This window comes from Salminus brasiliensis, chromosome 4, assembly GCF_030463535.1.
Source record: "Salminus brasiliensis chromosome 4, fSalBra1.hap2, whole genome shotgun sequence".
NCBI classification, from domain to species: Eukaryota; Metazoa; Chordata; class Actinopteri; order Characiformes; family Bryconidae; genus Salminus; species Salminus brasiliensis.
In genome coordinates, this window is record NC_132881.1 from 21,044,875 (window position 1) to 21,165,052 (window position 120,178).

The 120,178-nt window shown below is 39.6% G+C and overlaps 3 protein-coding genes across 4 annotated transcripts; 1 reads left to right on the top strand and 2 right to left on the bottom strand.

The window, feature by feature from the left end:
- Window positions 1-7,422: 7,422 nt before the first annotated feature.
- On the bottom strand, window positions 7,423-22,852 carry prokr1b (prokineticin receptor 1b). Its single transcript, XM_072676831.1, has 3 exons — window positions 22,685-22,852; window positions 10,236-10,886; window positions 7,423-8,373 (listed from the first exon to the last, which is right to left on the bottom strand). Exons 2-3 carry the CDS (start codon window positions 10,694-10,696, stop codon window positions 7,677-7,679), a joined length of 1,158 nt encoding a protein of 385 aa, XP_072532932.1. The 5' UTR covers window positions 10,697-10,886; window positions 22,685-22,852; the 3' UTR covers window positions 7,423-7,676.
- A 19,321-nt stretch (window positions 22,853-42,173) lies between these two features.
- Window positions 42,174-53,897, top strand: LOC140554025 (filensin). Of its 2 annotated transcripts, none has more exons than XM_072676832.1 (8): window positions 42,174-42,571; window positions 43,917-43,977; window positions 44,391-44,486; window positions 46,507-46,599; window positions 48,273-48,386; window positions 48,858-49,078; window positions 49,655-49,746; window positions 52,605-53,897. In XM_072676832.1, exons 1-8 carry the CDS (start codon window positions 42,174-42,176, stop codon window positions 53,498-53,500), a joined length of 1,971 nt encoding a protein of 656 aa, XP_072532933.1. In that variant the 3' UTR covers window positions 53,501-53,897. The 2 variants fall into 2 exon arrangements, with proteins under 2 accessions (XP_072532933.1, XP_072532935.1); XM_072676834.1 differs by having other exon boundaries at window positions 48,279-48,386.
- A 1,051-nt stretch (window positions 53,898-54,948) lies between these two features.
- On the bottom strand, window positions 54,949-113,110 carry pcsk2 (proprotein convertase subtilisin/kexin type 2). Its single transcript, XM_072677600.1, has 12 exons — window positions 112,696-113,110; window positions 106,602-106,706; window positions 96,535-96,648; window positions 96,032-96,140; window positions 95,800-95,837; window positions 84,027-84,103; window positions 74,620-74,708; window positions 74,083-74,258; window positions 69,419-69,634; window positions 68,012-68,112; window positions 65,950-66,177; window positions 54,949-56,102 (listed from the first exon to the last, which is right to left on the bottom strand). The coding sequence occupies exons 1-12, from the start codon at window positions 112,876-112,878 to the stop codon at window positions 55,613-55,615; spliced, it is 1,926 nt and encodes a 641-aa protein (XP_072533701.1). The 5' UTR covers window positions 112,879-113,110; the 3' UTR covers window positions 54,949-55,612.
- Between the last annotated feature and the right edge of the window lie 7,068 nt (window positions 113,111-120,178).

The following is a 120,178-nucleotide window of genomic DNA, read 5'->3' on the forward strand; positions in this document are numbered from 1 at the left end:
GTTTTCTGTTAGCTTGGTTTGTGTTATCCTGTTTGTTTGTTTCTGCTTTAGTTTGGTTCTGTGGTTATGGCTGTTTTTGTTTACAGTTTTTGTTTATTTTGTATCCTGTTTTGCTCTGTTTTGTTATTCATATTAAATATTTTACTTACTTGCATTTACGTTGACCTCCGCCTCTCAGCTCCACAACCGTGACAGAAGACCAGACTTTTAATATGGAGGTAGTTGGTAATCCTTGGGCCAGGTGTGCTATCAGACAGATTCCCGTTCTTGGCCTGCCTGTCAGCTATGTATGGGAGACCTCAGTTACCCTCAGCCAGAACAGTCAGCGTAGGCTACATGCTCAAATTTTTCTCTCACTGGAGGATTTCTCCTCCTGGAACAAGGAGTATTTTTTGGGGGGAGGGTTGATGCTGTTAGCCTTGAGCTTTATGGCAGGAGAGGCGAGGCTAACAGGGGCACATGTGATGAGGATTCTCGTTTATGGAACATTATAGACTTCCTTATGCATGTGCTTATCAAACCTAAAGAGTCTTTCCCAGCTCCAGTACTGGCTTCCAGGTTGCCAGGTGTCTCCAAGCTCAACACAACCATGAAAGCGTAAGTGTAATTCAGAGCCAGACATGATGACACAGTGACTCGCAGCTTTTTTCAGACTTAATTCAAAACAAAACACAATTATAATTTGAGATTATTCTTGTTTACTTGTTCACCTTCACTGTTCTTTCTCACACAATGACTCTCCATTCAAGTTTTCTCCCCTTTCTCCCGCTGATTATTTTATTGATGACTGAACAATGGACTATGTGGGGCATCTCTTTAAGTAGGAAGTAAAGACTTTTTAAAAAGGAAAATTGAAAGAGAATGGTAGTACAAAAAAACCCCCACAACAACAAGGATTTCAATCAACACCCAGACGCCTATGTTATTAAATGTGACTAAAGTAGTGCAAAACCCACAGTGGTAAACACAGTGTAGAGGTCTAGCCCTCATGTGTAGCAGCTCTAAGGTCAAGAGGCTTTGCTTTCAGCCTCTCAGGATTAATAGTGTGAAATAGGGAAGCAGCTGACACCTCTTTATAGGTTTAGAGTGTGGATTAAAAACATCACCTGTCACAGACACTCAGTTTAACCGGACTATGGACCTGCAGATGCCACTTTTGTGATAGACATGAGTCTGATTTCTGATAATACAAATCCAAAAGACAGGCAACTTCCATACTGCATGTTATCAGTTGATTTCAGTTGATTGCATCTTTCAGTTGATTTGCTCTACACTGAGGAAAAGATTACTACACCTTCTATCATGAGAAAGCAGAGTGAATGTTTCTAAAAATAAGCAAAATATCTGGGGGAAAATTGGCAAGGTTACTTTTAGGCTACACTCTTTAAAACTACTACCATGACTTCAAAGCCACTGTTTACAATTTAGTAAAGAGTAAGCAGACTACCTTGTGCTAAGGTGCTAAATTTGGGAAAAGTAAGACACAAACTCACTATCAATAAAACATTAATTGAATTGTAAATACATTAAGCTGAAAACATGAATTAAACTAACTCTTTATTTATTTACATTATAAACCTAAGCTGAATGATGGTGGCAAAACTGACTGGTTAATTTATTTTAGTGGGGCAACCAATTGGCATGTCTCACTAAATAAACTGAATTAACCTGAGCAACAACCAGAATAAGTGATATCAATTGTTTGATATTTGATTGAAAATGTAATGAGAGAACTATGACAATGTGTCAATGTTTAGGAATTGTTTTCTGTACTGACCAAGCAGATAAATATGAGCGCTGGACTTCAGAAGGCTATGAGTTGTTGCTCCTAAAGTCTTTGATTTTACAGATCCATTAATCACAATGTAATTGGCTAGCAGTCCAAAACAACAATGAGCAATAGCTTTGTAACCCCTGTTGCTTCTGTATTGCAGTACACTTTTGTTTCTGTTTTTATTCGTAACTCAACAAAGGTCACCCAAGAAGATGAATGAGAGCAATAAGAACTGTCCCTGATAATGGTAAATTATGAGCTCAGAGAGTCACACAGTTGCCTCAAGTAAGCCCAGTATAACGAGCTACAAATTCAATTAGCCCACAAACACTAAATGAGCATCTCTAAATGAATGGAGAACATTAACTAACCTGCCTGAGACACTGTGTTTAAGGGGAGGAAATGCCAGAGTTTGTTAGAATTAAGCTGCTAATAGAAGATAAATTCATGTAATTATGTACCAACATATATTTAACATAATTTGTAATTAACATATAATGTATTATTAATATTATATATATAATCTTTTCAAGACAAATACCACATATAGAACACCTAGACTCACTATTCATTCTGTGTTTAATAAGTGGCATATTGTTCATCTGTTTTCATTCATTAATGGACTGTCACAGCAAAATAGTTCATGAATGATCATTTGAAACACTTGACTTGAAGATGTCGAAGGAAAATATATTTTTAAAACCTAATCCCAACCTTCATCCTGGCCCTAATTCTAACCTTAACCTGTATATATCTGTATATATACTTCTATAATTACCAGTATCCCATAATATGTCTGGATGGGAAGTGAATAAAACGTGTTTGGTCCAAATTGATTGTACAGACTAATTGGTTTGGTCTATAGAAAAAGCTCAGGACTAATTTACGCACTGCCAGTTGCTTAAAAAGTTTTTATTAAAGTGCCCTGCATGAAGGATTGTGGGTCACTCAAAGTCTCAAAGAATACACCAACAATTTCTCAGAATCAAAGAAAGCATTTTTGGATTCTACAAACTAAACAGCTGCAACATAGACTTTGGCATGTAGGTAGTGAATAGAAGAACTAATTGATAATGTTTTGTAGTTTGTTCAGATGTTAAAAGGGTGCTCAAGTGATTGCAGAATGAGTGGGTCCACATGGAGCTTTTGTGCAAAATCTTTGCTTGTAAACAATTATTTGTCATGGGGCGTAACAGCCAGTGAACTAATCAGCTAACCAGCCAGAGTCAGTAAAAAACCAGAGTCGCTGATGGTATCATGCAATTATATATGCCACTAGGAAAGACGATTAGAATGGAACTAAATCATGACATTTCTGGCAACTTAGTTTAAATATAAAGTGTGGATTACTAAACATGTGTTCAAAACCACACACTACCATGCTAGAAGTAGTACACCACTTTTGATACCCATTTATTATAGTACACTTAGCATAGTAGTGTGTGGTTTTGGAAGCAGCGTATGGTTCCCTTCATTGTGAAAGCACATTACAAATTTACACATTTAGTGCAGAAATAATGCACTGATTGGACTGGCAAATTTTGCATAGACAGAATTTGTTTTATTTTTTGTTACTACGACATCTCAAATTCCTGGGGCAACAGCTGAAATTATACTAATAGTAATAATAATAAATTATGTTGTAAAAGCAGTACAGGTGCAGTTTATCAATACTTTTATCTAGCTTATATTGAGAACCCTTTTTTTCACTCAGTAGAACCTTATCTTTAAGTCAGTGTGAGTCAGGAATCATGATGCATGATACTGGGGATGGTATTTTTATACAGTATTTTGGAGGGAGTAGGAAAACCCTACCATTTGCAGAGTATGGGTAATGAACGACCACTGTTTTAATGATCTCATAAAGATACCATATGCTATGTGGCAAAAATACATCTGCATGTGGACATCGGCACATCACCTCCATTTGTTCAGGCAGAGCATCTCAATGCAAAACCATGAATATTATTATGGAGTTGCCCCCCCTTTGCTGCAGTCCCAGCCTCCACACTCAATGAAAAGCTTTCTCCAAGATTTTGCATGGTGTATTAACTTCTATTCAGTCAAAACAGCCTTAGTGAGTTCAGGCACTGCCTTTGGGCAATTTGGTGTAGCTTGTAATCAGCATTTCACTTCATCCCAAAGGTGTTTGATGGGATTGAGGTCACCAAGTGGGAATATGTGGCTGAAATAGCAGAGCCCATGAAATAAAAGTGTCCACATATTTTTGGTAATCTAGTACATGATGAGTCCAGCATAATATGACATGAGGTTTTACATTTTTATGTTGTACAGCAGGCCACAGTGCTGGACTGGAATATTGGAGTCATGAGAATGTTTTGCATCAGTAAGATCTTGGGTCAGTTACCATGAGCTTAAAGCAGCATTATGAGACAATTTTTTTTTTGCTCCTGGGCTCCCCCTACAGTTGTATGGAATTCATGTTTTGAGTGATGCCTCAACAAGGACTCACTTAATTTAAACCATGTGCCACTTTTTTTTAGAGCATAAAAAGTTCTTACATTAATCAGATAATCATAGATGTACGTTGTATAGATTGGTGACATCCAATAAGTACTCTTTTTCTTTTAGTGTACAACATACACTGTATGGACAAAAACATTAAGGGCACTTGCTCATTCATTCTTATTTCCAAAATCAAGAGTATTAAAAAGAATGTGTCCTGCTTTTGTTGGAGTAACTGTCTCTACTGTCCAGTAGAGACAGTAGCATTGCTGTAAGGATCTTATTTTGGAACATTGCTGTAAGGATTTGATGGTCAGGATGTTGGATGGTCACAACCCAACCTCATGCTCAACTATCCAACTCATCCCAAAGGTTTTGATGGAGCAAACTCATTCCAGAGAGCCCAGTTCCACTGCTCCACAGCTAAATGCTGGGGGACTTTATATCCCTATAGCCTACGCCTGGCATGTCCATTTGCACTTCCAGGTCAGCAATGGATGCAACTTAAAGCAGCTGAACACATTCATTAGAAGTTGTGTCCACAAACATTTGGGCATATAGTGTAGATCTTTAGTAAAGAACAGACAAGAATGTGGTGCCCAAGATTGAATTTGTTGGGGTCTCTGCTAAGTTTTCTTTAAATATCCCTTAGTCGCACCTTCAATTTCATTTGCAAGTTCAATTAAATTTGTTGGTTTCCGCCATGGTCCTGGCTTTTATGCACAGTCCACATATTGCCAGTAGGGTTCAGGTCAGAACTTTGGGAAAGCCTATTAGACATGTTAGTCTTTCTTATCCATCCCAGAACCACACTGTGTGGAGGATTGGGGATATTGTCCAGTTAATACACCCAATTGTGTCCACGTTTCAACAGCCTAACTGATTGTTTGAGGTTACGGTGAATAATTTTTAGGTAATTCTCCTTCTCAATTCCATCCACTTTGTGCAGTGTACCAGTTCCACAGCTGGTAGTGTTTCTTACGGTTCCATACATATCTCTCATCATACCATCTGACCATAAAACGTTCCTTCAGAAGGCTTTTCCTTGTCTGTGTGGTCAGCTGCAAACTTTAGTTGATCTTGAAGGTGTTGATTTAGTAGCATGGCACTCCTTTTTCTTTGTCAGCCTCTGATGTAAAACTCACCTGACTGTCAACAGTGACACTAGAGTTCCAGCAGCTTCCAGCTCATGAAAGGTTCTGTGCTGGTGGTTCTTGGGTAATTCTCACCATCCAAACCAATCTCCTCTTAGCTGAACATGATACTTTGGGTCTTCTTCCGTGGCATCATCTCCCTGAACTGATGATCTTGGAATCTGTCATCAAATTATTATTGTTGTTATTATTTATTCTGTTCAAGATGGATACACGGTTAGAGGAAATGAATAAAAGCCCAATATTGCTATGACATTCATGTCCATGATGAGTGTATGTAAATTTCTGACCAGAACTGTAGCTGTTTATTTGTTTCTTTTGCCATTTTACTCCTGGGAAACTGAAGTCCTCTTATAGTAGAAATCTGTCAATGTACTGTCAGGGATGGAAATGTAGTGAAGCTTGAAATTTCAGAACAATCATCTTGTTGCGTTTGGGGTGGGAAACTGTTTTACTGTTACATAAAAGATAATTGTATATATTTATATAATATGTATATATTATTCATTTAATTTATTTATATTAAAAATATCATTATAAACATGTAAATCCCATAACCTAAGAAGTACAGCAACAGAAATCATTCATCAATGAATGTGTCATGGCGTGTACGGCCAGACCTGAAGGGATAAACACTCGCAGAGATGGAAATCAAAGCAAGATACTTTATTAACCAAATATAAAACAAAGGTATATGAAAAGCAAAGTGCAGTAATGTGGGCAAAACCATGAACAGAACCAAAACGTGACAAATCAGAAAGCGAACAAAACAAACCTGGGACTGGGAGGAGCAGGGAGCTGAGCAAGAGAATAACAAGGGGAGATACAAAACTGAGCATAGCTCTGTGTACATACGAAGGTAGCTGGGGAGCCAGCTGCTAGACCATGGCCACCTAACCTGAACATGCAGAATACTGCCTAGAACGTGAGTCGCCTTGGAACCTGAGCAGGAAGCGAACATAACATGCTAGCCTCTCAACACAGACTATGATATTGTAAACACACAGGGTCAGCTGGAGAGCCAGCTGCCAGACTAGAAAGGAAGGCTGACCTTACCTGAACATGCAGAGTACTGCCTAGAACGTAGGTCACCTTGGAACCTGAGCAGGAAGCGAACGTACCTCGCTTGCCCCTCGAGTCGGATGGAGAATCTCTCCTAAACATGGACCGCAAAACTAGAGAAGACCTGAACACGCCGATAACGCGTGAGGAATCCCTGAGCATCACAGAGATTCCAGTAGAGTCAATTCACGACAGTGAACAAAGGGAACAATGCTCCTTAAGTGCTCCCAGTCCCAGGTGAAACACATGAACAATAAATGAGCAATGAATCAACATGAATGAACATGAATCAACTCAATTGAACAGAAACGAACAGAAAGTCCTTATATGGGCCTGTGGGCGGCGGCTATAGTGCGCAATGATGAGGGCCTGACAGAATGCCCTAAAATATGTAACATGAATATTTTCATATGAATGCATTGACAAAGAAAAGCCTAGGAATTACTTTGCTTTATACCACAAAATATCTTAGTTACTGGTAAGAAAAAGTACATTAATATTAATGTACCTCAAAGTACAATTTATTTGGCTAATTTCCATGCACAAATAACAATATAAAATGACAATAAAATTCTCCATATAATAAGAAAAAGGCCTGATTTACTAATGATAACCACTTCTTCTACTGCTCATGTCCTTTGAGGAAATATAGGTTCCTGATTAATGCCTTCACTGTATGTATAATAACAATGGCATAAACATTTGTTTCTACACACATGCATGTTAGGCAGCAGCATCCAAAAAAACTTGTAGAGAAACAACCACATACATAAAAATACTGTGAACATGAATACTGCACAAAATTGAACTGCTGAACAATATACACAACATTACCAGAAAGAATGATTCTATCTTATGTCTGAAGAGTTTGATCTTCTGTCTGAAGTTCAATCTTCGGCTCTAATGATGAAACTGAACCAGTTGAATGTATGTATACAGAATGCTGTATTTTTACATTCAGTGGGAACTCAAAAAAGATAGTTCTGAATCACAGTCAATAAGAGCTAGTTTCAAACAACCAGTCAAACAACAAACCTTCTGTAGAGCCTTTCCAGCAAAGCAAAGTTAGTTTGGCTTATTCTTTTTCATAGACAGCATCCTTGGTATCCAAAACACTGTCAATACCTGTTTCATGCAAGTCCTGTTCTATACCAGGACTCCTTTCCTTCACCTTGATAAAGAGTGGTATAAAAACCACTGTGAACCTTCATGGTGTTCCTTCACCTTAGTCGTATACAGTCAATCTCCTCTGTCACAGGCATGGACAGCGTCCTCACCTCTGTCTCGTCCACAGTTTTCCTGGAGGTGTAGGTGGACTTCCAGCGGAGCAGCACAATCCGTTTAAAGTACTTAACAGTATTGTTCTTCACACTGACAAAACAGAAAGTGTTGATCATACTGTTGCTCATGGCTATGCACTCAATGATGTAAAAGGCCACCAGAGAGTTCTTCTCCCTGGAGATGAGGGTTGGGTGGAAGTCTCGTAGGATGGTGTAGCCGTAATATGGGGCCCAGCACAGGATGTATGCCGTAAGGATTCCAATGAGCACCATGACCGTCTTCCTTCGACAGCGCAGTCGCTTACGGATCTGCTCTGTCTGGAAGCCAGGCACGTTCTTGAACCACAGCTCCTTTGAGATGCGGATGTAGCACAGGGCCATGGTGAAGACAGGGCCCAGGAACTCCACGGCGAAGATAAAGAGGAAGTAGGATCGGTAGTAGAGCTGCTGGTCCACCGTCCAGATCTGAGCACAGAAAGTCTTGCTACGGTTGGCACTGTGGGGCACCTTAGTCGCAGAAGTGAAGTAGGCAGATGGTATGGATATTAGGACGGGAACAATCCACACTCCAGTGATCAGACAGTAGGCAGTCTGGTGTTTCATCCTGGGCCTTAAGGGGTGAACGATTGCCATGTATCTACAAACAAAAGAAAATTACAAGCTTCACAGCAAACTTCTGAAGACATCTGCCTGCAGATAGTTCTACTTAAAGACTCCTGTGAATTTCAGCCTGGACATGCACTGCACTGAGCTTGAGTCCACTATTTTAATTTGACCAAACATTCACTTGCTATCTCACTGTTATACTACTACTCTGATTGCAGCCGTGGTTGACTATGTGTGCTCTATGACTTTCATCAAAGTTAAACGGTCTGCTAGAAAGTTCAAACAAATTGTCTTGTCACAGTGATATGGTACCCATACTGTAATCAGATTAAGAGGCACAGGAAAACCTCAGAGAATGTTTTGATTAAAGAGACAGCACTGGGGTCTCTATGCTGAGCTTTTCCAGTGCAATGAGGCCCAGAACTACCAGACATTCTGTTACTAAACAGCTGACCCGGAAACCAGCATCTACTCACCTAGAGGACTCCACCACTCGGTTGGTGGTGGCAAAGCATCAGGGCTCAGGATTTTAACTTGCAACCCTGGGGCCATAGTGGTAGGTCATTAGACCGCTGAATCACTCAGAGCCCCACCAGCTATTTTTTTTGTATGAACCGATATTTTAAGTTCTCACGTTGTGGATTTCTTGGGCAGCTTTACGCTTTTGGTGTGAATAGCTACTTGCTGCTCTGACAAACATTCCCTATTTTAACAATAAGTGTTTACATTTAAACATTAATGTCTAATTTGTCTGCTTCAATTTCAACATATTTAAAGTGCAAAAGCATTGTTTGTGCTATTATGTTAACAATCTAAGATCTAATATGTAAGTACAATCTACAGACCTTTGTACCACAACTTCATTTTGAACTATTCATAAATGTTAGATCTTCACCAAATGCTCTTGTGCCTGTTGTTTTAAATCATATAGTGGCTGACATTCAATCTGAGACAGAGAGAAGCAATTCAATATTGTTCTAAAAAGCAATTCTAAGCACCATGTCCTCTCACTAAATTGGGTTTTCAGTCACCTCAAAGACAGTGCAGCACAGGGCTGACCCAAGCCTTTTTGGGGCCCTAAGAAGATTTGTTTTATTTGGGAGAGGGAGAGAGATATTGTGCAATACGCTTATCTGCATTTGCCCAACAGTGGCAGCAGTCAACAGCAGAAATTGATTGCCCTAGTATTGGTGTGCCAACTTAAAAATAAATTAATATGAACATCGCTTTTACCTGTGTAATACCATTTAGTATTATTTTTTTAATGTTATTTTATAAATACAGAATTTTTTATAATGATATCTTGGTGCTCCTGGGGGCCCCCTGGTCGAGGCCCTTAACGGCCACGTAATTCAAATATGCCTTGGATCAGCTCTGGTGCAGCAAAAATGCAGAAACTCTGCATCCTGCCCTTTTGCTCTGTCTAACCTCTTGAGTCGAAGTTAGAGAGAAGATTTCAGGGGGTTAGGACGCGTGGGGAAGACCCCAGACCTTTTATAACTCTTTATAGAGTCAGATCAATAATTCTATTCTTGCATTTAACCTTCATTGGTCCCGGAAACTAGAAAGAGTGGGGAATATAGGAATGAAAAACCCTACAACAGAAATAAGTTAACTTCCTGAGTTTTCTCAATAAACGATTGAGTAAACTGAGCAAAGCACTAAATATCTCAGTTTAGTTTGTATATTGAGCACTTCAGGATTCAAAGTCAAGTGTCTTTTGGAGGACAGCAAGCTGCAGACACTGGGTACATGTCCAGGGGAAATGTCACCCATGGTTAGGTAGCAGTTGTTTTTCATTCTAAGTACATTATAGTGAGTCAAGCCTCAGGGCTCTCTGCCCCAACACAATCATCCTTGACCAGCTAGATGCTGACATTTGATTTCACCTACCTGTCCACAGCGATGGCCAATAAGGCATTGGTGGACACGTACAACGACACCGTTCGTAGGTAGTTCACGCATGCGCACAGCACTTTCCCATGGTCCCAAGAAAGCTGTTTCACCACATAGTAATCCACCAGGAAAGGGCAGCACACCACAGCCACAATGAAGTCTGAGATGGCCAAGTTTGAGATCAGGAGGTTGGTGAGATTTCGCAGCTTCTTGTACCGGGCCAAAGTGGCTATGAACAGAAAGTTGCCGATGCCACACACCAGCATGATGCAGACCAGAACCACTCCGATAACAATGGTGGCCACAAAATATGCCAGTCCCTGTGTGGTGTCTGGCATCTCCTCTGCTGGGACCCCATAGTCCATATCATAGAGGTCTAGGAATGGGTCGTGCTCCTCTGTGGGCACTTGGTTGTTAGGGTCCACAAACACTGCAGCCAGTTGTGAGATGTTTGCCATCACAATGACAACTGCGACTACGCAAAGTTTCTGGGTGCTTTTCTTCTTGTGATGTTCTTTAACTTCTGTCTTAAATCTTCTTTGTCTGGTCAGTCAGTTTTTAGTTAGTGGTCACAACACAGACCAGCAGATGTAATGATTTCATGGCAGAGTCTTTCTCCTTCCAGACCTGTCAGCAGATATGTCACACCTGTGATAGTAAATGCACAAGTAAATATAACAGGCAGTTTAGAAAGAAAAGGATCCATACTGACTAAGGGTGTTGTGCTTTAAGTGCTTATTGAAAATTGTGGTTGGGGAGGAGGCCAGGTCACTTATGCTCAAAATACTTTTTTTGAGTCACTATTCCTTCTTGTAATTTTGGGGGTTTGTTTTAGAGTGTACCACACTACCATAATAACATGGAACATTGTTCCTGCACATTGCAATACCAAAAACTGTCTCCCACTATATACATTAATTCAAATTTTGTATATCGGTATTGTTACACACCTAATACGGATGTTTAAGTGATCTAATATAGTGATGAAAAAAAAACTGATTGTCAGAACAGAGCCTTGTATCTCTAAAATGGAAACTTTACAGGCGATGTTTAATAAATGTTAATGTAAATGTGATAATGTAACAAGCTTATACTTTAAGTTGCATTGTTCAATTCATCATGTCCCCTTATTTAAAAGGCAGCTGGTATAATTTAAATCATGCAAGAAAAAAATATTTTGTTCTGTCAGTGATCATATATAACTTGCAGGAACTTTATAAGCATATGTCTGCTTTATGGTCTGTGGCGTTTTCACTGATAGATGAATCTGTCCTTTTACTGCTGAACATAGCGTATGTTGTAAAGTGAAATCTCAAGACTCCTGATAAGATTTATGACAAAGCAATGTATAAGGATTGAGTGAAATAGCCATGACTAAGATAAAAAACAATCTTTTAATTTAAGACAACAACAACAGGGAGACCGGCAGTTCAATAAACTGCCTAAGGGCATAATCACCATACGGTTCAGGATGCTTTCTACCAAAGCAGTGAGGAAACAAGACAAGAATTTACCAACTGTTGAAAATAATAACATTGCACCAAAAACTGGGGGCAAATATCAATGTACTGTGTCATGGCTATGACTGTGTCATGACATTTGTTCATTAATACTAATACACCTGAGGCATGATCTCAGTATTTACAGCCTGATTCTCTCTCTTGCTCTCTCGCTTCCCTCTTCTTCATCTCTTGAGAATATTAGAAAGCCAACTCACAAACACATTTTAAAGATGCAGAATGGAGCAGACATTGTATACTGTCTCTAATGTTTTTTCAATATATGTAGCTGACATATGTAATTTAACATAATCAGGATTAAAAAGATTATGACATCAGTGCGACAAATTAACTGTTTATCTGATCATCATTCTGAATCCACCACTCTCCTTTTCTTGGTCTTGAGGGCTGAGGCTGGATTTATTCAGGAGTAGGCAGGTCATTGACTGCAAAGTTTATTGCCTGTGTGTCTGCATTTAAAACTTTGTCTTGACTTTGATATTACAAAAGACTTAAGAAAACCTTTTTAAACCTTGTTATTTTTTTCACTGGTTTAACCCTTTTGCAAGAATAATCCCAACTGTGAGATTCAAAAATTCAGCTTTACTCAACAATTCCCTTTAAATCACCTGCTTGATGCAACAATTACCTCTAAATCTACTGCTTCAAACACTGTGTTATGCATTTGTGCTAAAAAGTTTGCCTTTTGTCACACCCACAGAAAATGTTCCAGACTGTCAAACATCCAGGTGGTCTGGGGCTAACTAGAGCAAAGCAGCTTCCTTTCTTTTTTCCTTCCATTGTTGTTGCTCTGTGTTTTTCTACTAATGGGTTTTTGCAGTTTGTCCTCTGTAGGTCTTTTGCTGTTACCTTTTGGTTCTTTCTCCGAAAAAACTGTTGAGCTCTTGGAATGATCCCAACAGGATGCCCACTCATAAGAAGAGTAGCAACAGTCCTAAATTTTCTCTATTTGTAGGCATTTTGTCTAAGCATGGACTGAGTACACCAAGGTTTTTAGCAATGCCTTTGTAGCTTTTTCCATCTTGGTGTTTGCCTATAACACATCTTCTAAGGACTTCTGTCTAAAAGATTGTGTCAAGGCATGGTTCACACAAACCATCTTTCTTGAGAATTGGGATATCCTTTATTAAAATCTGCGCACTACACTTAAACACACATGAATTGTTTATAAACAACTTTGTGGTAAAAACACAACTTTGTGGCAAAGCTGTGAAGTACAGGCAAATGTAAAAGTACATTCAAGCTGTTTTGATTACATTGCATATGACTTTAATAAGAACTCCAAAAACGTACTCCAAAAGTATCTGAAAGTAACTGAGCATATCATTCTGAAGGAATACGGTTACGGATTAAATCAGTAATGTGTACCAGATTACATTTTTAAAATAATTCTCTCAGACCTGTGATTATGTAGTAGAACACATGGTTGAATTATCCTCTTCTGGTTGCTTTTCATCAGTACTAGGAAAGCCTACTGAACCTATCCATTAGTCACTGTATTTGGTCTATTCCAAAAGAACACTGTGGCCTGATACCTTTTTGTGCTAAATCTTTACACATGGCCTCATTCAACTCAGAATGACCTTTTTAAAATGGGTCTTTAAAAACAGATTCCAGTAAAACAATCACAAATCTAAGGCAAGCAATGCTACATTTTAGTGCATGCCAAAGGTTTTGCATGCTCATTATTATTTTGGCCCTAAAACTGTAACAAATGAGAGAAAGATGGATATATACACATAGTCCAATAATTTATGGCAACCCTGTAAAAAGACTTCTGAAGTTGCGCTGTCGTATCTAGGACCAAGACGTTGGGTTTAGTCCTGTAAGTAATGAGCGGGCTTCCATGGATCTGACTTGTTTGTCCAGCACATCCCAAACCATGTTCTGATGCTTACATGGTCATTCTATTAAAGGCAAATGCACTCCCACATGCAGCATACTGAGCTACACTTTTTGATCATAGCCAGCATCAACATGTTCAACAGTTTGTGTGTGTGTGGGGGGGGGTGTTGATCCTAATCAACAAATCTTTTAATTGTTCATTCGAGTTATGTGTTCCATTGAACAAATGGCTTTACTGAAGAAGCCTTAAAGACCCCCTTTATTTAAGAGGACACTTGAACTTTTTTATTATTAAATGTGAATATTGGTACTTTGCATCCACATATATGTAGACGGTTCAAATTGTATGTTTCAAATTGCATGGCTTTTAGTAATGAGACTCAACACTTCTTTCTGTGTTTTTGCCCCATGTATATAACTAATCAAAACATGTTTTTAGTGGATCCAGTTTATGGATTGTGGTTAGGCCAGCTGTGCTACATTTTAGCGCATGCCAAAGGGGTTGCACGTTTCTTATTACTTTAGCCCTAGAACTGTAACAATTCAGAGAAAGATAGATATACTACACATGTAGTCAGTTGATTTATGGCATTCCTCTAGAAATCAAAGTCATTCTATAATTATATAGTGGCAATACAAGGGAACAAGCTGAGCAGATAGCAGGGTAGATCAAACACAACGGAAAGAAAAAAATCTATAACAGGTACTCATTAGGGAGAAAAAACTCAGAGAACTACAGTCCACAGCAAAGCAAGGGACTTGGATGCTGGCTTGTATAGAAACTTGGAGGATAGTTTAGTTAGGAACATGGATAGGGGCTTGGTTAGGGATTTAAAGGCCACCATGGGCTCTTTGTTTAAGAAAAGACACACTATAAATGCCACAGTAACCTTATCAGGAGTGTGCTTTATCCAGATTCTGGAAAGAGAGGGCGAATTGCCATATGAACTCCTGACATATACAGTGGGGCAAAAAAAGTATTTAGTCAGCCACTGATTGTTCTCCAACTTAGAAAGATGAGAGAGGTCTGTAATTTTATCATAGGTACACTTCAACTATGAGAGACAAAATAAGAAAAAGAAATCCAGGAAATCACATTGTAGGATTCTTAAAGAATTTATTTGCAAATAATGGTGGAAAATAAGTATTTGCTCACTCCCAAACAAGCAAGATTTCTGGCACTCACAGACCTGTAACTTCTTCTTTAAGAAGCTTCTTTGTCCTCCACTCATTACCTGTATTAATAGCACCTGTTTGACCTCGTTATCTGTATAAAAGACACCTGTCCACAGCCTCAAACAGTCAGACTCCAAATGTAACCATGGCCAAGACCAAAGAGCTGTCGAAGGACAATAGGAAGAAAATTGTAGACCTGCACCAGGCTGGGAAGAGTGAATCTGCAATAGGCAAGCAGGTTGGTGTGAATAAATCAACTGTGGGAGCAATTGCAAGAAAATGGAAGACGTACACGACCATTGATAATCTCCCTCGATCTGGGGCCCCACGCAAGATCTCATCCCATGGGGTCAAAATGATCATAAGAACGATGTACAAAAATCCCAGAACTACACGGAGGGACCTGATGAATGACCTGCAGAGAGCTGGGACCAAAGTAACAAAGACTACCATCAGTAACACACTACGCCAAGATGGACTCAAATCCTGCAGTGCCAGGTGTGTCCCCCTGCTTAAGCCAGTACATGTCCAGGCCCGTCTGAAGTTTGCCAGAGAGCATATGGGTGATCCAGAAGAGGATTGGGAGAATATCATGTGGTGAGATGAAACCAAAATAGAACTTTTTGGTAAAAACTCAACTAGTCGTGTTTGGAGGAAGAAGAATGCTGAGTTGCATCCCAAGAACACCATACCTACTGTGAAGCATGGGGGTGGAACACATCATGCTTTGGGGTTGTTTTTCTGCAAAGGGGACAGGACGACTGATCCATGTTAAGTATCGTGAGATTTTAAGCCAAAACCTCCTTCCATCAGTGAGAGCATTGAAGATGGAACGTGGCTGGGTCTTCCAGCATGACAATGATCCAAAACACATCGCTCGGGCAACGAAGGAGTGGCTCTGTAAAAAGCATTTCAAGGTCCTGGATGGGCCTGTCTTCAGACCTCAACCCCACAGGAAATTTGTGGAGGGAGTTGAAAGTCTGTCTTGCCCAGCGACAGCCCCAAAACATCAGTGCTCTAGAGGAGACCTGCATGGAGGAATGGGCCAAAATACCGGCTAAAGTGTGTGCAAACCTGGTAAAGACTTACAGGAAACGTTTGACCTCTGTCATTGCCAACAAGGTTATGTTAGTAAAGTATTGAGTTGAACTTTTGTTGCTGACCAAATACTTATTTTCCACCATAATTTACAAATAAATTCTTTGCAAATCCTACTTATCATGATGGCAGGCGCAAGACATCTCACAATTTGGTTTTGATTCAGGGGGCCAACATTAGGTTTTATTAAATTGGGCTGTGTTTGTTTCACCAATAGGTTTAAACTGTATATGTACATGTAAACATAAACCTTATTTTTACATATTGTTTATATTACAAAGCCATTAGTGGTTATTTTTCTTTAAATGTGCTATATTTTTTGGAAGAGAAAGATCATTCTGAAGCTGTGAAACAGAAACAGGCATTCCATGACAAACATACTCCATCCCCATATAACAAAGTGGCTAAACTAATTGGCCATAACTGTCCATTTTATCACCTCCACTCACCATATAGGAGCACTTTGTAGCTCTATTACAGATTGTAGTCCATCTCGTTATATGCATACTTTTTCAATGTTCTTTAACTTATTCTTCAATAATCAGGACCCCATAGGACCACCACATAGCAAGTAAAACAGGTGTTAATGCTATGGCTGATCAGTGTAAATCTACAGCGGATTATTGTTAAAGTTTGAGGACTAGCTTTTTCATTTGAACTTTCATACAGTTAATTTGGAGATGACACAACTAGTATTCAGTCCAAAGGTCTCTAGAGGAGGGCTGTCCTCACACATTGTAAAATTTTCATAGCTTGCTATCACTACTGATTTTGATCTTTTGTTCAAAGCAAACTCGGCATAGGGTTTTTCCACCAACAAAAATTGCTTTGCCAAGAAAGGCACTCCCATATTGTGGAGAAGTCATAACATACCTTTATCACCTCCAGTTTGGCTTTAGATCTTTAAAATTTAGCAGCTGAAGACTCTTCATCAGGACTTTAAAGAGTAAAAATTTCAGCTGTAGACATAATATCTCAATGCTGTGGAATAACCATTCACTGTTTTCAATTAAATCTCAATTTTGAATTTCTGATTAATCTGGCTTCTGGTCAAACTGATTTCAGATAAAATTGAATTAAAGCAATTGTTTTAAATAATGATTTAGATTTAGTTTTTTTTTTTTAGATTTAGATTACTTGTTAATACTTATGGCCCCTAAACAACCTAAGATTACATCTTTTAAACCTGCCTTGTTCTGTGTCTGCCATTCATTAAGGGAATAAAGCCCTCAACACTGGGCTGTGGAACAGTGGAACTGCATTCTCTAGAGTGATGGAGCTCCATCCAATACTTTTGGGATGTGCTGGAGTGACGTTTGTGATCCAGAACAAATCATCCAACATCACTACCCACTAACTCACTAATGCTCTCATGGATGAAATCCCCACAGTAATGTTTCAGCATCTATTGGATAACCAGAAGTGCAAAGGCTGTTACAGCAGCAAAAGTAGACAAACTCTGTTATCCTTGATATCAGAAAAAAAACCTGCATTACATATCTAGTAAAACAAATTTGCTGTTTGTTGGTAAAGTTATATGTTGGTTATAATACCTATAACAGGTTTTGTATATTAACAGTAAACTCTGGGCTTTCTCAAGGATAAGTTTGAAAATGGTTAAACTAAAAAAACTCAACAAATTACAATGCACTGTTGTTAAACTGTATGTATTCTAATGTATGTATCTATGTATGTATTCAGTACTTTGCACAGTACTGTGTGTGACATGTAAAATGCTGTGAACAGTTAAGTACGTACAAGATGAACTGATCTCCCCAAAGCATAAGAAATAAAGCTCTTTGATAACATTTTACCAAGGTTTCAGATCTTAATTAGCTTGTTAGGGCTATGGCATATTTATAATCATAGTTAGGGAGTGATTACATTAAAACAGATCTGCAAAAAAAAGGATGCAGAATAAAAAAAAAAACACTTCTTCACTTGTAAGGCACAGGGGTGGATCGATCAGGCTTTGGGCTCGTATTGCCAGGGGCACATGAAACAACGAACTCAATTAAATACTAGCCATTTCTGGAAGCAAACCTCACACTGTCTGTAAAAAACCTGAAGATGAAGAGAGGATGGCTGCTACAGAAGATTAATGATTCTGAACACATCTAAAATCCACAATATACAACCGAAGTAGACACAAGGTTTTACTCTGGCCCTCACACTCCCCCAACCATCAGAAATAAAAGAGCAGTGCGTGCAAGATGGTCCAAATATCTCACAAAACAAAGAGCATTTTACAAGAAACAATGGGCAAAAATCCTTCAAATAAGATCTGAACAACTTTTACCTGCCTGCAAAACATGTTTACAAGCTGTTATACTTGCCAACAGCAGTGTTACTCATGTACTGATCATGCAATGTGCCCAAAAGTTTGGGCCCTTTTCTATTTAGTTTGAAACTATAAATAGATAAAAAGGTAATGATCATTAACATGCCGTTTGGAAACCAAGCCATGTTTTTCTCACTTAGCCATTTACAGTAGCATATTTTGACTATAGGGCTGCCTAAACATGTCAATGTAGTGTAATGTAAATTGCAGTTGGCATAATAAGGACAGAGCAAATGAAAAAAATAATAATTCAAACAGAAATGGTTTTGATATAATAACAATGGTAAACTCTCTCTCCGTTTTTGTCTGTTTTTAGTTTTCTTCATCATATGAACCCTGTATCTTATCTGTACACTGTGTAAATAATTCTAGATGACCATTAGAAATGGTATAAATATAAAAATAATAAATAAATATAAATATAAAACCACTTTTTTGGAGACACTTGTTTTTCATTGGACAGTGATGATATGCACATTTTAGCCTTAAGGCATCTAGTAGCTGTTTATTGTATTATTGTATATTTATGGATGGATATTTTATTGTATATTTATGGATGTTGTTGCAAAATAAAAGTAAATATCAAAATATGAACTGTGATGACTCTTTAACTGGCCTGACTAGTCATTAAAAAAACTATTTAAAGTTTTTATGAGACAGAAATAACTGACAAACTGACATGGGCTGTAAGTTGTGCAAGTAGTGCAAATGGTTTTACATTAATGTGGCTTCTGTACCACCTCAATCTGCCTTTTTTTGAAACTGAAAAAAATATCAAATATAAATTATCAAGTTCAGTTTGCTAAGTAAATAAGCTCAATTTTAGATTTGTCAATCAATGTTAAAGTGTTAAATCATCAGTCTGACAACATCTGCAAATGCTAAACTTCTCTGAATCAGGAGAGAGAAGCTGGTTAGCATTAGCTTTGTTAGCAGGATAACAGTCTGCCCACTACAGACATTCTGCTGAGCTACTGACACAAGTGTTGAGAATAATAAAAAAAAAAGTTATGTCTAAGAGTGAAGTAGAGCGACTGGTGTTGGGAGTAAAAGAAAAGTAAATTGACATTGAGGTTCTGCCGTGTCTGGATTTGTAGTCAGCTCACACTATCTAGCTAACTATATTTACTCAACGCCTTATTAAATCACAGCTACGGTGGGTTTGTTTTTTCATTGAGCTCCCACAGTGGCCCCACCCTGTAGCTTTTTAAATGCATATGGGGGAATAAGCTGATTTGGCCGTGAACTAGATAGACACCTTGTTTTGAGATACCATACGTTTTTATTTACTGCAGTATACTCTATTACTGTTATACCACCCAACCCTATGGCATATTATTTTTTACATACTATTTAGAGTAGTAGTGTGTGGACACAGCAGGCGAGGCCTGGCATCAAGGAGTGGGGCATGGGTGTGCTTAGTCCTGGGAAGACCACAAGCACCCCCTACAAACACTCAAGTATGTTAAAACTTTTGTTTTTTAATTTGAATGTTCCCAAGCCCCATATTATTTATTTTGTCCTCCAATCACTGATTAGCAAATGCTGTTATGTTTCCGTATCAATCTTTTAACTTTGCGGTACCTGGGGACATATATGGGGACATATATATGTAAATGCTGCATTGGCTGCTAAATAGTGCAATAACATCGCCATCATATTGGTACAGGCAACTTCTCATGTTGCTCATAAGATCATAAGAAAAAAGGATATATATCTTGTGTAGCTTGGGGCTGTACAAAACATCATACAGTCCAAACCAGAACTCAGGGAATAACCTTTAACAAGTAAGACCAAATAAGAACAATTGTTTTTGTTTGTATTTGGCCATTATAACATTCCATTGAGAGCTACATACCATTATATTATTATTATTATTATTATTATTATTATTAATATGATACTACTATTATATTACTATTCTTATTGTATACTACTATTTATACTGTGCATACTTATTACTATTGTTAATGTATTATTTTATTATGCTATTTAATAGACTACATCTGTTTGTATTTATAGGCCAATAATGATGTTTTAATAATGCTCTATACCATATCTCATTTTACACAATATTATACATACATTTCATACTATTTAAACAATATTTTTACTATATTATATACTAATATATATACTGTGTTATGTAAATATATTATACTCCTGTTACACCTGAATTTCCCTTCTAGTGATCAGTAAAGGTGTATCTCATTTTATCTTATAATTGTCTGTAATTGTGTACCTGTATCCTTTACTTCTATAAAACATTGAAAGCAGACTGACTGCCAGTGTCTCACTATTTCATTTGTATTTGCTGATTTTGTTACATTTTTCTTATTGATGGTAATTATTAGAGCATAAAGATGCACTGATACTTCTCCAATATTTCAAAGTGAATGGGCTGTGTTCTGACCTGGAGCACAGGACAAGCTAAATGATGGGGACATAGACAGAAAAGGTCATCCACATTTTCCACAATATTAAAAAGCCTTCTTCACATTTCATGTATGTTAAATTGTAAAGGGACATTTCCACTGGTATTAACCAAGGGAAATAAACAAAATCCATGCTTGACAAATATGTATTTTACAATTCCTTACAACAATTAATTATTTGCCAAATGTTAGCTTAGATTCTAGTAGTAAGTAGTAAAGTAGACAGTAAAGTAGTAAATGGAGTCAACGCGATTTTCGACTCCATGTATATTAAAAATCTGTGAATGTAAAAGGGACTAATTAAAATCAGTTGAGAAATGTAAATGATATTACATTTTAATCAGTAAAAATGCAGCTTTCCTGTTGACTTGTATTTGTCTAAAGGCCAACAGGCCGATGTGAAGTCTAGATATATATGTCTATGCCTGGGAAGGTGTTGAATTTGAATCTATAAATGATAAACCTGAAGAGAGTTAAGCTAAAAACGGTAAACATATGTCTGATGCCGCAATAATGCCTGACTACTAATGTTTTTACATGTAGCCAGAGTCTGTTTAGACGAGTAGTTAGTTAGCTTGTATGCCCTCATTCTAACAGTTCAAGGCAGTCTTCAAATGTTGACTAATTAATTTTTTTTTTTTTTGAGGGCAGCGCAGGTATAGGTGGTAAGCTCTTAAACAAAGTAAACACTCTCTCTACTAGTTACCGATCTGCCAGTCCTGATTGTCATTTACATTGTGAGAAAGCTGAGATATAATATCTGTGCAAGACTTTTAGGGATATAAACAAAATGGATATAATTCAAGTCCCCCTTTCATTCAGTCCCTTTGCCACAGATGTATAAAATATTAAGCATCTAGCCATGCAGTCTGCCTTTACAAAAAGTGAAAGATTGCGCTCATTGAATTCCAGCATGGTGCTGTAATAGGATGCTACCACCGTCAGTTAGTTAAATATCTTCCAACCTTGATATTGAACCATCAGCTGTGAGTGGTATTATTGAAAATGGAAGCATTTAGGAACCACAGCAACTCAAAGTCTCAGACCATGTAAATAGATTTAATAACGGCAGAGTTCCAAAGATCCTTTGGCATTAACACCAACACAAAAACTGTGACAGGATCTTCATGGAATGCAAGCCTTACATCACCAAGCACAATGCCAAGCGTCGGTTGGAGTGGTGTAAAGCACACTGCCACTGGACTCTGGGGTAATGAAAATGTGTGAGTGACGAGACCAGGTTTGGTGAACGCCAGGAGAATGTTACCAACCTGAGTGCAGTGTGCCAGCTGTAAAGTTTGGTGGAGGAGGGCTAATGCTAAATGGTTGTTTTTCATATATGTACACTATATATACAAACACCCAGAGTCTCCTTTTAATGAGTGAGTTCAGCTACTTTACAGTGTATCTGGAGCAGCCATGCATGAGTCTAAGTGCCATCCGATAGATAGAGGGGTATAAATCCCTGGAACACTAAGCTGTGAAGCAGTGGAACTGGCTTCTCCAGAGTGCTGGAGCTCCAGCCAATACCTTTGTGATACGTTTAACTGGCATTCTGGATGTATAACCTACCAACGATTATCGGGGTACCTGATCTCCCTTATACTCTAATAGTCGAAGGCCAGCAAATCCTCACAGCAATGTTCTGTGTAAGGCTTATATGATATCCCTGTTAACTGTTTGCAAACCACACCCATTAGTCATATTCCTTAACAGCACACTTAAGTGGACATAAGTACATAAGGACGAAACTCTATCATTACTCAAAATATATAGTATCAAAGCATTTTAGCCTCCCGAGCGCTTTACACCAAGCTTTACTGTAAAGTGTAAAGTGTAAACCAAACGCTGCGGTGAATTATTTCAGAGGCGAGAACAAACAATGTCCAAAGTTTACTAAATATTGTTAGTATTTACCACAGCTGGCAAAAATAACCATCATGTACCCCCTTAACACAGCTGTTTTAGGTCGACGAGATATTCTTCAGCACACAAATGATAAGTTTTGAGGCGCTGAGCTTAAAAACTCACCGTGCAGGAGGATTTCCAGATCGTTCCGCATCGCGCCTTCGCTGAAGAGCGTCTCTTCTTAAATCTCCGTAGTTCTTTGCGTAAACATCGGCGAAGGGCGTTTGCGAAAAATGTGATGTCTGCGCGACTGTCTCTATCTCTTTCTCCTCTCTCTCTCTCTCTCTCTCTCTCTCTCTCTCTAACACACACACCGTTTCCCTCCCACTTCTGCTGCTTAACTAACATGGAGTTCCATCTGTTGATGAACTGAGCCTTGAAGCTCCAGCACCACCTACGTTTCCCCTCTTCTGCTCACTCTTTATTCAAGTGGACGACGATGGCGAGGTATGCTTAAGTGCTTAAAGGAGCTTGAAGGAGAATTCCACCCATATTTCTAAACTTCAGTTCATTCATTCAATAAGATTTAAGCAAAGTTATTAAAATTTCCATTTGCTCGCCTGTAATCTTACAGTATTTTAATCCAAACCATATTATTTGATCTTCACAGCGCTTAATAAATACATTTATAAGCTTAGCTTTCATACATTGAAATGCAGATCACAGATCTTGAAGTGAATTTTATTATAACTGGGCAAATAAATCCAAAGCTGAAATATTTAAGCACAGTAACAGAGGACATGTTTGGAGTAAGCCAGGCACATCATTTCCGCACATAACCCTTATCAACTGTAAAGCATGGAGGTGAAAATCTCATTTACTGCTTGCCTGCAGGAGGGTCTGGAGAGCTCTTCAACATAGAACCCACTAGAAATTCTTTATTTTATCAGAGGGCACTTGAAAATGAGACATTTGTATAAAAACTGAAGCTGAAACGTCACACAGCTGAAAGAATCCTGTATGGAGGAGTGGGAAAAACATTCTCCTAGATGATGCCAGAGGCTAGTAGAAAATTATAGGAAACTATACTAACTAACTAAAGTTATTTCAGCCAAGAGTGAAAGGTTTCTTCAGTTTTATTGGTTATATATATTACATCCATCTCTTAATGTTGTTTAAATAAAGATTTTAAATATATTTACATATATTAAAAAAGGTTTTCATGGGTTTTTCATATGACTGTACATATCTATATATTTGTATGTCTGTTTAAAAAAGAAGGCTAAATTATACTGACTATGATTTTGTTTTATAAAAGCAATAAAAGCAGAAAACATCCAGTGGGGGTGAATACTTTTTTTATAGGCACTGTACAGTGCAAAAGCAATTGCACACTAGTGTTTTTTTTTACATTTTCAGATTTATTTCTATATTATATATATAAGTTGTTTTTCTGTATTTATTCACTTATGTTCATTTAGAAAATCAACAAAATGTGCAATTTGACCAAAATGGTGTGTGTCTCACATTAAGAAGCTTAGCTCTAAAGTAGTCTTTTGCAGATCACTGAAAGAGTATGCATGATTGTAATAAAGCAAGTCGTTTTTTTGCCAACTTTGTTAAACCTAAAAGGAATTTGTGTTGGTGAGTGCAAAGATGGATGTAATGGACATGTAATGTAATAAACAGATTAGACAAATATAGGAACTGTATGCAGAACATCTGTAGAGTTTACAAAGTTCTATTTAAAGTCTGAGGTGTCCACTGTGGTTAATAAGGGCCACAGCTTTGGGGGGAAATCATGTCTAGTTGTGTTGGCTTTGATAGTCCTGAGTGTTCACCCTGAGGGAATTGACTGGAAGAGATGATTCCTGGGTGTGAGGGGTTAGCTACAATCTTTCCAGCACGCTTCATGACCCTGCTGTGATATATGTCCTGAAGCACTGGCAGAGTTCACATGATTATTTGTTTGCCTCATTCTTCTGAGATGGACGATTCAAACCAGATGGTTATGGGTGATTTGTAGATGAACCTGATGATTGCTGTGTAGAACTGGATCTTCAGGGCCTGTGGCAGGTTACATTTTAGCTGCCCCATGATGAACATTCTTTGCTATTCTGTCTTGGCTACAGACATCCCATACTGCAAAAAATAATTTCTGGGAGGTATCAGTTTCCCAGGCACTCATCATCTGGCAAATGTTTGTAGTATGGCATCAAGTGGAGCTGTTTTCTAGCATCTGCCTTGATCACATCACATCTGCTCTGGATTCACATGATCATGTCTCTCTGTATTGACCACTAAATATTTTTTAGATTCGGTCTCTCATTGGGAACGTCTTTCATTTGGAACTTGGGAAGAAGTGTGTTCTGAAAAATGTTTACATTTTTTTGAAAACAATTTGTTAAAAACGTTATAGGGGAAACATGAAGCTTTTATTTGGATGTATTTTGGCCAGTCCAGACAGTTTGTAGGACAATGTTTTTGTCCTCTGCTGATTTTCTCATTTCAGAACTTTCAGAACCTTTCAGAAGATCCTTAAGATCATTTGGTCTTCTCATATTCTTGTATTTTCTTCTTTTTCCTTTCTCATAGTATCAAATGTCAATCAACAATTTTTCAAATACGAAGCTTCATAGCAGCAGTTTGTTGGTCCCATGCCTAATGGAATGATACTTTTCCATACAATTTTTGGCATGAGTTTGGGAAGTTGGGGATAAGGTGGGGTGGTGGTCATCCAACATCCTGACCTCACTAATGCACTTGTAGCTGAATGCAATCAAGGCTTCACAGCAAATCTAGTGTAAAGCCTTTTCTGGAAACTAGAACCAGTTACTCCAACAAAAACAGGGTAAACCATTTTTTTAATACCCTTGACTCCAGAATAAACATTGAATGAACATGTGTTTCTATACGTATGTCCACATTAGACACCTTTTCACAATTAGATAATTCAAGGACTTTGTCATGCATGGATGATGCAGTGCATTTGACAGTGTTTCCAACTTTGGCATCACTGTACAGTGGTATGTTTACAAATCCACCTTCTTTCAACTCTGCTGCCAAAAGCGTCAAAAACGTTTTAATGAAAACTTAAGTGTGATCATCATACTGTGAAGAGATTAATATCTGATTCAGAGCACAGACAGGTTTGTGCAGATAATGACGCATAATGAGAAGGGTTTCTGCCAGACAAATTCATTGGATTAAGAGAGCAGCTGCTAAAATGCCATTAGAAAGCAGCAGGTATTTGAAGCTGCTGGTTCCTCTGGAGTCCCACAAACCTCAAGGTGTAGGATCCTCCAGAGGCTTGCAGATGTGCATAAACCTACCATTTGGCCACCCCTAACCAGTGCTTACAAGCAGAAGCGGTTAAAGTGGGCCCAGACATACATGAAGACTAATTTGTAAACAGTCTTGTTTACTGATAAGTGTCAGACAACCCTGGATGGTCCAGATGGATGGAGTAGTGGATGGTTGGTGGATGGACACAATGTCCCATCAAGGCTTTGAAGTCTGCAAGGAGGTGGCAGAGTCAGTGGTGGCTCAGCGGTTAGAGCTCCGGGCTGTCGATAACAGGGTTGTGGGTTCGATTCCCGGGCTCGGCAAGCTGCCACTGTTGGGCCCTTGAGCAAGGCCCTTTACCCTCTCTGCTCCCCGGGCGCTGGAGTTGTCTGCCCACCGCTCTGGGTGTGTGTGTGTACTCACTGCCCCTAACACATGTGTGTGTGTGAGTGTGTGTTCACTACCAGATGGGTTAAATGCGGAGGACACATTTCGCTGTACACTGTACAGTGACAAATACGTGCACCTTATGTTTTGGGCTGGAATCATTGGGAGAAAGCTGGTAGGGTTTTTAACTAGCTGAATTTGTCTGTGTTTGTAGTTTTTTGTTTTTAAATTATGTCTGATATTGTAAAAAAATGTAGTGTATATACATTGGCTCTGCGGGTATTTATAGATCTAAAGGAATGGTATGGAGTCGAGAGACAATATGGTGAGGCCCATGGGTTAGCCTTAAATGGGAGAGCATGAACCATTCCCAGGCCTAATTTGGTAAAGCCATACATGAACTGAACAAACATAGTATGTGACAATTGATTTGCACCCCTCATGGAGCTAAACAGTGACATCCTATATATGGAAATAGTGCAACAATACATGACCTGTAGAAGGGTATAAAATGTGAGATGCTCCTCTGTCTAGAGAGAGAGAGCACAGGGGCACTGAGAATTGGCAGGCTCTCTCCACACTGTACTTTTGAATAAAATGTTTCATCATTGCAATTGAAAGACAGTGGTGACGAGTCTCCTTTCAAGAAGAAGTCCTTCCGAGAACACCACGACAAAAATGATATAAATAAGCATGAGAAATTGACAGAAATGACTAGTACTTATATTGAAGTCTTTTAAAAGTACAATACAATTAAAATTTAATTTAACAACCATGTCTTTTCACATGGCTTTTATTTTATGACAATGATACAATTTATGTAATAACAATGTGTCCCATATGTTTATACACATATACATACACAGTGGTAAAGCAGCCTGAGTTCTTGCCAGAGTCATGTTATTTTTAGTAAACATAACCAAATTATAGTTTCACTTTTAACTTTTACCCCCTTAACATACAAACTTTGAATCCTGCACACCACTGCACACCAGTGCACATCTATAAGCTCCAATTTGCACTACTCTTTATATTTGCACTGACGATACCCAGAATTTTATTTATACAAACAATTAATTAAAACTTGAAAATTATACTGTCATTTGCTTCAACCATTTAGCAAATAAGAGAAAAAAATAATATTAATATTCATATTGTTAAAATTGCATAATAATTTGGAATGTTGTGAATTATCTTATACATGTCAACCAAGTTCAGTATATGCAGAAAATCTGACATAACAATATATGTGCATGTCATATTATAATGCGCTGTCACCATGGTCTAGGGGTCATGAGTTAGAATCCTGAGCCATGCCACTTTGTCATCAGCAACCAGTGTCAGAGAGAGCACAGTTGGCCGTCTTCTCTCCATCTGGGTAGATGTCTTTTTTTCCCCTCATCACTTGTGATACGATGTTGGCTGATACAGGTCTTTGCTAGCCGGACCTGGCCCCTTTCTTTGGGTGTGTCGGCTCCTCAAACTTGAATACCTCCACATTGAAAACCACAGAGCCATGGATGTTAAGGTGGGCCAGGGGTGCATCTGAAGCCAACAACCAAATTTAATCTTATCACAGCCTGCCTTTTTGCCTTCCAGTTGCTTTTACTTTACATTCTCAGTTAAGGGCTTAAGTTGCAGTTGATGTTTTAACTAATGGATGAATGCAATGATCAGACATAATTAGAAGAAGGGCACTTTTTTTTTAGCGCTAATGTTGAGGCAGCTAATGCAAAACACCATTAGAATACCAGCGTCTACAGTTATTTTTTTGCAGCTCCTCATTAATGTGACTTCTCTGAAGGCAGCGTCATAAGAGAAATTGGTAGGAGCAAAAATATACACACATAGACTCCTCATTTGAGCCAACCAGGCATGTAAATGGTGCTGTGATTTCAAAACTGTCAGTAGACCTTTGAAGATGTAACATTCTAAAGTCGGTGTAATACTCATATACTCTGGGTCTAAACTGGATTGCTGAACAGCAAAAACTAATGGGATTTTGGAAAATCATCTTTAATCGTATGTGTTCCAAACAAAATACATTTTATTCTGTGTTCATTCTTCACCTGAAATGTCTCTGGATCCTCTGAATTATGAGGTCAATGATGACTGGAAATAAGATTTTTACGCAAGCTAATACTGCTGCACACACATTACTAGCAACCCCAAAACAAACAAACAAACAAGCATATTTCTCAAATAAGGTTAGTCAAAGATTCCACAGTTAATAGTTTGCAATTACTCTTCTGGTCTGCCGGCTGTTTAAGGAGTTAAGTTATTTTTTTATGTTTACATAGTAAGAATGTGACATTGTTTTTGATGGGCATTAAAGACCCTGATATGAAACACACAGATTTTTCTTTTATGGTGGGCTCATGATGGTGTATGTCACTGCGACAGATCACAGAAGTTTTGCAGCAGCACAGGCAATGCTGCAGGCATGAGTCCTGATTCACATACCAACCCATTTCGCGACAACTAGCAGAGTCTGGAGGTAATGATTATGATCTCCAATATCAACAAAATCATTTTCTTCAGAAGTGGCCATTGCATTGGACCGCTTAGAGTAAGACCAACTAAGGACTTTAGCCAGTCTGCTTTGTCTGTTTTGGTTATACCAGATTTTCTTTTCAATTAAGAAAAACTTTTCTAATTTGGAAAACTTTTGTTTACCACAGAGCATGTTAGCCTTTCAAATCCAGCTTTGAACCAAGAGTTCCTTATTTGAGCATGACGCACAACTACAGAAATTTATTTCACATTACCAGACAGCACTCTGTACAATTACAGTGCGAAAGTCTAAGAAAGATACATTCCAAAATGAGAGGTCATGGCATTTAAAAGATTGGATAGAATTAAACAACAGGGAGAATGTGGCAATTGACATTTGTTTGTGTGAGGTGGATGGGGCTGAGGTTAGTGAGGCACGAAACATCCACACACTTGTTGTTTTCCTCTGGTTTGTATTAAATCGGTTGTCATATTGTCAGTCTGCAGAGTATCCAGAGTAACTACAGTGTCTACATTTTATTCACACTTCTTCCATTGATTGTTTTTAGCAGATGTGCATTATGACTCCAGCGATAATCACATTTCTCCATGCAGTAAGAGGTGGAACGTGAATCAGTTTAAAAAATAAATAAATAAATAAACATTGGGTTTTTATGACCTGTGACAACCAACCAACATGATGTTTGCCTTAATGACAACCATAATAATAAATATGAGTTTTTCAATTTAAAAGAAACATGGACATCAGTAAATGCTTTGCCAGGCCTTTTCTGCAGCCGCCTTTAGTTGCCGTGTTTGGGTCTTTCTGCCTTCAGTTTTTTTCTTTAGTAATGTAGCGGTGAGGAGGTGGGAGTGAGCACGCCCACAGTGCCACACTACACAGCCCTAATGCTGTTCACCTGTGTCTGCACAGGCTAACGAGCATGGTGAGCCGCATAAAAGGGCATGCTCAGTTGCACACGGAGAGAGAACATGGAGAGCATGCGGCGGCTGAGCTGCCAGACACTGGAATAATCTGTATACATGTGTATGAGACTGCTAGACCCCGACTAGAGCTGTTAAGTTTTTTTTTAAGTTTTCGATTGGGTGTAGTGGAGGGTGCAAAATAAAAGTATGCGTGTCACTTGAGTTTGTGTTGTCTCTGAGCCCCGCTGCCTATCAGGTCATGGTGGTCACGCCCCTTTCCCAAGGGGTCATGTCACAGTAAGTGAAAAGCTGCTCAGTTAAACATCAGTTAAACACATAAAAGAATGATGTCTATTAAACTCACTAAACACAGTGAGTCATTTTACTGTTGCACTGTTGCAAACCGTGCAGCAAGCAACATTGTTATCATTAGGGTTGGTGTCAGGTGATTGACTCTGCCATTTAAAAACTTTTCATTCCTCACTTTAAGATACTCATATGTTGCTTTTATGGTATGTGTACTGTGCCATCTTATCAGTTTTGGAGCATTTAACTGAATCTGAGCAGAAAGTATAGGTATATGCACTTTAGAATTCATTCTGATAGTTCTATCAGCTGTCACATCATCAGTAAACACTCATGACCCAGTTCCATTGGTAGCCATAAAAAAAAGCTACAAATGAAGCTTTTGCTTCTGTGATAACATGGGTATGAATTGGTTGCCTTGGTTAGTGTGTAGGTGGTAGATGGAAGATGTAGCAATTCAAGCAGCATATAAAAAAAACATTGACTCCAATGAAACAAGTTCAATAGCAAGCGGGAGAAAAAGATGCTTTGAAAGTATCTGCCTGAATTCCATAAAACAAGAACATAACTCACAGCAAACATTGCACACTAAAAACTTTCATGACTGCAAAGAGCATGTCTCTTCCTGAGGTTTCAATTTCAATCAAATATTTATTCTGCACATTTGTTGTGTGTACACGATCAGAGGTATTTACCTTCCACTTTATGCATTTCATTCTGAAGTTCAGGGAAATGTTCAACCACAGGTTCTCACATCCACAACCATAATAGGATGCACTTGCCACAGACACCCCTCAAGGTATCAGTGAAAACGTGGTTGGACATGACAGTTCAGATTTCTCAAATGCTAGTCTTCGAGATCACAAAGCCAAGTGGACCAGAAGACTTGATGGGTGTGCTCGATATGTGTCTGTTTCTGTCATTCAGTCAGGTGATGTGGAACCACCAGTAAACAGCAGGTGTTAAGACAAAGCAGACACACGTTCCTGCCCCTCAGGACAACGAGAGACAGATCACCCGAGGGAGTCACTCAAGATGCAGCTTTTTCACGCATTCTGTCTTCTCAGTTGTGTTAGACTGAGTGAGTGAGTCTGAAAGTGGTAAATGTTATGGGTGTATCTGTGTTTGCAAATGAGAATTTGCATATTCTTGAGGGAGAATAGTGGATGGATGAATTGTTTATGGTTGGATGGATGTAAGCACAAAGTATGAATAGATGGATTGATGTAGGTATGGATGGATGGATGAATTACAGGATGGACAAACATATGTATAATGGTTAGATAGATGTATAGCTGAGAGATGGATGAAACGATGGCCAAACAAATGATGAAAGGATTGACCGGTGGATTCATAGATGTTTTTTAATGAAAAGATGATGGATTTATGGATTATTGGGGGATGGACAAAAGAAGGATATTTGGATAGATTGATTGACAGGTGAAGGTTGGATGTATGTATGTATGGATTGATGGACAACAGATTAAAGAATGGACTAATGGATGTACAAATGTATGGGGTATGGATAGATGCCTGGTAAATAATGAACGTACTGATTGTTTGATTGATTGGCAGATTTTTGGATGATGAATGAATGATTAGACTGATGGACTGATACATTGATGCATTGATTGATGGACTACATGGAAAAAAATAATTACCAGATCTATCCAGTATTACAGCCTTATTAACTGTAAACCACATGCTAAAAATACTCTCCTTCTCAAAGACAAATTTTATAGTTTCAGTGCTAAAAATCTCTCAACCAAGTACATTAAGACACACTAGTAATGCACTAATGCCCAGCGTATATACACTTCAAAGCTCCTGTTCTCCTCTGTGAATAAATCAAGGGTGTTCAACCTGGCTTTTATCTTTTGCAGTGACAGAGATGTAGAACATTTCACAGTTTTATGTAAAAATGATGTGAGATACTCTTAAACGTACTCTCATTATGGTGAGCTAACAATGTCTCCATCAGGCTTACATACTTACCCAACACTTGAATGCTGTTGCACGATAGTCATGCACAGTACCTTGTCTTATGCTATTTGAAACACATCGGTCATGGTCACCACAGATAATCCATCAGCATTGCATAAGACAAGGTGGACATCTTTAGGAATTTATGAATCAATTTTGACCCATTCTTTCATTTTTTGCCCTATTAGCTCAAATCTTGAGTTAGCTATCTGGCCTTTGTAGATCAGTGATTAATGTTTTACCTTTTTTTCTTTTATTCCCCTAACAGAAGCACACCTAGCTAGCAGATGCGAAATAATAACAGAGCTCTAGCAAACATAACCAGCTCATTATCTTTCAATTTGTGAGAGGCAGATTCCTTCCTGCTTTTTCCACCGAGAGCTTTGCAATGTATTAGTTTCATAAACTGAAGCACTTCTGCTTGACAAGGCATTTTAGATTTCCCTAGGTAACACAAGAATGGGCTTCTTGTTGGCCATGCTACTTATAACCTTCTGGACATACCTGTCCTGATCCTTGCGTCAACAAGTCTGTAGGCTATATGACTAGTTTACTTGTCAATCACAAGATTTGACTCTCGGCAAGACGGGATGTAACAAGCCGTAAGCAGGCACAGTGCAGTGGGACGTGCTTCTACACTGGCAATGAGGACAATGTACTTGGTTGATGGGGTCAGTGTAATGGGGTGCCACTGTGTTTATGTGTGTATTATGAGAATTACCACTCAGTTTTTATTGTTAGTACTTACCTGGAACAGGAGAATACCTGGATATGAAAGTTATGATTAGTATTAGTATTAAAGTGCCTATATCTTACAATCTCACTTTTCATTTATTGTTATCCCTGAGGTCAATTTATAACATTGTTGTGGGTTTATGTAAACTTCCAAAATACAAATAGAATTAATCTTTGCATGATCATTTTCCAATCTGCATCTTTATCTGCTTTCTACTGAGCCTCTAATGTGTATTTCCCTAATGTGCAGAGAGGGTGGGAGACTGATACTGAGGGTGGATATATTCTGATGTCTCTGGTGGATATATTCTCTGATGTGATGATACACTGCATTTACACACTTCAAAATAAAGGTGCTACAAAGCGTTCTTTGAGAACGCCATAGAAGCACCACTTTTGTTTTCATCTATATTTGTGAAAGAGACTCTAGGAACCATTAAATTGGTCAATAACCTTTACATCAGGGTTTAAAAGTGGAACCTGATTCTATGGAACGAAAGGTGATTATTGTATGGCAGCACTCAAATTTTAGGAGCATAGTTTTGATTCAGTGACATCAAACAACATATTCTCCATTCAGGAGAAAACAACTGTCTTTGATCTTGTTTGACCACTTCAATAGACCATACTAGTGTCAGTGGCCTTTAATTTCAGGGGCTGTATTGAGCCCAGTTTTGCTGTGATTACTCTCCACAGCTTATCAGTTTCTGTGAAATATACTTTGTGAGTTTTTTTGCTTGTTTTAATATGATGAGATAATAGTAAAAAAATGTGAATCTATGTCCCTTTAGGGCTTCCATACATCTGTTTTGTGACCTGGGATGCATTATTGATCGAGCCAGTGGGGCCAATGCCAGGGGCATCAGGGCGGTCTTATGAAACATCTGAAAATGTTGGGACAGTGTGATGCCAGTGAGATATCTTTTCATGGTTTCCAAATAGAAAGCAAACATCAAGCCCGTCAGCCCTCCACATATGCAGGCCCGCATGTACACTAGGTTTGGGTATAACCTGTTTTGTATAATATTTTTTTAAATAATAATAAAAGTCTCCTAACACTGTGAAACTGCAGGAAATAACATTTTTCTCTTAATCCAATTTTGCAGCTGTAGTACTGTAGATTATTACACCTGCCCAGCTGCTTCTTTTTCTGGGTCTATTTGGAGTTCACAGTTATTTTCCATGGTAATCCTACAGATTTGGCAGATAAAATAAAGGTTAAAATAACTCCTTTATTGACTCCATTTATTTCTTTAATGACTCCATGATGATAATCTATGTAAATATAATGGAGCTATTGTTCAGTGTGGCCCAAATTAATTGTATTTCCATTCTGTATTTCAACATTTGTAGTGCACACTTGAAAACTTACTGTACCATGTGAACCTGGCAAGAAATATAAAGGTAGTCTTTTCTTGATGCTAAACAAGGCTCTTTCATTGAATTCAAATTCATAATAAAACATGAGCATTCAAATGTGCACTTGCCCTTTTCACCCATGCTCATATTCATGAATGTCTTTTTCAATGTTTACTCATCCCTCCTTTACATGCATCATAGAGCACACTGAGTAAACAGGTAGAGTCAGCTGCTCTGGCCATGTGGACTGAAGCTGACTTGTTGACCTCAAAGGCTGTTTCATGATCTAGGAGGTAAGCAGGAGAATGTCAGTGGGCATCTTAATGTACAGGGTCATAGCACAGTTAAGGCCCATTGTATAAGTATGTCACATGTATAAGTGTAGTTAATTAGTTAGTGATGTTCCGTTTGCATAATCTTTTTGTATAGCTGTTACTTTGACCAGAAAATCATTAGTTCGAATCCCAGTCATACTGCTAGCCATTGGTAGTCAGCCCTGAGAGAGCACAATTTTCCTTGTTCTCTCCTGGATGGATAGATGGCATTTTCTCCCCACATCACTCCAGGGCACGTGTCAGGGGCATTGCATGTGATAAGAGGAGATGTATGGGTTAGACACTAGGTGAAAATTCAGAAATAAACCTTTAAAAAAAGAAAGAAGATGACCAGCCACAGTTTCAGAGTTCTCAGAGATTGAGAGAGTGATTAAAATATGGTAATGTGAAAAGTGACTTATTAACATTTTCAAACAGATATACATATCAAAATTTCACAGATAGCATTGCAAGGAGAATATGTAAATTAGTAGTTTGTGTCCTGTTTTCTACTAATTATGCCAATGTTTGATTATATCAGTTGGCAACGTACGGCAACAATTAAATCAGTAACCGTGGCAACCCTGTAACGTTAAAAAATGAAAAACTATATGACTGTTAATACAGAATATAAAGGAATTACGTAACATATTTTGAACAAAGATAATAACTTTGACCAAAGAGTTAAAGAGATAACTAGCAGTAACTTTCCCTGTAAAGACATCATTTTTAACTGAAAAAGAAGCCACACCTGATGTCCAGTGATCAGCCACAGACGTTAAACAGTGAACAGAAACTCATGTTTTACAGTTGATAACTAAATATGTTTGGACCACTTGTGACGAGGCATCCAGTGGGCGACCCAGTTTTTTTTCCGACTGGTGATTCACTGTGGAGATAAAGCATTCTTGGGATTCAGCAACGCCTAATTTAATGGCATAGTTCTGGGGTTGCTGTGGTGCTGCTCTTATGGATCGATGTAGACTCAGCACTCAGCACTCTTAACTACCTTCTTTTGATGAAAGGAACTAAAGTATCCTGCTTCTGCTGGGAAAAGCATCTATTTATTTCACATTTTCATCCTCACCCAGCATCCAAACTTTCTTCTGTAATGCCTCAAGGTCTGATGGCCTTTTTTTCCTATTTAAAAGGAAAAAAGGCAGCCTGAAAAATAACAATGAACTTGAAAATAATGCATAAATAGATTAGGGCTAAGTTTCAATTAATTTCTAACTAATTTGAGAGTCTTTTTATAGAAGCACACAAGTGTCAGTTTCTGTATCATGCATGTAGCCAATTTACTTTCAAGCAGAATACAATACGATTTACTTTTAACTTGAATACACATTCCTTCTGAGTTTTGAATTTCTTTCAAATTTCCACCCCCACCCACTGACTTGGTGTTTGCAGCACTGGGAAACTGGACTGCTTGTTTGGAGGAGAGCACTTACTGGCTAGCATTGGTCTGAGTGATGAAGGAGAAGGAAAGCCATCTCACCATCTCTGTTTAACTACACACACACTGAGAACAACTGAGAAAAAAAAGGCCAAGTATGCTTTCTGGGACTCCTAGCCATGAATAGCTGTGGCACGATAATGCCAAATCCTGGTTGAAGCATTAGTTTTTTTTCATTCCCACAGAGACCATTAACCGCCAATTAAGCTTACAGATGCCCTTCTTGCCCTAGCATCAAACTGGGTGATGCAGGGAGGGCCTTAGTACCATTTCAGTGAGAGAAATAGAGAAAGTGAGAGCATTATTGCTCTCTGGGACTCCCAGCCACTGTGGATGACTGTGGCATCACCAAGGAAATTTAACCCACTTTTTGATGGTTTTTGGTGGTTATTTTGCCTAACTCTGGCAACGCTTAAACCCCTTAACACAGCAAGGCTTATTATTCAGTAACTACAGGGACTGCTGTACAAACTGGTGAGGCTGTTCTTTGGTAATAGAAGTTTGTAATAATACAGAGAGAGAGAGAGAGAGAGAGAGAGAGAGAGAGGGAGAGAGTTTCTGAGATTTCTGACCCACAGTACACTGGCAAGTTCATAATTCATTCATTGTGATTTTGCTTTTGCATTTTTCTCCTGTGGGACTTCAACTGACTTTTTGTCGGAAGTGCAGATGCCTGTATGATTGTAAATAAAATGGAAATGTGCATTAGTAACTATACATATTATATGGACAAAAGTATTGGGACACCGGCACATTCACTGTTTCTTCAAAATATAAAAAAAGAGTTCACCCTGCTTTTGTTGGAGCTACTGTCTCTACTGTTCAGGGAAGGCATTCTACTAGATTTTGGAGCTTTGCCGTGAGACAAAAGCGTTAGTGAGGTCAAGATGTTGGATGATTAACCACCCCGTGTCATCTCTGCTCAGGTGTGGCTCTGCTCACTATAGCCCTCTAGCCCACACTGGGCATTAGGCATGGTGCCAATAGGTTCAGATTTATTTGCTCAAGAGAGTTCTATTCTATTGGCAATACTTCTTTACAAGAACTAGGTAAGATTTATGCATCTGTGTAAGTAATGGGTGAAACTTAAAGTTGATGAATGCATTCATTAGAAGGGGTGTGTGTTTTATATGTGGGTGTGTGGTTTACTTCACTATTATGAACACTACATATACACACTCAGAATACACTTGTCGGTTTTGGTAATCTGAATAGTTTCCGTTACTTCTGGATTACTTGTCATTTTAAAGCTGTATAGTCAAATGAAGCCAAAACACAAGTAGACTACATAATGTAATTCATTCATTAAGTTCAATCTGAAGTAATGTAAAGCATGAATAAAATGTCTTCAGCTAAAACTGTTTAAGCTTTGGACAGAATTATTAAAGAGATTTTAAGAATGTGGCCATATTCATCCAATTATTCCTACCACTGTACTACATCACTAGAGGCGAGACCCAGTAGAGATCTGTCATGCTGGCTAAGCATGGCAGTAAACTGGAAACACTTGCAGGGATGGATTGATGCAAGACTAAATTAAAATATAACAGGGTAAACACAAAACAGGGAATATAAACAAAACAGGATAACAGAGGGGTTCAGCAATTTAGTGGATAGAACATGAAACAAAATGTAATGTGACAACTGAGGCAAGACTGGGCAAAAATAACTAAATGGGGAACTGGGAGGAATACAGAGCTAGGAACCAGGGAAAAATAAACACGACAAGTGGGAGGGAAAACCAAGGTGACGGAGCAGATGTTCAGAAGGGAAAAGGGGATAAGGAGAACAAAAAACACAAGTCGAGCTTGGGAGTAAAAGCAGTATAGGGCAGGAATGTAAAACAAAGCAAAAACACGAAGATGAGCTTCAGACAGGTTAAGACAAAATCAAACAAAAACCAACAATGGGCGGAGCTCTGGAATTGCTCCAGGGAAGAGCATGGTAACAAGGTCCTAACAAGATTGCAATGAGCAATATATTAATGTTTACAAATTCCTACACTAAGATGCTCACTATTTAATAAAACAGTGTTTTGTTAATGCAAACAATAATGAAAACCTTTTTTTTGTCTTTAATTAAAGTGCATTGTATATATCCAATAAACAATAAACATTGTATATATCCAATAAACCTAATTGTTTTTTTATATTATATAATAAAATTAATTCATACAGAGGAAATATTTCCACATTTGTCATTTAAAAGAGATCTAGTACATAATGTATGTAATAAATCATTCTGATTCATACTGCATTACTGAGTAGATCATCCTGGTCTCTACTGCACTGACTCGGTAGCAAATTTCACAACAGTCGTAATTGGCAGATGTATGAATCTCTTACATAATCTCTTATATATCGCACACAACACATGACCCTGTGGTCATGCACTCAGTCCAAAAGAGAACCAAAATGTTCTTTTCCCAGCACTGCCTTCTTAAACCCGAAGAGGAGCACCATCAGCTGCAGGTCCATCTGAGACACTGGAGGATGGCCCGGGCTGATGCTGATGCATGCTGACAGAGAGTAGCCCCCCTCTTTTTCCACTCAGGGCATAGCTATAGCCTCAAAGCCCCCATCATGATGAGTCACCTCTGCTCTGCCTCTCACCTGAGTCCAGCCTCAGGCCAGCCCAAGCCATCCGGGCAAATCAGAGATAACCACCATCACCTGAACTCACTCTCTTTTTCAATGAGCTTGACCTGACCTTTACTGAGTATGTACTGTGCTGCAGATTTTACATCTCAGTGCTTTACACTGGCAAAGATGTAACCCAGCTAACTGAACATAGGGCCCAAGTCCCTTACACTTGTTTCTCTGGAGCAACCTTAAAAATCTGCCAGTAACTCAACATCATTGTGCAGCGAAATGCACTTAAAGGGGAGTGCTAAATGTCAATTCTGTTACCACAGCTTACAGACCCTCTTGCACTGAATGATGGGGAGTAGGGACTGCCATCCAACCCACCCATAGCTGACGTAACAGAATTGGCAGTTGGTGTTCGACAAGTGTGTTCAGCTGTCCAATGATATTGCAATAGTGGCAGCAAAAGGAGGTGGTGGCAATACAAAATATGATCAACATCAATAATGACACCCCCATACACATAGAAAGGACTGCGACAGGTAGTGGTGTAATGGTGGTGTTAACTGACAAAGTGTTAATTCTTTGAAATAACAGGTGTCCCAGAAAGGTTTCTGGGTCATTATGTGACCTTGTGCATGGCTACAGAAATGCTCTGTTGTATTTCACTGAGCGTCCTGATAGAAAATAGTGTTGTCCGACTGTATATTTTTTTAACCATACCAGACTCAAACTCTTTTGGGGAAGCAGAGTAAAGACTTAATACCACTAACCAGATACACACTGAGAGTACATCAGTCAGCCCAGTGTAGTGAGTATCAGAACACAGCCACTAACTGAAACAATGTTGATGCATCAAGCATAGTCACACATCTAAAGTGACATCATTCTAATGTTTTAGTGGAGAGCAAAGTTTGTCTATCTTTTATTCCTTTTTGTTTATCCAAAAAATAATTTGCTCCATAAGGCAAAAACCTTAAATCGTTACACCCCTAGCATTAGGTGATAGCTAATAGCTGTTTTCCACATCTGCCTTCATGCCCATATTTGTACATAGACATATTTGTATTTATTGTGTTGCGTTTATTGTCTACTGTATTTACTGCCTGTGCACTTTATCCTGTGTTTTGTTCATTGTTCTTGCATACTGTTCCTTGTCCTTCATCTGTGACTGCACCGGAGAAGTAGCTTAATAGTGTTGTACCGTACAGCTGTGTTTAGGTATAATTGACAATGAATCTGAATTGAATTCAATTTAATCGAATAGTAATTTGCTGTGTACCTGAGTATCAGTGTGGTATTCACACCTATCAAAACGGGCCGCATTAAAGAATAAGTTTGACTCGTCTGCATCAAATAAGGTAGGTGTGGTCGTACCATTAGATTTGGGTTTTAGGGGAAACCTACAAGAAGAAGGCTGATCTTCAGGCACTATAGCTTGATGGCATCACTGTTATTGGCACCTCTTTTTGTAGGGACATACAGTATGATACAATATCTTCTATTCATTGTGAATAATGAGGTCTTCTGAATTATGGATATTAAATATTAAAGGATGTTATATTAAAGGATGGTCTTTCATTCTTCATTGGAAGTAGAGGGCATCTCTTGTCATCTTAGGTCGTTAGATTTGGAGCTGTGGGCCTATCCGTCACAATACCTACAGGAGTGCAAAGCGTCCGTGCGCAGAATTCTTGACACTTAAATATCTTTCTCTGTTTTTCTTTCCCTCTTCCCTCTCACACACACAAAGACACATAAGAAAGTGGCATACTGTACATCCTGAAATGGAGCAACATGGAAATGATTCCATTGGAACATTGGAATCGTCTGTGCTTAAAGCCACCCATCATGAACTGTAACTAGCCAAGAACATCTGTCGATATGTTAAAGACTGAAGAAACAAGGTGTGTAAGGGCCAGCCCCACTGGCCTAATAAGACACTGGCCTCCTAAGCCAGGCTTCCTAAGCCAGGGTTTGAGTCCCATCTGGGGTGAACCATGGATCGAAACCATCCTCTGCAAGACACTGTCTTTTTGTAGGGGCAGTGGTGGCTCAGCGGTTAGAGCACCGGGCTATTGATAACAGGGTTGTGGGATTGATACCTGGGCTCGGTAAGCTGCCACTGTTGGTCCCTTGAGCAAAGCCCTTTACCCTTTCTGCTCCCCAGGTGCTGGAGTTGTCTGCCCACCACTCTTGGTGTGTGTGTGTGTGTGTACTCACTGCCCCTACTTCACTACCACAGATGGGTTCAATGCAGAGGACACATTTCATACAGTGACAAATACGTGCACCTTATTTACCTTTTATGTTTAACAAGTAGCCTAAGTAAAACAAAGCCTGCAACTTTATACATAATTTTCGATTACTGAATAATAATAATAATAAGAAGAAGAAGAAGAAGAAGAAAATTTAGAGTGAGAGGGAGAAGGCGAAAGAGAGGGATGGGAAAAAGAGATCTATTGTAACTACCCCTGGTCAGATTATTGTGAATAAATGAGTACAAGATGAACTGATCTCAAAAAGGTATAAAGTTAAAACTTCTTTTTCAACATTTTGAGAAAATTTGCGTTTTTTGTTCTGTACAAGAACTGTGAGTACCCCCAAAATATTAGAGCCCTCAGATAACTTTTACCAAGGTTTCAGACCTTAATTAGCTTGTTAGGGCTACGGCTTGTTCACAGCCATCGTTAGTAAAGGTCAGGTAATGCAAATTCCAAAGCTTATTAAATACTCTCATTATTCAAGCCCTGTCCCAGTCAGCAGCCACAGGCTCCTCTAAGCCACAGCCTAGCACTCTAAAATTGAAATAACTTCTTCCCAAAAGCAGGAGGAGGTTATAAGAAGAGAGCAAAGCAATTTCAGGTAGCCGTGTCCAATGGAAGTAAGTTAACAGGAATGATGGAGGTCAAGTTGGAGACTTGAAGATCAAGAGAACTGCAAATAGCATTCAGGAAGATTAAAAGACTCTGGAGTTCTAAACTGCAGCGATACCTGCACAAATAAGGCCTTCATGGAAAGGAATAGAATTACATACCAGCAAAGTCTGTAAACAAGCGCTGACAATGAAAAAATGATGGCTTCTACAGCAGGAGAATGACCCTAAACACACTTTTAAATCTACAATACAGTACCTGTAGGTAGAGGTAGAGGTACACAAAGAGAGACAGAGAGACAGAGTGAGACTAAGAGATGTAAAACTGATATAGGGACACACAGACAGACACACACACACACACACACACACACACACATATATATATTGAGAGAGGAGGGGAAAGGATTCCTGTAGAGATCCTCAAATCAACACACACACAGAGTCAGAGAGCGTGTGCCTTTCAGTGGCACAGAAGCTTCTGTCTCGTATCTCTGATGCAGGTATTCAGTGTCAGATCGTGTTATTGTTTGTTGTTGTATTTGGATGTTATGTGTTTTTACAGAAGAGCAGCTCGTGCAGTTTTTCATTGTTGGCTGCAGCCGAACTTTCCACGGAACCGAGCTGATGTAAATCAGAGAACAAAAAGCACCACAATAGTTTGTTTGACGCAGCAAAGGCCTGCTTTAGTTCTGCCTCCTGAACAATAGCGGCTCTTCTGTTGGCGCGCGCTTCGGTGGGCCGCCGTCCTCACTGGAAGGGTCCAAATGCAAAAGCGAGCGCTGGAAAAAAGGGGGATTTTCCTTTTTTTTTTTTAAAGCTATTTCGTCGGATGGCCCCAGCGGGCAGCGGTCAGTCTAGCATGAGCCCTCCGAGGGTGAGCAGCCCAGTTTTCACACACTAAAGGTGCTGAGGGCACAAGCACTGACAGAGAGGGAGCGAGACAAACAGAGCAGCGCGCGTAGCCATGTTCAAGACCAGCTACCGGCACGAGGTGCGCAAGGAGAAGTATGAGCGGTCGGATGTGTTTGAAGACCCCGGCAGCCCCGAGGACGATGCTGAAGCCACTCAGCGCGGACACAGCGGCGCACGTGCCACGCTGCCCGCCTGGGAGAGCCTGCAGGAGCTCAACAGCCGCTTCGCGCGCTACATCAACCGGGCGCGCGTGCTCGAGCAGCGCAACGCCGTCTTCCGCAAGCAGCTGGAGACGCTGCAGCGCATGGAGGAGGCCGCGGGGCTTGAGGAGGCCTTCCACGAGCAGATCAGTGTTAACAGACAGCGCATCCGCGAGCTGCTGGCGGAGCGCGCCAAGCTGGAGCGCGAGCTGAAAGACGCCGACCGCATGCTGGACGAGTTCAGCAGCAGGTTAATAACAACAAACACCTGCAGGATCATTTATTATTTCTTTAAACCCGTTCTTAGGTTTCTGGCAGCAGTGTGTCAAAAGTATTTATTATATAAAATATATAGTTTCTAAAAAATGGCTTTCTATCTTAAAATTACTTTTTTAAATTATAAGGTGACTCATCATTGTGACAAAATGATGACAAAAGTGTTAAGAAATTAAGTAAGTATTTGAAGATACAAAGTTAGTCTTGAAAATAGTTATTCTTTAGATATAAAACATCACATTTCTAAAACATAAGTTACTATTTAGACATAAAAAGTCAACAAGAGGAAATCAAGTCAACGTCAATATTTAGTCACTATTTACATTAAAAATAAGAGAAGTCACTCTTTACACATAAGATCAACTTTTTAATTAGGTCAATCTTTTTTAGATATGAATTAGGATTAAATTTGAAAGATTTTTAAAGATTATAAGAGTAAATATATTTTGAGAAATTAAGTCATTATGATTATTGTCATGATACTGTCTGACGCATATTAAATTAGTCTTAGTATTCATATGAAAGGAGACTTTGGGGTTTCTCCTTTTGTTTTCGATAAATGAAGGTCCCTTTTTAATACTGAAATGTTTACCTTCAGGAAGAACTTCAGTCTTTCTTTGAGTTGAAAAATGGATGTTCAAGTATAGCTTTAGATTAGAATGGTAATAATAGAAAAGGAGAGAAGAGGGGCTACATATTGTTGTAGTCATGCATAAAGTTTGTTGTTATTTTAGAATTTTTGACATAATTTAAATTTGCCAGTTGTCCTTAACATTGTGGCAGAATTTCATGAAGTAGGAAATCTTGACTAGAATAGAAATGATTAGATTGATTTCCATTAAGTTTTTTCCTCCCCCAGTAAAGTTACTTTTTTAGAGATACAAAAACTTTGTGAGAGAGCAACAATATATTTCTTATACAATGGATGACCAAGATAGACATAACTGAAAAAGTACATATGGTAATGGTATCCAACTCAGTCCTTAGGGACCCCCAGGCAGTCCACATTTTGTGTTGTAGCCCAGCTATTTACATAACTGCACCAAGAACAGAGAGAGAGAGAGAGTGAGAGAAAGAGAGAGAGAGTATACTGCTGGCTCTTATTTGTTTCTTATTCAGCACAAAAGTTTTGGAGTTTCTCTCCCTTCAGCTGAGGATGCTCAGTATGCTAGATTTCACACACCAGGCTGCAAAAAATAAGAACACCTGTACAGGTGTGATAAGAACCACAGAAAACACTATCAAACAATTGCATACACAGCTGTGAGGTCACAGTTTGTGGCTAACGTTGCTTTTCGATAACCCTCTGTTGCTCACAGATACAGAAACGAGTGTGAATATCAAGAACAGCTGCGAGGGACCCTGGAGCAGCTCAACAAGGTACTGCAGTGACAGAGTACCCTTTGAGCTAAGAGGCTTCCATCAGCCATTCTGTACACAGCTTCCCTAATTATGAACCATCCCAGCTGATTCAATTCAGTTGAGTTTATCTGTGCACATAAGGATGAAATATTAATGGAAAACCCTGACATGGTTCAGTTAATGAGAATCTGAATTAGCTGGATGTCTCAGAAGGTTGTCTAGATGATCTTAGACGTCTGCTGTTTTGCCACTGATTTTCAAGGCAAGCAGCAAACGTACTTGAGAGGAAAGCGAGGAGCGAGGTGATTTATTGCTCACACACACACACACATTTACATTCATACCCACCTTCACTCTTACGTTTTTTTTAGTCTAAATAATTGTGTGTTGTTTGTGATCTCTGACTGCATGTTTTTCTCTGGGACCTGCAGGAGGCAGACGCGGCACTTCTGAGAAACCTGGAGTATCAGATCGAGTCTCAGTTCCTGCAGGACGACATCAGCTCTACAAGAGACAGACACAAAAAGGTAAGGATGTGCACATGGCTAGCTAATGATCCAGCTAGGGTGGGAATGGGCTGCCAAGCTGACGCCTACTGCAGGCCCTGTGATCTTGACTTCTGCAAGCACAAACATCTCTCATGTGAGACAAGTTGCTTATTTCAGAGAATTTGAAGGTTTTTGCTGCTGTATATACAAGTAACAACAATTCAGCTAGAATGGTAGTGGGCCGTCAAGCCACTGCCCACTTCTGGCCCACTCCTGTTATTAGAACTTCTACAAGATCTGGCTAGTGCTAGTAAAAAAGTAAATGGTAAACAGAAACCAACAAACCTCTAAGAATTAGAGTAGTAGAGTAGAATAGTTATGGCCTTCACAACTTTGTGAGTTTTGCTGTTTATTAAAACTAAAACTGTGACAGTTCACTATGGGCAAATGACAGTCAGTAAAACCATATTGAAATGTATCACACAATATTGTTGGTTATCAGAATTAGCCCAGTATCTGTTGATGAAATATACATTAAATGAAATATATATTACCCACGTAATTCTTGCCAAAAGTAAGTAAACTTAACGACAAAAATGTTTTGTATATGTAATTCATGCAATGCATCGCTTTTTGTGGTGTACTGGACAAGCTGCATACAAAATAAGACCCCATGACAAATACCACAAAAATGCTCTCACTTCAAATACCATCAACTATGACTACGAACTAGATCCATTCTCTACATCCTGAAATCTGAAATCAAAGTTCACATAATAATGGTGCATTTTTCCTCTAATCATGACCCATTGTAAAGTGGCCGGCAATTGAAGTTGATTGAGGGTCTGGCCACAATAGCAGTAATAAGTGCAGTGTCCCTGCAGAGGTCAGACAGGTCACTGTGTAATGTGCTGAGCAGGGCGTTTTTTTACCGAAAGTGCTGGAACAGTCCCATTTCTGCCAACTGCAAAAAAGAAAAAAAACATAGCCGAAGCTACAAAGACCCATCAGCACACATTGTTTAAGAAGGCTTTGCACATGTTTACACAATGCTGCAAATTAGCAACTGTGCCTGAACTGAGGTCTGAATTCTCTACCCAACAAAAGGCCTGAATGATGCCTATTGATGGTTTGGCCTGGCCTGACAATAGACATCGGAAATGGACACAAAAATAGTGATAAGGCATTTTGTACGTGGTGTTTATACAGCATTAAAAATCACTAAAAAGGTTATAAGCAAACCATATGGAAGCATGCAGTGGTTTGCATAGTCGCTATGGACAAGTGTTGAGCATATATGGAGAGAGATATACACCAATCAGCCAAACATTAAAACACTGAAGTGAAGCGAATGACATTAAGTATCTTGTTACAATGATACCTGTCAAGGGGTGGCAAGTAGCACGTGTGAACATTCAGTTGCTGAAGTTGATGTGGTGAAAGCACGAGCAAAGGTCAATTTTAAGAATCTGAGCCATTTTCACACGTTATTATGGCTTGGCGACTGGTTTATCTCTAAAACCACAGGTCTTGTGGCGTGGTCCCGGTGTGCAGTGGTCAGTACCTAATAAAAGTGGCATAGAAAAGGACAACAACCAGTGAACTAGCAACAGGGTCATGGGTGCCAAATGCTTATTGACGTGTATGCGAAGGCTAGCTCGTCTGGTTTAATCCCACTGACAGGTTACTGGAGCACAAACCGCTAAAAAGGTGAGGCTGTCTATGTCTTGTTGAGTTCATGGCTCAACGGGTCAGAGCTGTTTTATCAGCATAAGGGGGACCTATACAATATTTTTCAGGTGGTTTCAATGTTGTGGCTGACTGGTATATATTTGATTTTGCTGCTCTAGTTTTTCTCTATAATACTCAAATGAAGTGACCTTGAGAAACTTTTTCAAACTGTTCACATGAACAGCTGAGCGGTTCACATATATTTATATGTACACTTTTGAATTCAGAGTCTAACTCATGCCAATATCTCAGTGCCCAGATGTGTCTTGGAGGGACAACTGACCATATCATATCAGAATATAAAAGTTATGTCCTCTGTCCTCTGCAGAATCTTGCTGAGATCCAGACCTACGTTAACATCCTTCATCAGATCAACCAGACGGCCGTTTTAATGCCCAACATGGCAATGGGTATCTCAGAGGTAAGCTGAGCTGACCTTGACATGCGTGGAATGCTGCCCCGAGGGGTAAAAGAGTGGCAAACGTGTCAGTGTCAGACAGTGTCAGCAGGGCAGCAGGGGACAGTGATGGCAGTGGCAAACTTCAGCTGTGCTGTTGTTCGTGTGCTGCGCTGACGCTCCGCACCCACTTTGATCTAGTGCCGAAAGAGCAGCTGTACTGCTTTTGTTAAGTGCCTGGTGTACGTGACCTCCAGGGCTTTGTTCTTTGGTTAGATCACAGATTGGGAGGGAAAGAGAGAGAGAGACTCTATGTGATTTAGTATTGTGTGGTGATGACATCTGCAATAATTGGGAAATGTGTTATCATAAGAAAGACACAGTTGGATTTGTGTTATACTTAAAATCAATTTGTATAGAGCTTTTCAGAACAGGTGTTGTCAAAAAGCAGCTTTACAGATATCCGTGTCCAACACTATTTTAAGCAAGCTAATGCAATGGCAGAAAAAACTCCCTCAGATTGAGAGGTATAAACCTTGAACAAAGACTCAAAAGGGGAACCAGTCTTTATCTGACTGACACTGGATAGCACAACAGAAAGCAGAATAAATGTTCAAATACAGTAAAATATTGGAGAACTATGATTCATGGTTAGTCTGTTAGCCTTTTATTTCCTTCCATTTATGTCAGTGAACTGTATTTTCCTTAAAGTTAGTGTTTCAACTCAAAAGAAATGTCAAATTTAAGATTTTAGGTTTTTAACCATTTGTATTTTTGTAGAAGCTGTGATATGCAGAACCATCACTGAAAGTTAAAGAAGCATGTGGACTGTGATGGTGGAGTAATATTGTAGGGTTTTTCACAAATATAGGTATGGTAACGCAGTGTAGTTCTTGCAAGTGTTTTCTTGCCCATTCCACCAAATTTAGATACTGCAACTGCTGCTGTGCCGAGCCCAGAGTAGCAATGATAGAGATACAGTTTACCCCTTTTACAAGTCAGTGGAGCACCAACATGATTTAGATGCTGTTATTTTAGAAACAAATGCTACATAATGTTGCCTTAAACCTAGTTGTGGATGAGATTGGAGATTTTTACCTTTACTTTAACAACAAAACTCCAACTCAGATACAGTTATAATTTTGTTCCCTCGCTTCAGACTCAGAGTTATGAGACAAGTTAAAAAACAAGGAACTTCAGTCTCACCCCTGAGACAAATTAAATGTGAACTTTAGCAGCTTAAAGCATTTGCAGTACTAACCAACATTAATAAGCGTAGCTTCTTATACAGAATTAAGCTGAACGTGTTTTTTTTCTGTCTGGCACTGAAAAGAACAGGTCAAAAAAGGATCAGCGGTCTAGAAACATTCACTTTGCTTGCCGTTTCTTTTTGATTACTTTATTGTGCTCTGTTGGGTGAAGACTTAACATTACCTGCTGTGCAAGATGATGAAGTCTGAGACAGCTTGTAGAAGATAAAAACAGACAGGAAGAGACTTGGAAACAAACAAATCTGGTCCTTTGAATGACATATAAACTGCAAGATTCTTATAAAAATTATGATTTCAGTTATCACTCCTGTGGTATTTTGTATACTCTTCTCTATCTATCTATCTATCTGTCTATCTATCTATCTATCTCTCTCTCTCTCTCTCTCTCTCTCTCTCTCTCTCTCTCTCTCTCTCTCTTCACTACAGGAGCAGGAGAGGCTGATAGCACAGAGACGAGTTCCGGCCATGCAGAGTCAACTAGAGGAGTACAAGAGTGCCCTCTGCCAGCTGCAGGCACAAAAACACAGGCTGCAGACAGAGGTAGGTCACCATGGAGACCGGGGGTGGGGGTGGTGTAGTGGTGTGGTGGTGAAGAGGGAGATATTCATGCACTGTCACTGTAAAATACCTCTAAGACCTTTTGGGAGAGATTGATAAAACCGATGTATAGAACAACTGCCTCTCTATTCAGTCCAGGAAGAAGTAAAAAAAAAAGAGTTATTTACACAATCTTGATTATGTAGGATTAATTGTCTGAGATAATATATGGGGTAGAAATAGCCGCTGTGTCAGTACATACTTCGGATCAATACGGAAGATATGTAACATTGGAATACATATGGTTTTATCTAGTTAAAATATACCATACTAACTATGTTTCCTGTCATTAATGATTAAGACATGAGTTTGTGTGAAATACCTGAAATACCTGCATATAACTACTTTGTCTACTCTGAATATAAATAACACACTGAGAATACACCACTTAATTGTGACCGTCACTTTTCCCAGACCTCAGTGCTGGAGCATACCATCAAGAGCACGCAGGAGAGCTATGACGATGAGATCCAGCTTTACAATGAGCAGATCGAGACGTTCAGGAAGGAGATTGAAGAAGCCGAGCGCTCACTGGAGAAATACACCAACGAGTGCCGGCAGCTGGCCATGAACCAGACCTCCCTGGAGAATGAGCTGGAGAGGTACAAGAGGATCATTGAGAATGAAGACAACAGGTAAGCCGTCTGGCCCTTCCATTCACAAGTGGTCTGTAGCTCTAAAATCTTCTGGTTGACGTTGTGTATGAGGTCCTCTGTCCTATAACCTGCCATGAGCTTTAAATACCAAACTTAACTGGTGGTGTTTTAAGGAATGTCTGCTGTATGTTTTTGGATTTAACTCACTTGATGGATGCTTGCTTACTGACTTTTTTATCTAACCAGTGAAAAATGGGTTTGCTTTTACTAGATTTCTTGGCCACCGGATGGCAGTAGAATGTCAGGAATCAAACTTCGTTGCCTCTGCATTCTTAAAAATAAAGGTGTTTCCACCTTTTACCAAATGACCTTTATAGCACCTTTATTTTAAGAGTACATGCCATTATTTTAAGAGTACATTTTTTATACAGCATATAAGAATATTTAATAAGAATATATATATATTCTTATTAAATATTCTGAGAATAGTCTGTAATATGTGTATTTGTATGAGTTTCTGCAAAATCTGAGTTAAAAATTTCAGAAAACCCGTCTTTAGACAGGGATCCTTGATGTTTCTTGTTATGATGACATTTCTTTCACTCTCTTTCACAGATTGAATTCAGCTATAATTGGAACGCCAATTAGCCTGTTCACCACCAATTACAGATACACTCCCAGTTCCACCGCAAGCAGTCGAGGAAAAGGTGAGGAAGAGGGGGGTTGGGGACACACAGAGGGAGGGGAGTTACGTAACATCACAGCATCTGTTTTGTTAGCCTTAAAGGAATAGTCTGTTTTTATACCAAAAAACAGTCGGTTTTTAGAGATTTGTGAAATGCATGCTTCTCAGCAAGATACAGCACAAAATTGACCTCCATTAGATCTCCACAGGGTAACTGCATCCAGTTACAGCTTCAAAATGGTCTTGAACAGCCACAGGCAGTTCAATGACACCATGTCCTCGGACTGTATGAATTATAAATGAGTACACTCTTCAGGGGACAAATGGGTTCTTTTGAGTTTTATTGGATGGTTCTTCAGTGGATGATTATTCTGCTATAGAACGTAGTATATAAGGTGCATTCTAGCCTCATTATTCAAATCAAAGTGGAGGATAAAAAGCAGTTTACAAGATTGTTGTCGTAATTGTAATTTTTTTTATGATTCTGTTAACACTTTTTTAATTCTGTTAATAATTCCCTACTTCATGTATTCATGTACTGTTCTCTTAAAAACATACTACCGTGTGGGGAGTCATGTGACATCCTGTGCAGTCTGCAACTTGAAGTCTTCATTTTCATAATTCATTATATATTATATAATTCATTAATCACAATCAAGGAAAAAATGTTAAATGAATCGTGATACTGATTTGAGGTCATATCACCCAGCATTAGTTCTATTTCTTACCAGCATTTTAGCACACCCTTAAAAATAAAGGTACCATGGGATTGTTTGGAGTGATGCCAGAGAAGAACTACTTGCTTTCTTAAAAAACACTTTCAATTAATAGTTCTTTACAGAACCAGTTTGGAAATGAAGCGGCTTATATCTGGAGAACCTCCTCATATAGGAAGGAAACTTTTTCATGAGAACGTTCTTCATATATTTAAAAAAGATTACACACTCACAAATTTCTTTTACACACATTCAGGGAACCAAAAGTGATTCTTCTAGCATGGCTCAAAACCCTTAATGGCTGTGATTTAAGGGCGCATGTAATTCATGGCACCATTGTATTGCAGTTAACAATATTGAAACTGTTTCAGAAAATGTTTTTTGGAATAGAAATGTATCACTGGTTTTGAACCCTTCACTGATTCAGCCTTTGATCAGCGGTTGCCCATGGTGCTTTGCCATCTCTCACTGTGGTGCTCTGGGGAAAAAAAGCTGCAACTGTGAACTCTAGAGATCAGTGCGCAGCTGCTGTAGCAATGATGCATGGCGCTGACCTTTCCGACAAGCTCTTTTGGCACAACACTGTGCGATCGTGGATCGCTTGACTAATTGCTGTGTGCACAAAGCAGCTACACCTAGTGATTCATTTGGCACAATAGTGGTTCAAAGCGCGAAATAGAAAAGGCTTAGGTGTGATTGGCGTCTTTTTGCAGTTCACAAATGATTTCATATTAAATGTTAGTGTGATTTTAGCCCCTGCAATTAGTCCAATTAGCATGGAAATGAATAGCTGTAAACATCACTACTGCTTAGTGAATGAGAAAATATTCATATCAGCTAATTTACTTCTCAAGTGAGATAATTTAATTCTTCTGTTCAGTGAATACATGTTTTAAGATTTGTTTTTTTTTAACAGGACTAGTAGAAGGGACAGCTACATGCCCAAGCAGCTCTTTTTTTGTCCCCCTGTAACTCCACAGCAGAAAATTAAGTAAAATTTAAAATAAAGTAGTAGTAAATAAAGTTCAGCTAAATAATCATTTTCTAAGCCATCTCAACACCCACAGTTTAAAAATGAATAGTTTTGAATGCTGCTAATTCACCTACCTTTAATTGTGACAATTAGATTGGGGCAGTGGTGGCTCAGCGGTTAGAGCGCCAAGATATCGATAACAGGGTTGTGGGTTCGATTCCCGGGCTCGGCAAGCTGCCACTGTTGGGCCCTTGAGCAAGGCCCTTTACTCTCTCTGCTCCCCGGGCGCTGGAGTTGGCTGCCCACCGCTCTGGGTGTGTGTGTGTACTCACTGCCCCTAACACATGTGTGTGTGTGTGTGTGTGTGTGTGAGTGTGTGTTCACTACCAGATGGGTTAAATGCGGAGGACACATTTCGCTGTACAGTCCACACTGTACAGTGACAAATACGTGCACCTTTACCTTTTTAGTGCATTTGGGTCAGGCGGTGCCAGCCAGCATACAAACAAAAAGGCAAAGACAAAAATGAAAGATTTAAGATCAGCATTGATAATTTAAACAGAACTATTTTTGCTATAGTTATTATTTAGTTATAATTTGACACAAGGACCTTCACTATAATTATATTATTAGCCAATATTTGACTATTGACATACCGAGATATTTAAAGCCAACAACAATGTTATTCCAATAAAATTGGGCAAACAGGGCCCAGCTAATGGGAAATGGGACATTTATTTTAGGTCAAAACTGTCCAAGCCATAGGCTGGGTGATGATCCAAAGCTCACAAGTAAATCAACTAAATATGTTTGGAAAAGGCATGACCTTAACATGGCTGCAGGCAGACATGTAATCTACAGGTTGTTATATTCCAGGGTTAACTTACTTTTTCTAGCCTGCACCATGGTAGCTTACTGCTCAATAAAAGACATGGACATTAACTGTTTCTGTTATTAGTATAGTAGGATTATATTTTTCTATAGTAGTGACTTTAATAACAGACATGGTTCACTTACTTTCTATGGCAGCTATACATTTTATTTTAGGCCAAGTTCCTCTTATCATTTGGTTTGGACTACTACAACATGATCTATCACAGACGTTTCCTCAAACTGGGCAAACGTTATTGTTAATCTCAATCAAAGAACCAGTCAAAGTAATCATTGGTCATTTGTGTTCGGTTCTCACAGACATCACCCAAGCCATCCAAGACATCACCAATGTCAAGCCCCGTCAGAAGAATCTGGCCAAGAAGGTAACAAAAAAGAAAGAACTTACTCCCAAAGATGTGATTGACAGTGGGCAGGAAGAGAAGGGAGCTGGTGAGGAAGAAAGAAGAGGAGCAGAGGAAGTGGAAGGGGAGGTGAAACGAGAAGAGCATACTCCCCTGTTCAAAGGAGTTGGCCGCGAAGACGTGCCCGATGGTGCCCAGATCAGCAAAGCCTTCGACACACTCTGCAACATAGTACGGGACAGAATGCGTAAGTACAAGAAGCCTGAGCCACTCCCTGACTTCTTTACCAAGGGACGCTATGTCCTGGTAACAGGTGAGTCCAGCTACCTAGACCCCTGCTTTTACACGTCCACACCGTCTGCGGGCCACATCTTCGTCACCATCTGCGATGACATGATCTCCCCATACGAGCCTTATGGCCGCAAAACTCCCTCCCCCTCCCCCAGCCCCGCTCCTGGCCCCACCCCTATCCCACTCACTCCTCCTGCTCCTTCAGACAACGGTAAGGCAGATGAGAGACGCGGGAAAGAAGAACCCAGAAGCCCAACTCCACCGGCTGGTCCTAACAGCACACCCCATGGCCCCAGTCCTGCCCCAGAGCCTAGTCCGCGATCACCCCAAGAAGGTGACAAGGACAAAGGTGCAGAAAATAGTGGCAGACGAAGGGGACCTGCGCCTCGTTCCAGCAGCCACCTGCCGGAATCCATGAGCTATGAAAAGGTGGAGGTTGTGGAGTCAGTGGAGAAGCTCTCACCTGACAACAAAGTAAAGGGCTATGAGGAGACGGCTGTGGTGGTGGAGACCATGATCGAGAAGACCAGCAAAAAGAAGCATGGTGACCGGGCCACGTAAGAAGTTCCTGGCCCAAAATCAAATCACAAAAAAACATTCCACTTGTTCATGCCATTCCTGCCTCTTTTCTGCTCCAGCTCTGCCTAGCTCCAACCACGTAACCGCCCTGCTCCCAGTGCTGCTTTACTACTCCCTGCACTGACACCTTTGGCCTTTACTGTCTGAAAACTTGGGGATCTTTAAAAAAAACGAACAAAGCCCCTTTCTTTACCCTACTTCTCAACAAAGACTTTTTTTGATACATTGTTTAAGGTAAACCTAATAGACTGCCTGTTTCTAATCAGAATATTGCTGCTGCCCTCAGGAATGTTTATTATCCACCCTCAAACACCATAAAGCCCTGAGTTCAAGAGATTGAATAGCTGTGAATAGATTTTGTTCAATTGGAGTATTGATGATCGCCCATCACACAGTTCTGCTGTGTACTAATTGCTTTACGAATAAAAATCAAAATGTTCACAATTGCCAGTGTGGTGTTTTTTAAAGCTAGAGTAGGTGAAAAATAAAAGTCATACTGGCCATTATATTGTGCATTGTTATCTATTGGTTTCTCTTTAAATAACAGTAGCAGCCATCTTAAAATCTAAATCTAGTATCAGTATGTTATACACTGCTAGTAACTACATAGGTATGTTTGTGATTACTTGACAACTTGACACTGTTTAAGGTCTATGATGATTTAGCCACGCAGTTTGCACAATGCTAATGAGTGGGATAAACATAGCTAAGAAAATGTACCTTTCCCCTGAAAAGGTGTTCTTTTAAAAGTTTTGTTTTTGACAAAAATGTACCTGTACAAAGTTGGAATTATGTTTTTGACATTATTGAAATACACTTTTCTTTATAGGATAGTGCTGTACTGTTATCGGCTCTAGCTACTAAATCAGAGCTTTAAACTTTTATAATTTTATCAAGGTGGGTTTCTGCTCAGTCTCTCTCCCTTGCTGCACCACAGACTGAAGGTGCTTCTCCAAGTGAGCCAGCTGGAGATGACACTCATCCATTTTTCATGAAGGTGACCCTGCTGGAGTGCAGATGTGACCTCTGCATAATCTACTCTCCCAGGCAGAGAGAGCGGGAAACAATGAGAATCTGTCCCCATCACACAGAAAAAATTAAAAGTCTGACTACTTAGGAACCTTTACCTCCTGTACTACGCAATAGGCCAGAGTGTCTTCACATACAGTATGTAAGAAATAATGAAGCGAGGGCACTGTTGTCATAAAAACAGAAAGCCCATCACAAAGATGAGCTCACAAGGTCCATTCAACTGATGCAGAAATAATGTTAATATAGGTTACATAAGCTCGGTCCTGTTGTCTGGTTAAAAGGAAATAGGGATATTAATAATGGACCCGACAAGCCACTGTTCATTAGTGCACAAGCTAATGTTCATTATCTGCTTTTCCACAGACTCCCGATTCAAAACATCCTCTCCGTCACTCAAGTGCTTTAACAAACAGCAGAACAGGTTTATTATTAGATATACTGAAGGATATGAAATATGCTGTAGTTTGCCACAAACCGTGATCACACATTCCGTCTCCATCTTCAGATATAAACAACTTGTCTTTGCAAAAATATAACAGAAAGAAGTATCACTGCTGTGTTTGCAAAGTACTAAACGGTAGGTAGGTAGGTAGGTAGAGTAACACAGAAAGTCATTTACAGTCACAAACTGTACAACATTTGTCTTTGCAGAGGTGGCGAGACAGCAAGTTAAGCAAGAACCTAATATATAGTATCTTAATATATAGTGTGTATATACATTTTTTTGTATATAATTAAAAAAAATAATAAAAATACAGAAAGCAAGATGTAATATTTTCATCATTGGCAGATCATCATTTTTGAGAATATACTTTTTTATTATGATGGGGCTACATGGTTCATTCATCCAGAAACAGGGTATGAAACAACAGGAGGAGATAAAAAAAAAAAAAAAAAACTAAAATGAGTGGAGAAAGGAGAAGCGAGAAGACACTTATAGAGAGAAGAGAGAGAGAGAGACAGAGATAGAGAGGGGAGAGAGAGAGAAAAGGAGAGAGGGAGAGGAAAAAAGAAAGAGGCAGAGAGGAAAGCCGGGCATCATGCAGGGCTGTCCTGGGGGGGCTAGTTGCTTTTACTCATCAGGCTCTTGAGGCTCCGCTCCACAGCCTCGTCTAGCTCTTCCTCCAGCTCCTCCTTTTTGGACATGGCCAGTTTGGACTGGTAGTCCCTCACCACCTGGTCTATGTAAGGGGCACTCTGCGTCCCATGCAGCATGAGGGTCCACTCCTTCAGTGCACCGCTCTGAGGGGCATCGCCATGGAAGCCCACCTCCAGCAGCCAGGTGCCGCGTGGGTCTTCGCCCCAGGTGTGCGTGGTCATGAAGGGCCACTTGTCGAAGCCCACCTTGGCGTCGGCATCACGCGGCCGACGGCTCAGCAGAATGGACTTTGTGCCCATGGGCGAGGTCATGTTGATGTTTAGGTCACCACGGCGGCTGGCGTTCACCGTCACCACCGCCTGCACATGCTCCAGGTAACGTACAAAGTTCTCCTTGCCCTGGCAGGCATCCGTGGAGATGGTGAGAGACAGCTTCTCGCCTGACTGGATCTTACTGCAAGGAGGAAGGAGAGAATGAGGGAGAGAGAGAATTTAACTTGATGACTGAACCACTACTTAACAAAATACTAAGGTGATCCTCCAGCACTTTACCAGGCAGTTTATTTCAAGTGTAAAGTCATGTGTCTCATGAACACATTGTAGAATAAACCTCACAGACAGCACCAAAGAAGAGCACTGATGTTCATTTTTACTTTTAACCTGAAGTCAGAGCATTTTTTCAGTCATTACAGTAGACACAAAAGAAGTATATCCCAGTTTCTTCTGTTTTTGCATATTTGTTTAGATGTTCCAGATAATCACACTAATTTTAACATAAGATAAAGACAACACGAGTAAAAATACACAATGAAGCTTTCAAATGATCATTCATTCAACTATATATTCATTCAAGAACTGGAATTTTGGCTGGAGTCTGAGGGAGCTGGCCATGCTCTCTCCAGGTGGGCACTCTCTGCCCTCTCTAGAAATCCTTAAAAAACAACACGCACAAGCTGGGGATCTGACGCATTCCTCTGAGCGCATCGGCTGCCTGGCAATGATGCATTGGCTGCAGTTCGAAAAAATGCTTTGGATGTATTGGAGGAGATACGTGTTAAGTTTTTACACTCCTAGTGCTGGGGAGAGTTACAAAGGTCAATTGGTCAATTGGCAGTACCAAATTGGGAGAAAAAGGGGAAAAAATTCTACAAAGAACTTATAAAAAAACATAACTATTGCAATCTGCAGTAGTACATAACAACTGCAATCAAACTTTTGCGATAATTCTCGATTACTGATTTACATTGCTGTGGAGGAAGTTGCCCACTCTTCCTTGCAGACTTTATTAATTCGGCTAAGATCTTCCCAAAAGGATTTAAGTAAAGGCTGTGACTTGGGCCCTGTTTACACCTGGCATTTTAAATGCATCTTCTGTAACCGCCTGTGATCAGATTTTGCACATTGCAGATTTTGCTGGAGGAGGGACATGGCACACATTACCCGCATTACTTTCCCTCTGCTTTAGTTTAAAACTAAAATGGTTAGAGAGACTTTGCTCATGTTACAGTATGGCCAGGTGTGAACGGGGCCTTGGTCACTCTAAAACCTTATTTTGCCTTCTTTTGAGCCATTCAGAGACACCCTTGAGCTTTAGGTCCTAAACTGATGGGCAGACAATGGTTAAAACTTTTTCTTTTCTTTTTTTTGCAAATGCGAGACAAGCCGATATTCTCTCTTTGGTCAGCGGTGGTTTGCGCCCGTAAACCTCCTCATGGATGCCATTTTTGCCCAGTGTTTTTCTTATCATTGACCTTAATCCCTTATAACTCCAGGACTTTTACACACTAAGGTGTATTACTCAGTAACTACAGGAACTTCTGTCCAAACTGGTGGGGCTGTTCTTTGGAAACATTTAGGTGGCCTAAACATTTAGTTTAGAGATGAACATTTTCATGCAATTCACTTAAGTGAATATGTGTTCATATGAAAGCACATCATGTGATACAGTCTAAACAGATTATCATAAATGATTTAAAGGTTTTATTAGTTTGAAGCTGTTTTTAAGTAAAGTATAAAAGCAATTCCAGTTACATTTACTTGCTACTACACTTGATACAAATTCTGACCTGGTCCCATCTCTGAGCTCCTGAATTATGCACAATTATGTTTAAACTTACTCCTGCAGAATATTTTGTATGCCCCACTTAAGCTGCCAAAATAATTCTGACTTATTCTGACTTAGAACTTTTGACAGGGGTCATTGAAACCAGATGTTACAATGTTCACTTAATTTCATATCAGTGGTTTTAATGCTATGCTGCCTGGTGTATATCATTTACAACTAACATTAACAAAGCATTAACAATAAACAACCATATTGACCATTTTTGACAGGCACAGATGGAATTTGGCTTCCGCATTTATTCCATCCGTGCAGTGAACACACACATACACACCAGTGAAACACACACAGTGGCAGCCATTGCTGCCGCCCCCCCCCCGGAAAAGGAGAGGGTGAAAGGCCTTGCTCAAGGGCACAACAGCGGCAGCTTGCCAAGCCCGGGTATCGAACCCACAACCCTGTCATCAATAGCCTGGAGCTCTAACCGTTGAGCCGCCACTGCCCCAATTAACTTGTGAACTTACTAATAACTTAAACTAAATTAATGAAAGTGTCCAAAAACACATATTTTGCAACCATATTTACAGGCAGCTATTGCATACTGGTTTCTGTCTTACTGGCAAGATTTCTGTCGTTTTGTAAGCACAGAGAAATGTGTCAAAATTATTACTAGTGGGTATCAAGCATTCATTACATATATAACACACAGATTATTTTATTAAGCAGTTATGTTTTTCAATACATATTTTTAAGTGCAGATTGAGCTGGGGGTTAAAAGGACATTTTGAATAGTGGTTGACTGGGGCAGTGAAATTCTGCAGAGAGTGCCCTGAGCAAGCTCTTAGCTCTCTGTCATAGCCGCTGAACAAGTGTCGACAAAACATGCTCTTCATCAACATCCTAAATCACCTTATTTGTATAATAACAATAAATTGCTCTATTGAATAATAAAAACAACCTCCTAGGCTAAGGTTTAAAGGAAACCAAATCAGTTAATTCAGTTAGGACTAATTCAGTTGGGACTAAATTGGATTAATATGTACTCACTGACCACTCTGAATTATGCTGTAACGCTTCGAGAGGTAGCGTTAACATAGTTATATCTAATAAAGTAATATATAATAGTAGCCTAATTTATTAAATGGATGCATACCAGACCTCCAAGCTCAAGTCAAATTAAGGTATTTTTGACAATTACTGTACGGCACTTAGCTCTGTTCGCTGCTGGGATGAACTGAAGGAACTATGGTCCAGATTCACCCCAGAGGCTTTGTCCACACCAGAAATGAAATTTGGTCTGGCAAGGGAGAAGAGCTGACAGGAAAACAGCATTGTGGGTATCCGCACAGGGAAGCCAGGGGAGCTTGTCCGGAGAAGCTGTGAAGCCAGTAAAGTGAGTGGGTGCTAGGCTAAAAGCAAACCCAGCTGACCAGTTTTTAACTTTTTAGTTAGCTAAGCTGCTAGCTACGCTAGTCTAGGCAGCTCCTGTAAACCGCCACAGTGATGTAAACCAGTTAAAGTAGAAAGTAAAGTTAAAGAAGAGTTCCTATTTTTTCACTAGCCCTATATACATGCTTACTTTTTACACATCAAGGAACAACTTAGAATACTCAAAAATACATTCAATGGCATCTTAAAAATAATGTAATATTTAATTGGCAGCCTAATCTTGGATCTCAAATCAAATAAATCAGCAAAAGCTCACTCTAGTACAGATGACTACAAGAGCAGCAGAAACCTATAAAAAATGGAACCTTTCCTTCTCAGCACGTTCTTTTATACAGTGTGTTTTTATAATGAAAAATAAACATGTTTGTGTACAACTAACTGGAGAAACAAACTGAAGCATCAGGTCCTGCTCTGAAAAAGGCCGTAATCTTGCAATTATTCCCCCCTGGATGAGCTGGTTTAATAAGAACTGGTTGTGAAAAAAAAAAACAGGCCATGACGAAACTCTATTATGGACCCCCTATTTTCAATAATGCACCACCCTGGTGCCAAGCAAATTGCTTTGACCAGATGAAGGGATCTTGTCCTCACCGTAAGAGGCGGACGCTTTTTTGTTGTTGTTCTTGCACAAAGGCTCAGTGCTGCTGACAGGCTGTTTTGTGCCGCCGGGATGATAACGGTGGAGGGCTGGAGCAAGCGGCCATAAAGTGGACGTAATGGCATTATCAGAGGCAGGTCTTCCAGCCTGGTCCATTACTGCACTCAGATTAGCCATGTGTGTGTGCGGGCGTGCGTGTGGGTACGTGAGCTGAGCGTGTTTCCCAGGAAACTAATTCATGGAAGTAGCTGAACGTAAGAAGACGTAAGACAACGTAACCTGTTAAGTGTGTGTGGGGCCTGTAGATTGTTTGGAAGTGATGTCATAATGTGAATCCAATGCAGGTTGCATCTCATGCGTATTTAACACAATGGTGTACAGATAATCACATGCAGTTAAACATCTCAAAAACAAAGGAGATGATAACTGGCTCATCACATAACTTCCTTCTCCTCAACAGTGACAAAACTGAGGTTCTCCTTTTAGGGCCAAAAGACACTAGAAATAAAGCATCCGACTTAATGTTAGACTTGGCTGATGCTTCCATTATTCCTGGTTTAGCAGCTAAAAATCTTGGTGTCATATTCGACTCTTGAGCAACATATAGCCAATATTAGTAGGACAGCATTTATGCAGCTAACTGTAATGTGGTTATTTCTTTTTTTGTTTATATATATATATATATATATATATATATATATATATATATATATACTGTATTTATTTAGGTTCAGATGCACTTCTAAAGTTGGTTTCTAACCCAGCAGGTGCACTGCACAGCATAGATTTAATTAGGGGTCTCCCTCTTGAAATGCAGATGCGATCAGATGCAGGCTCTGAGCCAGGCCTGCAGGAAACATATCAGAAACACCAAAACACTGCTGCAGAGACTGCTGGTAACAGGTCGCACCTTCACTGCTGCAAAGACTGTGATACCGAGCAGTGGGTGTTTTTTTAACACGAGACATTAAAGCACATGTTAGATTATTAATAGCATGGCGTCTGGAGGAGGCTCATGGTTCTGCTCTGATTGTAATTACTGCTCTGGAACAAAAGGTGCTGCACTGTGAGACTGGAAACACCACCGTCTCTGGATGAGCGCTTTATGACTGCAGCTTGAGCAAAAAGCAGATGAAAAAAGGAACAGAAAGGACAGATCATGCATGCTATTAAGACATGAGTATTTAACTCTCCTATAGGTCCCCTCTGGCATATTTGAGTTGAGGCATCTCTTCTTACATTCTCTTGATTTCTTTCTCAAGTACATCTCATCAAAAGCTTTCACTATAGCCTGCTTTTGCTGTCCGGCAGAAATATCAGTTTTATCAGTCACTAAAATACAAGAATAGGTAAGTAAACTGCACATTTCATTGTGTTTAGAATTAGAAATCTATGTACAACAGATAATGACTATTCCTTCAGTAAATTCAGAGCAAAGTTCATGTTTCTAAAGATATGTCATCAGGTGAGCAAAGACCTTGTTCCGCCAAGTGTTAAAGAATGGACTGTGTTAAAGCACTGACAGCTGAAGAAAAGGCTGCAACAACCAGAAATAAATCTGCATCTGTGCCATAGCCTTCCCATTAGCCATTGATGATTACAGTCCCTACTGTAAAGACAGGGGTGAAACTTCCCAGCATTCCTTGCTGTTTTTTTTTTTCATCCAGAATTGTTTTTTACTTAAAGACACCCTCATGGTAATGTTTTGTGTCTCAGTGAACCACTTAATCCTGTAATGCTATCATTAAAAGATACTGGGTCGGCCCCAGCTTTGCAGAATTACTGATGAGCAAAAGTGCACATAACTGTGTTTGTAACAGTATTTATGAACATTCAAGCATTTACTACCAGAAGACAAAGTATGATAATCAACCGGAAGGTTATCATTCCAAATATGTTAATATAACATTGTTTCCTCACATTCAAATCAAGCAAGCTCACAGTGCCAGTGCTGTGATTTCTTCTATTCTATTAAAGACAACCTGAGTAAAAACAAAATGCAGTTTTAAATGATCATTTCATTCACTGAACAAGTATCCAACACATAATTACCCTTTGAGTTACCTAATCAGCCGATTAATCGAATTTAACTGATAATTGCGATCAGTTAAATTAGACACACCAGGCTTGATTACTGTAAGCCCTAGTGAATCATCCTCTTGTTCTGCGGACTGATAAGTTGAAAGTGGAAGTTGTCGATGATAAAGGTGGCACACAGTTACTAAGACCAGTAGAGTTCTTACTTTTCCAAGTGGTTTATATAGGGGTTTAAAAACCCTATATAAACCACTATATATGTTTCCTTCAAAAAGTAGTCATTTAATCATGTTCTTCATGTTTTCCTGGATCTAATATTGTATGAGGTTATAAAACCATTTAAAGTGACAAATATGCAAAAATGGAAGAAATAAAAAAAAAAGACTTTTTCCTGACACTGCAAATAATTAATTGCTTACCTGTCTCATAAGTAACTTAAGTGTACAGTGTCATTCAAACAGTATAGCAAAACTACAGTAAAAACAATTGGCTTCTAAGGGTTAACTGGCAGTTACAGGATGCTCCAAAAGCCTGTCAGCCAACCACCCACCTACACACACACATACCTACGCAGTCCACCCACACAAAACGGCCCAACACATCTTTTATTCCTCTTATTACGCTTGCACACACTCTTCTTTCTTGTCTTCTCTTCACACATAACTCAATATAAATGAAGTAGACCTTTTTAGGCCTACATAATGATGTGCAGCGCCAAAGTCTGCCAGCATCCTCTGAGAGTCTCGCCTTGTTTCAGGCACCTCCCTCCAAATCAATTAAAGCCTTATTTTTCCACACATGGCCCATGGCGGAGACACGTGTTGCATTGTTCCGTGCAGGTTAACTGTCTGCCTGCTCAGAGGCATTCATTAGTTGGGGCTGATAGAGGCCTTATCGCGTGGCGAAAGCCCTCGCATGCCTATGCTCATTACCATTCAGCAGCAAATTTCTTCCACTTGTCCCTTGCTTAATTTCTATTCTTGCCTTTTGCCTTGGCTAAGACTGCTGTGGACTTTCCGTTAGGTAAGATATGAGATCTGGCACTTTATCAAATTGGGGGGTGGGGTGGGGTCACCTTTTTTTTCTCTGCAGCCTTTATAAGGGTTCTTCAATGATTATTTAATAAAGGAGATGGTTATATATAGAACTGTGGGGGCTCCTGAGTGGTTCAGCTCAATCAAGTGTTGGCCCTGTCATCTGCGGGAGATTGTGAGTTCAGCCATTTGTAGCCAGGAATCCAAAAAGATGGCCCTTCCTGTCCCCTAATCACTTAGTGTTATTTAACATATATAACTGAATTTGCAGTTCTCCCTCAAGCTTGTTGAACTGTTCATTGTGTTGCATTAGCAGTTAACGTTGGATCCAGGTTCAATTAAAGGAGCTGAATCTACATTTATATTACATTTAGAGCATTTAGCTGATGATCTTATCCAGAGCGACTTACAAGGTTACTCGTATGCCACAGGACACCTTTATAGGCCTTGTAGAGTGCACTGCCTGAGTGGCAAACATATGACCATCAGCATATTAGACAGGTCTTAATGTTTTGGATCATCAGTGCAAGTATAATATTCCCTGAATCTATTTTTCACATAAAGTCAGGACATTTGTCCTTGAAACATACAAAACCAAACACATACACCACACACACACACACACACACACACACACACACACACACACAGAGTCCTATCCATGCTACTCAAGCTCTGTCTGATTGAGGCTGTTGCCATAGCATGCAATGCCCAGCAGTGAGTAGGAGAGGACTAATTATAGCAGATGTGAGAATAAGAAGCACAGGTGCTGTGGAGAGACAGACAGACAGAGAGAGAGAGAGACAGAGAGCGAGCAAGAGAGAGAGAGAGAGAGAGAGAGAGAGAGAGAGAGAGAAAGAGAGAAACAGTGAAGCAAGGGAGGGGAGAGGGATTCCCAGGGTCTGTGGGGAGAGAGAGTGGGGTTTGACACATGCAATATGCCATCATGTGGAGCTCAGGGGTGGATCAAAGCTGAGAGCTGTCAGACTGGAGCAGTTCCTCCATACAACATCTACACCCAGCTGACACATGTGATGAATGTCAAATAAGGAAGCTGATGGCTGGGAAAAATGAATCCCTGTTGCCAAAATGCAACCTCAGCAAATGCACATTTCACATATATAGATTGGCTGCAGCCTCTCTGTACAGTCATTCTTAACATTCTAGATACAGCTCCTGTTCTCTACGCTGGCTGCTGGATGTTTGATGGCACCTTCCTGCTTTAGAATTTTTTTGTACATGATATATCTGCATGAGAAGCAACATGGGAAGCCAATGTACCATACAAGACATGTATCTATGACCATCTCACAACAAATACATTTTGTAATCATGCGCCAAGTCACTAAAATCTGTGTTAATGGACTGTTATGCCGCACCCATTCATGGCAACTGCTATGAAACTAATTTTGCTCAAGCTGGTTGACCAGGATTTGATATGTCGACCAGCATAACCAAGCTGGTTGAGCAATTTAACTATCTTGACCAGGCTGGGCAACAATGAACACATCACCCTGACTCTGCTGGTCTACCTGTATAATCAGCTTCAACAAACTGGTCAACCAGCTTGACCAAACTAGTCAATCAGTATCACTGGCTTAAACGCAAGATTTGTCATGTTGGTCAGGCTGACAGATTAGCTAATCCACCAAACTCAAATAACAACATATGGTATGCTGGTCAAGAGCTAAGCTTGTCAACCAGCGTAAGCAGCTCATTTAACAGCATAGGGTGTGTTTTTCCCCATTTTGGCTTCAAATAAACTATCAGCCTGTCAGTAAAACTAACAAGCTGGCCATGTATTTTATTAACAACTACAGGTGGACCGATGAACTGGACAGATAAAGTTTACAGGCTAAAACACGCCTCCATTACTATTTAGTGTCAGATTTTGTATTATGTGAGAGAAATTTTGTCAAATGGTAAACATGTCTGACTCATTATTAGACACATTATTGCCTGTTTAGACGTAGAAGCTGTTACACAAGATAAGACAACTATATTCACCGTATGTGTCAGATACAGATGGAACTTGGCTTTCGCTTTTAACCCATCCGTGCAGTGAACACACACATACACACCAGTAAAACACACACAGTCACAGTGGGCAGCCATTGCTGTGGCGCCCGTGGCGCCCGGGGAGCCCGGGTGCCCAACAGCGGCAGCTTGCCAAGCCCGTGCATCGACCCAACAACCCTGTCGTCAATAACCCAGTGCTCTAACTGCTGAGCCACCGCTGCCACTGTTGTTTCAAGACCCAAAACTTAGAACTACATAGAATGTAACGAGCCACATGAGATGCTACTGAGTAAAAAAAGGGGGGGAAAGGGACGCACACCATTGTTGGCTTAACAATAACAAAGGGTTTAAAATTAGCATTATTAAGTAAATACTACTTATGAGATGAAGGTCTCACTGTTAAGCACTGCTATATAATGTTCTAGTTCTTCAGCAGTCAATAGTTGCTTGGCAACAGTTGCCCATTCTAAAGGTAACACTGGTTACTGAAATGTTGTATATTTTATTAGGGTGAATTGTCCTAATGTGAGACACCTAAGCTTTATTTCATGCAGGTCTTCCTAAAATAAAAGTCAGTAAAACTATGATTTAACACAAGCTCTGATGGCATCTGATCAAAATCACATCTCTTAGATTAGATCTTAGATTAGGGTGGAGTAATCTTTAAAAAGGAAGCACCCCAGTGCAGAAATGTCCCACAATAGGCTAATTCACACCTAAATTGTTATTGTTTATCTGTTACCCTTACTCGTGATAAAATCCCATTACCTACCACCTCTAATGGATGGCTGCTGTAAGATTTAGGCATTAATTTAGACATTAAATGCTGCTAACCTGGAAGCAATGAGCTTATATTACTTGTTGGCTAAATTAGCTTTTTAGATCTCAACAAGAAGAACTTCAGACTTCAAACATATCCAGCTTTATGGACTACATTTGAGTTAAGAGGAAATCTAAAGTGTAAATAAGAGAAAAAGCTGTCCCTTTTGAAAGGCTCAAAGATAACATGTTCCTTTGTATGAGAATATTTTTAACAGCTAGGTGTCCTCACACTTTCGATGGACAGTAGAACTGTTATATGCATTCTGTGGACGACACTTACTGCATCTCTTGAACAGAGCCAGCCACACAGTGGAATCGCTCTGGCACGGTCTTCCAGTCCTGCGCCAGCTTGACCATGCCGCCGGCGTCCAGCACGCCGTAGCCGAACAGATGGTTAAACTCCAGGCCCACGCCATTCCTTCTCCACTGGTGCACCTCATCATGGAGTTTGTTCCTCTTGGAGGTCAGGACTGTCAGGTGCTGCATGTCCCTCCACGTCAAGTTAGGACTGTGCGTACACACACACACACACACAAAAGACATACTTAGGTCAAATAGGATGGTTTAAAATAAGACCAACTCTTCCGCTATGTACTAATGGTCAATGCATAGTTACTAAGTAACCTTGCTCAATGAAACATATTCACTGTCCTCCTACAAACAGGAAACAGCACATCAACAAGATTATTCCCTTAGATACATGAGCTCTTAAGAGCACTTTAGAAACTAAAAAAAGCAAACATTTTCCTTAGAGTGGTGGTGCAGAAGTGGACGGTGTGGTATACTTTAACATGCTTCAGTGTTCACAGAAGAGACTGGCAGATCAATACTGAAGTATCAATATGTCCAATCCTGGTATATCCTTTTGAGAATTGATCTTCACATAACACTAACGATACAGAGTGTTTTCTTCATTCCAGTGGGCATTTAATGAAGATAATAATTATGTAGGTCTGGGATATATTGTATTGCTGTTCTAAACAAAATGTATCTCCAAAATCTCTAAAAATGTGCAGGAGTGTAAAAATGTACATGAATGTAAATCATTTTCATTTTCACTTCAGTCCATCCCAAAAATATTGGATGGGGCTCCATCACTCCACAACACAGTTTGACTGCTCCATAGCCCTATGCTGGTGGGCTTTATATCCCTCTAGCTGACACTTGACATTGGGCACAAAGAACACAATGAGCTTATGTGCAGCTGCTACAGAGCATCTCATTCTACTGGCAGTTTTTTTTTTTATATAAAATGAGAGCTTTAAAATATCAGTACTGGTATTGAGACAGAGTAGACTTGCTATGCCAAGACTTGGGCCGTGTTCTCTAAAGAAGTCCATTCTTTGCTCTTTAGCGAGTTGTGTGGCTTGTATCACTACGGTACCACAAGTATGTTTAGGCAGTGGACAAAACACACATGTGCTCGCAGTCCATAATCAGTATTTACCTTTGGCAGGAGTGAGTGACCGACTCGGCCGTCAGCTACATCATTATTCAATGCTGAGCAAACACTGAGGCTTTACAGAGGCAAGGTCATGTCAACATTCATTAACACCAGTCCCAACACGCCAGTGTCCGCTTTAAACAGCTGACGGAAAGCGAAAATGACATGAAGGAAACAGTTATGCCTCTGTCACTAGTGCCACTAGTGACTTAAATTATTTTAGTGTCATTTATTGTTTTTTACATGACTTACATTAATGTTCTGTTTATGTTGTTGTTTATGTCTTGACATGTTTATATACTCCTGGAAACAACAACTGGGTGTTTTATGAAAGGTTGAGATCATTCCATGGCTCTATACAGCTGGTGGGTTTTGGAGGTGTCACTCCAGCACGTTACATTTCCCAGGAGATGCTCACACTCATCTATACCAGTCTTTCAATTATCCAAATGAGGGAGGGCTTCAAGCCAATCCACCAATACAAAGTGTGAGCTCCACACCCATGTAATTGCTTTAAGTACCAAATGCAGGCCAAACAGGTTTTTTTGGTTGGCATTCAGACAATGATTTGCTAAGCGTTGGCTTAAACTACAATCGATTCATGTTCTTTTTGCTTTCATGAAGCAATCTGTCCGTTTGGTGAATCGTTAACTGCTAAGAGCGTATCAATATAAAGTTAGTCAGCCAAGGGTCTCAGAGAGGCTGTGGAAAACATCTCAAAGAGGCTTCTTGAAGTGGCAAAAAGATACTGGTATGACACATATTCATCAAATGGTAATCTACAGCTGAGAGCACATCTGCCAGCGAGGAACTCTCCGCTACGTGGGTGTGTGAGCTACATGATTGTTCCATAAATCTTTAAGCAGGTTCACTTGGCAGAAAGCAGAAGTGTACGTACTTGGCTTCCAAAGCCAAGGCAAACACGCCAGCAGCCTCAGGAGCAGCAGCCGAAGTGCCAGAGTGACGCAACGTGCAGTTTCCGTACAGATCTGTGGTGGCCTATAGAGAGAGAGAGGGAAAGCAAGAGAGAGAGCAAGAGAGAGAGCAAGAGAGAAAGACAGGCAGTGAGAGATCAGATTCTTCGCATTAGAGATTTTCATAATGATGCATGGTCAAGCTTTCGTGAACGGAACAGAGACAAAGTGTGAAAAAGAGAGATTTCTGCAGATTCAGAAGGAACGCTCAGGGGGAAAAGATGACTCAGCTAATTAGTGTGGCACATGCTTAGTGCTTCTCCTCCCAGAACTGTTTGCTCTGGGTCCAGTGGGCAACGAAGTGGGACAGCAACTTCAGCAGTCATTAAATGGGCCACTGGTCACTCCACCCAGGATCTCTGAACTGTTAGGGCTACAGCCATGTACAACTGACAAAACTGTTGCAGCAAAAGCTGAGAAAGACTTGAAGCCACACGCTAATAAGACGTATAGAGAAGGCAGTCAACAGAGGTGCAAAGCTGAGCCTCGTGACAGAACACTTCAGACATGATTGTTCTTCTCTCTGACAGCAGCTCCAGACTGATGTCAATACCCCACCAACCCACCCCTCCATCTTTGTCTTTCTTCCTTCCTTCAACTCCAATTGACAAGATCCTCGCTGACAGGCTAAAAGGGCTTTTCATCTTGGCTTATTTTTTTAAATCGGGAGATGGAGCTGAGATTAGAATCCACGCTGAATACACCCCTCTCTGCCTCCGACTTCCATTTCACAGGTAATTGTTCACACACAAAACCAACGAGACAATTAGTTCGTTGCTCTTTCATCTCATCGTCATCATGCTCGCTACTGTATGTGGGAGGGGAAAGGTATTACATTTCCGAAGGGCACCTAACTCCTCCACTATCTCACTGCATCTTCACATTACCACATCTGGGATCACATTGAACAAAGCACAGCATTAAATGAAGTCTTGTGTACTTGCGGAAGAATGTTCTGTGATTTATGTTCTGTGTTTATTTGACATTACAATCAGAATTATTGTGACTAAGAATAAGAGTCAAAGTAGACAAAGTAATTTTTTTAAACACTTGACACCCAGGTTTTCAACCAATATTACATTTGTGTTTTTAAGTAGAAGAGGACCCATTTTAATCTACATTGAATATGATAAAAAAGTTATTGCAAATAATAAAGCCTTTTATGGACAGATAGACAGTATTTATATCAGCTCTAAAAAGAAGAGAGCAGAGCAGATCTATCAATGTAGAATGGGAATAAGCAATCAAGTGAATATACAGTTATGTAAAGACATATGAATAATAGAGCAAAACAAGTCAAGATTCATAAATATGCACTTTTCACTACTCACCACGCCCGCCTCAGGGTTCCTCTTGCGGCCGTTGCTGAAGGTGGAGGCCAGCGTGGAGGAGCAGCTCTCATCGTAGAGGGCTGTGCGCCCATCGTTGATGGCTGAGTTGATGGAGATGGTCCACATGCTGGAGGCATAACCATCACAGTTGCAGTCGTCATAGCTACCACCATCCCCCGAGGCCCACACATAGATACTGCCTTTTTCCCCTCGGCCCTGCGGGACAGCCGGGCCAACATATTCAAGTATATACAAGCACAGGTCTATAATTAACATGATATAAGTGATATCACAGGCTTTTTGTTAAAAGATAAATGAGATTATGAGGTTATTTTCAACCCTTTTAGAATTTCCTCTAATGAAGGTAGACTTTTAAAACCTTAAATAAATTAACAGGCATTTCAGATGTCCAGCATCTACTCCTTTGATTTGACATTAGTGATTGAGTTTTAAAAGCATGCTAATTATTTCATTAACATGTATTCACTTTAACACTGCAAAACAACACCTTACTGTTCTCTACTGTCCCTGTAGAGTATTATGATGGGACTCTCTGGAGCAGATAAACAGGAATGTATTGGCACAATGCCTAATTATAGGTGTAGGCTTAGGGGGTACAAAGTCCTCCAGCATTGAGCTGTGGACCAGTGGAACTGTGTTCTTTGGAATGGCGGTGCACCATCCAATACTTTTGGGATGAGTTGGAGAGTTGGGGATGAGGTGAGGTGGTGATCATCCAATAGCCTGACCTCACAGCAATGCTCCGAAGCCTTGTAGAAATGTGCTTGTAGTTTTGTTGTAAAATGATTCTGTTAGACAGCAGAAAAATAAATGTAGTCTATTGCTTTTTAGACACCAACAAACTGCATATGCCATTAGCTCCTATATCAGAAATTATATGCTCTAATGTGGCCTTGTTCCATAATTATCATTTTTAGCTCATAAAACTCCTTATCATATGTAGCTACTAAAGCACCAGGAAATCTAAATCCCTCCTAAGTAGGTTATTTTGGCTCTTGTGGGCACAGAAATACATCTCAGAATCAGAATCAGAATCTCTTTATTTCACCAAGTATGTTACCCATACAAGGAATTTGTCTTGGTGAGAGCAACACGCATGACAAGTAACAAAGAAACACAGAACACAGTCTTAAACTAAAGGAAAATGACACTAAACAATAAATAGGGTAGGGGATAAATTAAAAAAAGTAGAAAGTACTAAAGGTAATAAAGGTAATAAAGGTAATAAAGAGCTGAAAAATATATTTACAGAAAAGAAGTATTGATACTGACCAATTAAGTTTCACAATATTCTCCCCTTTTACTGGGAGGTCCTACAACTGAGTAATGCTCAGATAGTTCCTTTACATGAACTCAGAAAACTGTGGTTTATCATCTGTCTGCTCTAAGGTGTGTTTGTTTGTTCATTCGTTCAACCACCTGTGTCAGCGTTACGTTTGTGTATTCCTGCATCCACATCCAGCAGTGAACTCAATAAGAAGTTTAAGACATGTTTAGAGAAAATGAACACAGCAGGCTGTAGCGCTTATTTCACTCATTTCTGTTCACTTCATCTGTGCTGTGGTGTTAAGGTCTATAGGACCAGTGCAGCTGTCAGCGACCCTTAAACATTGGGATTTTAAACAAGTGTGTTAATTAGAGCAGTGGTTCTTAAACTATATGTGGGTTTCCACTGGTGGGTTGTAGCCCAGTTTCCTCCTCAGTACTTTATTATCCCTATACTATAGGTTATTGTGGAAAGAACAGTGAGTAAAATGGATTGAAAGCTTAAGGACATTCCTCATGAGACCAACACTGCTTCTATATTATATATAGTATATATAGTGTTTTTAAGCAGTGATCTGTCATATTTCTGTCTAGTTTTGTCTTTCATCCAAATGGTGAATTGAACTAGATAATTAATAGGACACTTAATATAAGTATCTTACAAACTTCTTAATATTTACCTATGTTTGATTAACTAGAAAACATGGATTTACATTGTGATGCCTGTGAAATGATCACAAAATTATAATTGGTTTGATAAATAAATATGTATGACATAATTAATTAATTATTGCTTCCTTTGGCTTAATAACTTAATTATTCTCCTCCCTCCCTTATTCGTTCTCTTTCTCTCTATCTCCCTCTTCTGCTCTCTCTTGGCACCAATGCAACCCAAACCTCCACCTCCCTGAACAGACAACAGTTAGCTTAGTTTGGCTGCAATTAGGTAAAACAAATGATTGCACGCTAAAAGCTGCTGCTATTATAATGTGGTCTATTCATGAAGAGAGCTGCTGAGAGGGAATCTTGGTAGTGTGGGAGGACTAGTCTCTCCAGCTGAAAGGACACTTGGGGTTGAAAAGAGGAGCTGCAAGGATTTCCATCCATCTGCTATAAAAACAATGTTGATTTGTGACTCCCTCAACTATACCATTATGAACTTTTCTTGTAATATGTGAAACGTAATAAATAAGACTAGTGAAAAAAGCTATGGTAAATGTACATTTGGCCACAAAATACAACAACAAATATCAGCACAACTGGTTGGTCTTTTTATGATGTTTTTTGTTTTCTATTTTGCGAATAAAAAGGTGTGAACATATTTTATTTATATGATGGGGAATTTAGATTTGTTCACTGATTAATTTGGGCAGATTTATGTTATTAATGTTACAGCCAATGAAAGTAGGATCTATACTATACCTGCTCTCGTGTGTATATTCTGTATACAGTGGAAAGTTTGAGCTCCCTGGGTAAATAACATACTAATAACATAACATTACCCCTAATATTCAAAATAATTAATTTGGCTTGTGCAAAAGTTTGGATAAGTCTTGTAATGTTTTTTTTTAAAGCCATGCCACAAATTGTAGTTATGAAATGTCAGCTGTTAACTTTCAGGCGCTTACCCTTCAATCCTTGTGCTAATCCTCATTAAACTTGGGCTCCTCTACGCAAAAGATCTGTTTATATGCTGGTTCAACAGATTCAAGATGTACTCAAAAAATAACATCTAAATGAGCCAGGTGTGTTTTGGTAAAAAGTGCTGTGGAATAATTAAGTAATAACTTAATTATTCCACAGCACTTAATTATGTTTTTAACAACAAAGGTACATTTGAAGACAAAAAAAAACAAACAAAAAAAACACTTGAATGGCCTTTATAATCCCTTGACCTAAATACTAAAGAAGAACTGTGGGTTTATTGCTTGAGTGCTCTGGTCCAGTCCAGGCAGAGTATGAACTCATTCTCTTCATTTCAACGTAAAACATGAAGATTAAAAAAGAAAATTCTAATTAAATTCCAAACCTTTACACAAGCTACATTAATGATTTTCATTCGTTTATGTTATGAAAGAGTAAATGTCCATCAGAATTTGCTGTAAATACAGTTTTTTGCATTTACTACAGAGCCTTTGTTTAGTACAGGACAATTAAAAAAGAGACAAAAATGTGTCAATTAGCCATACAACTGATAAGCCATACAACTGATAAGCCAAAACCATTATGACCAATAACAGATAAGCTCAATAATGTTGATTATCTCGCAACAACATTGCATGTCAAGGTCATGTATATATGTATATATATATATGTTAGATGATAACTGAACAGTCAGTTCTTGTAGCAAAATTAGTAGATTAGTAAACACATTAGAGATTCATCATCCATTTGTTATATATTCACACAGTAAAAAGGCAATACTTTAACCTAGTACAATAAAAAGAATCTAAATTATTGTTTGTAATAAGTGGGTGTACTTGCATACCAGCCTATGAGATTGCCTTGTGTGTTGCCTTGGATCACCTTTACCATGTTCTGAGAACAACACAGCTGCACCACTGCTTCCTTCAATTAGCTGTTCCATTTTACACAATCCCAGACCCAGAGAGAAACAAAACTATGTGTCATATTTAGTGGAGAAGTGATTGGACTCCCCAGGAAAATTAAGGAAGCTTAGCTACTCCATGGGAAATGTCTCTGTAACCCCCCTCCCCTCCACCCCATCTGTTTTTTCATGGCTTTTCATGACGCGAGACCGCTTACGTAAGCAACCATTAGCGCTGAGTGTCTGAGTGGAACATGGCTTGATTAGCGTTGTTTGTTCTGCCCTGTTCTAGAGGGAAGAATAAGAGGGTGGTAGTAGCACCTACTCAGCAACACTTCCTGAATGCTTTGTACCTCAAGGGCATCACTCCATAGTGCTGAGATAATTCATCAAGACGTTAATTTGAGGCCATCACTGCAAGCCTTGTTAGTCACGTCTGAAATGCAGGGGCATGGAATGATGTTTTATACAAGCGCTTCTCTGGGTCTCATAAAACTGTACTTCATATAGTTCAAAATCCTTCAAGCCCCTGGAGCTCCACCTGGATATGAATTATTTTTTCAGTTAGCTGGTATAAAAAATGGTTGTGGCCTGGAGGACTCCGAACTCCAGTGGTTATGAGCTAGCACCAGCTGTTACAATTGTTACAGCAGGGATTTTTTTTGAGCCAACAACAGGTGTGCCACCTCTATAAAACATGCAGCACAAAATAAAAGAATCTGAGGAAAGTGCACTGTGTTGCAGAACGATCAGGTCCTCTTAACACTGAAACTGAAACTTGAAACTGACAGTTTAGGTTAGTCCATGAAACTACATTTCCCATGAGTACCTTGTTGACGCCATCTGCCATGGCCTGCAGGGTGAGCTCGCGGGGTCCATCCACCGTCTTGCCATCATCTGTGGGACCCCAGCTGGCGCTGTAGATGTCAATGACCTGTGGCATGTGGCTGATTGAGGAGGCCTCGATGATGTCTGTCATGAAAGGCTGGTCCAGCATACGGATGCCTGCACCAGGGTAGGACCCAGGTCACTCTTTTCATCACCATTCAAGTCTTTGCCCAGAGCTAAGAGCCCCTATTCACTTGAGGCTGCAAGAGATGCCCCAGGCCATCTCTGTAATGCTGAGGACTGAGTCTTGTATATTCTCTTATTCACACCTTTTTAGCATAGACCTCCCTCAGCTTTACAGTATATTGTAGTATACTGTCTAACTTTGATTAGTTCCTGTAATTTACTAATTCCACGCTTATTAACTATGAAATATTATCTATATAAATATCTATATCTATATAAATCTATATAATATCTTTATCTAAATAAAAATTAACATTAAATAAAAATAATTCTAAATTCCAAAGACAAGTACCTGCCACCTTGGAGTTGTAGGCCACTCCTACCCCACAGATGTTGTTGTTAGCCACTGCAGATACTTCCCCAGCACACCTGGTCCCATGACTAAAAAAATATGCAAACAGAAAATGTACATGTAATAGGAGAATGTAAAGCTTGTGCACATAAAGCTTGATACATGGTTGGAGTATCCTTAGTTTAAAACTTATGATGGGTTTTCCAGCCATATAAAATGTTTTTTTATTTATTTAAGAGACTATGCTGGTATGCTGCCAATCACTGCAATACCTACATACCTATAATTTGCCAATCATTTATGTCAGTTTTCAACATGTTTTATTAGTCTGAGTCAGTATGTAGACAGAGACATGGCTTGGTCTACAGTAATATAAATCTATATTTGGCAGACTAAATTTCCAACAATCTGTCTGGTTAAATTTACCATGAAAATCATGGAGCATTCTTGGCTCTTTGCAATTTCAGTTTTCACCCATATTTGCAATCTCATTGATTTCCCGTAACATAACCTAACCAATTAACAATAACACAACGTGTATCAGTTTGTCATTTGTTTTCACATTGCCAGCACAGTGCTTTTTAAACATAGATTACTGTTTATCCTCCTCTTATTTATGCAAAAAAGTATAGTTTAGATTTTTTTATGCACAGTGTAATTACAGATAAGGTTAATTGGTATAAACACACCCTCCACAGACTCCCAGAAGACACTGAAGTAAACTTAAAATTACATCTAAGATGGGCTTACGAAAAACACAGTGTTGGACAAATGCTCTAGTTAATTGACTAGTTCCATGAGATGGTGCTCTTTAACTTCTGGCATCAGCCGTCTGTGCATTAGAGCATCCACAGATGCCCCAGTTCAACTCTTACTCAACTTGCTATGTGTGATTTCTGCAGGATCTGCCAAAGATCATGATGAATTATGTACGGAAACACATTGAGGGAGTGTACTTTGTACATGATGCAAAAATAAAAGCGCTCCTGACTTTTCCTCCTGCTCTTAAACAAGACTTTTATAGCAAGTCTGAGTGTGTGAGGTGCCCAAATAATAGGGGTAGCCTATACTGTAAATTAACGTACAGGTATTTTTGAGAATGCTTAGACTTTAGACAAGTAACATTGCTTTTTTGGATAGCAGGGAACTGACAGCAAAATATCATCCTTTACACCTTTCCTGTCGGCATGTACTTTGTCGGCAAGACCCTGTCTTTTATTCATTGATGCTTATGAGGATGTCAGAATGATGTGATATGTGTAATTAATCATGATCTTTGGTAGACCTTGCAGAAATCTTATGTAGAAAGTCACTGAGTAGTACCAACTGAGATACCGGTAGATATTTTAATGCACACATTGCCTATGCCTGAAGTTAAATTGTGGCAAGTTGTGCAAGAGCTCTTCAATGGTTCTTTAGTAAAGACAATGGTTACCTCTCAATGCTTAAATAGTTCTGGTTAAAGGGTTCTATGGATTGGTTGTATAAAAACTGTAATAAACTATACATTAGAGCAATGAAATCATCTGTTTTTATCAGTTTGATGGGATTGAACCTTTTATGCTGTTTATATTCAATTCTAGCCAGTCACCATTAGCATACAACATGCACTGTAAGTGCATCTAAAATCTGCCTGCACGTCATGCTGAAAGAGACTTATCAATGGCAATGGTAATATCTTGGCAAGGTAAAGCTGTCATCAAATTCATTCACACTGGCTGTATTGGAACTCTAATTTGAGGCAATTGTTTCCTTCTTAACCACCAGTTGCAGTACCAACTGACTATTGCATTGGATTGGTTGCTAACATGCTCTCCAATGAATCTGTTTCCAAGAACATATGACAGCATGCTAGCTAGACAGCTGTCTGTACAGCTCTGTACAGAGATCTTTTTCTTTAGTGTTCTCTCCAAAGCATGACCCCCCCTATCACCACTTTTCTTTGCACACTGTCCAGCCTGCAATAGCTGAATGCAGTGGTCACTGAGGAAATAAGGACACAAGCGAACATCATCAATGGTAGCTAACATCAGTTCAAGGACACTGGTTAAGAATAGTTTTGTTGACTGGAGATTTTTAAATCCCAGAGCCCTATGTTATTTAAACTAGTGCACAATATGCATTTGTTTCTTTTTTTGGCGTGTATGCTATCATAGGCAGTGGTAAAACTAGCCAACTAGCCAACAAAGAAGAGTTATCTGTTCCTATAGGCCTCAGTAGCGCTCACTAGCATTAAGGCTAACCTAAATCCCTTTCTTATGTGCTATGAATGCGCAATATAATTAAGAAGTCAGTAGATATGTCTTCTTTACCTGATTTTTCTTTTCCTAGGTGGTCTACTTCAGTGTTGTTTTTTTCTGGTAACAGATCCACAGAGAGCAGATTTCTCTGTCTTATCTTATTAATAGCTGCCAGAATGTGAAGACAATAATTCATTTTGGTTTTCTGTATTGTACAGGACTACAATATATAAGCTGAATGAAAAATATCCAAAAATATTGGTAATGTTTATTGGACATCCATGGCTAATGTCAACAATGGTTGGTTACCTAGTTTATGGAACAAAGAATTGCAGCCAACTATAGGAGCACACAAAGTGTGCAAACTGGAGTCAAGCCTGAAGTACTTCAGCTGTAAACTGAATCTCGTTGTGTCAACTAGAGACCTCTATGGGAGGTGTATTTCTGTTCTGTACTTTAAAAAACTTCAAATTACTATCACTATCTGCTGCAGTGTTGTACATGTTAGCATTTGTAATTGCTGCAGACTTAAAAATGTAACATGTTACCTTAAAGGAATACTTTTTCAACCCAAACTCCATTTGCATGCATTTGTAATGTACAATCAATTGAACAGTCTGATGATAATTCTAATTATTATTTAAAAATATGCTGACTTCATACTAAAATATGCTGACACCATACTAATAATAGTACATGGCACTATAAAAGTCAATTGGCAGAAGTGTTTTTGAGTAAGTGGAGTTTATGTATTTTATTTATTTTCTAAAGTGTGTTTGGGTACAAACTGACTTACTATGTAAATGATTTTAACATGACCATTTAAAAAACTGCTTTTTATCCTTAGGTCATTTGTTTTGGTTACTGTGCCTTTAAGACTGATATATATCCAAATGACCTCTGTCTTCATTGGCTATTCTAAACCTTTGCATTGTGTCTCATGCACAAAACAGTCTGGGACGCTCCAAACCTCCTTCTTTTCATCTCCTTTGTCATAAACAGCTCTTTGTTGTCAGATCATGTACCATCGGCCTTCAAGTCTGCCAGAGTTGTGCCTATCCTAAAGAAACCAACTCTGGACAACTTGGACATCGGCAACTACAGACCTATCTCTCTTCTCTCCTTCCTCTCAAAGATTCTCGAACGTTCTGTCTACAACCAACCTGTCTCTCTTTCTCACTCAGAACAATCTACAGGACCCTAACCAGTCTGGCTTCAAAGCAGCACACTCTACTGAAACTGCTCTCATTGCAGTTACAGAGAAGCTCCATGCAGCTAAAGCTGCCAGACTGTCCTCGGTTCTGATCCTTCTTGACCTCTCCGCAGCTTTTGACACAGTGAACCACAAGATCCTCCTGTCTATCCTTGCCGGCCTTGGAATTACCGGCTCTGCATGGCAATGGTTTGCATCATACCTGCAGGGACGCTCATACCAGGTAACATGGCAGGGCGACACGTCCGCTCCTTGTAGTCTCTCCACTGGCGTTCCACAAGGCTCAGTTCTTGGTCCTCTTCTATTCTCACTCTACACTAGCTCTCTTGGTAAAGTGATATCCTCTCATGGATTCTCTTACCACTGTTACGCCGATGACACTCAACTCATGCTCTCTTTCCCACCACAGGTTTCTGCCCGCATCTCAGCGTGCCTCGCCGACGTCTCTTTTTGGATGGCGGCTCACCACCTCAAACTTAACCCCAACAAGATGGAGTTGCTGTACATCCCGGGAACTGCTGGACCAAAAAACGATCTTGCCATCACCTTTGAGAACTCACTGGTCACTCCTTCTACAGAAGCTCGAAGCCTTGGTGTAGTCATGGATGATCAGTTATAGTTCTCAAGTCATGTTGCAAACGTAACTCGGTCCTGCAGATTTCTTCTGTACAACATCCGGAGAATTCGACCCTTCCTCTCTAGAGAGGCCACCCAGGTGCTTGTTCAGTCTCTCGTCACTTCAAGACTTGACTACTGCAACTCTCTTCTGGCTGGTCTTCCTCTACGCACCATCAGGCCCCTGCAACTCATCCAGAATGCAGCGGCACGGGTCGTCTTCAATGTCCCTAAATTCAGCCATGTCACTCCACTGCTGCGTTCTCTCCACTGGCTTCCTGTAGCTGCCCGCATCAGATTCAAAACCCTGACACTGGCCTACAAAGCCAAGAACGGACCAGCCCCTCCATACTTGATGGCAATGGTCAAAAGCCGATCCGCACCTACAGCCCTTCGAGCTTCAAGTACGGCTCAAAATCCCTCAAAATCCGCGGAAGACAAGCGTCCTGACAAGCTTCCCCTGGGTGTCCGAACAGCCGAGACGCTCGCTGTTCTCAAAAGCAGACTGAAGACCCACCTCTTCAGAGAGTACTTGGACGATTAGAGTACTATGGTCACCTTATTGTCTTGTGTTTAGTAATGTCTTAAAAGCTCAGTGTCTAAAGCTTAGAGGTATCCTTTGAATTATTGGTCTATTCTAACTAGCTAAGGTTTTTCTTGGGTAAATAGCAAAGCACTTTGTAAGTCGCTTTGGATAAGAGCGTCTGCTAAATGCCATAAATGTAAATGTAAATATAAATATTCCATCAGTGTGAAAGGGTGGGACTAAACCGCTGTAGGCTGAATGAGTAGATACGTAAATGTGGTGTTTGTGACATAAAAAAAAAATTCTAGGATGTTTATGAACACATTTTGAACACATCAGAAACATTCCATGATATGTTTCAATAATATGGATCCATTAATAATTGAAGTTAATTTATGGCACACATACATAGTTGTACAGGCAAAGGCTCTGAAAAAAATATTAATATTCTTTTTGCTTATCTAGGACCAGCTTTCCCTCCTATCTCAAACAACAACCTAAGCCATTATAAGGAAAGATACACAGAACACATTGCACAGAACAGAGCCTAAAAGCAAGGAGGAAGCCCAGCATGACAGACAGTGGGTGAGCCCCATCACTCTCTGCCAGACAGAGACGCTCTATTTATAAATAAGCGTCTGATTAGCCTGTGAGTCTGCGGCACTGATGATATTACTGCAGCCATCACACACAGCTCCTCTCTCACACTCACATACAAAGCACTCAGGGGAGAGAACAAAGAAGAAGTTATGCTTCTGCTCTTTTTTATTAGACCGCCTGTCCTTGAGCTGTCTCGAGTCGGCTGTCACGGATAGTGCAAAAGCAGTGGTGATGGAAGGTCTAATAAGGTGCCAGTGTTCATTAAGGCTGAGTCTTTGAGCAGAGTGGTAAAGAAGGAGGCATGTTATTCTGCACTGACTCTGTCCCTGCTGAGCACCTTCTGCCTTGCCACTTCATACACACACACAAACACACACATTTTGCCAAGGACATAAGGACACAAATACATGTTTTATGTGCACATGTATTATGCAAAAGTTTGGGCACCCTTGACACTTTTTGTTGGTTTTCTTACATCGCAAGTAATAAATACAGCCTCATATATGATAATCACATTATTTGTAGCAAATCCTAATGCACACATGAAGTCTTTCATCACATGAACAGACATTTACATTAAAATCATCAGTGTGGTCTGTGTAGAAATTTCAGTCAAAACTTTTCTTTTTTCCCCAAACACCTGCATCACACTTTGCAGAGTCATGATAATTTTGTCATAACAATATTGGACTTTCAATTAATTCTTCAATAGAAAAAAATAGTGCATAAGTTAACCTCATAAGTTAACATACAGGGTCAAGAATATACCTTAGCAAGTTTCACCCTAACCATATACTTTTAGCAGCATCAACACATTTCAGGGAGAATTCTGGTTGGATATTTGACCTTCCTATTAAGTCCACATATTTTCAATAAAGTGGAGATCAGGACTTTAGAAAAGCCATTCTAAAAGCTTAGTGTTAGCCCCCAATATCCATTTCACAACCACCGTTAATATGTTTGGGGTCATTGCTCTGCCCTGGAAATCCCTTTTGTTCAAGTTTCAACAGTTTAGCTGATGGTTTGAGGTTATGCTAAATAATTCTAAGGTGGTCGTCCTTCTGCATTATTCCTTCCACTTTGTGAAACAAATCAATTTCACTGGCAGCAAGACAGACATATAGCATTATACTACAACCATGTTTAAGAATGTATATGGTGTTATTGGGGTTAAATGCTTAACTTTTACTCCACTAAACATACCTGTGGTCGTTGTAGCCAGTCAACTTAGGCTACTTTCACATAGCAGGTGAAATGTGCCCAAATCCAGTCTTTTTCATTATATGTGACACGCAGTGTTTTTTTTTTTTTGTGTGTGTGAGCTTCGAAAAAAACGCACTGAAATTGTATACATACCCACTATGTACACAATACATATTCACTATGCAGCAATGTAACAGTCTGAACAGTCCAGAACAGAATTCATGCATTCAACTTTTATGTCAATCCAACTCTACATTCGCTGAGGAAAAGGGGAACTGAATGACAGCAGTGAGGAAGGATTTCAGTGCTGCGATAGCAAGGTAACAAAGTTCCTAAACATTTGGCGTAATGTCTATGTTCATACAAAATTAGAAGCCCCATATCGCAACCACTTAATGTTTGAAGACATTTCTAAAGAAATGGCCAAACATGCCCACTGGCTGCCGTGTCAAAGAAAAACGTAAAAAATCGACCAATTTTTTTTCCATTTTTAAAGGTAAAAGTAAAGGTGCACCTTTACACCTTTACACAAAACGATGATAAGCCTAGCTATGATAAGCCTAGCTATCAGCCACTACAACTCCCTGATAGCTCCTGTGATGCTGGTCCTGATAAAACAGAAACTTCACACAAAGCATTGTGACAGATTAAGAACTGTTCAGGCGAATGTCAAATAAAGGTCACATTAAAAAGATTTTATGAGAAAATTTGGGCCACTTTACATGATGTGGGAATGTAGCCTTTTTTGTCCATAATTCCTCCCATAAATTTTTGACCATAAATCCCTCATCCAGAAAGGTTTTCTGGTTTTCTTGCAGCTTCTAGTTCATAGCAGGCCTGAGTCATGGTGGTTCTTGAGTTGTTTCTGCCTATCCAAACCAATTTCCTCTTAGCTGAGAGTGACCATTTGTCAAAGTGGTTACACCTCCAATCATTTCTGCTTTTTTTACCACAATCAATGAAGTAAATTACACAAACACAAACAGTATAATTCAAATAAAAACACACATTTCCATTGAAATGAACAGCAAATAACTATTTTAGTGATATGTTGCTCTACTGCCCTTTTCCCTAATTTGCATGATCTGGCAAAAATTACAGTGTGAACTTGTTTGGAGAAAAACTAAGTTCTGGTAAGAATCTACAGTATTTTTAAATGTGTTTGGTTACACAGGCAAGTTTTGAATCTTGCACACTGCCTCAGTTAATTGTTTTTAATACATTTTTTGATCTCTTTGGATTGAACCATTGCGCCTGAGACGAGTTTGACTTTTTTTAAGAAGAACTTCAGAGAGCAGTAATACAGAAGTCACAATGCAAAGTATTTTATAGTTGCCTTTAAACTGGAACTTGGACTTTCTGTATGTCTGTATGTTTTTGTGTGGGTGGCCCTGATTAAAATTTTCAGCCCAAGCATGTATTGGTCTTTACTATAAGGTCATTTACTAAAAAAATAATTAATTATCGAAGTTGTGTACCTCGTATACCTTGTGTGGTAAAGAGAGATCAGTGTGATGAGAACCAAACCTTAACAAATTAGAATTCATTTTTCATGCTGTGGCATGCTTACCCCAGAATTTTAATATGCATCAATGTGCATCACCACCACCACCACTAGTAGTCACATAGTGGTGTTTGAATTGTGTATGTGAGTATTTAAACAATTTAGGTAGGTATACGTAGGTATATGTTTTTTAACTTTCGTATTTAGTTTTTTTCCTTCCTGAGTTCCACCTCGCTCTTACATCACACATCAGTTCAGGTTAATGGCGGTATAAGAGAGGCAAAATGCAGAGAAGCTCAGCTGTTTGGAAGCATTTCAAATTGAAGGCAGACAAGACAAAAACAGTGTGCTAAATATGTAATATTCATCTTGCATATCACAGTGGCACAACAAGCTTGTGGAACCGTCTACATGCAGTATTACTATTTGATGGTGTAAAAAATAATTAGTTAATTTTTTCTCAAAAAAAGAGGTTGAGGAGTATTTAAAATACACAACAAAAGTCCAGTCTGGTCCACTTGCTACCCCAAACTAGCTTTGCAGTTAAATACTGCCTTTGCGCACCGGCCACATCATTTTCCCCTGAAGCTGGCTACATAGTACAAATGACAAAGCATTCTAGTGCTAGCTAATGCTAGCATCCTGACTTCATTCCTGATATTCCTAAAATCTATGATCACCCTTTATAGATATGCACTGAGACCCGTGGGCTTTCCCATTGAGTGTCGTCAAAAAGACCTTTTATGAGGGTGCAAAGAAGCTACCAGCAGTAGTCAATCATGATCACTAACAGGAAGAGCCTTGGCCATGAGAAGTTAATAGACACTTGGAACTTTTAGATCCACTGAATTATGAATGTATGTATATTTTAACCCTGTATGTTTCATGTAAATTGATTGTATGTTGATTTGCACAAAGTTCTTGTTGTTTCTTATATAAAAAATGCTGAATAAACAAATGTATGCTTTATACTCATTCTGACCCAGAAAAAGAACCGTCCATAGAAATTCCAATATTGGCATCACAACTGTACATACACACGTATAAACACATTAAGATATTACTACTGCTACAGATGATGTGAAACTAGCACTGTGTTATTGCACTGAAGTCATGTAGAGAAAATATTAAAATCCACTATCTAGCGCATTCTAATATTCTGCAGTGGTGTACATCCATGCTGTTCAATTGCTGTGTGTTCTGTGGCCTCCACTGAGCCTCATAAGAAAGATGCAGAGACAAGCTATAAGGAGCCAGTGTGTGGGCCCTGCACTCCATGTTAATGCAGCCAGGCCAAGAGTCCAAGAGAGAAAGATGACTTAATGGGGTTACATGTAAGAAAAATCAATACAGAGAAGCAAGCAGTCCTTCAGCCAACCCCTGCCAGGAAACACAGTCTTGGGTCGACACACTCATCCTCGCTCCTCGCTCCTCTCTCACAACCCCCTCCACCCCTCTCTCTGCCTTGAGTCACAGAACCAAACCCACTGATGGGCTACTGATTACCTGTTAAACCAGTCGTCCGTGTAGCGGGGGTATGGGTACGGGTCATTGCTGCTGAAGTCATAGCTGGCTTCTGCATTCTGAAAGAAGAAAATATTGGCTATTCTCGCTGGTAGTCATGCATTATGGAAATGAGAGCACAGTAGAAGTGAGAACACAGTAGATCAGCACTCATAATTGCAGTACTTTTCAAGGTTTCAAAGAAATGAGAATCAGACAGTCTAGAGCAATCAATTACTGATAATAAATCTCTACTCATTTCCTTCAGTGTCGGCAGATAAGTAAAAACTGATTGGATGTTTAATTTTTGTTTAATTTTTACCAATTTTACATAGCACATTACACTTTTTTTACATTACCCAAGACATTCACTAATGCTCTCCCCGTATCACATGCCACTGCCACTGCCTCTTTTCAAACTACCACCGATTTATCTTTGCAGAGCAGCCAACATGCTCTGAGAAAAGCACCAGGTACCCAGCTCTGATGCATTGGCTAGCAGACACTAAGGGTGCTGGCCAGCATCATCCTGAAGTGAAAAGGGGAGAGAGCACCCAGAGAGAGCACCCAGAGAGAGCAAGGCCAATTGTGCTCTCTCAGGATTCGAACCAGCAAGCCTTCTGTAATAGTGGCAGTGGCTTCGTTCACTGAACCACTTGGAGCCATTGTTTTTGACCAATGCTGTGTACGATTTTATTTTATTTATTTTTTTAGAATATGCAGATCATACATGTTATATTTCCTCCATATCCATCTGGATGTAGTCCCTGTTCACATACATACCTGACTGAACTGTGGGCACAACAGATGGTTAAAAAACACAACAAATATCAAGATACCCCCTAAAGTAATATTGTGGCAAGTGGTCTCTTGAACATGAATAAGGAGCTCTCATGTCTGGCTTTGATAGATGCTTGCTTAAAGCTAGAAGCTTTAAGTAGAATATATTCCTCAAATTGATCATTCTGTCTACTGATCTCTGCTAGCATCCAAAGCTCAGCCCTGTCCTAGAGGTATCCACACAGCAAGCATCTCCTAACTGAGTCTAAAACAAGTTAAAGCTAGCCCCTTGTTGCCTGCTGGGAGTATGCAGTTCAATGAGTTAACCCTGTGCTTCATGGCTGATTTCATCAAAGCAAGGTTGCCTTCAGGTATATAGCCATCTGACGAAGTGTAATCAGAATGTCCTCTTTCCTTCAGGGCAGACACAACTGGCATTATGCTGATAGCCTTGGGACATTTAGCAAACAAATGTAAAGACGACCTCTCAGGTTCTGAGGTGTCAACCAAAACTTCACCTCTGATGGCATGGCAGAGGGAACAGCAGATGGCTTATGGTCTCCTCACTGTGTACCCATCCAACCAGCCAGATTTTCTCAGTACCTGTTGTCAAGGAGTAGACATCTTGCATGCAGAGTGGCCTCTGGCTTTGGCCTCACTGACAACAATCAGACAGGATGGAAAGTCTCTGTCACAAGTTTCAACAAAATGCCATGATGGTGTCAAACATGTCTTTATAACAAGCCCTTTTTAGCTATAGCATTGTGTGGCATCCTACAGAACATCTACAGAGTGTTTTGCTGAAGAGTTGCCTTGGAGATACTGCCTGTGACCATGCCTCTAGCTATGTGTTAGTGTCAGAAGACATACATCAGGCCATCACTGTTTCTGTATAAAGCCAACCTGTGATTTCACCAGTTTGGATTCAAGGGTAGCACTTTCTATTTTCAAGGTCCTCTACTACTAAAGCTCCTCATTTGTCTCAAAAGCATGGGATACTTGGTAATGCTCATTGTATGTTTCCCTTGATGCTGATTTGCTAACAACTGCTTAATTAAAAGTCACCCTTTTCCCAGATGCAACATCAGGAAACTAAACATGGGCTACCGACACCCCAATTATGTTAGGAATTTAATTTCAATGTGGCAAGAGGCAATAGGAGTAAAATGCCAGGCGGAAGGAAATGCCGCAGTGAAACAGATGCAGCAGCCATAAACATCTCTCAGAGACTCATCAATTCAGCAAATGCAATCACCAAATGGTCCTCTCTGGAGCAGAGCCAACTAAGGCAGGTATTGCCCAGCAGAGAATTGTCCACGAGTGTCACAATATCATGGTTCTATGTACTTGCTCCTAACTAAGGGACTTTGCTAATTCTTTCACCACTGAACTACCTGCCTTGCACATTAGCATTAGGCAAAGCCCCTATTACCCTGACAGTGTGAAGAGACCAGCATTCATTAGGCTGCAGTTGAAAAGACCATTCACAGAAGTCATCGATGGCTCCGGGCCAATGAGGAAGCTGCTTGGCATTTACCATGACGACTTAGTGAGAGCCTCTCATTCCCGTGCCATTATGCAGTGTAATGACATGTTTGGAGCAGGTAACTTGGTGTATGGAATGGCTTTGAGAGGTATTGACACCACCAGTCTGAGGCTGATCACTCCAGCAGTGAAAAGCACGCTGATATTTCTGACACGGAGACCAACAATAAAAGCCAAGGAGATTCTATGCCTCTTATGTTTGCTTCACACATTTCATAGATGTACTGTACAAAGTGATTCTTTATAGTGTACCCTTATCCTCTGTACTGCATATTTACATGTTTTCCCTGGGTTAGAGCACAAAAACACAAGGGGGTTGAAAATTATGTCCATGAATCTATGAACCTGCTGTTTTAATTCATTAAAGACAGATCCATTTAGTCTGATAAAAGAATTTACCAGTATGATGCAGGCCACAAGCCCCAAATACATGTAGCTTACAGAACACTTATACACTTGTACTGAACACAATTTTTGAGAATTTCCCCACTGCGGGACTAATAAAGGATTATCTTCTGTATTTATAACTTAATGTTCTTCAGGTAGATTCATTTTGCCTCTTATTTAAAAATCTAAATACATCTACATATACAGGTTTTTGTTAAGAAACACACTTCTAGGAAAGCAAACTACTGCATATGGATATACTATACATATACATATTATCTATCTATACATAGTACATCATTTACAGGAAATAATCTGAATTCCAGTCTCAGAGGCTGTAGACACCTTGTATTACAGATTTGGATTTCACTTAACCATATGAAAAGCTGTGAGTAAACATGCCCAGGACAGATTGGGATCGAATTCCGATCAGATCCGTCCAACCAAATTCAGAGCTGGTCAGAGTTGCATCTCAATCACATTTAACACAAGTGTGAACAGAATGCGTTTTCTGTCTCTGCATACAGCTGATAAGGACACATGAAGAGTTTTCGAAAGGGCTTAGACACTGCAATAGCTACCTGTTTACCTCAAATAGCTATTGCAGTGATTGTTAATGTTTAAACCCCATTATGGCATGCAGGGGTGTGAACTACCATGGGATGAAACCAAATTGCAACGGTCAGCAGGAGTGGCTATTTAACCACGGCTGATTTGGCACACCTGTTCCCACTTTCTTCTGCAGAAGTTGTTGAAAAGCACAGGAAGCGCTGTGTTCAGAGTCAAGTTCTGCTGCAAGGCTGTTTATGTTTTTTGTTGCTGTTGTTGTTTTTTTTACAGTGAGTCCAAGAAGTATTTGATCCCTTGCTGATTTTCTTTGTTTGCCCACTAATAAAGACACTATCCTTCTGCACTTTTAATGGTAGATATATTCTAACATGGAGAGACAGAATATCAAGACAAAAATCCAGAATATAATTTTAAAGAATATATTTTAATTAATTTGTATTTCAATGAGGAAAATAAGTATTTGATCCCTCTTGCCAAACACACTCAATACTTAGTGGCAAAGCCTTTGTTTGCAAGCACAGCGGTGAGACGTTTGTTGTAGTTAACCACAAGTTTAGCACACACACCAGGGGGAATTTTGGCCCACTCTTCTTTGCAGATCCTCTCTAAATCATGAAGGTTGGTGGGCTGTCGCTTGGCAACTCTGACCTTCAGCTCCCTCCATAGATTTTCGATCGGATTGAGGTCTGGCGACTGGCTGGGCCACTCCATGACCTTAATGTGATTTTTCTTGAGCCAATCCTTTGTTGCCTTTGCTGTATGTTTAGGGTCGTTATCATGTTGGAAGACCCAACCACGGCCCATTTTCAGATCCCTGGCAGAGGGGAGGAGGTTGTCCCTCAGGATTGTGCGGTACATGGCTCCATCCATCTTCCCAGTGATGCGGTGAAGTAGCCCTGTACCCTTGGCAGAGAAACACCCCCAAAACATTATGCTTCCACCTCCATGCTTGACGGTGGGCACAGTGTTCTTGGGGTCATAGGCAGCATTTTTCTTCCTCCACACATGGCGGGTGGAGTTGAGGCCAAAAAGTTCAATTTTGGTCTCGTCTGACCACAAAACCTTCTCCCAATAACTTGGTTCATCTTTCAAATGATCATTGGCATACTTGAGGCGCGCCTCCACATGTGCTCTCTTCAGCAGGGGTACCTTTCGGGCACTGCAGGATGTGAATCCATTGTTGCGCAAAGTGTTGCCAATTGTTTCCTTGCAAACTGTGGTCCCAGCTGCCTTCAGGTCATTTGCTAACTCCTGCCGAGTGGTTGCAGGACGATTTCTGACTGTTCTCAGCATCATTGCCACCTCACGAGGCGAAATCTTCTTTGGAGCACCGGGCCGAGGTCTGTTGATTGTCATGTTATACTCTTTAAACTTTCTGATAATTGCACCAATAGTTGTTACTTTCACATCCAACACCTTACTAATCTTTTTGTAGCCCATTCCAGCTTTGTGAAGGTCAACAATTCTGACTCTGAGGTCCTGTGACAGCTCTTTGGTTTTACCCATGTTGGAGACTTGAAATCTGTGTGATCTGTCTGATTCTGTGGACAGGTGTTTTTCACACAAGTGATTAGTGAGAACAGGTGGCTTCAGGTCAGGTAACAAGTTGATTGGGAGTGTCTAACTGGTCTGTAAAAGCCAGAACTGCTAATGAATACTAAGGGATCAAATACTTATTTCACTCCATGAAATACAAATCAATTAATATATATTCCTTAGATTTATTTTCTGGATTTTCTTTTTAATATTCTGTCTCTCCATGTAAGAATACATCTACCATTAAAAGTATAGAATGATCATGTCTTTATTAGTGGGCCAACGAAGAAAATCAGCAAGGGATCAAATACTTCTTGGACTCACTGTATATTCCGAAGTAGATAAAGTTAATATACCCCAAAATAGCTCACATAATGATACTGCTGTTAAGCTTATTGCCGTTAATCATCGGGTGTTTTCCTGTTTAATGCAATGTCACTGTGTGTCCACAATCTCTGCAGCGAACCCCACAGCAAGCTAACACAATTCACTGGCTAATGTACCTAATCTTATTAAACACCACCAGTGCTCAGCAGGCATCAGTAGCCTACATACACTAATTTCAGACGTTCACCTGAGCATGGTGTGGACTGTGTACTAAATCAACATATGTCTGTTAATGCTTTTATCAGGTTTTATCTGAAACTTCTCTCTGAATAAGATGCAGTTGAATTTCTACAGCAAGGAAATGGTAATCTGCCTGGCGCAGACATAATGTGACATAATGTAACATACATAATATTTAATGTGCAGAAAATGTATGACCTTAAATACCCACACATGATCTGAAACTACTACCTTCAACTGTTAAAACTACTACACTGCTGAAGATCCTGTGCAAATACTGCTTTAACTCCCTTGTAAGTAGAGACTACCAGCAGGGACAATAATAGAGCAAAACGTTTAAATGACTCAGGTTGATTACAGGAGCTGTGAAGTAATGGGTGCCTGGCAGCACTATTACCCTTATATCGAAAAACAGAGTGGTGATTACTGAAAAAAGGGAATTGTACATTCTCTTGTCAATTCTCCTGCCACCAGGCTACAACCACCGCCGTCTAAAGGGGAGGAAAAACATGACACCAGGGGTGATGAGGGTTTCCCTGCCCTGCCTTATTAGAGTCGAGTGTGGTTCTGGCAATGTCCCTATTACAGAAGCTCAAGAAGAAACCATGAGTGCATTTATGTGTACAAAATAATCTGAAAACTACACAAATCTGATATTGACCATGATGTATCCAATGCATGCAAACCCACATGTAAACCTACAAGAAAAGCAAAAATACAGAAAAGAAGAAGAATTTGACATGTTCGTCAAATTTGACACGGAACGCTATCAGTTCGTGGAACGCTATCAGTTCGTAAAGATAAAAGATTTATCTTCAAATTACTCAATTTTAGGACCGCTATTATTTACATTATACATGTTACCATTGGGCTCAGTTATAAGCAGACATGGCGTTAATTTCCATTTTTATGCGGATGACACATAGCTCTATATATCAGCCAAACTTGACAATAATTTTAGATTACAGAAAATGGAGGACTGTGTAAAGGATATAAAACTCTGGATGTCACATAACTTCCTTTTTCTTAACAGTGACAAAACCGAGGTCTTCCTTTTAGGTCCAAAAGACACTAGAAATAAACCATCAGACTTAATGTTGATAATAATGACTTGGCTAATGCTTCCAGTATTCCTGGTCTAGCAGCTAAAAATCTAGCACACTGAGATGCTGGAGCTGTCTTCTCGCTGCTTACACGCGATCACTCAGGTTTGTGGATGGTGACGCAGATGGACGCTAGCGTTTCAGGCTGTTATAGTCAGAACTGCCGGAGTCGTCCGAAACACTCTGACACTGCCCAACATTCTCTGCTCTCCATAAAATCCTCTCAGTACTAACTCTCTCTTTTTACCTTCTCCGAGTAAATGGCCACCCAGCCCGACCTGCTGGAAGATTGCCCGCTGAGGTCCCCTCTACCTGCGTCAGACCAGCTGCCACCTACCAGTTCGACCATCAGGCCCCCCACCCACCACCACCAATACCAGACCAGCGGCACACCCTCCTACCACTGCTACCTGTTTAATGACCATGTTAAAACCTAAATGGGCTCGTAACTATCTGCCACTATTAATATCACCACTATTAACTATCTGTTGTATCTGGTTTGGTCATTTTTATCATTAATGTTTAAATAGTTCTGACCAGAGGAGGATGGGTCCTCCTTGTGAGTCTTGGTTCCTCACAAAGTTTCTTCCTCCAGCTCTGAGGGAGTTTTTCCTTGCCACTGTTGCTGTTGGCTTGCTCACTCGGGGTCTTTGATCCTTCATGTCTTACGTTATTTCTTTTTTGTCTCTGTCTTTTACTAATTACTAATTATGTAAAGCTGCTTTGTGACAACAACAGTTGTAAAAAGCGCTATTCAAATAAATTTGACTTGACCTAACTTGACATGTTGGTGCAGATTGTCAGTGGTCCCAAGCTGCGGACCGCAGGCTCTAATGAGGACTCTCATGTTCACTGTGTCGATTCATGTTCATTGGTTTTGTTAATTCGTTTCACCTGAGGCTGGGGTATTTAGGGAGCTAGCGCGAGTATTCTCATGGCTGAGAATTTACCGTCCTGAGCCAACCTGGTGTGTTGGTGTTTGTGTTTGTTATCCCTAGTCAAGCGTCTGGTTAGAGATTCACGAGGACGTCTCCCACAGTTCTTCATGTTTCCAGTGTTCTACTGAGTCAAGCATCTCGTTAGAGTCACGAGGACGTCCGTAGGAGTCCTTCACGTTTTCAGTGTTCAACTCGGCTATTACCGTTCAAGAGCGTACGGATGCTCTGATTTGTTCATGGGTCGCCTCCTGGTTTCAGCGACTGATCTCACATCTCCGTATTCACGTCAAGTAAGTTCTGTTGTGCCTGACGAGCGCTGTTTGTTACTCCCGTCTTTCCGCTGGCACGGCCAGTAGTTTATGTTCTTATTTACCTCCCTGTTAAGTTTCCCCGTTCTAGCCTAGCCTCAGGTGTGCGTTTTGTGTTGCCCACATTCTGTTGTCACACGTTTGTGTTTGGTTATTCATTAATCCCTGTATTGCTGCTTTTTCTTGTTTACCCCTGTTTTAGTTGCTTATTTAAAGCATTCTCACATTGAGCCATCCCCTGCGAGTGTTCACCCGTCATTGTCTGACCTAGCCAGTCATGACACAGATGTAGTGTCAAATTTAATCTAAATTAAATTCAATTAAATGTAGCTCTCCTCTCTATCTGTTTCCGTTTTGGCACATGCATATATGTAGAAACATTTTAGACAGAACTTCCAGATCTGTCTTGAAATCCAAAAAAAAAATCACAGCTTCTTCCACAGATCTGATGCAGGATAGTCAACTGTTTACATGACCACTTGAATAATCAGGTAATGATATTGGTGTATTGAATGTTATTACATGCGGACATTAAATAAAATCATCAGTACAAATAGTGACACATTCAGAAACTAATTCTTTGTAGTGGTTTCTGGGAAAAAATTGTAGTTTAAAAATTAAGATTACATTTTTGGTGCAATTTGTGCTTACAGTATAACAGTACAACAACAATGCCAAAATTACATTGTTGTCTGGGTCTCTGTTTTTTACTATACCAAGGCCAGCATGACAACATCAACAAGATGAGATATATAAAAGCTCTAGCTAAAGGTCTACCAGGAGACTCTGATGCAGCGTCACCTTTCCTCAGCCAATTATCAGCCTCTACCTGTGTTAAAAGACCTCTAATTACATGCTTTTTTGATGTTTTCAGGGGTGACGTCAGTTTGGTCCCGTCGGCTGCCGGGGGGTTAGCTCCACCTCTGCCTCTAAGTGCGGCAGGATCTGTGAGAGTCCTTATGCTAAAAGACTTTGGCTGACAACGAGGCCTACGCCAAAGACAATCATCAGTTTTAATTTGCTAACATTGTTCCCATCTCATTAATTGTCCAGATTAAATTCACAATTTACTACCCTCATGTCTCAAGTCTTCTGGTAGAACTTTTGATACACCACATTTACTATAAGTAGGTGTCATGATAAAAACATCACCAATCATTTGGGTTCTACAGTTTTCACTGTACATGGCATGTGTGCATGGACCCCCTTAGATAAGCTCCATTTGCAATGTAATTTGAAAACGCTCCACAGAAACATCAATTTCAGAGAAAAATAAAACGCACTCTGATTGCACCTCATTTCTGTTCAAAAGCTTTCTAAGAACTAAATCTGAATGTGAAAACTTTACCATGCACCAAACCTTTAATGTTTCGGTAATGTTATCATGGTTCTGGTTAGCCCTTTAAGAATGTAATTGCCCATACAATTACTGTGGATTTTTGCTGTGCTGTGTTTCAAGAAGGAGAGTAGGACCCCCCCTCAGAAGACTCCTCCCTCACTTCCCAAAATAAAATGCTATCAAATCTACATAATTCACGTGAATTGCATATTAATCATTCAAAACATTTTGCCAGCAGATTGCTTGTATGTACATGGCTAAAGGCAATGCCGCACTACAAAACAATATGAATAAACGGCTACTTTCATTTTTGGAAATGTGAAAGGAGCACAGAGAAAATTTATGAAATTTATGAACAGTTTTACACACAGCTCAGATGTTCACTTGAGCTCCTTCTGCAGATGCTAGCACCGAATGTGACAAAGCCAAAGAGAAACTGACTTTTTTGAAGTTTTTAAGTTCCTAGAACACAGCTTATCCAGAAACAGCAGTGACTGTTTATGTGAGTTCATGCCACAAAATGGAACATAGGGTGAGCAAATTCCAGACTAATTCTGTTACAGCAAAAACATATGCACATTAATTCAGAGAACTTATACATTTCAATTTTTCAAAGATTTCTACTTTGAAAGATATACATAAAACTGTGGTAAACTGAACAATGCCAGCAGAGTGGGCTTGCTTATGTTCTCTGCTGTTTGTCTGGTGTGTGTGTGTGTGTGTGTGTGTGTGTGTGTGTGTGTTTGAGAGAGACAGGGAGAGCAAAGAGAGGAAGAGAGGCTCTGGCAAACCTCCATCTGGCTGCCGCCTAAGAGTGCAGTTATCAAGCGATGAATTAAACGCAGTCCCCTGTCAAAAAACTCTTCATCACACATTAGCCAGTATGAGCCAGAATTTATCCAGTATTTATATTTTTTCCTCAACCATGCCTTCCGCTGCTTTCAGTGTAGGAAACAAGACAAGAACATGCTGTTCTTTTATTCTAGCTCTCGGGCAGCCTATGGCTGGTATACTGAGGAAATGCTGCTGCCTAGACGCCTGCATGTGATGTGATAATTCTGAGGGAACGGAGGGCAGGAGCTTCTGGGTGGAATTGGTGCTAAATAAAACAGTAGCAGTGAGCGGAGAAGAGACGAGAGGAGAGGGAGGAGGGTAAGGGAACAGAAGCGGAGGGGAGGATGCAGTAAATGACTGTTTCAGCCCGGCTCGGCTGGAGACATCAGCCCAGTGGAGCGTGCACTGGCATCACCCCCTGCCGCAGATAAGCAAAGGTTATTTTTGGGTTAAGACTCATCTGTGTCCAAAGGCATGGCCAGACCCAGAGCCCACACACTGTACTCGCACACTCCAGCCTGGAATCAGGGTCCGTCTGTGCCAAAGCCGCTGCCAGCCTCACAACGTAGCAACTGCGCGGCTGGTAAACCGTCTGTTTTCTTTGCGAGACAGAGAGAAAGCGCATTTCGCCAGAGAAAGGAGGAAGAATGCAGAGTTATTTATTCTGTCTCTGCTTAGCTGCATACAGAACTCTCTATGGAATGATATTCATGATGGAGGAACGGCAGCAATTCTTAATTGCTAAGGCGCAGTCTGCTCCCATTTCACCAAGCAAGTAAAAAAACCCTTCATTAGCTTCACATCTGATTGCGTACATGACCCAAATGTGTCATCTGGGGAAAGCAAAGCAAGCTGCTTTCAAGCACCTATCACAGTTATATGCACATTTCTTAAAGCTACAATGAAAAACAGTGAACGAGAAAGTTCGTTTTCACAACTGGAACGTCTAAGGCATTTACACTGCAACACCAATGCTAACAAAATGCTGGCAAAGTTGGTCCATCACTGGACAACCCAAAATGTCTGCCCAAATTAAAATGTGCTTAAAATGTACTAACTTAATATGTGACATTATACAAAAAGTGTTGCCACTGACTAGTCAAAATCCCAATGTAACCAGTAATTGTAACTGTGAGGCACTGGCACACCCCAACACACTCTCAAATATCCAGCAACAGTTTCTAAACTTCTCCTATAATGGCAGCAGAAGTAGCCAGCAGGTTTACTGAGTTCTGCATTAGCAGTGATACTGTCAGAATTTTGGAGAAAAATGTGAGAAAGACCTTTGCAAGGATTTAGGGATAAATAAGTAAGCACAGAAAGCATTAATGAGCCACAATCCTCAAGCAGCTCCTTAATGCTGAAGACATTGTGAGAAATCACCAGTGCATTAAAATTACATTGGTCAGTACTGCTGATGGAAAGCAAGACAAGAGTTTAGTTATTTTTCAATCATGAGCTCTAAATAAATACCTTACTTATTCTTACACTGCATGTTTTGCAGCCTATTTATTCCTGACTGTAAAAACCCCAAATTGTGCATCTTAAACTGCAGTACTGGTGTCGACACTGCTAATAAGTACCTTAGTAAAAGCGTTAGATTGGCATAGAAGCGTGGTTGGCATAGGAAAGGACATGTTTTGTTCCTGTGTGTTTCTGTCTTGTCCACATTAACATTTAATAGCTGTCTTGGCTCACTTAGCTCTGTAGAGTAGCAAGATTAGCTCTGCAGAGGAGCTACAGAATACCTTGGCTGTGTAGATAGCACAGCATGGCTATGACTGGCAGTTAAACCTGTGAGCTAGGCACAAGAAAAACTGAAATTAGCAAACAAACAGGGTAATTAGCATACAAAAATAGGATACTTACATAATTTGAGGCGAGATCCGGGTGTAGATAATCAATCCCTGTCAAAGATGCCACAATGAAATTTGTCAGTGGTACAACACACAGACAGCTACAACAGCTACATTGATCCCACACATTAACCAAACACAACCATGCTACATTCCTAAAACAGTAGAGGAGTAAACAGGCAGAGAAGTAAAAAGGCATTATGGTGGCTCTATTCAGATAGTCATGCATTAGCTAACTAACATACCATCATCCATGATAGCGATGGTCACTCCTTTTCCAGTGAAGCCCATCTTCCAGGCCTCAGCCACATTGAGGTCCAGCCCAGGAGTGCCGTCTGCCTGGCCTGTATTTATCTAATCAGGGACACAATATGGACACGTCGCATGAGCCGAGTGCGTGGACATTAGAAAATTAGTCACAAGCATGAGAACGCAGCGGGGCAAAATAAAGGTCATAGATATTACACTTTGTCGAAACCCCGCTGGGAAGCATTTCAAACTGACAAGCTCAATAAAGGGGATGCTCCCTTTTCATAAAGCAGACAAGGTTTCCCATTCATGATAAAGCCTCAGAGGAATGGAGCAGGCGCTTAGAAGATGCTGGCCTGTGCCTCACTGTTGACATCAATTGCTAATGAGAAACATGATTTAAATCAAGAGTCAGCGGCCATTCAGATTAATTTGGTATAAACAGCCCCGGTGTTGAAGGTCAGGCAAAACGAAGACAATACCAACTGTAATTACTTACAAGATACCACTGCTTGGAGAAAAGCGGGTCATTCATGCTGACGTCAATGTCATTGATGTCGCGGTAGCCCCTCTTTTGACGGTCAAAGCCCTCCTGGGCGATCACATTTTTCACCTATAGCATAAAATAAAAACACTTTCATATGTAAAAACACTTTCATAATATAAAAACTGTCTGGGTCATTTAATTCAGGCTATAAATACTTTTGAAAACAATTAAAAGGCCCACATTTTATTTGGTTTTTGCACGTCCATTTTTTTTGGCATTATCTTAAATAGAAAAGCAGTCATGGCCCAGAACAGTAATGCTGTATTGCATGTAAGGTATGCAATCAAATTTAATTTAACAGAGTTCATATGCCGGGACAAAGATGGCTGACCGAAAATACCTTACCTTTGCAGTATGCACAGGTAGTGTTTTTTGTGACATTACAAAAACAACAAATTTAAAACAGGCTGTTACTAAGGTTTTATTTCCAGATCTTTATTTCCAGTCTTTGAAACTCTAACAATATTATCATCCTAAACAAAAATGTTTACTTCCGAAAAATTGCTTTCAGTCGCAGTAGAAAATAATCCTTTAAGAACAGTAACATGATGTCGACAATGATTCATAAGAGTGTTTCTTAGTTGCGAATGACTATGCTAATTCTACCTCCTAGTCTGGGCCCCATCACAGAAGCTCAAACCCACAGAAGCCAGATGCTCATTCAACAGGCAGTATGGGGTGCGATAAGGCCTTGGAAACAAAGAATGCCTGAATTATTTTCACAGATTTGCATGTTCTCTTGCTTTCATCGCACAGACATTGTGCAGATCAAAGGGAGGTCTGGGCTCATTTAAGAAGTGCTTTTACAGCTCTTTGATAGCTGCTTGGGCCGTCACTCTAGGCAGCACAAGGGTGATACAGTGTACTTTAATGAATATTCCCTATTGTGCTGCTTAGTTCAAATTTTAAACAAGCTTAGCCCCAGGTTCATTGGTGCCAATCTAGGTTAAACAGAGGAAAGGCTAAAAAAGATTCATGTGCCGGTCAAATAAAAGATGTTTAATTTGGGAGCGGGAAGTGTAGAGGAATCATGGTGAAATTATAAAAAATAACTTTTTAAAATGATTTTGTGTTTCATAAAACATATATAGTGACAGGGCCTCTCTGTCAACCCATTACTGTATGGGTTGCCAACCATGCAGGATTGCCTTGGGTTATCTTGAATTGTGTCTGTTCTTTCCTGGACACAAAATGTCCTGTTGCTTTTTACCCTGTCAATTGTGTACAAAATTGAAGCTGAGGGTTCAGACAACCATTTGTTTGCCTGTTTAAAGTGTTCTTTATAATCCTTGAACTGCACTACAAAGCAGTTTCTCAGAAGGTTAGTATTTGTGCCTTAACTGACATCTATCTACTTGACTGCATTGTAAGCATAGCCACCCACCCCGTGAATGTAGCAAAAAATCAGGCCAATGATTGTCCATGAATTTTAACAAGGCTAAGGTGGCAACCTACTTATTTTATTTTATATGTTGAAGGGACTGTGCATAAGGAAGTGCTTGACAAAATGATTAGATGGATTAAAGGATATGTTAGCAAGTCTGTAATGGAATAGATAACTGGGTCAGTTGGTGGATTTTTACTGTTAAGGTTAAAGTTGTAGGTCAGGGCAAATGAGATTTGACATTTACAAATGACATTAGCAACATTTATACGGGCAGCGTGTTCAATTACTGTACATACTGAAGTGTTGTCAGTCAAATGTCACTCTTCTCTAATTCCATTTTTATACACCAACATGATGAAAACCATGTAAAGCCACAGGAGCTAATAACATTGCTGAGGAATACCATGCCATGCAAAACATCACAGCTACCCCCAAATGGCAGCACTATCATGGTATATAAAGGAAAAAAACCTATGGATAAAATTACCTACATTACTGAATGTATAGGAGGTAGGTGTCTACACTCCCATGACTCAACTCATCTACAGAAACTCATCTAACACACCCATGACATCTATGTGATGTCACACATTAAATCCACCTCTACAAACCCAAATCAAAATCAATTCTTATACGCTGAAAAGAACATGAGAATAGTAAAAGTACTATTGCACCATCTCAGGTTTTTGAGATCAGTAATTGTGTTATCTGTAAAGCCTAGGAAAACATGCGGGCCTAAACTTTTCAAAAAAGAGGCCTGGAGAATAAAAAAGCCTATTGGGTAAAGGCAATTTCAGTACCTCACCTCTTTTGTACATATAACAAAATCAAAGCTTTGTCAAGATGGCCATCTGAGACTTAATTGAACATGGACTCCAATGTCGTGGAAATGCTCTTAGAAATAAAGGTGGCAATACTGGCAGGATCTTTCATCCAGGCGAGCTGGCTACTGTCCACCAAATGTCCAGGGATGCCAAAAATATAAACAAATTGCTTAATGCAATAGTCTATTTTAACACAATTATTAAAATAAAATTATTGGCAACTGAATTTGCTTTGCTTTATTGAAATAAGTGTGAAGTAATATGTAAATACTGTAAATGTATCAATACAGTAAATATATGGACAAGACTCTTACGCCATGAGAATCCACTAATTTACATATGTCCTCATATTCACCCTACCTCAACTTAGCCCCATTCATACATACTGCAGTTCTCAAGAGTGAATTCAGCTATAAGAGTACAATACAGGGTAGCCAAAGAGAACAGAGTTTATTTATATTACAACAGTCTTACAACAGACACAGTAACAAAAACAGCCTTTAATTGTAAGGAGTAACGAGAGGTTAGAGAATGATCATGTAAAAATCTATTATGACCATTTTTTAATCATAAAATCAGGCTTGGCTAAAGAAAAGCTAACCCTAGCTGACTGGCTTCACCATCTTTCCAGCTAGGTACCTGCACACCACATAACAGAACAGTAACACTATCCAGAAAGACTTAGGATTCTGTGCAGTGACATAAACCAGCCAAATCAAATCTGGCTGCACCTTAAAGACCATTTGTACCTTGGTGAAAAAAAACACACCTATACATGACTCTTTCTCCAACAGAGAATGCATAACCTTTTTCAAGTTTTTGAAACTTCCACATAAAGGTTCTACACTAATTATACTAAATATTTTACCTAGAGAACCATGTGTCCAAACCGAGAACCGTTTAGAAACCTCTATGTTTAAGTATGTGTTGAATACTGGTGGTTAAATAAATACAAAATACAACCTTTCTTTTCAAAGTTAACACAGAAAAAGGTTTAAAGGAGCTGGAATAAAAGAAAGAAGAAAGAAGAATTCCCAGCGGTGCCCTCGCTTGTTCTGACTCAGTACACAGTCAGGAGGCGAGATGAAAAAACACATTGTGCACTGTTGCTGAACACTTGCTTTTTAAAGAGAAGTCATGCACTGGCCTTGAAAACTGGTGTTTTAATTAAAATACATCTCCCAGTAACTTACTCACAAACTGCAATATTGATCTATGTCCTCTGAGCTTTTTGGCGTATGTCCTTTACTGTGATTTTGATCCTGCAAAATTTGAAACACTTAAAATATAGCCAATAGCCAATACTGTCTAAGCCTGTATGTCTGTAATTGTTATTTTTTTATTATTATTCTACTAAGTGATCTGCCTTTACACAGTTATCTAGAATTGTTCAATCTGTTGAGGTGTTTTAAAGTGTATAGTTTTTGTACTCTATCTTTTTTTTACTCAGTTGTCTCCCAATTTAGTTCCACCCTCTAACTAGGTCTTCTTCTGTTATACACAATGTTACCAAGCTTCGAGTGTGAAGGCCAGCATGAAGCCAGCTGCCACTAACATACAGACTTAAAGCTAACACAACCCAAAAATAAATCAGCCCTTACATATCAGCAATGGACAAAACCTGTTTTTTATCTCGACACAGTCGCACCAAGTACAACTTGGCATGACCCCTTCAAAATGCATGGCAGACAAGCGTCTAGTCTTTCCTCTGTCTTGGCACCAACAAGTCTCCAAATGCCAACCGAAGAAGAGCATTACTCTTCCAGGAACACTTCTTTCAGCACTAGCCATACTATTATTACTACTGTATTATATAAACTATTCATTTATTGAAACGTTTGTGTTTGCAGTTCTGCATAATGTACTGCTGTATCTAGGCATCAATTATTGAGTACTGTTTGTAGCCATCAGATGTTTTGCATCTTTGAATTAAGGTAGCAGCACTTGCTATTGTGTCTGGCATGTACCTCAAGGGCAGCTTTCGACCCTGGACTAAAGTATTCACACTAGCTAGGGATATTGTCTGATTTCAGAAGTATTTCTGTAGTTGCTCTGGACAAGGGCATCTGCTAAATGCAATGTGAATTTGAGCTGGATATTTCAATGTACCTGGAGGACATCGCTAAATGAATATTCTGTTACTTCAGCTAAAATACACCCTTGTTGGCTAGCATTGTGCTGAGTGAGGGGGAAAAATGGACCACCTAGAGAGAAGGAGGCCAATTATGATCTCCCTTCTGACCGCCAGCTGCAGACAGCTGCAGCATCATTGGGGGATCAAACTTAAAAAATGCTCAGCATTATAAATCAGGTGATTCAGAAATGTCTCATTTAAACCAAACCAAAGTTTCCACCCAGAGCTCTGTAACTAAAGACTGACATGAAAAAAAAGATCTTTCTCTAATCACTAGTTTCAAAGACAGGCTAGCTCAGTTGTAACATTTTGAGCACTGCACTGTTGCTGCCTAATAATGAGGAGAATCTGAAATCAGTCTGACAAGTACAAGCTCTTCTCTCTGGATTAAATTGGCTCCACATAATTTGGTGATCGTTAGCACTGAGATCTTACATATAGTAATTTTCTGTTCATAGCAAGTCATTTTCATAAAATCTGAGAAGTACACTATTTGACAATTATCTGTCCTTCATAAAGTGAACTATCACACAGCAATATCATGTGCCAACAGCAACCTTAAAAAGTTTTGCTACAGCAAATGGAGTGGTCTTTCCCTCTGGATTACAAAACATGTGAACATATAAAATATTTGAAACTATTTCATTCAACTTGCACTGATTTGTACTTACTTTAGGATTGTAATCATAAGACATTTTCCCAGTCAAAACAGCCATAACATTATTAAACAACACTACCGAAACAACACAGTGCATTTTAATTGTAGCACACCTGCAGAACCAGACTAAATACAGTCTAAGCATATAAGTTATTTATACCATTTCTTTCATCTTTCTTTAAACTTTCTTTCTGTACAACAACCACCAGGGCATCCGTACATCCACCGGTGATCTGTCAACAGCAAACTGTGGCAAATAAATATTTATAGCTTTGTTAAAGAAAGACACAACACACACAGGTACACAGAAAGGTTAACATTGCTAACAAGCAGCTAGGCTGTGATTGATCCATGCACTTGTTCCCTTGGGCACTATTGGTTTCCCACATGATGAAATCTACAAGTCACAGGAAGAAACTGCTTTCACTGGAAGATTCATACCAATTATACAAATACACTGTTAAAAGTATAAGATCCTTAAGGGACGTTTTTGAGGTTCTTGTGGAGGACTTTGTGAAACCTTCAAGGTTTTTAAACTGTTTCAAACTGAAGGACCTCCAAATGTTCCTCAAGGACGTGTACACTGTAAATAAATGATCTGCGTTGAAACTTTCCCCCAAACGTACAGCATTTACTAGCAATATGAAAAGCTTAAACTCAAAACTAAATTATGAAAAAACACAGAAGAAACTGTAGCATAAAAATAGCTACTGTCATAATACTTGTAACTGCTATAACAGTTCTTAGTGTCAGTTCAACTGTGCTTTAAAGAATCATTATCTGTAGTGTTGGCTGTGGTGTTAACTATGGTGTTGACTTTGGGGTTTTCTAAAGGGTTAGATGGGGCATCAACTGCTGTGTTGGCTGTGGTATTAACTTCGTTGTTGATGGCATTAAAGGACTTGTTGGCTATGCTGTTAACTGTGGTGTTTGCTGCGGTGTTGCCTGTGGTGTTGACTATGGTGTTAGCTGTAGTTTTAACTGAGGTGTTAGCTATGGTGTTAACTGTGATAAATCTGTAAGTGTCATTGTCATCAGCTTGTATGCTCCTTCATCATCTCATGATTACATGACTCTTGCTCTTCAGAATGCCTCCCCAAGTCTTTTTCAAAGCTTTATTACAATGATTTACAATCCTACTCACACAATTCTAACAGGGCCAAAATTCCCCAGTCGTAATAATAATTTTTGTGCACAATGACACCCTACATAAATGCTGTAGGTAAAGGGCCATGCTTAGCCACCTTCAGGGACTAGACTGTCACGCAGCAGCCTAAAGGATGGAGGAGCAGAGGATGAAGAGGATGAAGTGCTGATTAAACACTGGCCCTGTCTCAGAGTAAACAGGCAAGAGCCAAGGCTATAAGCAGAAGCTTGGCCAAAGCATGAAAACAGCAAAACAGGATCAATACCAGGCAATTTATCACAACAGTTGAATATTGTCTGCATTCTTTTGCATTGATTTTGAAAGACTTACCAGCACTGGTCTGAATAGTCTTTTGTTTAACAAACATCGATGCCTGACACTGTAAATGCTGCCATACTAATACACCTTCAAATTAAAACAGAGCTGTGAAAAGCATAGCCAATTTAATTTTTTATACTAATGGCACCTGAGACACAGTCTAACATAATTCAGAACATTATTTATAGTACTGTACAGCAATTACATATAAGAACTGCAGCTGGTTTAGTAGGGAAAGTTGGGGCATTTAATAATGTGAATTTAAAACAATAATCATAACTTGATAGATATTTTTCCAGATTTCAGAGGACTGAGTTGTGAGTATAAGTCACAGAATTCACTCATATCGTTTTATTCACCTTCTTGGTGTCTGTAGTATCATTTTGCAGAACATAAATAACTCATGGTTAGAGCTAGCCTGTTTCTTAAGTACAGTCTCTAAACAATAAGCTTAGCTGTAACAAGGATTTGGTTAAAATGGGAAAATAGTTTCAACTGTCTGCAGAGACATATTTCTGCACTTCATTACGCAAAAGTAACGGCATGTAACAGTTGTTTTTTCCAGTATATTGAATTCAGAAAATCAATAGGAATAGTTTGTAAAATGGTCAGAAAATGCAATATTCAACAATGTTTCCTGTGTTGAATTTGTCACTAATTTTCACATATAAAATTAACAGTATGTGTCATTTGTGTTTGTTTGTGTGCCTGTGTCTGTTCCTGTTCTGGTCCTTATTTGAGTGTTCCTTCCTGTGCCTGTTTCTATGTCATGGTCCCTGTCCCTCTGTCCAGTCCTGTCCTGTCCTGTCTCCCATCATGTCTCCTGTCCAGTCTTCTGGGCCTTGTCTTGTTTGTGCCCCTAAGCTTTGCGTCTCTTGGTTTTTCTTCTATCAGTTTGTTTTGGCTTTCCCATTGTGATCTTTAGCACATGGCTAGATGTACCTTGTCGGTCTCTGTCTATATACACACGGACAAAGTTGTTGGTACCCCTCGGTTAATGAAAGAAAAACCCACAATGGTCACAGAAATAACTTGAATCTGACAAATGTAATAATAAATAAAAGTTCTATGAAAATGAACAAATGAAAATCCGACATTGATTTTAAACCATGCTTCAACAGAATTATTTAAAAAAGTAAACTCATAAAACTGGACAAAAATGATGGTACCCATAACTTAATATTTTGTTGCACAACCTTTTGAGACAATCACTGCAATCAAACAATTCCTGTAACTGTCAATGAAACTTCTGCACCTCTCAGCAGTATTTTGGCCCACTCCTCATGAACAAACTGCTCCAGTTGTCTTAGGTTTGAAGGGTGCCTTTTCCAGACGGCATGTTTCAGCTCCTTCCAAAGATGCTCAATAGGATTTAGGTCAGGGCTCATAGAAGGCCAACTCAGAATAGTCCAGTGTTTTCCTCTTAGCCATTCTTGGGTGTTTTTAGCTGTGTTTTGGGTCATTATCCTGTTGCAAGACCCATGACCTGCGACTGAGACCAAGCTTTCTGACACTGGGCAGCACATTTCTCTCTAGAATCCCTTGATAGTCTTGAGATTTCATTGTACCCTGCACAGATTCAAGACACCCTGCGCCAGATCCAGCAAAGCAGCATCAGAACATAACAGAGTCTCCTCCATGTTTCACAGTAGGGACAGTGCTCTTTTCTTGATATGCTTCATTTTTTCATCTACATTTACATTTATGGCATTTAGCAGGCGCTCTCTTATCCAGAGCAACTTACAAAAGTGCTTTGCTAATTACCCAAGAAAAACCTTAGCTAGTTAGAATAGACTAATAGTTCAAAGATACCTCTAAGCTTTAGACATTACTAAGCACGAGTCACTAAGGTGACCACAGTACTCTGCTATTCGTCCAAGTATTCTCTGAAGAGGTGGGTCTTCAGTCTGCGTTTGAACACAGCGAGTGACTCTGCCGTTCGGACACCCAGGGGAAGCTCGTTCCACCACTTTGGTGCCAGGATATATAGGCTAATTAGTGGACACACCTTGATTTAACATGTCCCTTTGGTCACATTATTTTCAGGGGTACCATCATTTTTGTCCAGGCCTGTTTAATGAGTTTACTTTTTTAAATAATTCTGTTGAATTCGGTTCAAAATCAATGTCGGATTTTCATTTGTTAATTTTCATAGAATTTGTATTTATTATTACTTTTGTCAGATTCAAGTTATTTCTGTGACCATTGTGGGTTTTTCTTTCATTAACCGAGGGGTACCAACAATTTTGTCCACATGTGTATAGTCCCTTTGTTTAAGTGTTCGTTGTCTGGTCTTGTGTTTTCCCCGTTTTCATTTTGCTATCCAGCAACACGGCCAGGTCAGACCATTCTAGCAAGTTCAGTCCAAGAGGAGACCACAAGATGTGTAAAGAAGTTTCCGACATTGCTAAAATGTCATCTTGGGACCCACAGATAGCTCTTACCACAGTTGTTGTCAAAGTACATGTCAGAAAGAGGCCATGCAAGTTAGATTTTTTTTATAGGAGGGCTATAAGGAGACCCTTACTGTCAAAATATAAAACCTCACAAGTTCCTGGTGGATTTTATTCAAGTGCTACTCCTTATTCTCTCCAAACATACCTCTGGTGATTGTGGCCAGTGGTTGTTTCATTTGTACTTTATCACTCCACAGCATGTGTTTTCAAAATGCATTTGGCTTATGTAGATGTTGCATAACTTTTCCATTAACACCACTACGCCTGGGTTAACTTGCTGTTATTTTGAAGGTTTGCTTTGCCTTTCTGCTTTTTTGTCACATTTATCTTTGTCTTGACTTCACAGTTCCCCTTAGATTTTCTTTCTTAGATTTTAGGCTTTTACACTTTGGAAATTGCAAGGTAAAAGCATATACTAAATATTTTATAGTCTTCCTCTGCTTTGTAAGCATCAATTAGCTTTTAGATCCTCAGCAGCTGATTAGAGGGGTCCATGGTTGTTGAGTATTAGTAGGTTTAAACAGTGAATCATCATGATTCAATCAGCATTACCTAATGACACGGCCTGACTTGACAAACAAGAACTAATATTGTTGTTCTTTTTTCAGTTTAATTAAATATAAACCGATTAACCGTGCATTAATATTTGCAGATATTTGCCCAAACTTCTGCAAACAACTATATGTCAGACACAGAGCAGCCACTTTCCCCTAGCTATGCCTGTGCACAGAAGCCAATGATCAGCTGAATAGCATATGTAGTACTTAAGATAACAGTGCATATTATCAAAACATTGCTTAAACAATATGCCTTCTTTGTTTCTGACATCAATAAATCAAATGTCACAAATCTGTTCCTAACTACATTCATTCATATAGTACACTGAATCATGTACTGGCAAGCTCTAGTCTTCTCACAAAGACCCTTTCATGGTGTTGTGTACAGTACACTATGATCAATGTTATTACTGAGACCTCTGAAAACACTGTGATCTCATTTTTAGACCGCATCACCCACCCCTATTAACCATTGTTTTCCAGGGACTGGAATCAGGCCGGTTTCTATGGGAACCACACACTGAGCTGGTAGGCTTACCCGCCGGTCCTTCTCTAGACGCTGGCGGTGGTGAAGGCTGCGTTTCCTCCTAGTCTTGGGAGTGTCCCGCGGGTAGAAATGAAAAAGCCTCTCACCGAAGGAAAGCTTGAAGAAAAGACAAACACCATATGAGGCCATTAAAAAATGCATCAAGAGACAAGGCCGTCCTACCACAGGCAACAGAGAACGAGTGTAGTCTTTTGGTCATGTTTTATTAAAGGTTTAGTCAGGGTCACTGGACTGGTCATGATATCTGCTCACTGTGTCTTACCCATATATATCAGCATTCTGATTGTGCCTGGATGTTGTATATGTAATACAGACTGGTGCATAATTCAAGCATGCACTGACACTATTCATGCTGCTAACAACAACCAGATAGGATGTCTGGTAAGCCAGAAGGCTAAACGATTATCTTAGAGGATGTGGGTTTGAGACGGATCAACACTAAATGCGATGTTGATTCAACACATCCCGTCTTACGCTGCATGCGGGGTGAGGTGGGCAAAGCAGAGTTTACACATGTTTAATGAAGCATGTCCATTCGATGCAAAATAGGAGTGGTGTTGCAGAATTTCTGTGAGATGTGGTACCTCCTAAAGGCCGAAAATAGTACTGTACATAACACGTAAGACATTTATTAAATAGGAAAGTTATTTCTCATGATTTTATAGTATTTTGTTTGAAAAATGTATTTAAAAATGTTTAATCAGTGTTTTCTAACTTCAATATCAAGATGGAATCCTTGCAGCGCTTAGTTAATCCTGATTGTTAGCCTAGCCACTTGTCTACAGGGAAACAAATACCTTCAAGTTAGCATTAGAGCAAATCTAACCTCATTTGTCCATGCTGCTTTTACCCTTTACCCAGGGGCAAAGCTGATGTAAAAATCTACCCCCTCAATTGTATTGATTATCTGACATTCATCACAATAATACAGTTGTGTTAAGACAATTGGCTGCTTAGCAGGAATATTACCTCATCAAATTATCAAAATGTGTTTTTCCTAGTTTCCCTGGTTTGGTTTTGGAATTATTTGGACACAGTAACAGAAGACATGTTTGGCGTAAACCAGACACAGCATTCGAGCTAAGAACCCAAATCAACTGTGAAGCATGGAGGAGGAAAAGGAGTGGGGCTTTGTTTCTGCAGTAGGGCTTGGAGAGCTCTCCAACATTGTAGAAATAAATAATTCCTTGTGGGGCTTGATGAAAATGTGACACCATCTTTCTAAAAACTAAAACGTCACATGGCTGAAAAAGTTCTGCATGGTGGAGTGGGAAAAACTTTCTCCAAGTTGATGTCAGAGACTGGTAGATCATTATAAGAAACATCTAAATGAAGTTATTTCAGGGGAAGGGGGGACACACCAGCTGTTAGGGCATAGGGTGTCTTAATGTTTTCCTTACAAGAAAATTGCATTCCTGTATGTTACATTTTACAAATCATTTCTAAAAGACATTTTTTTCAGTTTTATGTGTTTAGTTGTATTACCTCTATCTCTTTAAGTTGTTTAAATGAAGACATTTTTCACATGACAGTATGTTTAGATGAGATGTTGAGAGGGTTACATTTTCCCTTTCGAGAAAGATACCAGAGACACTAAAGGGTATAATTTAATACGATACAGATATGCAGTGGTACATGCATTAGCACATGTAACATACAGATAAGGGTTTATTTAGTGTTTCTTAATAGCTTAATGTTTCTGAAAACAATCAATGTATAAAATTGTAATGTATAAATTGAGTATAGCTCATTTTGAATTTGTTTTGAACACAGTGAAATCAAGCTAAATGATTTGCTTACTTTTATTACATTTGGTGACTTTAAGCAGCATTATGCGAGCATTGGTATTTCATTATTCTGGGATTCCCCTACAGTCAGGAAGTGTAGTTTAAGTCTTCTTCAGCCATGTCTCAAGAAGGACATGCTTCACATATGCAAATGTGGACAAGCTGTGAGACACAGAACTATCACTGAACATTAATGATGTATGTGGACTGATGCAATATAGTAGTATTACAGGATTTTACATGAATATGTGCTGAGTTATGCAGTGCTATGCAGTTCTCGTGAGCGTTCTGCCTGCCTTAGCAGAGTTATATAATGCAGTTAGCAACATACAAAGCCTAGAGTAGCAACAATAGAGATGCTATTCTCCCTATTACTGTCAGTGGCGCATCAACATGATGTTGAAGCTGTTTTTAGGGTAAAATGTAATGTAATGTTGCTTTTAGAATTTTTGATTTTCTTTGTTTAGTGTGTGTCAAAATAATAAAGTGTTTCCTGTATCATTTTGGTATTACAGTGCTTGGTATCTGATATTAATATCAGAGCTGTGGTATTGTTAAAGCTCTAGCCTAGACCGTGTGTGCTATCACATAGGAGCCAACTTTGTGAGACATGAACAGAAAGCGTAGGCTGAAGGCGGGTGAGATTTCAAATGCCACACATGTAGTCCTGTGTTCCAAGCGGATGCGTGCCGCAACAGCCCACTGAGCACACACACACACATCTCACAGCCTGACATTTGACAACACTAATCTGTCAGGCTAATAATGCCCTCTGTTACCTAATAAATGGCTCTTTATGGAGACCAAATAAATGAGAGCTGTAATGTCAGACGAGGGCAGTATGTTTCATAAATGGATTAAATGTGTCTGCATTAAATACGGTGTGATGGCTGGAAGCTAACTATATGCTTTTTGGGAATTTGCTGGGTTTTTTTTTAAATGTACACAACCAGTTTATTAGGAACACTATACTAATACTGGGAAAGGCTACCCCTCGCTCTAAGATTCAGTTCTTCCAGTCAGGGACTCGACAAGATGGTGGAGATTCTGGTCTATGTCATGATGTGTTTGCAGATTGCAGACTGCAGATTATTCAAAGCACTTCTGTAACCACTAAAAAATACTGAGTGTCATGTTCATGATAAATACAAGTATGATTAACTAGCTAGTTGCCTTCTTATGATATAGCAATAATGTTTAAACTTATTTCTGGAGGAAAATAAAAACATGTCAATGTATAAATGTGGAAACTGTTAGACACTAGAGATGGCAAGACAGTTTAGAGGAGAAGAATGAACTGGAAAATGGGCTGTTTTCTCATTGAAACACATGGGGATGGACGGAGCAACACATCATACTGCAACCAGCCAGCAGAGGTGCTAGACCAGTAGTTGCTTCACTTTGGAAAAATGTTGCACTGTCCATGCTTTTCTACAGCCTTTCTACAGTTCTGTGCCCAAAGCATCTTCAGCTGTCTGTTCCTGTCGGACAGAAGTGGAGTTTTTATGCATGATTTGTATGCATGATGTACTGCACTGCTGCAACATGAAAGGCTGATTAGATTACTACATGAACATGTATGTGTACATGTGATCCTAAAAAGAGCATGATGAGTGTATAACTATTTTTAAAGTTCTTTAAAGAAAGAAAATAGGGTTTCCTTGTGTTTGAAGAACCTTTTAACCAGACAGAACTATTCTGTCATAGAATCCCTGTTTTTTCTAAAGAACATTTGAAGGACCAGGGTTAGGGTTAGGGTTAGGGTTAGGGATAGGGTTAGTGCAATCCTACGTCTTAGGATTGTACAGTAATTTAAATTTAAAATTAGAACAAATTGCAGTGTTATTGATTTTTGTTGAACCACTAGCCATAAAGCAAATGGAGATATTTAGTAAAGCCGCTAGTTCTATATAGAACCATGACAATTAAACAAAAATATTATAACGTGTAAATGGTTCTTTGCTTGAAGAAATGGCTATTCTTTAACAGCTCTATATAGCTTATATATAGCACCACACAAAGTGTTCTACTATTGGTATAACTCTTTTCCAGCACTACCTAGAAGACCTTTTTGCTTAGAGTGTATGTTATAGCACAAAAAAAGACATTTTTAGATATCTGTTGTCCCTTCTTTTTTTATTATTTTATTATTATTTATTCAAGGTACACAAGTAAGTGAATGTGGCTTTAGGAGTCTTATCCACAGACTGTGTTTGACTGGGTTTGATTTTCCGATTACACAAGCACATGTAAATCAAGTCAAGCTTTAAAGGTCTCATAACTTACATTGCTTTTGTATTTTACTTATTTTACAAATGACCTTAGTTCTGGTTTGTCCTGCATTATTGTACTTGACTGTATTCAATGAGCAGGCTGAATACTTCTGTGTGAATGAGTGAGGGTAAACCATTGTTGAATAAGCAGAAATGTGTAAATGTGGGGATTCCTGTGACATCACAAAAACTGTTGATTTTAAAACTGGCTGTGTTTGAAGCTTAGTTTCCATGATCGGATTGTATTAACTGGAGAGGAAACAGTATGGTTTAAAAACTAAAAAAGAAAGTGAAATTTGGCTTTCATGATATGGACCCTTAAAACACTTCCTTCCTTCCCATTCAGATTCCCAACAGTTTTATACGCATACAAATTAGGGCTCTCTGCATCATTTTTGTTTCTTTAAGAAGTATGTGGGATGATTAAAGAAGGAGAAAAAGGTCTACATTCCCTGTGAAATGGAAACCCACATTAAGCAAAGGGAGGTGATGACCTCATACAGATACATTCCTGATCCTTCCACACACTTGCTGCACATGCTGCAACAAATCCTTTAGATTATCCAAAAAACACATCAGGTTTCACCATGTCAGATAGAGGATTCCATTTTCTAGCAAGCAGCTGGGCAGGTTTTCAATTATTGAGTTGTTTCTTGTCAGAAACTCAGCAGTCTGCCAATGGTTGGTCTATAGTCTTGTATTTGAGCTTTTAATTCTATCTCTACTAAGAGTATCTGCTGTTCTATGTATATTTAATGTATGTTGAACAGTAGCTTGATGTTGTTCTATTTGGATAGGCTAACAACATTATTATCCAATCCTGTCGCTGTTTTATGACACATTTGGTAATGAAAGTACAATTCATTAGCTCTTGGTTCGTAAACTTTAACTGCCTGCTATCACAAGGGCCTAATATTAGCAAAGGATGAGGAAATTAGACCACAGTACATTTCTATATGGTGTGCTTTGAACAATGTTTTTAGTAAGAATGTTTTGGGTGGTTTGGGTTGTTGTATGTTTCTGCAGACTTATAGACCTAACCTCATTTCAGCAAATTGATATAAACAGATATGCAAAGGACAGCAAGGCCATGAAGACTAAAGCCTGTCTCATTAAATCATAGTAAATGTCAATACTAACCACATGAAAGCATCTACCACAAATTTTAGTACTAGGCAGACCTAAACATTTGGGGTCAGTTCCATTGGTACAGATTGGCTGAAAAGAATTACCAATGGTAATTCTCCACTGACACTGAAATTTAGTTTAGTTTAATTTAGTTTGTCAAGTTTAAGTATGGAATTCACCAGATTAACCAGACATATACACTGTGTCCTACTAAATGGAAATTCTAACCTGGTAAAATATTTATGGCTATTAATCCAAACACTGATTACGCCTAGACTAGAATACATTCATAGGTTTCATATTTTCACAGGTTAATCCATGTCCAGGACCCCGACCTATAGTGTGATAATACTTTGACCTGGTTAATACTGAAATCCATTGTACTTAGTGATGCTATTAATTACATTATTCTACATTTCCATACTTGCCTGTGTAAAACATTATCATACAAAATTATACTAAAACATTCAATTATTAAAAGATGTCAGCACTAACCAGTTTATAACAATACCAAAACCATAGTATACCATTAAAACATTACATTTCAGAGTAAAACAAGATATATACTATCATAATAAAGTATTAACATCATGTTGAATGTCTTGATATTTAAACTTCACAATGTCATTACAGCCAAGACCTATAGTGTGTATGACCAAAATACTCGCCATAGAAATAAATCAGCGTAATGTGCAGTACTACTCAAGCAATATTACTTTTTAAATCTTTGGCATTAAAATGTATACACAATATTATTTTGTTTAATTGCTTATTGGTAATTGGCTGCAGAGTGAAGAACACACTTAACAGCTGGTACTAAACTGTATTCAAAAAATGGTGTCAAATGGAGTGTGTACTATAGGTGTAGATCAGGGTGTCCCAGTGTGTCACGCTCACCTTCCTAGCACTCCCAAAGCCATGCTCCACTGCAAGTTGATGGGCGTCTTCGTCGCCCCCCTCATGCAACTGGACTAGAAGGTGTTGTGTGTGAATACCCTCATCGGTGGCTCCGGTGCCAAGGAGCCACGCGTTCAGCAGCGCGAGGGCGAGCGCCGTCCCGTATTTCAAGCATCCCAGCATCGTGCCTCCGTCGGTGTGTCCGTGCGGTGAAGTGGATTCAGCAGAAGAAGAAAAACACACACACAGGCGCGCGCGCGCGCACTCACACTCACGGCTTCCCCAACCAAAAGAAAGCTCGATCAGCACTCTTCAGCATTCATCTCCTCGTCGGGAACGGTCGTTGTTTTGCTGGCGCGACCCCGATCTGCATGTTTGCAGCCTTTCATCTATAATTCAGCGGCACCAACGTGCTGGGGGGCTTCTGCGCGTGACGTTCCGCAGCGACGCCCAATCAAGGGGGTGGGGCGTGGTCTGTATATGCTTGTCCCGCCCCATGTCCCAACTGTCCCCCCACCCTCCACGCGCCTCTCGGGTGGAGACAAAACCATCGACAGGCGATTTCAGCACCCTGGAGAATTCCTCCGTCCATCTGAGCCAAAAAACGAAGGAAACGACTCGAGTGTTGGGGGCAAGAAACGAACATACAGCTCCTTGCTGAGGGACTGATAGTAACCCACGCCTCTTCTTTGAGGCAGTAACCATATTGACGTTTTAAGAAAAAAGTATACAAAAGCACTATAATGTCACCATTACTGGAACTGATATTTTCCAGTATACCAGCACTGGGTGTTTTTTATCATGCATTGATGTGGAAGGACACTTTTAAAAGGAGTGTCAGGCCACCACTCCATATACAATCTCCCTAGGTCCTTTAGAGTCCGTGGTCATCACTTCAAGATCTCAGCCCACATTTCTTTAAATGGGGTTTAGATCTGGTGACTGGGGTGAATGCTGAAATAGTTGTGAGGTCAGTGAGACATCTTTATTTAAATCTAAAGGGATGCTTTGGATCATTGTCCTACTGGAAGATTCCACCTCATAGCATGATACTGTTCTTGTGATATTTGGGTCCATCCTATATCTATATATAACCTAAACCAGACTCCCCAGTACCTTTAGTGGAGAAACTGCCAATAGCATCATAGATCCACCGCCACACTTCCAGGGGGATTTGTCTCATTTATGAATTCTAGAAGCTTCTCAGCTTGATCACTCCTGTCCCACACAGGTGTTTGCCACATAATCAAATTTTTCACAATTTTGTCTCATCTGATCATAGATCTTTTAGAACTACAGGTTTAAACTGCGGGACAATGCTGATATTCAATATTAGATGGACTAGAAAGTTACCCAAGGATTCTTTGGCTCAGCGGTGGCACTTTTGAAACTAGGAGTAAAGTTTGTTTGTTTTAATGTTTACAGATCAACTGTTTTTCTCTTATGGACACAGACATGTGTTGTTTTTGCACATTGTATGTTGGTGTATTGTAATAAGTGTATGCAGTTAGGACTACAGAGCACAATTTACAAACTTTCTGCTGTTAGCAGTAAACCTATCAAACAGGAACAATTTAAATTCAACACAACTAATATCAACAAAATGTTTTTGTATAGCCCTTTTTACAGCTGACTTTTGTTAAAATCAGCTTTACATGAATATAGTAATGAAACAAATTTATTTCAACTTCAATAATTCCTTATGTCCATTTCCCCAAAGGAAACCATTAATTACCAAAGGCTAAACTCAACAGGTGAGTTTTTAGCCCAGACTTTATAATTGAGTTCTAAACATTATCTGGAAGATTATTCCAGAGTTGGGGGGATTTACAAGAAAAAGTTCTTTCCTCTTCTGAAGCCTTCTGAACTAGTGTGATCTGTTTAATGAAAACAGTTGGGATGGTTTGGATAGAAATTTGGTGCCATTTGGGCCATAACATAGCCTAGCATAGCTTAGAACTGTAATTATTCCTGAGTATTACTGAATAGTGTTGCTGTCTTCTCTGTTTTCTCTCAATATCCAGTTGGCACAGTGTGGTTGGTTAGCTGAAAGAGATTGTAGCTGGACATGGCCATGGTGTTTTGCATCTAAGAAGAGAAGGACCTAAAAAGCAGGAAAAAGTTTCCTGAATAATAACACTATAATGAGTGAAGTGCTACATGTACGTTACATGGAATAAGACAGGCAGAAAAAAATCGGTCTAGACTGGCATTTAGACACTTTCAGTCAGATCCTTAGCAGCACATCTCATTACAGATTAGTGTTTGCCATGCTCTGGAACACCTGATTCAGTTCAACAAAAGGGTGATAATTAGCTGAAGAATTAAATCAGTTGTTGTGGGTATGTAAAGGAGCGACTGTGCAATCCAATGTCTCTTAAACAGTAACTAAAAATACACTTATCGCATACTTAATTTTGAAACATTATACTATGTACAGGAGGGAGAATGCTGACTTCCTTCCTGCTGACTGAACTCTACACTGCACAACTCAAAGTATACAGTATTTTGACAATCACTGTGCTGCATTCCATGTATTCTATAACTTACTACTTTACCTACTACTCTCACTGTTATGCAACACCAACTGTTTTATGTAGCACATATAAAACTGCAGTTCAGAATACTCAAACCAGCCCATCTGGCACCAAAAATGCCAAAGTCAAATTTTGAAGTTTGATGTGTACATTAACTGAATCTCCTAGCTTGTATCTGCATCATCAGTATCTGCATTGAAATACCCAATAGGTTCCCCAAAACAGACAAAATTATTTTTTTATTTATTTCTTTTGTGTTAGAGTAACAAAATAAGTACAAACAACCTCACATTAAATTTCACTTTAAAGTTAGGACAGTAAATGGTAAGGAACCAGTAAAACAATATCACATGTCACAATATCACAATCACATGTAAATACCATATAAAACTAAGCTCACATAAATACTTAATTTTTTTCAAACTGGTGAAACAGAAATTAAACATATACTATGCAGATATGAGGGAAAATGTCTTATGCAATAGCACCCATGGCCAAATTACAGAATTTGTCATTTTTGTGGTAAACAAAGCCTCTGTAGCTAACCCAATACTATACGTTCAGTAAATCCTCATGCACAGCTGACTGACTTTTATGACATAAACATCTGAGGTCTCAGACTGGCCAAGGCATGTCACCAATTATATTTGTCAGCTGAATCAAATTCCATGTACTATAAATTATCTGACTCTTCAAACCTTGTACAACTGTTTAAAGATCTGAAAATGAAAGTAATTGATGCCCACAAAGCAGGGGAAGGCAACAAGAAGATAAGTTAAGAATTGTCAGCTGGCAATTTTTTTAGATTGTAGAATGTTATTAAGAAATGTCAGTTCAGAGAAACTGTGAAGGGCAAGATGAGATCTGGAAAACCAAAAAACATCCTCTTGAATAGAATTACTTATATGCTGGTACAACAGGCAAAAACCCCTACTGAACCTGCATTAAAAAGTCAAGAGGGTGTTGCCCTGAGTTTGCGCTTGTGCTGTGTTGATTTTGTGCTGTGGACTTATAGGACTATTTTGCCACATTCAGTAAAGGTATATTTGGAGTTAAGAAGAAAACACTTTCAAGAAAAGAATATCTTTAAAGCATGGGGGTTGTGTTGCCAGTTGTATTGACAATATAAAAAGGTAAAAAAGGTAAAGGTGCACGTATTTGTCATTGTACAGTGTGCACTGTACAGCAAAATGTGTCCTCCGCATTTAACCCATCTGTGGTAGTGAACACACACTCACACTAGTGAGCTAGGGGCAGTGAGTACACACACACACCCAGAGCGGTGGGCAGCCAACTCCAGCGCCCGGGGAGCAGAGAGGATAAAGGGCCTTGCTCAAGGGCCCAACAGTGGCAGCTTGCCAAGCCCGGGAATCAAACCCACAACCCTGTTATCGATATCCCGGTGCTCTAACCGCTGAGCCGCCACTGCCCCAGCACAGGTGGTGGGAAGAATGAATTTAACAAAATACCAGCAAATATCAGACCATCTGTAAAAATTTAAAGCCAAAAAATAAAACCCCCATCGGCTACCTGAAGAGACACAAACTAAAGCTTTCAGAAAGCCCCTCACACCCTCACACTCGCTTCTGTTGCATGCTATTATTCTTATTTTATAGGAACTCTCTGGATCAATCTTGAGAAAAAAGTTTGGATGTTTGTCTTCCATGCATCTTAAACGATGGTGGGTTGCAATGCAGCGATACATGGCTAAATGAATTGCGCTGCTGTATTCTGGATCAATTGCAAGGGGGTGATGGTACGGATATGAAGACCAGCCAGATGAAAATTGTGGTAGTCAAGTCTTGAAATTACAAGTAATTACCTGTATGGCCTTTCTGGAGAGGAAATGTTGAAGGAGAAATCTGCATGACCAAGTCAGGTTTGAAACATAAGATAAGACAAGATAAGATAAGATAAGATAATCCTTTATTAGTACCACAGTGGGGAAATTCTTGGTGTCACAGCAGAAAGGGATAGCAAGACACAAAAGTTACAAAAATGTACATAAATTACACTATATACACAAAATAAATAATAGAAGTTAAAAAAAGCAATAACAGTATTATTTACAGGTTATTTACAGGTAATTGCAAATGACTCTTAATTGCACATATGTGTGTGAGGGGGTGTGTATTGCACATTGCACATTGCACATTGTATTTTCAAGAATGATAGTCAAGAATGATAACTGGTCATCCATGACTACATCACGGCTTTCTGCAGATGAAGTGACCAATGAGTTCTTAAATGAGATGGCAAAATCATGGTCCAATAGTTCTAGGGATGCCCAGCAGCTTGGTCTTGCTGAGGTTGAGTTTAAGGTGATGAGCTACCATCCAAGAGTAGACATTAATAAGACATGCTGAGATGCAAACTGAAACCTGGGTCGAATATAAAGGAAACGTTGAGTGTCATCAGCATATCAGTGGTAAAAGAACCCATGAGAGGCTATTACTGTACCAAGAGAGTGAGCATAGAATGAGAAAAGAAAAGGCACAAGCACTGAGCCTTGTGGAAAACCAGTGGAGAGTCTCCATGGAGCAGATGTGCCCCCCTGCCAGGTTTCCTGGTAAGAGGCCTCCTCCAGGTACAATGCAAATCATTGCCATGCAGAGCTGGTTCTTTCAAGGCTGGTGAGGATATACAGAAGAATCTTGTGGTCGACTGTATCAAAAGCTGTAGAGAGTTTCTGTGGTGTGCATCGGTTTGAAGCTAGACTGGTTTGGGTCCTGTAGATTGTTCTGAGTGAGACAGTTAATTGTAGACAGAATTGGCAGACACAAAGTTGACTTCAAAGTTGACAAATTTGACCACTCTGGCAGTCTTGAAGGTGGATGAAACATGACCTAATGACCTGTTAATGAAAGAGATGAACGAAAAGGAGGTTTGGGAATAGTGTGGATGGAACAGGGTATAGTAGACATGTGCTTGTATTGTTACATGTGAGAACGTATAGGATATCAGCTGTGGAAAGAAGAGGAGAAAAGTGTCTAATGAGAAGGGAAGAGGCGGGGGGGGGGGGGGGGGGGGGGGAGGTGGGGTGGCAGATCTTGTCAACATTTTCTTCAAAGAATGTAACAAAATCCTCCAGGGAAAGAGTAGTGGGTGGTGGTGAAATAGGATGATTGAGGACAGAAGTGAAAATGACTTGCATGGATCAGATTCTGATGCTTCCAATTTCCTGTCTTTTTGTAGAAGGATGATTTCACAGACGTTACTTCCATTCCAAACCTAGAAAGGAGAGCTTGATAAGAGCAGAGGATGGGGTGGGTGGAGAAGGTCTTGCTGACACGGATAAAAGAGGACAGAAAATATTGACTATAGGGGAAATAAATGAAATAGATGATTTTATGTAGTTGATGTAGTTGAAAACACTAATGGTTTGCAGTTTGCAGTGGTAAGGTGAGTCAGGCGGTAGAGTCTGGGAGGAAGCATTCAATTTGCCAAAGCTTAAGCACATGATCATGGTCCAGCACAGTATCCAATGGGCCCAGGATGAGGATCTATTGTGAGAGAACCCTCTTCCCAAGGCACAACTCCCAATGCTAAACAAAAAGGAGGGTGTTGGGAGGAAGAGGGATTGAGAATAGGACAATAGCAAAGCTCTTGCCTAATGAAGGGAACTGTATCAAGCAGGAGTCATCTGATGTGCTAGAACTGAAGTCAGGAACAGGAACTGGAATGTTTCTGGGCACAGGAACTGGAGCTGGTTTATGTGTAACATTCACTTCTGATTGGTTGGCCTACAACAAAGCACTTGGTGAGTGCAGTTGCATCACTGTCAAATTCATAATTAAAATTCCAACCCACAAAGCAAAGGTCAGAACACAAGATGCAAGATGCAAAGGATCATGGCTCAGAACTCTCTGAAGTCTAGTGTCACAGAGACTTCAAACTGAGGCTTTTCCCTGTGAGGATCATTGCCCTGTGCAGTATCCAATAACATATCTACTGTGACAAACAGCTAGGCGTTCAGTTCAGGGCACAAATCTGAACAAATCTAAAAAAAAGTATGCAGTAAAACCATACACTTGGCCATTACAGATTAAAACATGAACACAAAGCCAGTGAAACATATTCCATGATTTACTTGGAGACATTAACATACCATTTTCCTTGTATGTAGCAGTTTTACAGTGACTGCTTCAGTAAAGAGTCCTGATTCACATTCACATTTAATGATGTATGCAGAAAGTCTAGAGTTACTTTTTAAAAAATAAAAGGATAAAACTCTGTCACTTTCTAATTATGTTTGTGTCAGTTAATCTGATGCTTTAGATCAGTGACCAGATCAAGCCCTGACTAATTAAAGAGCTTGTTTAGCTGTATCTACCTAGATGTTGAGAAACTGAAAAAAATGCATTTCAAATATCTATCTTTTTTCTTTTTAACCAAAATGAAATAAGAAAAGAAGACAAATACAAAATTTGTTGCAAAGATTTCAGAAAAGCATGGATATAGAAGATTCTTCAAGGCCTGAAAGGCTTAAGGGCTCCCCACTGAACGTTAGCTATTTTCAAACTAATTCTGTGAGTACAGAATATAGTCCAATAAGCCCACAGAATCTCTGTTATCATAGATGAAAAAGAGTCTGTGGAGTTATTGAGAGATTTAGCTAATGATATGCAATATGACTGTCCATCTGAGACATCCATGTATGAAACAATAACTGTGACAGTGAAGGTATGAAAGGCTGGCAAAGTGTGCATATTTATTTGACAGAAGCGGAACATTTGCTAAATGTGGCATGGCATCAATCAGTCTGTAGAATCACATGGTTTCCATTAAAGGCCACATGCTGGCAGAGACCTCACATTTCTGATGTACTCAGATGGTAGATACAATGACAAATAATACATTGAATCGGCAGGTAAAAGGCAGCTTTGTTTATTAGGTCACCTTTGGAAAAAATAGTTTAATCTTGGAATGATGTCAGCTACCACACA

What these genes read in the sequence shown, in the direction of transcription:
- prokr1b (XM_072676831.1), bottom strand. Translation starts at nt 10,696, where the DNA reads ATGGCAAACATCTCACAACTGGCTGCAGTGTTTGTGGACCCTAACAAC. An exon ending in TTGGCCATCGCTGTGGACAG is followed by an intron (nt 8,374 to 10,235) that starts GTAGGTGAAATC and finishes TTTTGTTTGTAG; the next exon opens with ATACATGGCAATCGTTCACC.
- LOC140554025 (XM_072676832.1), top strand. Translation starts at nt 42,174, where the DNA reads ATGTTCAAGACCAGCTACCGGCACGAGGTGCGCAAGGAGAAGTATGAG. An exon ending in CAAGAGACAGACACAAAAAG is followed by an intron (nt 44,487 to 46,506) that starts GTAAGGATGTGC and finishes TGTCCTCTGCAG; the next exon opens with AATCTTGCTGAGATCCAGAC. An exon ending in TGGCAATGGGTATCTCAGAG is followed by an intron (nt 46,600 to 48,272) that starts GTAAGCTGAGCT and finishes TCTTCACTACAG; the next exon opens with GAGCAGGAGAGGCTGATAGC.
- pcsk2 (XM_072677600.1), bottom strand. Translation starts at nt 112,878, where the DNA reads ATGCTGGGATGCTTGAAATACGGGACGGCGCTCGCCCTCGCGCTGCTG. An exon ending in CATCGCTATCATGGATGATG is followed by an intron (nt 95,838 to 96,031) that starts GTATGTTAGTTA and finishes CATCTTTGACAG; the next exon opens with GGATTGATTATCTACACCCG. An exon ending in GGAACCCTGAGGCGGGCGTG is followed by an intron (nt 68,113 to 69,418) that starts GTGAGTAGTGAA and finishes CTCTCTCTATAG; the next exon opens with GCCACCACAGATCTGTACGG.